General features: G+C 40.2%; 1 protein-coding gene across 3 annotated transcripts; it reads left to right on the plus strand.

The window, feature by feature from the left end:
- The first annotated feature begins 16,450 nt into the window (after positions 1–16,450).
- phf14 (PHD finger protein 14) lies at positions 16,451–116,705 on the plus strand. Of its 3 annotated transcripts, none has more exons than XM_049602769.1 (18): positions 16,451–16,556; positions 18,656–18,766; positions 22,666–23,426; positions 25,101–25,233; positions 35,828–35,987; positions 36,821–36,932; positions 38,417–38,554; positions 39,119–39,265; positions 39,505–39,775; positions 41,540–41,646; positions 45,198–45,293; positions 52,132–52,238; positions 52,567–52,698; positions 54,976–55,138; positions 62,759–62,821; positions 64,281–64,402; positions 86,830–86,947; positions 115,739–116,705. In XM_049602769.1, coding segments are annotated over exons 1-18 (2,817 nt in total). In that variant the 5' UTR covers positions 16,451–16,555; the 3' UTR covers positions 115,814–116,705. The 3 variants fall into 3 exon arrangements, with proteins under 3 accessions (XP_049458726.1, XP_049458727.1, XP_049458728.1); XM_049602770.1 differs by having other exon boundaries at positions 54,976–55,126; XM_049602771.1 differs by lacking the exons at positions 86,830–86,947; positions 115,739–116,705 and adding an exon at positions 67,428–69,730.
- The last annotated feature ends 14,109 nt before the right edge of the window (positions 116,706–130,814 follow it).

Below are 130,814 nucleotides of genomic sequence, written 5' to 3' on the forward strand. Positions count from 1 at the left end.
GTTTTGTCACGACCATCCATTTCATGAAGGGAAAATATTAAAATGTACCCCCCAAAATCAAAATTCTGGTCAGTTTTAGTGGTGATATTCATTCTGTAGCCAAAAATTTAGAAATATTAAGTTCAAGAGTCAACAGTCCCCTCATGCAACACAACCCTCCTAACTCACCAGTCACCCAAAAGTTGTCAGTGCATGTCAAAACCAATGCCAACCTTTCCCCAATAATGCCAGGAATATAATTATGTGTAATTCTGAAGGAGAAATATGTTTATGCTCAAAACAAATGTAAACATTTTAACTCTAAAAAAGGTCATTCTGATGCTTTCCTATGATTGTAGAATGCAGACTGCACCTCACGTCATTAAAACCTCCACCATCCCTGAAACACCACTGAGGACATGTCCTCTTTGTCCTTAATTCTTGCTAAGTCCCTGGAAGTAGTAGTAGTAGCTTTAGTGTTATTTGCCAGGCACCGTGGCCAGCCTATACCTCCACTGTGGGCACCCTTCCACAACCAAATCAGTGTGGCACTGCAGCCGCTGTGCGACATGTGCAACCAAAGCCAGTCCCTGCCAAGGCAGTGCATTACCAGTGCTAATCCCACAGGCTGAAGCTGAGGATCTTACATCAGAGAACAAAAGCTCTATTTCAAAAGTCTGACGGAGGCGCGGAAACAGCAGAGGTTTAGCGGAGACCTCAGGGTGCTGCCCAGGAGGGTTTAGGACTGGATGAAGGTACAGACACACAATGTTTTTGGGAGAGATGATAAGAAAATACTTTGGACAAGGAGAGCAAAGAAAAAAGGTGGGGAAGTGGTGAGTGAGATCTGGTTTATTTGTTCTAGCTTTGTCAAGTAGTCACATTATAAAGGACTGAATGACCCTCCCAACACACCTCTGAGGGTAATAAAACTTCCATGACAATGAAAAAAAAAATGGAAGAATACTTAGAAACAGTTTTAAAATAAAAAAGATGTATTCAGCTCAAAGACTGGGAGCAGGGAAAATTGTTGATTTTCATCAGAAAGTGAAAAATACAACTACAATATTAGCAATGGAGCTAGTCGACTGGATTCTGCTGACATTAACGTTACAGTGGTTTTTGTTTAAAGAATAAAATAATAAATAAATCCACTGCAGCACATTACCTCACTGCGTCTGTTATTTACCTTTCACAATAAAAGACTGACTTAAATTCCTCTTAGCATATCGCTAAGAAGCAACTCAACAAAATGGCTTACACAAGTCACAAAGATGAGCTGTGGAGCTCCAGGTGTCCACAGATGATGACGGTAAGTTTGTTCTCCATTTCTTATTCTCTGTAACATCAGGAGAATCTCAACCAAATCTCAATATTTGTGTGTATGCATTGACTGTGTCTGCAGTGGCACTGTGCAAAACGCTCGCTTCACATTCAGTGTGAACACACCATAAACAACAATATCTACATATGGTATACATATTAAAAAAAAAAAAAAAAGATGCAACATACAAATGAGAAAGCACATTTTTGCTGTTTTTGTGGAGCTATGCTAGCACTTTTCTCCTGGAGTCAGGACTTGTTTAGCCTAGCTTAGCATAAAGACTAGACACACAAGGCTCTGTACAAAGTTCAGAATATTCCTATCCGCCTTTTATTCAGCTTCTATAGAGAGATAATTGTTGGTTAAATAAAAGTGCTGCTGCTCTCGGTCAGTCTAGAGAACCACACATGAGCGCATGTTCAAAAAGAAATATTTGACTCTCTCTCTTTTTTTTTTTTAAGATTTTTTTTGGGGCTTTTTGCCTTTATTGTACAGGACAGTGTGAAATGGGGAGACGGAGGGAGTGGGGGGGTGACATGCAGCAAAGGGTTGCAAGCCAGGTCGAACTCACAACCGCTGCAGCGACGCATCGCCTCTATACATGGGGCGCCGGCACTATCCACTAAGCTACTGACGCCCTATATTTGACTCTCTTTAAGCAAGAAAAGTTAAGGTCTGCCCAAAGTTGCAGGGGGCATTTCAGAAAAATGTAACTAAAGGGGTCTTAGAAATTGCCAGATGTAGGAAGTAAGGACTAACATGGCAACACTGGACTGTGTGTGGCTTCACAAAGGTTGTGTATAGAGTGTATAAACTGTCAAAAAATATCATATTTTCATTTTTTCTATTAGTTTCTTTCTTTGTGTCTCTAGATGGAAGATACAGTAGCCCCTTTCCCACTGCACAAAAAACCCACTAACACCTGTTAACATCTGGCTTTCGTATTTAAGGGGAAATGGCATTTACACCAGGGTCATGGCTATTTACTGGCCCCAGCTTCAATCTGCAGTGATGGACATACAACACCAAGGTGACCACGTTAATTTTAGCCCCTATACCAGCGAGATGCAACGACACACCACCACCACAACATACCGCCTGTCTCCGCCCAAGCTGCACTTAAACGTTTCTATTTAGTTACAGTCAAGTTTTAAAGAGAGACTGAATAAGTTATAGATATATATGTAAAGAAGTAACCTCTGTAAAGTTTTCACAAGCCTACATGCTGCTTTCTGACATCGAACATGACACAACAGAAAGGCATTCTCATTTACAGCAAAGCCATGGACACGGCTGTGATTTAATTTAGCATTTTTGGAATTTAGCAGGTTTTCCCGTGTTTAAAAAAATCTGCATTCATATGATAATTTTGGTGGGAAATGGATATCTGTTAATTAATTAGCTTAAGAAGGGCTGGCAGGTATGATTTTGACTTTAAATGTCTATTTCTCCCCGCTTGCACTCTTTATTCTACAGTACGTTAGGCTAAACATGTCCTGACTCCAGCTTTAAACATAACACACAGACATGTCTGATATCCATATATCTTTTTTGCCTGTGTTTACATCTGAATGATATATATGTGTTGTGCTGTAGGATGATGGTGCATAAACATTCCAAAATGTATTGGTTAATGTGTCTGAATAATTCCATGAGGGATGGGTCATGTAAATGTTGTGACACAAAAATAAAATATTCATTCATTCCATCTGAACATCTCACTCACTGAAAGAAAGCTAATGAGCGTATTTTTCAAACATTTGAACGATTCCTTTAACACTGGCTACAAGTTAAAAGTGTCTCAGTTTCCACTCTCACAGTATGAAGCCCTTTCCTCTGTGCTGCAGAGGGGAGCACAATGATATTGGGTGTCCTTTCACTGAGAATTTCAATGTCCCAAAATCCAGCTCATGTTATGCTTTCATTCTGCTCTCCTGCTCATTGCCTGCCTATCTTCACAAAGGTTCGGGCAGCCCATAACAGAATAGCACAGTGTTGCCTGGCAGTTCTCAGAAAACATTTACTCTAACCCAACACAACACATTTCTATTAAATCATATTTGTCGGACGAACTCAGTGTTTCCTTTTTCAGCACTGTATAATAGAACATCCTCCTTATTTCACAGGAAATGTATCACGTGCAGCATTGCCAGAAGTTAATTTACCATGGCGCAGATATCCCGCACTGCTCTACCTGTTTTGATATCGATGTAAATGTGTTTGAGGCCTTGAGGAAACATGATTTCTCCATACAATCTCTGGGCGTAACAGATGGATTTTCCCCTCCAGGAGCTGAATGAAGAAAAAGAACATTCAATATGTAATTACCTTCCATAGACATCGTCACGGTGTTGTCAGGAATTCAATATGTACCCATGACACTGGCAGTGTAACGCAAAGGAAATAAATGTTTGTTTGGCTTTGTGGAGGAGGGCAAGAGCCACCTCAGCTGTTCATCATGAGAAGCAGGTCCAACCCCCGTCTGATCCTGTGAGATGTCTCACGATGCCAACGAGTTCCTGTCGAAAAACACACACACACACACACACACACACACACACACACACACACACACACATACACACACACTCCCCCCACCAGCTACGTCTCTATGTGGTATTTGTAATGATTGTGTGAGACTCCTTCGCAATATATTTTTTATTCTTATTAACTGCATGGGTGCAATTTATTTTCCTCTCAGGCGATGGAGGTGGTTGGGAGAGAGGGTAACTCTGGTCAGAGCTGATAAGCCGCTGCTCACACGCAGGCCTGCTGGAGGGACCAGATTTACCAGGAAGACAATGTCCACGAGGTCAGACGCACACATGCGCAAAAATACAAGCATAGACACATAAACCCTCATTGTGTAATTATACTTGTGAGGACATCTGCTGCATTGCTACCACAACCTCTAACCTTTCCGTTAAATAAAATATGCCGTTTTTGTTTTTTTAAACTGGGTCTTGGATGAAAAACAAACATGTAACTCAGCAGCTGCAGTGAAGAGATTTTGGAGATGGAGACTTGTTTCCCACAAGGAGATAACTTAGAGGAACTGGGGACAGGAAGGAAAGAATTTGGAATAAGTATCAGAATAAGTTTAACTGTATATTACTATTAAAATCAGGTGAATTAGAGATGAGGGCCCTATCACAAACTTTAGTCCAATACGAGCTTAGGGCTGTAATGCACAAAAGATATGTAAATATTTTTCTTTTTTAAATTTATTAGGGTTTCAATTGACATGTCAGAATCCTACTGAGTTTGTGTTCGTTCACGAGGGTTCAAACCCTAAAGTGCAGGGTTTGACTCCAATTGATCAGATGGTGGCGCTGTAACTAATGTCCAAAAATGCAATTTGGGAAAGGCCACGCCCCTCATATAGTGACTCTAAATGATTTGAAATTTGACACATATATCCAGCTCAATGTGCTCTACAAAAGCAGCCCACCATGATGGACTTTTCACATATTTCAAAATGTGAAAAACAGTCAAATAAATAGATTTGTTTGGATTTTAACCACACTGACACCAAATTTGGTGTACAGTTTTTCAGGATTGAGATACAAAACCCCACTAAAAATAAGCAAGGTCGGTTAAAAAACATGGCCGTCAACAATCAAAAAGTCTCTGAAAAAAAGGCGGAGCTTAGCAGAAAATAGGCCATAACTTGAGTTGCCTTGGGGCAATCCTGATTAAGCAGGATGGAGACATCACACACTAAGTCCTGTACATTCCCACCAAGTTTCATTCACATGAATTATAGGGGAAGCAAAAGATGGGATACTGAGTGTGCAATTATTCAAATGCTGCATACATTTTGATGATAAAACAGCATATGATTGGTCTCGCTGCTTCTTTACACCAAATTAAACCAGCTGAAGTGACTTGGCTCAGCTGTGTGAGGCCTGAAACCCGCTCATTGCTCCTTGTGGCTTTGATTACGGCAATTTAGCTACTTCATTCTGCTGGCAAAGTAAGGGCTTGAACCCATGATAGCTGCTTGCTGAGGCACCAACTATATTATGTCGTAAAACTGTGCCATTTTAATGCGCTGCTCAGATGGCAGCTGAGATAGAGCAGTTCTTATATCACAGTGCTTCTAAGAATGAACTTGTGCAATTGGCTGGTTATGTGTAACCCAACGAATTACACAACTCTATCACTTGAGTCAAAGTACAGATACTCCTGGTTAAATTACTTCAATGCAAGTGAAAAGTTGCTGAGATAAAGTACTGGAGTACTTGCTTTTAAAAAAACTTTAGTTTACAAAGTACTTTTTTTTATCTCAATGCATTGTTGTATGTCAGTGTCCTCAACAATATCCATAGTTGAAGTATCGTCTTATGTCATGGCTATGTATGAGTCTGGACAGTCATGGATGCAAACTACAACTTGACTGGTCAGTGGAGGCATACAACTGCGAGGCGGTAAATCTGGTTTACTGTTAATGCAGGTTTTATTTTCTGATTTCTGATGTATGGTTTGTTATTTCAGTAGATAACAACGTCCACTTTGGCGTCTACATTGTCAGTGCAAAAATATGTATGATCTGTTATTGCCCTACATCCATGCCCTGTCTAAAGACGTTTCAAAGTTAAGCAAAACCTGTCATAATGGCTGTGTCTTTACATTACTGCAGAGGAAAAGTTCTATAAGCTGGTGGAGCCAAGTTTGGGTTTGACATTGAAAAATAGCCTCTGATAGGACAGACAAAGCTTTCTAGAATGAGATGCAAAGTGGTGTATTTGTTGTGGCTGAGACAGCTGTCAAGATGGAAGCACCGTCCTTACTTCAATCCTAACCCTAAACTTAGATCCTTTTTCCACTAATCCTGATGTTTACACCAAATTGTTATCACTGTTCTTATTGTTCATTTAAACTCATATACTCTCTGTTTGCTTGCACTCAAACAACTAACTCCCGTGACATCATAAACACGTTAGTAATTAAAATTTCTGATGAGGCAGTGACTGATGATGATTACCTCACATGGCATCTGAGCTCCATCACCTGAGTTAAACCCTCCCAAAGTCATGATTATTCAGTTGCGCTGCTTGTTTGTTTATATGAGGAGGCCCGGAAACAGCAGTCTAACGATAAGGGAGAAAAACTACAGCTTGCAGTGCACAGTCAGGAGCACAGAGACGTCTATAAAGTAAAAGAAGCGCTGCACTGTCGGAATATGACAGCCAATCCATCAGAGAAATGGAGGCTGTGTCTAAAGCGCCAAGGAGAGAGTGCCTGTAAGTTTTATAAATAGTTGCAGCTTTTAAAGGAAATTGGAAGTTGTCAGACACATGCCATCTGCATTTTTTTCAAGAATATCTCCAGAAGAGGCACTTTTTGAACATGACTGAAACATTATAACATATGAAGTGGCAGAGCTGAGAGCCTATCTGGAAACGATTGGATCTCCTGCTGCACTGAGAGCCTTCTATTCAGTGCCCAGTATCACAGTGTCAAGGTGCCAGAGCTAATGAATAGAGCTGTCGTGACATCTATTAACCTTGCTTACACTTATCATGTGTATGTGTTTGTGTGACTGAGTGTGTGTGACTCAGTGTTTTTTGAATGACTATCTTTATGAGGACAGCTGATGAAGATCCTCTAAAGGCTCTGATTCTTCTTCTGCAAAGAGGACCAGTTTGAGACTGGGACCTTGAGGCTTGGGGTCAAAGTACTGCGAGCTTTCAGTGAAGTGGCCACTTGACTTTTATCACGGCCTGACAGGGTTAACACAGAGAATGGTTGTTTGAATTAAATTTACACGTGTTAGCCTTAACATGGTTGTCTCATGGTTATTATCTGTCTTGTATAACGGTGTTTGTTGTCCTGCCTCGTGTTTATTTGTGCACCTGGACTGATTTTATGGGGTTTTATACATTCACTGAACTATTTCATGCAAAAATGTTCAATGGTCGGAGCCCAATATAGGGCGTAGATTACTTGTACTCCTCCTTTACCACAGTTATTAGTATTGATTGTATGACACAAGGTATTTTTTACACAGGATACATGTGAGTACATAGCCAATAAGCCCTCTCAGTGCAACACTGCTTCACCACTATCACCAATCTCTGATATTAATCACAATCACTGTGAAATAAAAGGATATTATTAAAGATTCTTCGCACTACACAATGTGATACTGGTGCATTGGGGCCATCAGGAGTCTCTCCAACAGCTGCTTTCCACGAGCTGCTACAATTATCTATTATATGCCCTTCAGAAAATATGATACATGACCTAGTTGGTTAAGCAATTCTCTTTAGTATTATATATTTTAAATCTAATCTAAAAATGCTTTTTTTTGGCTGGCATATGGTTTTAGTATTATATTGTTAATGATATGTTTTGTGATGTTACGCTTTCATGCTATGGAGACAAACTCCAGTACATATCTGTATATTCAAAGTAAAAAAAAAAAAAATCTAGAGGGAAAAGACTACCACACGATCACATGCTCACAGAGGAGGCAGATATCTAATCTGACCTATCTTCCATTTTAATATAAACCCAGAGCTGGTCTAGGGAGACGCCTCTTCCTCCTGATCTCCGCTTATTCTTCTAAAAGCTGTTTCCACCATTGCTCTTATTCTTTCAGTTCTGGGGCCTTGTTTTTCCCCAGTGTCTTAAAATAACCAGACTGGCATCACTCCAAACTCGTCAAATACCGAGGCTTGGTCAGTGACCCTCGGCGTCAGTCACTGATGCGCAGAGGCACCCTGAGCGTCTGTATGATACCAACCATCCATCCATTTTCGTAACCGCTTATCCTCTTGAGGGTGGTGTGGGGGGGGCTGGAGCCTGGGCTGGGCTGACACATAGAGACAGACAACCATTCACACTCATATTCACACCTACGGTCAATTTAGAGTCACCAGTTAACCTGCATGTCTTTGGACTGTGGGAGGAAGCTGGAGTACCTGGAGAAAACCCACGCTGACACGGGGAGAACATGCAAACTCCACACAGAAGGGCTCCCCCCTGGGATTGAACCAGGAACCCCTGATACCCACCAGGCAGCTGCAATTTCCTTTTCTGTGATCAAATTTTCATTTAGTTCCATTGCAAAGTATTAATAATGCACCATAGCTACATACATAGCTGCATCTCATCCATATGTGTCCATAATTTTGCAATTCTTGAAACTCCAGAAGGAAAAATTAACTTATTTTTTTAAACCCTTCCCTCCACTCCACATCCTGAGTGGCTTAGGATGACCTGTGATGTCCCAGTCGTATAATAAAAAGAGTGACGAGTAGGGAAAAAAACATACAGGGATTAGTAAGACAAGACCATGATTAACTAGACTAATTATAATAATAATAGTAAGAGGACTACCACTAAAAAATCTACTAGTTGTACACATAGCCATATAAAACACATCCTCAGTACATGTATGCACACATCACTTCTCCCCCAAATGTAAAGAACATCCAGATCCAAAAGAATAATGACCAGCCTGACTCATCTAGGTACATTTTGCCTGATCTTCTCCATTCAAAGCTGAAAACTGCAGGCGTAGTACAAAGATGCATGTACTTTTTTTAGCTTAAACTTAAGGAAGTAAACCTAATAACAAAGATTTTCACCTACATTGTAAGTTTATTTTGAAAAACAATGCTATGCATTTAATGAACGGAAACTTTATATTTGCTATGAAAAGGAAGTGTATTTTGAAAAGACACAATGCATGTATTGAGTGTAAATTGACATGCGCTCCATGGGCATCCAAAACTGATACAGAAGGGTAGGTAGCATGTCATATTTTGACATGTTGGGCCACTGACTTCATTTATCCTGCTTTTATTGTCTTATGAAGCATTTTGTAACATCTGTTTTAGTGTCAGTAGATGTATTATTATTATTATTATTATTATTATTATTACTTTTAGTAGTAGTAGTGATATAAAAACTACCTTTGAAATTTTCTGTCAGTAAACATTGCAAGATGGCTATGGATGAACACCAGTTGTTTGAAACGGCTTTGGCCGCTACAATGAACGAGTTAGACTTGGCTTTTTCTCTAAAAGAGGAACAGAAGATGGCACTCGAGTCTTTCCTTTGCAAGAAGGACGTTTTAACTGTTTTGCCAACTGACTATGGCAAGAGTCTAATCTACCAGTTAGCTCCGCTAGTAGCTAAGAGTATACGTCACCCCGTGTATTGTTCTGATTGGTCGTAGTGTTATCCAATTGCGTGCAGTGATATTTACAAATGAATGCTTGGTGCCGCCCCTCGAGTTGGGCCATTTGCATTACTCATAGCCAGACCCTAAATCTTTCTAGATTTGCGTCTGGATTTCCAGGCTATCAAAATCCCATAACCTGATAACAAAAACATAACATTCATGCTTTTGGGACTCCACTTGTTCAGACAGAGCCAGGCTGGTTGTTTCCTGAATTATTCCAAAAAGAAAAAAAAAAAACATGGAGGGAAAGAGTAAAAACCAAAAGCCCTTCAAATAAGAATAAGTTCGTAACAACAGCACACACAACTAATTAAATTGGTCTGGGTTGCTTTTAAAAGACACAGAGTTTGGAACAAAATATCTACTAAAGGCTTGTGTTTTCAGTTGTGTTGAAACAAACATTTAGATGATGCCATTGTATAACGTTTATTAAAATGTAACAGACCTCTTTTGTTCTGTTAAAATGTTTTGGAACAGCTTGGTACTAAAAATGTCCAAACTGGTTCAGATTAGATTCTTTTGAGTTTTACCATTAAGTCTTGTTTTGTTTGTTACTTGCTGCAAAACATCTTTTGAGAACATTTTGACTTTCGAGAAGTCATCCACTCTCTGTATTCAGACTTTCTTTGGGATTCATGCAGAAATGGGAATGCTCCTTCAAAAAGGATGCGATCGCATAAAAACGTACTTTGGCTCATTTTGAAAATGAGCTTTGTTTCTATTGTCCTCCACTGACTTTGCCAGTTTAGCAAATAAGAGACGATTAAAATAAATGAGGTGAGATTGATCCTGATACATGGTAAGGGGAAGACTGATGGCGCAGGCAAGCAAAAGGGATGATTACAACTGTCCTTGCTTGATGACAAATGGCCCTGCATTGTGCTGGAAAGAGGTAGTTTTTTATCAGCTTGCATCAAAACACTTTGGGGATATCACATTTGCCATCATGGTCATCATCACTATCAGCATTTTAATCGTTTTCTCTTCTGCCCTGATTTGATCAACGCTGAGCCGGTGATGCAGACAGATAGTGTTGGAGGGAATATGACAAGTGCTGGTTCTGAAATCGCATTGGTCAGTGTGATAATGTTACTGAGGCCAGGTGTGAATTTAACAGACTTACACTCACTGAATCAGAACGCTGTCCAGGCAGATCCAAGTTTATACAATTCCTGAGAAGTACAAATGGATCAAGGGCAGTAAAGTAAAGGCTACACTACTCAATGTTCAGTCAAATGTCACATTTAATTCCACACACTGTGTTTATAGCCTCCACTGGGCCTCTCGAGGATAACATATTTGAATAAGCATTGCACTAAATGAACATGTAGAGACCAATTTTTTTTTAATTCAAAACATTTGATCAGGCTCAGTGTCAATACCTTCCTCCCAAAGAAATTAATAAGGCTTAATGAAAGCATGAAGCAGACTCGAACAACAGAAAGTGAGTACTCATTCTATCAAATTGTGTACGGCAAAAATGTCCCTGTACTTTGGATCCTGTAGGAATGGTGACTCCAAGGTGCTCCATTTATATATTTTATGTAAGGCTAGAAAAACGTTCTCCTTGCTGCATTCATAAATATGAAAACGGAGCTCACTTTGAACTTGAGTTGCCTTCATGAGACCAATTAAGCCAAACTTATCTGGTTAAACCATTAACGCTTCATGAGTCAGGATGCAGGATTATCACATTAATATGATTTGCAAACAGCGGCGCCTCCCGGGATTTTTCATGAGGTTGGTCAGAACATCTCAGGTTGGCACACCACAACTAAAAGCCATGACTGAATTTTGATTACGTTGTTGAAGTATATATATTATTTGAAGACTGTGTGCTTTGGTTTCTTATTTTACAATTAATATCTGATGTGCATAGACTAATACCAGTGCACTTAGCATTTTGAGTTCCATAAGGATCCTCTCTGGGTGCACTGACTTTAATATAGGCTGCCACTTGATCCTCAGGCTGCAAAATTCTATCACTGGAGTCCTCCACATTGGTGACAAATGTGACGATGGGGATAAAGGTTCAGGTTTGTTTCCTACCCTGGTGCAGGACTCTGTCACAAGATACCGCTGTTTTTATGCTCATCAAAGAAGAGTGCACTACATCTTCTTAGACTTGTTTATATGTTTTACATGGGCCTGAACAAAAACTGCTTCTTGGCTGCAGCATCAGTTGCTACAGAGACCGTGCTTAGTTGAACCTCAGCTGTTAGAGGGAAAAACCACCTAAATTAAGAATTCTTATATGTTATTTCCATGGTCTATGAAAGTTCAGTCAATATTTGTGAACATGAGCTGCTCTCTCTCAAAGCCAGAAACCAGAGAAGTAAGTCTAAAGAGTATAAAGTCTGGAGCTGCTCCATAGACAGTGAATGGGAACCTGATTTTATGGACTTACAGAATGTTTGTTTCCCTTTTTATACTCAAATCAACTTTATTCTATTGTAGAGTTCTCAGTGCTGAAACAGAAAATGCTCCCTCGTAGTGAGAAGATTGCCTTGGGTGCTCTCACTGTCATCTACATCTTTCCCAATTGATTGTTAGTGGAGCAGCACTAGACTTTACACCCTATGACATCACAAATTTGAGTTTTAGCACTCTAGTCTTAGATTTTGCAGAGAGCTATTGATGTTTCCAGATATATTTACACTGTCTTAGACCACAGGAATAATATTTTTAAATTTTGAAAATGGGCGTAGTTCCCCGTTAATGAGACCAATAAAGGCCAAATTAAGCTGACTAAACCAACTGCGTTTCATGAATCAGGACGCAGGAGTATCCTGTTCACACACATTATCTGCACATGTAGACATCACATCCTGGTCACACAACACCATGATACGTTCTGTGGCTAGGAGGCTGTCTCACAGCTTGTTCACACAAGGACATGTTTCTGCTTCATTTAGCTGTCTGTCTCATCTGAGTCTGATGGAACAGATACGTTTCTATTTCAAACATTGCAGTTGTCTACATGGGCCACAGAATGGCTCTTGTTTCCATCACACAGCCATCACCAGGAAACGTCTTTTAAGGTATCAAGTCTTCTGTTTTGCGTGTGTAAGGACAGTGATTCTGTGTTGGGCTCTGAGTGCTGCCAGAACACAGGTAACCTGTCATCAATACAGCGCCTAAATGCATCCTGTGTCCTGTGAGGACGAAGTAGCTGCTGCTGCTCTGTTGATTTGCTGCTTTCACTACAGAGCCTGTATAGACTCAGTGCTTAAGGTTTATGTGGGCTGCTCATCTGGTTGTACAAGGTATAATTACAACCAGCCCTTATTGTGATAAATGGACAAATCTGATTGAAGTGTTTCACACTGTGAGACCAATTTACAATATTACAATAAAACCTTTTCCTGACTTAAATCTACCTGCAATTTTCCCCTAACCCAGGAGAAGGCAACGTATGGCTCTGGAGCCACATGTGGCTCTTTAGCCCCTCTCCTGTGACTCTCTTTGGTTTTGACAAAAAGAAACATGGAAATGACTAAAGGCATTTTCAGTTTGGATTTTTTATTTCTTATTGTTGTAAGCCTAAAGTGATTCTCATATTCCCCAGTTGTAAAAAATGTGTCACCTACACACAGACTAAATACATTTTCAACATTTCGTCAACTAAAATCTGCATCAGATGCATAGGCGTCATTTAGGTATGGCGAGGTATGGCAGCTGCCATACCTTGGAATCGGGAGAAAAAAAAGAGAGAGGTTCTGTAGTCATCTTACTCGAGGCGCACTGGCTGGTTGTTTTCATTGTATTGCACTTAAATAGGTCAATAATATGCTCATCAGTGAATACGAGTGTTATTGAATCAAATTGTTCGCCACTTCGCTCCTCCGCGAGTTATGAGTTATGTGAGTTATCTGTGTGTCGTAAAAGCATTTTGCTCTGCTGCTGTAGACAGCCTGTCTAAATGATGTCTTGAAGCCTGTCTGATTGTATGTGGGTTTTTTTCTATCTTCTAGAGATGAGCTTGTAATTAATTTATTTTCTTTATTTTCTGTGAAGTTAAACACATGATTAATGATAATTAAACGTCCGCTCGCTGTCCGTGGTGCTGAAATATGCGCCGAAATAGGTCCGATGTTTTCACTGCTCTCACCAAGTCGTGCATTACATGCAGACATGAGGTATTATGAATGTGAGAAACAGCTTCATGTCCTTTGAAACAGTTTTCAATAGCGTAGTATGTACTTCTGACAGGTCAAAGACCAAAGTGAAATTTTATATAAGTTCATATTTTTGAAACTCCATCATCAGTCGCTCTGTGACGTCATGTCATATTGCCATACCTTAGCTTTTGCTGAAACGACGCCCCTGGGTTGTCTACAGCCTGGTGCCTTTGCTCTTAATTTTGACAAACCTCAATAGCAGTGGCTACTCTTGAGTTTCCCTAGGTAGGCTAGCTATGGATTCCAAATCCGAAAAGGAACAGTCTCCAAGTATAATAGAGAATTTGATAGTGTGTGACAGATTTGCTTGCTTTAACTGCCAAATCTGCAAACTGAAAGCACCAAATAATCATAAATAGCCCTCTGCAGAGTTACCACTTTGTGATAAAACATAACAATCAATGCTCATTTAGAACTTTAAGTGACATTGTGCGGTGGTGAAAAGGCCTAGAAATATTAGACCCCTAAGGTCAAGATAGATGCAAAACATGTTTACTTATATTGAACAATCCTGAATGGTCTCACTCCGGGGAGAAGTCAAAGAGCAGAGTGACCTGGCAAACACTGGGATGGGGAAACATTGTGATAGGGAAATAGATGTCGTTTGCAGAACAAAATGCGACAGAACGCCAAACACAGTTCTGGAAATGGCAGGAAATCACACACATACACACACACGGAAGGTTACGTATGATGTTTATCTGAGGAGGAGTGTAAGAATGTTTGGCGAACTGTTCTACAGTGCTGTCTCATTGTTGCGGCATTTGAAGCTGTAAGCTGTATCTTCAATAAAATATGCCGCAAGTCTGTGATTGACCCCGTGTCATACAAAGTCTTTTTTCAACAGTTGATAGGCTGATTTAAACTTAGTAAGCTTTGTTATCTTTATTTTAAGCTACAGACAGATTTTTTTGGGACCGACAATGGAGCTTTTGATAGTTTAGGTAGCCGACCCCTGCCCTGACCTAAGTCTTTTAGTAGCATAACCCCAGACAGATGTGAACCCCAGACTTCAGTGTCAAACCCTCCTGTGCAGTAATCTAAACCCCCTAACAAAACTGAAAACATTTTTTGCAAAGCATGTTTCCATCAAAATGAATTGGTAAGACAATTTTGTATATAAATGTCATTTTTGGGGGAAGAAAAGCAGCGTGCTAACTTCACCCTGAGTGACTTTGTAGTTGGATGGACAATCTAAGCAGTATCACTTTGGAAGAACCGAGATCCTGTCAAATGGAGGATGGTTTGAGCATCTCATCTAAATCAAAAGCACAGAAAAGGCTTGGGTTGTTTAGAAGGGCTGAATGAGGTGTGCAAACATACTGTATACATTGAAAATTACCCTCAACCCATTACTCCGAGGGGTAGAATGAAATGCGGCAGAGGATGAAACTAGATGGTGGTGACTTTAGTGAAGTTTGATTTAAGAGGAGCCGTAGCAAAGGCTGTGCAGGCTCAGAGCAGAGAGCTGAGATCTTGAGAAAGTGTCCTACCACAAATATCAGTCAGCTTGATGAGCCAGAGGACAGAAGCAATTACATCGAGAGCAAGAATAACACAGGGTTTAGGAAATAAAAACATTACTATAAGGACGCTCTATGACAAGTAAGGTTTAAAACCTCATTTGAAGAGGAGTAATTGCACTGCATGTTATTTATGAATCCTGAGGTGAGATGTACCAAACGTCTGTGTTGATCTACATGCGCAGCCTCCCTCCACTTCAAGATTTTGCATTTAAATTGGAATATTTATCCATTCATATGGCGTAAATCATGTGACGCCATAGTCTCGATCTATCTTCCATGAGACTGCCTTTGCATTTCAGTCTAGATCCGCAGAAGATGAATTACAATCAGATCACTACAGGAAGCACATTCCAGAGTTTGGGAGCCGGATCCCCTCTGGTCACAAAATTGGACCTGGGAACAGCAAGAAGTAGCTGATTAGATGATCTTGGAGCACACTCAGGCTCATAGGGTGTTAAGAGATCCATTATATACTCTGGGGTCAGTCCAAGTTTTGCTTTAAAGGTGAGTAATATAATTTTAAAAGCAATTCTAAAATGTAGAGGAAGCCAGTGCAATGATGCTAGGACAAGTATAATGTGCTCCCCTTTGTTAATGCCCATTAAAGGCCTGGCAGCAGAACTTTGAACCAGTTGTAGCCACGACTAAGAGGCAGGAACACACATTGCAATAATCACTTCTTAAAAACAATCAATTTATACCGTTTTATGCACTTGGGTAATTTATGACAAGGAGCACTAAATGTATTCTGAAGACTCGAGGTAGAATAAAACCTTACTGAGACACTTAATGAGTTTTTTTCCCTTAGTTTATCAATGGTTGTATTTACTATCTAGAACAGCACAAGACTAAAGTATAGTTAAGTAATCTTTGGGGAGCCAAAAATGCTTCTCTTTGTCATTGTTTGTACTAAGCTTCTTTGCAATACTTTTATAATTTGTCCTAATTTGAGACCATGCTTATAAAACAGCAATTATGTGAGGTGTAATTGGTCTCAGCAGCAGATGTTGTGGGTTCAGCTGTCAGTCTACACAGCGAGGGCTGTCTTACTAAATAAATGCTTCTCCTTTAAATAGCCTACGTTGTATCTATCAATGCAGCATTTATTTATAAAAAAAATTAATAAACTCAATTAAAAACAAACACATAATTTGAATTCTTTTAATTTACTCCTCTTTCCTGCCTATTCATGTCTCCGTAACATAACCATCCTGTATCATCCTCATCATCTGTCCCCATGGTAACAACATCCAGTCGTCTACACGTCACAGCTGTGTTTTCCATTGTCCACATAACATGCTGCTAACAGGAGACCTTCCTTGTTCCCTATAGTAAATACAAACTACAGAGTGAGTGTTGCTATCCACGTTGTCATTTTCCTCTAACATTCAGCATGATTTTGATAAGTTGCATTTGCTCGCGCTCTGGTTAACCAACGTTATTTTCTGTGACGAAGTGCTAATTTTCAGCTAGCCGGCTAAGCTAGCAAGTAAGCTATGCTTTGTGGGTAGCACTTGGCGTTGCTAACAATGCTAACGGTACTGATACTGGTTTGTTTTTAGTGCAGTTTGGCACTTTGTTCGGGCTATTATTGTCAGTTTAACCGGAATGTTACCTTCCAATGCTCGACTCACAATAATATCAGTGTGAAGCAGATTTATAACGTGATTTAACGTGAATGGCTACAGCTAATGCTAGCCACATTTAGCTACTTAGCTTGTTAGACAGGGATGTGAGGTGGCGGCACATCTGCAGTAAATGTGTCACTGAGGCTGTTTGACGGAATTACCGTCCGCACCAGATGTTATTAGGTTAAAGAGAAGTTGTGTGGTTAACTACTGACCAAAAGAGCAACACTTTGTGTCAGTATTTTGTAGCATTTTGAAGCGGCGCTGCTGTGCATTTGTTTGCTAGCACTTTGCTAACAGCTAACGCAGTGTGCACGTGAGGAGCGTTCCGGGGTGTTATATTTGTCCCAGTTTCAGCATCAGAGTTGTCTCATAAAGCTGTTTGGCTGAATCCAATTAAACCTGTGTTTCGCGTTTCTGTTAACGCAGCTTGATTCAGTCTCAGTGGTCTGTGGAAAGGTTTGTAACATGTAAACAAACATCAGTCGTGGGGCCTGAACTCAGATAAATCTGAAACACAGGGTGATGTGAAGAGCAGAGCAATAGTTACCTCAGTTAACCCTCTTGAAGTGGCAAAAAGCTGCACATGTTTTCCTCTGCAATATCAACATAGAACTTAGACCAGTAAAGTGCTGCTCAAGTTGCAGTGCACTAGCTATTAAGTGTACAGTGAGTCTAATGTGATGGTAAACCTAATGCCAAGATCACACTGTGACACACACTGTTTTACTCCTCTGTTCGTGGCATATTTGGATTCCCAGTGGTATGTCATTATTAATGATTGGTATGCCGCTGCAGTTTTACTGGTACATATTACGTCCCACTGGCATATACTGATTTTTATGATATGCCACTACTCATTATGGTATGTGTCTGCTATGGGCCACTTATGCTGGCAGATGCTGCTCTCCACTGACATAGACTGGTGATTTGGCACTCATGTTAGTGTCATATTCTAAATTGTTGGTGGTACGCCACTTTGACAAGTGTAATGCTGCTGCTTGTGTTTTCTCCTACAAGTTTCTGATGCTGGTAGAGATTGTTGTGCAACACTTCTAACATGCTGCTCACCATGATCACTGTTCTCGGGTGAATTATTAAATGTAAACATGATTACATGGCAGCAGTCCCCTCATGTAGGTAGACAAGGTAAAATATACCTTCCTACTGTCGATTTGTGTCAAGCTTAAATCTGGAATCAAGCATTTAACACTTGATCGAGAGTGGTACAACACTGTCTACTTTTCAGGCTTGATGCTTGAAATTTGCAAAAACATGAAAATCGAGCTAAGCTAGGTTATTCTCCACAGGATCCTAGGCTACTACAAAAAAATGAATGGATTCTTGTTTGGCTAATATGATACATCTATAGAGTTAAAAGCTTACTCAAAGTTTTGAAATGATTTACACCTTAAGGAACATCACAAAACACACTGGTCAACCTCAACTGACACCTAATGCCTCAGTATAAATGTAGACATATCAGTTTTTGATAAGCCACTTTTGGGTGGCAGTGGTATTCTTTGGATTAATCTGCCTTTGATTGTGTATTTTATATTATAATTATCCATCCTGAGCGCTAAGGCTGGATCTTCTTACAATGTGTGGGTGTCGTATTCTTTACGCAACACATTAATAACAGATTTTACATGTTGTATAACAACATCTCTCCATTTATCTGCATTTTAAAGAATTATTGTTGTATTGTACTGCTTTTTACCGCACTGCTAAATTCAGATGTGTTATCCTGCTGTATAGACATCAAAGCACACTCAGACTTTGTTTTCATGTGTTCTATTCTCTGCTACTTTTCGTTTTAGTGGACCGCAGTTTGAAGCGCCGGCAGGTGAAACCCCTCGCTGCCTCTCTCTTAGATGCCTTGGATTATGACAGCTCAGATGACAGTGACTTTGAAGTGGGAGATGCCTCAGGTAAGCACAGAATTTTTAATGTGTAGACGCCTTATATAATTGTACATCCTAATTAAACAATGTTAAAAAAGATCCCAAACTGTAGGATTTGTTGCAGGCTTGCTGAAGCTTCTGTGTGTACAGCCCCCAGTGTGTAAGGAAAAACTTTGTTGGCTAGTGACCTCTTTAAACAAATCAATATCTACCTGTGACCCATTTTTGGAAGCTCTGGCCTTAGTCCTACATTGTATAATGTAACGGATTTTTGAATGTTTAAGTGCTAAAACTATCAAAAAGAGACAGTGTATGTGGAATGAAGCTACACTCTGTAGTACCACCATACAACCAGAGTGGAGTGAGTGTTTTTGTAGTTCCAACAACTTCCAAAGAGTAATTCGTCCTCTCCCTACCTGATCGCATCACATCAGTTTCAGGAGTCACATTTTCCCACTTAAACATTCCTCAATGTCATATTAGTGGGCTGATTTAATCTTAAAAACATAATGTTTTTGAACCAAGACCTCAGGTTTTGCATTAAGATTTTCAGATTAAGTGCACTATAGCTGTTACTTCAACATGTCATACTATTTAATCAACATTTAAGTAAATATAATGAGCTGAGAGGACTCACAACATCCTTACGTCCTCCACTGCTCTAACTTGTTAGCAGATGAATTATTGCTTGATGATGGTAATCACACTGATGGCTCAGAATAAATTGAGACTAATTTGTTTAACAAAATCAAACAAGTTGCACAACTCCTCACCATCACACAGTGCTTCATTAGGGCCAAATTAACCTTCAGGGGTGCCCTGTGGCAAAAATGACTTTTGGTTTCATACTGGTATCTGCACAGAGCCCCAGTGACTTGCTGTCAGACGAATCAGTAGGTACTGTGTGTATAAATCATTGTAATGGGGCAGTTTTTCTGCTTTTTTAAGCAGTTTTTGATTCACCACACCTCTGTTTGCATTCATTTTTATTTAACAGTTTTTGGACGTTTTTGGAAACAAGTGACTCTCGACCCTCTGAGTGGGTGTTCCCAGTAGAAACAGGGTTGCATATCCTGTTACCACTGTTCTCTGATAATAGTTTGAGGATAACACTGAACAGTCAAACTACAGTGAAACAAGAGGACAACAAGTTAATGCCGACTACCATCTACTACAGGTCATACACTGACAATGTAGAAATACCTCATACAATCTCACCTCAAAAAATCTGCACCATCCCTTCAAATTAGGGCTGGGTGATATGGTTAATAAATAATATCTCTGTATTGATTTTCTCCTGGCTGAGCCTTCCCCCAAGGTGGCCTTGTGGTTATTTGAAGAAGTCTAGCAAGTTTGTTGTGAAAGTCTTTCCTGGTGTGTGTGAGAACACCTAGCAGCACTTTGCTGCAGTGACTTACAAGTTTGTGCTGTTAGGGATAAATATGTTGCATTAGTCAGTAGAGTTGGGTGGTATCCAAATTTTGTTACCGTTAAACCTTCCCCACATTTTCCCGGGGTATACGGTATTACCGTGACTAATTAAAAACCACTTTAAAGGGCTCACCGGGAGTCGCCAAAATGTCGGCTCGTGCCTATACCGTTCAGAAACATGATAACAATCATTACATAGGCCTAAGAATACTGAAAAAATAACAACAAAACATTTACAACAATAACAACTTTATTAATAAATAAATTCAAAAAAAAGGTGCAAATGCAGCAGTCAGCCAAACAGAATGAAATAACAACACTGTCTGTGGGCTACAGTCCACTTCCAAAAAAGTATCAATAAATAACAACGGCGGTAACGATAATGTGTGCTATACAGCGACCGATGGTTTATTTTTAGAACCTATCAACATAAATCAAATACATTAAAAGCACAGCTCTACAGCATCCAGTACTAGGGCTCATCAAATAAGAAAAACAAAACAATAAATAACAAGGCATGACTGAAAATGGACATATATATAATCCTATCCTGAGAAGCAACGGGAAATACTGTTTGTTAGTTTAGTTTGAAAAGTTCACCCTCTCCAAGTCCCAACGGTTTTGACCGTCAGAACAGGCTACTCCTCACTGAAAATGACATAAAAACAAAGTATAATGATAACTATAGCAGCATCCTATGCTTCAGAACTATTCAAGGTTTTTTGCCAGAAAAACCAGCATGTTTACTTTTTCCAGCTGGAGCAGGGCACGTAGTGGATTGACAACTTTGGCCGCGGTGCTGAATATGCACTCTGATGGAGAGCTCGTGGCACAAACGCACAGGTACTTTCAGGCAGCCCTCGACATCAGAGGAAAACGCCTGGCTCCATCACATTTTCACCTGAGAAGGAGGTCTTCGTCTCCCTGAATAACAGGCTTGCGACAACAGGCAGTTATCTCTGCTCCTGCTCATTCCTGTATGGTGCCAACCGGACCTGCCGCCGCATCGGCTTTTCTTTGAAGGAGACTGCCCACAGTCATCTGTTTTTCGGTGGTTCGGGTTGTGCTTCTCCCTCCTCCACTCTGATGGAAACTGGACCTGCTGCTGCTGCTGCTTGCAGAAGTAGTGGGGTTTTTGGGAACCAACTCGCTTGATGCGCAGCTTGCCATCTTTTCTTCTCTTTCTCACGTCTGAGCTGTCACGTGACGACATCACATCTGAAAACTTTATCAAATGTCATCTCCCGACAACATTTATGAGAAACATTATAGCCTATTATTAGTTTTAAATTGTAATAGTATTAAATTGAAAACTCAACCACCACACATACATAAGTTCTGGACAAACAGTCATTATTTAGACATTAAATAAATTCTATTTAATATTATATCAGGCCACTGTAGGCCTATATGGGCAGCAGATTTTTTTAATGACGGTAATGAAACTGATACCGTTGCTATTTTTAGATACCGCAGGATGCCTTATTACCGTATTATCGCCCAACCCAGTTAGTCAGCCACGTGTGTAGATAAGCTTGGGTTGCAGTGTAGAGGTTATTGAAAGGCTGTGTGTTGTGTTTGCTGCCACAAAAAAAAATTAAAAAGTCTGTGTTAATGTAACGTTACTACGGCCATCTTCTTTTACTCCTCACAGCAGATCGTTAAAAAGCTAGTTCGCTGATAGCAGCTACAAATCAGACTGAGGTCAGTTAGAATATCCTAAAACCAATGGTCTCCCAAATAGGGCTGCAGCTAATGATTATATTAATTTTCACTGATTAATCTGTTGATATTTTTCTCGATTGATAAGTTGTTTGGTCTGTAAAATTTTAGAAAATAGTGAAAAATGTCGACTATTGTTTTCAAAAACCCAAGATGACGACCTTGAATATCTTTTTTTGTCCACAACCCAAAGATATTCAGTTTAATCTCATAGAGGAGTGAGCAGTGAAGTCTGAGGCTAGTATCAAAAGAATTTTGACTTTTTATTCTTAAGAAATTGTTCAGATCAGTGAATTGATTATTAAATTAGTTGGCAGTTAATTTGATAGTTGACAACTAATTACGATAGAGTTACACAGATGGAGTAATAAATATGTTTGCATAATTGATTACATGACATTTAATTTTTTTGTGTAATTTTTTAGATATTGTACATGGGTGTCATGACAGCTCCCCAAAGGTGAAGCCAAAACATCTCGATCCCCTGTGATGACAGGCTGCAGTATAAGTCATAATATTATTTACATCCATGACCAGTGGAAACACTAAAAACTTGAATATGACAAAATGGTCATCGCACATTAATTGATATTTGAAAATAATGAATATATTCAATGTATTGCCCAGTCCTACTTTAAGTAGGAGATACTATCACTTACGAAAAATAAATAACATTTAATTTCTTGCATGTGGTTATTGCAGTTTTAAACAAATATGGTCAGAATTACCTTATGTTCACCTTTTTATTTTGTTTCTGTTTTGTGTTCTGATAGGATCAGACGGCACAGGCAACGGCAGTGATGAGGAAGGGTCTAAAGCGAGCGCTGCAGGTTCAGAAAGTGACTCAGACAATGCTGGTTCGGCAGAAGACGGTATAGATGAAGAGGAGGCCAAAGACCTGGCTGCTGAGGACAATTTAACGGAAGATGAAGAGAAGACCAAACAGCAGCCTTCCTCAGACAGCTCCACCAAAGACACCCCCGCTGTCTCCCCACCCAAAGGCCGACGCAAGAGCAAGAAGACGTCCGCTCCGGAGCCTGAGCCTGAGCCTGAGCCTGCTGTGGCCCCCGACACTGAAGCTACTTCAGCATCAGGGTCTGGCAACGCAAACACAGAAGAGTCTCAGGCCGAGCCTAAGAAATGGAATTTCCGCAGGAACCGCCCCCTGCTGGACTTCACCACAATGGAGGAACTGAATGAGATGGATGACTATGACAGCGAGGATGATAACGACTGGAGACCCACAGCAGGGAAGAAGAAAGGCAAAGCAGCTGCTCAAAAAGGAGGGACCGAGGAAGAGGGGGGTGGCAGTGCTAGTGACGATAACGATGATGACGACGACGATGATGACGACGACGACGATGATGATGAAGAAGACGATGACAAAGAGGATGGCGATGACAACAACAACAACAACAACAGTAGCAGTGACAGTGAAAAAGAAGCGAAGAAGCCCAAGAAGAAAGTGAAGGGCACCAATACTTTTGATGAAGAGCTGACGAATGACAGCATGTCCCAGGGAAAGGGCAATGAGGTGAGTGCCACTCCTTGAGCTATGCATTTACACGCTGCATGTCGTGTTGAAACAGCAGCGTCATGTGACTTACTTTTGAAAGTATTTCTTGTGTCACAGAAACCACTGAGAGTGAACTTGTGTTTTGGATGTCAGCATACAGTCCGTGATGTGTCGGTGTTTTGTTCTGGTGCTCTGCACAGATCTGACACCTGTCCGCCCGCTCACCTGTTCTCATCCCCATCTCTCTAAAGCTCAGTGCGCTGGTGGGGCAGCACAGAGGTTCCCAGGGACCACTTGTAGACATTATCTTGTATTTTAAGGTTCAGAAAATATTCCCAAATTTACAGATACGTAGGGTACGACTACAAACTTTCCTGTTATCTTACACCGCAACGTCTGCCGTGACAGCAGATATTATATTCACCCATGTCAGTGACAGTGGTGTTTTATTTTCCAAGGGATGTGCTGCGTTTTTTCCCCTTGATAATGCTACATTATGGTAACGTGATAATGCGATTGTGTAGATGATTCTGATGCTCTCTAAGCTCAAGATAGGACAATTATTTAATGTTTTCTTCATAGAATAGTTTCCTGGTGACCCACTCAAATGAGCACCTGTGAGTCCTGGAGACTCACTGCACTGAGAACCTATTAACATCACTGCATTTAATTTTATGAATTTAGTGTGCATGGGTTATTCATTGTCTGGAATCTATGTAAGCAGGGCAAATCTGTGTACTTCAAAATATGGTTATTTATCCCAAGTCATATTGTTATTGCAATATTCCACAACAAATATCACATGTTTGCCTGATATCGTACAGCCCTAGTCAGGAAGCATTTTGGATTCCACACCATAGATAAATGGAAGACATTTCGTGTTTGTTAAATTTAGTTTGAACTTGATGATTTGATGCTGAATGGTGCAGTCCGCATTCAACACCACTGCTGATAAATAACCTGGTCTTATTCAAGGCCTGGTCCACATAGCGTGTTTGCTGTTCAGAGTCTGGGAAACAAAGTTGTTACAGCAAAACCAGAGCAGCAAATGAAAGATTTCTTGAAGGTGTAATAAGGCAGGTTTTGAAACATTTTCCACTTTTAGTTGACTAGTGTTGTGGTTGCTGAATCATGGTTGTAAGGTACCAAAGGTTGGCACTGAATGCTTGATCAGTTTCTTAGTCTTGTTTTCTTATTCTCTGTTACGACAGTGCCTGATTTAATCAGAATCAGCTTTAAGTCATGATTGTGTTATTTGTGCTTGTGTTTTTTTGGACAAACTTCTTGTGAACTCTGCTTTGTGCTAATTGTCAAAAAGGCTTAGTGAGAGAACTGCTACTCTATTGAGCCTTTGAGCATCGAAGCAGATCCGGTCTTCCATCTTGTACTAGTTATGTAAACCACTGCAGATGAATTAGGTATTTGGCCTGCACACTGGCTTCTTTGTATGGCACTCCATAATACCAAACAACAATATGAGTCACAAAGTCACCATATAATCCAATGAGAGGTTTAGATGGTATCAGACTGATTCCAGGAGAATTTCTGCCTTTGTTGTCATCGACTTAGCGCAGTGTCCATGAGCATTGTATGTGGGATTTACTAACTGTCAGTTCCTGGATCTGTGGTCAGATCAGAGGGAGTGGACGTTGATAAGTGGCTTAACAGTGCCTCTGTTTCCTGATTCCCCAGGATGCACTGCTGGACCGGTCTCAACCCTGGAGCACTCAGCACATCCTCATCTGCTGCGTCTGTCTGGGAGACAACAGCGAGGACGCCGATGAGATCATTCAGTGTGACAACTGTGGGGTGACTGTGCATGAAGGTAAGATGCAGACTTAGTACAATACACAAGTATGTCACAGAGGTACAACAGACTCATTCATCTCTATTCATTCATAAAATGATACTCCTCTGAACTGTTGAAATCCTAAATCCAAAAGTCCAACTAACTGAAAACAACTAGACTCACAAGTCAGTCTTTAGACTCTTTGCTTAACTAAAGACTGATGTCTTTCTCCCTGATTTTGTGTTTAGATGGGCGGATACAATTTCAGAGGTTAAAAATACTCCTTACATTGCAGAACCAATAGTTAATCCGCAGGGCGGTCCTTCGGTGGCTCGCTGAACTCTTGTGCTTGTAAACATAGTCCGACTGCGTTAAAAGTTTTAAACAAAGTCGCTGTAAGTCCTTCATTTCCACAATCTTGTGGACTGAGCACATGTTTGATAAAACGGAGTTAAATCTCTTGGCATCCATTTTCAAGCTCTCTGTGTGTTTGTTTCCTTGCGGACAAGAAAAGGGGGAGCGCACATTTCCGGGAGGGCGTGTCCTTTTCAAAAATGCAAGAGGCGTGGCTTTGTTGCCGGTGTTAAACACACTTTAGAAAGGAGTGTAGGGTTAGCTAGCTAGCTACTGAAGATATAGCCTACTGAATGTATACACATGCTGCTTTTGCTTTTTAATGATTATAACAGTGGGAAGGGAAGCAGGGAAGATCCCTGCCCATCCGTCAGCGGAGGTCCGGGTGCTGGCAGCGGCACGGGGGTGAAACCAAACACTGCTCATCTGCACACACTGTGATGCCACACAGCTGGTTCAATATCAGCAAAGTTTCCCTTTATATTCATTGTCTTGTGTGGCGATCAGCAGTGATGTGGTGGTTCACTTTTACACTGTGATCTGTAGCCTATAGTTCGGCTTTAGCTTTAGCTTTAGCTCAGTTTGACATCCTGGATATATCCTTCAAACACAGACTGTAGACCCCTCCTCAGGGAGTGCAGTTAGTTACAGTGTGGGCTCCGTGCTTACTCTAACAGCTTGTCGGACCATCACAAAGGGGCAGGGCTTAGTGAAAGGTCAATCGCATGACTGAGGACTGAGACCATGATAGAGAGACACAAGGATTGTGTGTGTGATAGAGACAGTTACAGAGAGATGGGAGCAGAACGTTGACCATTACATGCAGTGTTTCTGTTAGTTATTAATAACTTACTCAGGATGCTGCTTTTTTTCACTGCTTGACCTGTCTGCTGCAACCTGTGGTTTTTATACACCAGTGAATTTAAAAAGAAAAAGACAACTTTTTAATCATGATGGTGGGCTCAGTGGTCGATGACTGACTGCCATCAGCGATGGATGATGGCATCCTCCATTGACCCAATCCTAGTTTAAACCTGTGTAGTTTTTTAGATTTTGACAGCACTGGTAGACCAGACAGTCGGTACTCCCAGGTTGTGTGTCACTGCCAACAAAGTGTACCAGATAAATTTCATTTTGCACTTCATTTAGTGCGACTTTATAGCACTGCAAGATAAAATGTGATCACACTATTTGTTTTTAGTATCATCACTTTTTGACATAGTGGTAGTAAGACTTAATTCATTGTAATCATCATCATGGAGAGTTGTAGTGCCTCAGTGAGTCAAATGAAGTGCAAGCCATTGACATCGTGTCGCTTTCCAATGTTTTGGATGTTTTGTTAGCATTTGACAGTCATGCCTTTTATCAGCACTTTCTGACTGGCTGAGGACCATTACCATACAGTTACATTATGACTGACCAATTGGCAATCAGTATGTATCACTATATAGCAGGCTATTCAGACAGCATTAGTCCTCAGGTACTCATCATCTCTACCCACTAACTTACCCACTGATTAGAGTTCTGTTGTTTTATACTGGTGTTTTTGAACAAACAATAGTTATATCCCTGGAAGCTGTGTACTCTCACAAAACAGATTGTGTCTGTAAAGAGACACATGTTTAACGTGAGATCCTACACGCAGCTCATGTGATGCACCATGTGTAGATACACATATGTGTTATCTGAATAACAACAGGGAGGAAATTTGTATATGTCAGCCTTATCTGGTAACATGTAAAATTGATTCCCTTCTCAGGCATATTCTGTAGCAACCTGTAGGATCATGTGTTGTTGTGTTACTACATCAGGAACTATGTCACAGGGGTTGAGGCGGTAATAAACCTCCTGTTTCAAATTTATGAGCAGGGTGAGTGTGACTGCTTAGAAGCAAGATCAATGATAATGTGAGTCATCTCTTTTGGATTACTGCTGTCCCAGATAATCCATAGTTAAGGCTGGCCACGCGAGGTGGATCTATACGACACCAGTAATTTTAAATCATGTAATTTATTAACTTTTTTCTCTTCATACTAAATTCAAAGACAGATTAAGAAGAGCTGTCTTTTAAAACCCGGACAGAAAATGTTATATAGTACAATAGGTTAGCTTTTCCCCGTGCCAGTGCAGCATGTGCCATTCAACAAAAAGTGTACTGGTTTTTAATTTTAATGAGGATATTAATTATACTGAAGTGATTAATCAAACACTTGACAGAAAAGGATTTAATTTAAGTCTTTGTTAAGTCTTTAAATGGCAGACGTTCACTGATTCCAGCCTCTCAAACGTGAAGATTTGCGGCTTTTCTTCATTTTGTAAATTGTAATTTCTTTTGTGTCATTTTTGGAATATGGGTCAGAGCAGAGGTAGCGTTACATTTTCTTTATATCCAACATTTTGACAAACAAGTTCATGAAAATTATAATCTATTATCCCTCATCATTTAATCAGGGGCATTAAGAAAAAAGATGACCAGGGATACTGACCATGCAAGGACATTTCAGACACTCAGCTGCTGCTACATTTTGCAGTGGTATGTAGCAACATAGCCTACTAATGCGATGGCTAAAACCAGCTAGACACTTGAGATTGCAGACTAGACAATAGCTTATTAATATGCACATGACAATAACTGGACAGGGGTGTGAATCCTTAAAGTTACAGTAGATTGCCCTCAGTGTTCTAATCTGTCAAAATGACAGATGGCCTTCAGACTTTTCCGTCATTGTCAAACAAAATTAGTCAGTGACGGAAAATATTTGGTTACGTTACCTCTGAGTCAGAGCAAACAAGCAGTTGGAAGACTAGTGATCATCATTGTCCAAAAATCTTTAGAACAAAAACAGATGACACATGGTGTCATTCGACGCCAGTAACACTGGATGTGCCACACAGAACTAGTCATGATAGTTGAATTATGCAGGTCATTCATGTAGTTTTGTTAACACTCTTTCTTTCATCATCTTACCTTCATCAATACAACTAACCTAAGAGTACAAGAAAAACTAAGTGATTTTTCTATTATTATACTTACACTACAGTGCAACTACAGAGCAATCGTCTCCAACTTAACTCCTATACCAGCTCTCTGTATGTGTTAGAGTCCTACATTTCACCTGTATGACTCATGTTGTACTGCCTTAAATAGCATCTAACATCATCATCATCAAGGATCAGAAATAAAAACTAATAGTTCACTAATAAAATCCTGAAACCTTGTAAAGTTCTTCTTCTGATGCACTGCCTTGCCCTCCTTTCTGTTCACTCTCAATTGTTTCCAAGTGAGTTTACTTTGAATTGCCTTTGTAACCAAAGTGGAAAAATCCTCCAGTGCTGTATTGCAACTCAATGTTTGAATGGACCTCCTTGATCAGAGATTCAACCTATTAGTGTGTAGTGGGGAAGCCGCTTTTGACAGTGGAGTATTTAAAAGATAGGTGGAGTGTGTCCTGACATAAAAAACAGAATTCACAGATGACATGCATTATGTACTTTTGGTGTGTTTCCCTTTACACCTCACCTTGTGCCACAATAATTTGTATCCTCCAAGGCAAACTAATGCACTTGTATGGGGTCACCATTAATTGTTATTCCCCCTGACATAGTTCAAATAAGGTGCAGTAATTTATTTATTTGGCACATTTAATATACAGTGTTTTATTTGCAGCAAAAATGTTACAATAAAGTAGCACTGTAATATTGAGCACTGAATACTGGCAGATAATTAGGTTACATAATCAGCTACTGTATTTATGTATGCCAGTAATCACACATAACACACATAAAATCACATCACACAAATTCACAGCATGCACTACCACACTGTCCGCTATCACTGTGAATGGCTGAACTGTATCAGGGTTAAGCCTGAAGCAGCGAACACCTTTGAGTTGTGAGCAGGACTTGTTAGATTATCTCAGACACTCTCTTATGACATGCACACCCACCCACCCACACACACACACACACACACACACACACAAGCTAACACACACACGCACACAGACTGTAGGGTGGGAACCATCCTAATCACTGATTCTCCATAGGCAGGCACAAGATATTAGGAGCAGGTCTTAAATTTATCTTGTTCGTTTGGTTGGTTGATATTTTCTTCCTCTGAGACATGTTTAATCTCCCTGAAAAGACACAGAAGGGAGACTAAGTGGTTTGCAGAAGAGGCTCGAGAGAGAGGAGGCAGTGGCAGCGCTTGCGGCCAGTTCCTATCTTACTCTCCAAGGACATAAATGGTCTCGGGCAGTAAAATATGAAACTTAATTCGAGCACTAGGTTTTGGGTTGTTGTACTTTTGTTAAAAATAGATGGATCTGTTGTGCTACTGGAGGTTTAATTTAATCGCTCATATATATTTTGTTACAACATCTGATCTTATCTTTGATATTTACAGCACAGAACTTTATCTCCAGGATTTCTACTGTATGAAATTAACACCATCCACAAGCAAATGCTGGTAACTGTGCAAGCGGCTGGGAGATTTGCTTTGCTTTGCAGGCCACGCCCCTAAAAAATCCGAAACAAAACAAACAAACAAAAAAACTGTGGTAATCACCCTGTGTGTAATGGTTAATGACTAGATTCAGAAACTAGAATTACTGCCTCACGTTTGGATGCCTCCGCCAACCAGTCTAGATGCAATTTACATCATGTCTTTCAAGACTCATAGGCTTTGTAGCTGTAACAGTAGAGGATGCTTCAAATATGTTGCTACAGATAAGATAAAAATTCTAAAACACAGATGCGTCACACATATTTAACCCAGCAGCACCGAAAATCTATACAATCACCCCAGTTTCAAGGTGGACACTCAATTAGTGTCACAATCAACCAATTTAGTATGTGACCAAATGTCTCCCTTTGTGTTCCTTAGTTTTGATGTTGAGTAGCAGCCAGAAAAGGGTTTTAGCAGAACATTATGATGTCACAGGAAAGCTAACCTTCGACCCTTTGGATATAAAATGTCATCACTTTGCATTTTATCCTATCAGACATTTGTGTGAAATTTTCCTCATAATAAGTGTATCAATTCTTGGACAAATATATATTTTGTAAAATAATTGTTGTATCCACGTGGACGTTTGTGCCAAATCTGAAGAAATTCACTTGGTCTTGGTCTTGAAATATTGGTCTTGGTCTTGGTCTTGAAATATAATTTTCTGAGAATAAGACGAATGAGAGATCACAGTGACCTTTGACCTTTGACCACCAAAATATAATTAGTTAATCTATGAGTCCAAGTTGATGTTTGTGCCAAATTTGAAGAAATTCCATCAAGGCGTCCCTGAGATATCGAGTTCACAAGAATGGGATGGACAGACAGACAACCCAAAAACCTAATGCTTTCGGCCACAGCTTTTGCCGGCACAAATGTATTCCATTTTCAATAATCACACATATTAATTGAAATGTCACCAGTCATGTTAACATGTAATTATCCAGTAATTGCCACCTTAGTTTGGTTGAGGGGTTTGTGTACCTATCATGACCTGGGAGCTGTGTTGTCATGGTAGAGTCACCGAAATAACAGTTTCAGTTGAGGTGGTAGAAAAGAGAGAACAAGATAAAATGTATTTAAGGAAGATTCTGTTTATTCACTATCACGTTAAACTACCCTCTTAAGGGTAACTGCTGACTTACTGATGCATGCAGATAGTGGCATGGGCTCTGTTTCACTAGAATTATTTGAAAACAGATGAAGACATTTCTCTTTGTTGGTCAAAATAAGGAAGTACCTCAAGGTAAAGAATCAGGATATTGACAGCTCTGTTTTCTTATTTGAATACTTGCGTGCAAAGTGTTAGTACTGATGTTGGAGATAATATCATGCACCTCTGCTCTGAAACTGTACTCATAACCTGTTAGCTCATTTTAGAGATCACAAGTACCTTGTTCAAGGTTAAGATAAGGTCAAACAAGGATAGACTTTGAGGCAGAGATGAGAGATGAGCTGTCAGTATCTGGAGCTCCTACAAGTCAGTCTTGCTGCTCGACTTCACTCCTTCTCTTTGTTCTTGCATTCACACCACTGTCCGGACACCACCACTCCCTCTCAGATGAGAGGAGAGACTGACATGAAAGGTAGGTACAAGACCTGTGAAAGAGATCAAAAGTTGGAATAAGCAGAAATCCACAAAGCAAGCATCTACACAGAGAACATAGAGGAGTCCTGTTCTTACCAGCCTGCCTTTTGATTATCAGACTCTCGCCAGTCATACAGACATCATTACCATACCAGGAGTTCCTTTTTTTTATTGCCTTGACTGTAAATGCCAAAGAATACCCTTTTGTCACATCTTCTTTTATTCAGTAGTCTGTACATCCAGGCCCCTTATTTTGTCATTAAAGGGCAACAGATTGCTCTTAGCAAGGATAGGTTACTGTAGAAAAGGTAAATGTTAATAATACATCACCATCAAGCTGTCATCCTTTTCTGATCCACTGATGTTAAAGTAATGTTGAATTTTACACTCAAATGTGAGTTGAATGTACTATAAATTAAATTATTGCCTCAAATGTGCTCGATTCACTTACGCTGGCAACTTACTTGTTCAGTTAAATACTAAGAAAAGTCTGATGTTATTCTATATATTCTTAAGTAGCCAGTAACCCACATGGACAGACAAAAACCAACATGTTAGGTCTTTCAGTACTTTTGGAGTTGTTGGTCTAGATTGTGACTTTGCCCCTGCTTCTGACTAGGCGTATGATTTACACTCAGTCTTAGTGAGAAGAAGGCTTAAACCTAGATGGTGCAACTGACAGAACTATTAGGTCGTGTTTGAAACCCTAATGACCAACTTAGCATAAAACAAGGCGTAGGCCCTATAGGTGCAACCCAAGCAGCTGTTTTTAAAGTAGCTTTCTTGACATTTTGTTTACATTGAATGAATGATGCAACAAGTATAGTAACCTCAGTTGGAAGGCTAATGACCAAGGCAAAATTTGATGATGCTGATGGTGCTTCTTTACCTTATACCGATATAAACCAGGGTCTACTGATCAATGGCAGTCACTTAGTCTGTTTATCTTTGTACCGATTAATTGTTTAATCTATAAAATCAACAAATCAGTTAGAAAATACTGAAGATGCAAATTTTCCCCAGAGCCGAAGTCTATATACAGTATTCAGATTGAGTTTACTATCATAGAAGATGCAATGCTTAGATTTGAAAAGCTGGAACTAACAATTGTTTGTGCTTTTGTTCTGTTAAAATGACTTTAAATAATCGATTAACAAAATTGTTGCTGTCTTAAAATCAACTATACATTTCTGATTTGGTGTAATAATGGACACACAAATGGAAATCCCTGAATAAAGTGTCTTATTAAGGTGTTTTGTTGCCTTTTCATAGATGATCTAACAGTGGAACAATTCCCATAGGTTGAGAGAGATGTGGTGACTATAGAGGTTGTAAAATAGGAATCACCTCACGAATCATCCTCCATTCAGTGACCATTGTGTCCTTTATGGAAACATCTGCATTCATTGTGTTTCATCACTTGTGTATTCATCCTTTTCTTTTAATTGGTCACCTATTTGTGTTATTGGGTGTGTTGAGCACTAGCCTATGAATGATTAGTAAGAGACTGCTGCCAAGTTGAAATGATGAGCCATCAGTGTGCTGTCAGAAAAACAGATGGCTTGTTTATTTACTTGAGGCGCTTTTTATGGGATAAAAAAACCCATGGGAACCTTCTTGCGTTACCTTTACTGTATGTCGCCTTACACACATGATTCCATATTCTTACTCTGGGATGCATCCATTCATTGGTTAGCTTTTGTCGCAGGAAAGCAAACAGTAATTTCTATTAAATCTCAATACAGTTAAAAGTACTTCTCCTGGTTCTGTCAACTATACCTTGCCCCTTCTTTTTTTCCTGCCAAGCTCGTCATTTCTGACAAGGATAATCTTTCCTTCAGGGATTATGAAGATATCCTGTAGTCATCACTTTTTGTCAGCTTAGCTCATATTAGCCAGCAACCCGTGGCTTAACAGTCTGAGCTTTGTATCTCAGTTCAAAAGGAACACCGAAGATTTGTGCCACGGTTCAGCCATAAGTCGGTTAAACCAGCATGGTGGTCGTTCACCACCCCCAGTTCCACGGTTCAAAGCCCAATCAGTGAAGATGAAGCGCCCAACTGTTGCCAGAGGTATTTCAGTAATACCTGTCTTTAAGAAAATCAACATTGAGTGGAGCTATATTGGAGCTAGCAGGACTTAGCTGCCTGTCCTTGCCACATGCTGTTGAGAAAAATGAAGGTAGGAAAAGGCAGTTGTTATTTTCACACCATAGGTAGTTAGAGTTTGAGTAGTTCTTCCGTTTTTGAGGTCAAGATGAATTCCAGCTGTAACTTAATTGCCCCAGTAGAATAAAAAGTAGCTTGATTGGTCTATCCTGGCTTTGAGTTGATCTCAAGAAGAAACCAGAGGCCTGTAAAAACAGTGGATATACCCCACCAGCCTCTGAACAGCAGTTCAAAATTAGTGATTCACCATGACACACAGCAAATGGTCTCGCAATCAGAAAGGACATGGACCTACCAAACAAAGTGTAGAGCTGAATAAACAACTCCATCTGCCCCAGTGTTTGCTTTCGATGGGCGCCCGACTCCCCAGTGTGGCACACAGTGACGGGCATGCAGAACATTGAGCTTTTGATTTGTGAGTCTTTCCCATTGCTCAAAAAGCCCGAAGGCTGGTTGACTGAATTAGGAGTTAGAGTGTTATCTCCCCAGTGGAGGCAGAGTACTGATTGCTGCCCTCATTGGTAGTGAAGAGCACGTCTGCCTGGTGTAATAGCTGCCATAGAAACCACATCAGCCAAGTAATTGTTTAGGCAACCTCAGAAAATTAAGAGGACAACATTAAAATTCTTTCGCTTGGCTTCTTCTTGCTTCTCTGGGGCTACATTTTTTATCAAATGTTCAATTTGAGGCGTTGCAGCGTTACAGTAGATTGACAGCTCTGGACCAGAGCAGACCAGGTCTGTTTCTTACTTTTTGTCTTATACTTGGTTCTCAGTGTTTGAGCAGCAAACTTCAGGCTTTCATGTACTATACATACATACAATCAACATATATGCAGTAGAGCAGTGCTTGTGCTGACTGGTTTCAGTTATGTCTTTCTACTTTTAAACACAAAGGCAGAAGTAAAGCCACAAATCAAGAATTGCCAACTGGAGACTGTTTTTACCTTCTTGTTGCTTTGTGTTGTTACTTCTGTTGGCAGCGAAAGGCAAAACAAAGCTATAGCAGAGCAAGAGGCAAGTCCATGCAATCATCTCTTCCCCTCAGGTTTGAAGATTGATGGATTATGTCATCCAATTGAAGAATGACATCACTCAAGTCTGCATAATATTTCTTGAATGTGTGACGCCCCGAAAGAGGAAAACCTGCAGTTGAATAGTTTCTGTCTGTGGCAAATAATTTACTTCCTACATACAATTTGTAATCAACTCAATTACAGTGGGTTTTATACGTTGTCCGTTATTTCTTGCAGAAGTACCTTTATGTTTACTATCTGAATTCCAGTTCATTACAACCTAGTTTTTATATTTGTAGATCTGGCCATTGTTTCTAGTCTTTTTTTTGTTTTTTTGTTTTTTTTTTTTTGTTAGAGCATTTTTTGCCTTTAATTGACAGGGCAGTGAAGCGTGAAGGGGGGAAAGAGAGAGAGAGGGAGAGACATGCAGCAAAGGGCCACAGGCTGGACTCGAACCCGGGCCGCTACGGCATCGTTTCTAGTCTTAATAAATTTTTACATCATGTGAATTACTTAGAGCTTAGATCTGGAATGTGGCCTCGTTGCTAAAAAATAAGTCTGACGGGGCAAGAAAGATGAGCAGTAGACGGTGAGAGAGGTTTTAAAAGGTTGTTAGCCTTGAGGTGAACATATTCGAAAGAGAGATCGAAGGTCAACTTTAAAATTATTACCCAAATTGTTTGTGGACAACATCCATCAAAGATAACCCACTTCCTCTGGACCCTGTGCAACAGTAAATCATTGGTGTAGCCCTTTAAATGCTGTAGCTTAAATGGAATAATTGCAATATAAGTAAAAAAAAAAAGGATTAAAAATAGTTGGTATTATAAACTTTACAGAATAAATAAACACTAACTGAGCTGTCAGCACTGAGAGCCATGAACAGTGTGTGATGTTTACACCACAGCCCTTTATGAGAGGCAGTGACATGGACATTATTATTATCTTTAATGAGAAATATAAAATGCCATACTGGAAAATTTTTTCTGTGTTTCCAGGATGTTATGGTGTGGACGGTGAGAGCGACTCAATCATGAGCTCCGCCTCAGAAAATTCGACAGAGCCTTGGTTCTGCGATGCCTGTAAGAACGGAGTGACTCCCAGCTGTGAGCTGTGCCCCAACCAGGATGGGATCTTCAAAGAGACGGATGCTGGGAGGTGGGATACAGTAACACATTGACCCAGTGCGCTGCTGCCATTTACGAGAGGCAGCGAGTGGAACATGTTCAGAAACAAATAATGCCCAATGACCTGAGCTGGTTGAAATGCTGAAGGTAATATATGTACAATTTAAACAGTACATATATTCAGTAGTGGTGAGAAAAGGAAGTTGGATTAAGGAGGAGAGAGAGAGAACTGGCAGAGGAATGAGAGAAGAGGATGGAGGGAAGAGAAGAGATAGAGGAAGAAAAGGAGTGAGAGAAAAGAGTGTGTTATGTGAAGCGTGGAGACTTCAGCCACGTTATCGCTGATAGTGCTCCTCAGCCAGGCTGCACCCGAATTTACTACTTCACTAGAGCATGAAAAACACAGCAAATTAAACTGTGAAGCGGTTGCTTGCTAGAGATGGATATCTTTATATTGGACTTCGGATTCTCTTCCCTAAAGTCCGCATTTGAAATTGTGTCACACCAAACTATAGCTAGAGTCTGGGGCTACATAAATCTATGAATCCATTTCTTTTTGATGTGTCTGAGCAACTCACTGCAGCCAATTTCATGATATGAAGTTTCTTATTGTCTGCAGTAATTCACTACACTAAATGCAAAAATAACTACAGCCATAGATTTTAATCAATTTGATGGCGCTGCTTGAAGTCAGTGACCGGAAATCAATACATTTTAAATGTCACCTTTTTTAAAACTACTTTTCATCTTCAAACATTCTCAGGGCATGATCTTCATACTAATGTGTTGTAGTTTTTGTTTTGTTTTTTCTCTTCAACAAGCTAGTTTATCAGCCAATCAGATTTCCCTCCTCTTCATTTCCAGATGGGTGCATGTGGTTTGTGCACTTTACGTTCCCGGAGTAGCATTTGGAGACATCGATAAACTACGACCGGTGACGCTCACAGAGATGAATTATTCAAAATACGGGGCCAAGGCAAGTACTCTCTTTACATATTGATGCAGGCTGGATTGAAGGTTCATGTGGATTTAGGTTTTACTCACATGATGAACACCCTGCAGCTACTTTGGAGCTACTTTTTGGATTTTGTGTTCAATCAGTGTATCCTGAATTAATATCCAAATATACTGAATATGTTTCATCATCATTTCTGCTTAGTTGTTGTCAGTGAGAACCGGGGCCGTAATACCCTCCAACATTTTTGGGGACCATTTTTAATGGACGCCTTCTTTCTCCCAGGAGAAATGTTTTGAAACTGAACAGCTAAACAAACCATTTTTGAACATTTTGAAACAAAATGCAAGTTCTCTGAAGGAAATTTAAGATTCTCACTTCCACTGAAAACACTTTAAAGTGTAACTTTACAAAGACTGTTTAAAAATGTTAATTTTTGCTTGTGAGGCATTGTATAAGAGATGAATTTGAAGCTGAGGCACTTCAGGAATCAAAGCACTGAAAGGGTTCGAAGTGTCAGTGGAAGTGTTAGGATTAAAAGGCGTTAAGGTGTCAGTTGAAGGTTAATCACCGCAATGAGCTGAAGTCTCAGGTGAAGTGAAAGTGCTGAAAACACTTAAAATCACCGAACACAGTTGAACTCTTGTTTGAAGAATGAGATTAAGTTGAACTTTCAGTGAAATGTAAAAGATAAAAGCAGTTGAAATGTCAGTGTGAGAGCCTCAGGAAGTGGGATTGTCAGTTGACGTGTAGAAGCGTTCAAGAAAGCAGTTGAACTGTCGTTTTGCCCTTGAAATAACGGTTGAAGTGAAATGGCTGGAGAGAGTTGTTTTGCATTAATAAGTGTCCAAAAATAATTGAAGTGTAAGTTGATATGCAAGTTTTGACAGTAGTTTGTATATAAATAAGTGTTGCTTGATGTTGTTGCTTGATGCGTATGATGTGAAAGCAGTTGAAATGTCAGTCAAATGCTTTCAGAAACATATTTTAGCACATTGTTTAGCCGTAAAACGAAACATTTCGTCCAGCGTGTAGGCAGTGTCTTGTGTTAGCTTGACTGTTTTCAACATGGCAGCCAGGTCACAAACTCTCATTTTACAGCTTTACAGTACGCTAAAATTTGTTCCTGAAACATTTGAGGCGAGAAATAGATGAAACAGCAACAGAATCTTGATTTATATTTGATCTGCGCTGCCTAGTTTGACATTTTGACCACAGTTCACAAGCAATAACTGACCTGACTGACAGCTGCTCTCTCTGAAAATGACCTGTGATTAGAGTTTCATAAGTCTGAAAAACAGCTAAACAGAGGTGCAGTGGTCTAGTGTTCTCTCAGACTTCTTGAATAACAATGAGTTCAGTGTTAATTGTAAGAATTAAACTGCCTACAGGAGCTTTAACACACTGTAGTGCCACTGGAGTCATTGCCTTCAGTGACCAGTGTTCGCTTTCTCCTTAATGCTGCTACAGCTTTAAGTTATCTTGTTGTATTCTGTTGCATTTAGGAGTGCAGTTTCTGTGAGGACGCTCGCTTTGCAAGGACCGGTGTGTGCATCAGCTGTGATGCAGGAATGTGTCGCTCCTATTTCCATGTCACCTGTGCACAGAGGGAGGGACTCCTGTCTGAGGCTGCAGCAGAGGAGGTGAGTACATTTCTAAGGGGTGAAAGACCAGAGTTGTGAACTGTGGATGGCACTCTTACACTTATCCTTCAAAAATGGCTGACTCATTGTCAATGACGACACATTCCCATCCCCTGTAGCTCACCAAGCTAGCTGGGTAGCTAACTCAGTCAGCTCAGGAATTTTGAGTGAAGAAATTGTAATTGTATGATACCCTCAGCTTCATTATTTTACAGGATGGCTTGTGATGTATTGTGTGAGTATTCAACAAGAACTGGAGCATTGACAGTGTCCATTTTGCTGGACAGTTCATTTATGCACCGGAAATCACCTGCCTCTGCCCAAATAAGCAGCCACAGAAGTGCCTGCCCACTGCAAACCACTTAATCCACTCAATCGCACAAAAAGCCTCCTATCAACAAGTCAACATGCTGATAGCATCCATAGCAACAAATTAGGTTTAAATGTTTCCAGAAGGCCAGCAGCTGGAAAAACTGCCTCTGCATTTTGTATTTTTTCCTCCTGCGACAGAGCGAGGGATGGAGAATGCATAGTTAATGCATGCGTCTGTTTTTGTCTCCTCAGGATATTGCTGATCCGTTTTTTGCGTACTGCAAACAACATGCAGACCGCTTTGACAGGAAGTGGAAAAGGAAGAATTATCTGGCCTTGCAGTCTTACTGTAAAGTGTCTCTGCAGGAGAGAGAGAAACAGCTTACCCCTGAGGCTCAGGTAAGTTAAATAGCCACATATCTACAACTGTTAACTTGTTATTGTGTCTCTATTCAAATGTGCTCATGTGACTTAAAAGATGAGCTAATGTTTACTTCTTCAGTCTTGGATTACAATTAGGATTATATTTAGGGCAGGAATGAGATGAGTTGAGCGGCACACAGTTTGATATATAAGTATCACTATTTATTATTTGATTCTGTTGGGAGTACGTCAACATGCATGTCTCCCGCCGGCAGGCCCGAATCACTACCCGCCTGCAGCAGTACAGGGCAAAAGCAGAGCTGTCCAGGAACACTCGGCCTCAGGCGTGGGTGCCCCGGGAGAAGCTACCACGGCCGCTGACCTCTAGTGCCTCAGCCATCAGGAAGCTGATGAGGAAGGCAGAGCTGATGGGCATCAGCACTGACATTTTCCCCGTGGACACATCTGATGCCAACGCCAGCTTGGACGGACGCAGGAAACACAAACAGCCTGCCCTCACAGCAGACTTTGTCAACTACTACCTGGGTGAGGGAACTTGTATTTTCAGCTTCAGTCACTGCAACTGTGTCGCTTTATTATTCTCAGAGTATATACAAATATATATTAAAAACTTAAAGAGGGAAAGTGAGTTAAAGAATGGCAAAAAATAAACTAGTATTTCCAAATACTATTGATCTAATCTAACCTTTAGAATCAACTAAGAACCATTAACTCTTTTCCTGCCGTTATTTCTTTACCAGTTATTTTTGTGTAACAGTTGGTAGAGACACGTCCATGTCTGAATGGACGGAGAAGTTCTTCCAGATTAGTCCAGAATACAACAACTTGGAAGCTCCTTTTTAGTGAAATCAGTGTCTATAAATGAACAAGTATGCACTACAATCAGAAGCCTACAGAGCCCACTGCTCACCCTCCAGTCCTCATTAGCTTTGGCCGTTCTGTACTGTGCACCACAGTTGGGGTGAGCTAGCAAGCATTGCCACTCATTCAGCTTTAACTGGTGACGCCATGATTGAACAGTTAACCCTGATCATGTATGACAGAGAAAAACATCAAATTCTTACATTTAAGAGGCATAAAACCAGCTCATTTGGCTTTTTTACTGAAAAAAAAAAAGTTTAAAATGTGTGAATGTTGTGTGTATTTTAGTGTATTCTATGTTATGATCATTTCTATAGTGTCTTTGAGTACTATAATAAGCAATATATGAATAAAATGTATTATTATTAAAATGATTATTTGATGATCAGAATAGTAGCCAGTTAATTTTCTGACGATTGGCTAATCTATTAATTGACAACCACTGCAGCTTTACCACGTGCACGAATTGGTGAAAAGAAAAAAGAAAATGAATGTAATTTACACACAGCAGCTGAACAAAAACACAGAGTATTATATGTGATATAAGTAATATAAAGCCTGGGGGTGGGGAGTTAGAAAGAAGGGAGATTACCACAACTCTGTAGCCTACTCCTCCTCTCTGCTAGAGGCTAGCAGCTCTCAGGCTACATCAGCTGTTACTAACAAACCCAAATCTCCAACTGAACTGTCAGCAGTCGTTTTGGATTGTGGGAAATGCAGGCACCAATTTTGACAATGAACAAGAACTTGTGGGGTGAGACCGCTGCATTGAGAGGCTTTCACTGAGGTTTTCTGAAATAAAAAAGCAGTAGGTTCAAATGGTATTTTCATGCAGTTTTTGCATACTATATTCATTAAATATTTCTTTAATGTACCATATATACCAAAAGCAGCAGTGACACTAGCAGCACTGTTTTTCTTTTCTCTTCCTTCATTCTCTGTCAGAGCTGCCTGAGGAAGAGCACTGATCTTAAGATGTGATGCTTATCTGTATTTGCGAACATCCCCTCTTATGGGTGTCCTCTGCTGCTGTAATTTATAGATATGCATTTAAAGCATAAAAAGAAATTATAGGAAGAAACTTTATATTATCCGTTTTTTTTTTTTGTTTTTTTTTTGATCCAAAGTGTAGTAATGATATGTGGTATCATGATTGTAACTTCAACAAATCTAAAAGGGTTGTAGTATTTATCTCCACACTGGTGCACAGGGTGCTTAAGTTACTGTGTGAATGCTGTGTAAAGGCATTTTCTCCCCAAATAAATGATTGTGATGCCAGATGTGTGAGACGCCACACCAGTAACCTTGAGAGCATACTCCATTAGCCTGCAGCAGAGAGCCTATCTGCCATCAGTACACTCTCTCATGTGCTTTTTCCTGTATATAGATTGTGATCGTGCTATTGATTTTCCTCCCATTGATATTCAGAGCGGAACATGCGAATGATCCAGATCCAGGACAACATCTCCGAACAGAAGAACTTAAAAGACAAGCTGGAGAGCGAACAAGAAAAACTGCACGTGGAGTACAACAAGGTGAGCAGCACAATCCACACTCACAGAGAATGGGTCGTTTCTGGGGACGGGCTGGTTCATGAATGAATGAATGAATATATATTAGGTTATGTTTCAGGCTTATTATCTTCAGTTTTATGTTAAAAAAAGGGGTTTAATCTTATTTATCTAAAGTTAGTAAATCTGAAAAAAATCCATGATGCAAAATCAGGGTGACAATAGAATTATAGCGAGACTAAAGGCCTTTGCACACCACGTATGTGTTTTTCACACTGAGTCCGATGCATTTATTGTTTAACTGTTGTGAAAATTTGCAGTACGAGGCAAAATGGAAAGACATATTTGCTCCCTTACCTCTCTGCTAGGATGTTGCCACTCTCTGGCAATCTTTTCAGCACCACGGCTACCTGATTTATGAAATGATACTGTGCAGCTGTTAAACTGCACTCTGCTCTGAGCATCATCATTGCAGTTGTGCATTTCTGGATAGGATAAACGTCACCATCTCTTTGTCATGGAAGATTTCAAGACGGACACGCCTCCCTATGTTTCCACTTATTTTTCTTTCTAAAAGATTTGGATGGATGTGAAAAAATACATAAAATCGAACCTGTTCTAAAAACTTAAATGATGCACAAATGTCAGTTAATTCAGTTTGAAATTCAGTCAGTTTGAAAACGCGTTTGATGCAAAGTGAGGTCGAATTTTTATTTAAACGTGCAATAATTTCAGTCGAAAAATATGGACTTGGTGTGCGAAGGCCTTAAGAGTCTCCAGCCATGCTAGCAGCTGTTTGAGGTACAGTAGTGCTTTGAGCTAACTGCTAACATCAGCATGCTAACACGCTCACAGTGGCAATGATTTTTTTAGCAGGTGTGATGTGTAGATGCTATGGGAATGACAATGTTTTCACTTTGCATTGATGGTAATGGACCATTGATCATTGAATTGATACATCGATCCAAATCAATTGATCGTTACACCCCTAATGTCTTTACATTGACAGTTGGCAGGTCTTTTGTAATGTTTCTTGTTGCTGTCAGCTGGCTGAACTACCTTTCAGCAGTGCAACAGTGTCAGTGGTTTTACATATGTTCAGTTAAAAGTGCAAGATTAAAGCAAATAATTTAGTGAGAGAATGTGTCAAAAAATGCAATCAATATGTGAGTTTCAAGTTGTATTTGGTAAAACTGTAGGTGACCCTCCTACCTCATTTATTACCTCTTTTTTTTATGGACAGTGTTCACGTTAGCTTGTACAAGTATGTCACCACATTAGATATGGACTTACCATGTTGCGTGATTGAAAAAAAAAAAAAGGAATCCTGTGTGAGCCTTTCTCTCGTCTCCTCAAACATGTGACCTCTGAAGAGGCTCCCGTTCCATCTGTCAACACGAGGAAGGGAATACAGCAGCAGAGTAAAAGTCACAAGAGTTAATGTTGCGTTCAGTCTTCTACCGTGTGTGTTAAGCGTTATTAATGGAGTGTGTGTTGCTAATTGCACTGCATGAGTTGCTCTTACATGACTTTGGCCTTGGAGAAAATGCCAGTGGGGGGATGTCATTACTAGTCTGGCTTTGACTGATGTATCGTAGTAAAGGCCAGTACGAGGTTTACTTTATGACACAAGGCTCAACTCTTGCAGATCATGTAAAGTGTTAACATTAGCCAGTTGCACTGACTGCAGAATTGAACCTACGGCAACATTAGTGGCGCAGCCGTGCACATTGTAATGATTATAAGGCTGGGTTATAGTCATCCAAACTGTGACCTGTCCCACTGCTGTTCCACCAAAGCTAGGGAGAAGCTGTTTATTAAATATGATTTTGATCGACTGTCTTTTACATTGCATACACAAAATAAGAAGGATCAGTGCAGTGTGTTTCTCCACTGTCTGGATGGTTAGCAAGTCTAGTAAACTTAATTGAGCTCTAGGGAGTGAAAAGTGAAAGCAGAGCTTCCAGGTTCTGATCCAGATGTAAGAAAACCTAATTTAAAGACACAAAATAACAGAATAACATTACTGTTTATTTAACATTTCTGCTTGCTGCTTTTAACCCTTAATTTGAAACCTGAGCAAATTGGCTTGATTTCTATCAAAAACATGGGAGGAAGGCAATGAAGCAAGGAAAGAAGCAATGACCCAAAATAATTCCAAGTAATTATTCAAAAGAGAAAATTCAAAACATGAAATTTAGGTAAAAAAAGAAACAAATATGTCATAATAGTAATTATGAATATAGTTTTTCCCTAGCTTTTTCCTTTTTTCCGCAGTTGTTATTTTGTTTTTAAATAATTTTGTAGTCTATTATTTTTTTGCAATGTGTGGGACATTTCTTTCCAAGTTGCTTATTGCCTTTTTTTCCCCATGAGTTTGAAAGAAATCACACACATTGGCTCAAGATTCGTAGGTTTACATACTTGCGAAAGGTGTCTGAAATAGGGCTGCAACTAACGATTATTCTGTTGAAAAATCTGTTAAAGTGCTGAAAAATGTCGGTCTGTCTCTCCCAAACCCCAAAATTATGTCATCTAATGTCTTATGTCGTATTCACACCAAAGGGTTTTAGTTCACCGTCATGGGAGAGTGTGTAAAGCTGCCAATATTTGAAAGTAAGAAGCTGCAATAAGAGTATTTTGGGGTACTTTTATAGTACTTAACTATGACTCAAACCGACTAGTCGACTACTAAAAAAGTCTACGATTATTTTAATAGTTGATTAGAATAGTTGATTGAAAGCAGCATGAAAGAAATTGATGCTGCTCCAGGTTTCAAAGGGAAACAAACAAACACAATTTACCTTTTTCCCTACAAATCCAAGACAGTCGCAGGTTACAGGAGTTCTGGAAAAATGTGTATTTGCTTTATTTCCAAGAATAAGACAAAGGATTGATACTACTTTCATCTCAAAGCCAGAGTCTGGACGAGGTTGGTTTCGCTCAGTATAAACACAGGGAATGGGGAGAAATAGCTAGGCCGAGTGTCTGACATTTAAAGATACACCTACGACACCTCTGAAGTTCATTAATTAAAGCGCCATATCTCATGTGTTTAATCCACACACAGACAGAACTGTTAAAACAATGTGTTACAGCTGGTTGATGCCCATGTGCAGCATCTTTGGCCACAGTGCACACAGTGAGCACAGGTCTTGTTATAATGTAGGTCACTGTACAGACAAGGTGGTAACCAAGCAACATACTGTGACTGTTGTTTGTCAAGAAATCAGCTCCAGAAAGCATCCTCCACCAAAACCACAAATATTTATTTTGATATTTCTGATAGCTACAGACTAAAGCAAACAAGATACAAATTTGAGGACTTAGACTCAACATGACAAAATCAAAACAGACACAACTTGACTTGGACTTCCAACAGCAATGACTCGTGACTTCATTTGGACTTGAGCCTTTTGACTTGAAAGTATTTTATATCTTTCTCAAATGGGTTTGAGTAGAGACTTGTATAATTTATATGCTGTAGAAGATCTGTGCGTGTGTGTGGGTGCTACGGGGGCAGAAACTGAGATGCCTTCGCCTTATGTTGTCTCCTCTCCTCTTCTCTGCCGCAGCTCTGTGAGTCCCTGGAAGAGCTGCTGAATGTGAACGGAGAGCTGCGGAGTGAGGGCCAGGCCATGTGGACTCTGCTGGGGGGCATCCTGGGCCAGGTACCACCACCATTACTGCTTCTTCAGACACACACCATCTCCTCTTTCTCCCGTCACTTCCAACCATCCTGCTTTCCACACACAAATTAGCTGTTGAGAAAGTTTACAGAACATTCTTGCTTATAGATTTCCTTTTTTAGCGTGGCAATGATTTGTGATGGAGAGTTATCCAGATTGCGAGTAGCAACCCGCGCGGTGATACTGCGGTCTGTAATAACCCTGCTTTTTATAAAATCCTTTCATTTAGCACTAACTGATTGACCTGTCATTTGCAATGAAGTCAGATCTGACTGTGGGGAAGTAAAAGCCGTCTACCGCTTCTCGTTCCTATGGCGACCAATTGCCAAGATGTGCCACTAATGCTGATGGGTTGTTCAATAAATGTGAAGCGCAATCTACAAAACAGGACTGAGAGCGCTTGTTTTTTTCTTGAAACAGACTAAAACTTGGATTTACAAACAAACTCATTGTGAGAATGTCCCCTAGAAAAAAGTCAATCTGGTTTTTACGTTACACTTTTGTCACATGAATATGGAGCCCTGAAGTGTTTGGTGTAAAGTAAAAGAGGCATCATGAAATAAATAATCAGATTAATAAATTAGGTAAATACATAAATTAATTAATATGTTGTTTAAGTAGCTGTATGCTCTGTAAATAGCACTAACAACAGCAAAAGTGCTGACAGAATAACATTATTACCTGGCGGGAAACCAGAGGATGGTTGCTATGCTTCCACGACCACTCCGCTCTGATATCAGCAGTAACAGTTCCTCATTAGATTCCCGGTCACAACAATAACTTGTGTCTTGACCTCAAAGATAAAGGATGCAGCTAATTCTGACCCTTCACCTAAATTATTCAAGAAAATTTATATCATACCCAGTGTGGTGCCTGGCACAGCAGAGTCACTCCTTTGGGGTTTTATGTATATAAGTACCAGCTAAATCCATAAAAAGCCTTATTAAAAGTATGGTCGTGGAGAGAATGAGCCGTGTAGATAAATGGTCAAATGATGTTAATGCAGTGGCGAGGCAGCAAAATGGACAGGAACTAGAAGGAGACTGGCAGTGAATCTGCAATGACCACCATAAATCACCTAATTATGAACACGCACGATTTAAGTAGCAACATCAGTCACAGCACTGCATGCTTTTGTGTCATCTATCTGCCACATTTTCATCTCCTATTTGTCATCCTGCCCGCGCATTTGCCGAAATTATTGATGTCCCCAACTGGGACTCTCATCCCTCTTCCAGTACACAGTCAGTGCTTTTGTTCCTGATGCTCCTGGAAGTTTAGCACTCTTGGCAACTTCACAAGAAAACACTCTACTTCCACCGGCCTCTATAAAATGTTGTGAGGCTCAAACAGCTACTTGTTGGCAGCTGTTGTAACAGCGATAAATGTCACAGTTTAGTGTCAATCAACAGAAATGTAACTGACAACTAGACCTGCAAGCAGATATCAGGGATCCAGGCTCATGGCATAGGGGATGCACTGATTGGAAAAGCCTATACAGATGCTGAAAATAACAATTAGGCCGATGGCCAATAAGCCAGTATTAGTGTTTGTTTTTGTTGTTACATATACCCCATTTTGTACCAGGGAAACAGACACTTCTTCATTATAAAAAAAAGATGCATGAGATAATGATTTCATGTAACTTTTCACATGAAAAGCATCTTTTTAAAAACTGCTTCGAAGACGTTTTTACTGTTTATAATGCATCATATTTCCCTCTTTAATATCTGTCTTATATTGCTGTGAAAACATCAACACATTTCTCCTTAAACATCTGTATTTATTCAAGTTTCTCGACAAAAACGACATTTTTATTACATTTGAACACATCATGAGAACGTTATAATCAGCGCATACTCATACTCCGCGCAACCTTTGTTAGCTGTTAGCTCCGGCCGCTGGCTGCTAACACCTAACACCTAACGGTAACTAGCTCTCCTCCTGCTGATTTTTAACAAGGTTTTGTTGTTTAAAATGTGTCATAATTAGGGAAACAACAGGAAACTGATGCACCGATAGTGAGTTTACTGCATCCTGTGGTCCTAAAGGCATCACGGGGAAGATCTCTGTTTGTAACAAAAACATTTTCTATTGTCCCTGGGATGTTGTTACTCCAGGGTGTCCGCGGGGTCTTAAAAAGTATTAAAAGTTGATAAATCAAATGTCAGGAAATTAAGGCCCTTAAAAAGTATTAAAAAGTCTTAATCACAATTTTATTAAGCATTAAATTTTCTTGGCATTCAAGCTTTTTTGGGGGGGGGCATTTTTTGCCTTTAATGAAAAGGACAGTTAAGTGTGAAAGGGGGAGAGAGAGGGCATGACACGCAGCAAAGGGCCACAGGCTGGACTCGAACCCGGGCCGCTGCGGCAACAGCCTTGTACATGGGGCGTCTGCTCTACCTCTAAGCCACTGACGCCCCGGCATTCAAGCTTTGACAAAAAGTATCCATGAATGTATAATTTATTTTCCTCCTCGCAACTATTACAAACAACGATGTGTAGGTAGGCACACTCGGACTGCCACCCGGTGCCGTGCGCGTACCTGTGCGACATCACGTGACAGCGCACCTCCAGGCGCCAAACAGAGGAGCAAAAGACAATAAAAAAATCCTTCTCATCTTATCTGATACAGATACAGATACAGATGTTGTCAGATAAATTGGTACATCTGTCTGGCACAATTAGGAGCTGAAGGTGCTATGAGGGCGCTAAGGGCGACCAATAGGCCAAGAGTGTCACTGAATCAGTCTTAAACAAGTGATTGTTTGTAGGCTTGGGCAATGCACACAACTGGTTTTTGCTCCAGCATTGAAACATCGAAGGGCCTTGGCCTTGGAGTCCACAGCTGCACTAAAACTATCCTCAATAAATCATTCTGCACCTGAGTCACAAGTGTTGAAGTATCTGTTAGTTAATGTTCTGTTCTCTGCTACACCTTTACTGCAGCATTATGTACAAGTATGGTTATTATCTCCAAGATAGAGTAAAATATTATAATGTGCAGAATGGAATGTGATTATGCAACAGTATAACCAGGAATTACACAGAAGTCACACACGTAATCTGTTGCATGAAATGAAGGGAATTTAATAAAACAAAAAGGAATAGATACCGGTCTCTGAGTGAAGCTGAAGCTGAGTGGTAATACCAGATTATGTAGCGGAATCAGTGGATCACATCTTCTCAGTAAAATGGTGGAACATTTAAATAATCTCTCAGCCCAGAGAAAGAATAATGCACTTCAGCTGATGTTAGCACACTAACATGGCTGCAGGTTACGATTATTTTCATCTTCATTTTACAATGAATCTGTAAGTTGGCCAGAAAACAAAAATCAGAAAAACAAAACATGCCCATTATAATTTCCAGGCATAGCTGCAATACTAGTTAACCTGCGTAACAGTGGAGCACTAAGGCTCCGGATTAGAAGCCGAGTTAGTGACATGCAGTTAAGCCAATTTAGTGATATGCAGTAATAGGACGTGAATGTTGAAACGCAAATGAAGAAGAACCAACTTTTCAGAAACTGACGAGAGTGAGAGAAAGAGAAAAGTGGCTCGGTGTAACATAGGAGGTCCCCCGGCAGACCAGGCCTGTGTCAGCCTGACTAGGGGCTGGTACAAGGCAAGCCTGAGCCAGCCCTTTCATTGGTCAAAATGGTTGACAGCTAATTTTTTTGTGAATCAACTCGTCGATGAATTGACTAATAGTTTCAGCCCTAAACTTTGTAAGTCTGTGGTCTGCTTGGTTGTGAGCCTGGGCCCTTTGAGGTTTGAGTTATTGGAGACTGGTAAGGTTGCAAATATGAGCGTAATGACAAAACGGATGGGCTTCCTTCAGTTGTTGTAAAACTTATGCTGAGTGAATGTGGCTTACTGAACATAAACATCATGACTGAGTTTAAAACAGCTGGCTGTTCTGCTGACTGGTGGAAGGAGACAGCCTGCAGAAGGCTTTTCCTTTAGCCAAGACAAATCAGAAACAAAAGTCTGAGATAAGAGGTAAAAAAAAATGGAATCACGACACACCACAGCTCCGATTGATTGTGTTTAGACTTTGTTGAGAGTGGCTGCTGTTATTATGAAGGCTCTTACCTGCCTTTATAGAGATTTTATAAACAATGTTTTGTGCCACAACTTCATTGTTTTACTGTATTGAATATGAGGAAAATGCTCAGCAGCAGAAAGTGCCCCGTTTGCTCCTGCGCTGTAACGTATTGATGCTTTGAGTTTCCCCAGAGGACACAGCAGTGAGGCAGGGAGCCAGAAGCTTGTCTGTGTTTCCACTCACTATTTATAATGTGCGCCTTTAAACTTCTTCATCTGTCTGATAAAGCATGTTAACAATGTTGAAACTGGCCCTTATCGGCAGTAGAGACACTTCCTCGTGGTCAGATGCAGGCAGGCTGCAGTCCAGGTTGAGGAGATAGCCCCAACAGCCCCTTGTGCCTTGGTCACCCTGTCCCCCCATCTATCAGGCCTCCCCGCAGGGATGCTCCCTCGGCGCCGCAGGCAGAGCGAGCGCGCCCAGATTAGAGCTTCCTCAGGGGAAACCTTGTCTGTTTAGTGACAGACTCGGTCCCTACGAGATAAGTTTTCTAATTAACCTGCGTGGCAGCAATGCACCTGAGATACAGGGGAGAATAAACTGGCTGTCTGATGCTTCTTTTCAGCTGTCATATACAACAAGTTCCCTTTGCTTCTCCTCACAACTCTGGTGTGAGGGAACTTTTACAGCCCTGCTTTGGCTCACCTTTTATTTGGACAGTCTAAACTCTCAGCCGACACAAAGCAGGTATTCAGTAAAGTGTCGCTGGTCTGCAACCTTAACTCTGGCTTCAAAACTAGCCTACAGTTTCACTTCTCTCTCTGGGATGTGTTAGATTTGGTAAAATTGGACAGACTATTAGATGATTGATTGTTTGCTCTTTTACTGTAACAATGAAATTAAGTCTTCCTAAACCTTATTGGATGAACAAACAGCTTGCTTAGATGTAATTGCACTGTACTTTCAAGAAGATGGCAGCTGTCCCCAAAATGTTTCTATTACACTATCCACCAAAATGAGTTGAACATGAACACTAAACCATCCAAGAACAGAAGATCTGATATGGTAACATACTACACTGAAATACACTGAAGTACGCTGGTTTTAAATATATAAACGATTGTAACTCAGCTCAAATTAAAATGGCTACAGTAATTGTTATTAACAGATTAACACAGATGTAACTGTGGTCTGCGCATCACTAGTTCAGAGGTTATGTGAGTCGGCTAACCAAAACAGATCTGTGAGATTTTGGGATGTCTTTCTAAAACTGCGATAAACTTGAAAACCATTCTGAGCCTGTAAGCCAGTAAATGACTTTTTAAATGCATAATCTCTTACCTGCTATACAGGCATGTGTCAGCACAAAAATGAGAGTGGGATGTCAGATACTGTTTTTTGATTTAAAAAGCACAACATTCAACAATATTATACATTAATATTATTTGTATTTCTTGTTTTTAACTTTGTCTAACTTTACTCTGAAAGAGGGGGCAACAGTAGCTCGGCCCGTTGGGACTTGGATTGGGAACTGGAGGGTTGCCGGTTCAAGTCCCCGCACGAACCAAGAATGGAGTGTGGACTGCTGGCCGGAGAGGTGCCAGTTCACTTCCTGTGCACTGCTGAGGTGCCCTAGTGTAACTGTGTGTTTAAACCAGAAGCTTCCAAAAAGGCAAACTCTCTCGCGGACACCCAAGAAACAGGACTGTCAAAATATTTGTGGCAGCTTTGGTCGCTCTAGTCGCTCATCACGTGAGTCATTCGAACGTTCGATTGTGCTTGCTAATATAAAGGAGCTGCAAAGTGGAGTACTGGCTTGAAAGCAGCGTAGTTGCTGCTTGCTGTTGTCCAGTCAGAAAGCTCATAGTTGGCCAACAGAAAGTTATGTTTGGTCAATGAAAACAGAAAACATGTCATCCCATTCAAACCAAGCAAGGAAGACTTTCATGCTACGCCGTAACATTAGCCTGCAATTCTCTCCTCTGTTACTAACATTACACACTTTAAAACTCACCAGACCAACCAGCTACCTCTGCGACACGGTCCTAAGCCTCATTCTTTTTATGTTGGTCTCTGTAACCGAACAGCGACACATTATAAAGGACTGAGTGGGCGCAAACGCAAATAATAAACCTCTCGATATCCATTGTCGGAACAGGTGTGCTGTAGGAACCAAAGTTACATAGCTTGTTCTCTGGGACCTGCTTCATCGAAGCACGTCAGCATTCTGATTGGTTATCGCTGAACCGCTTCAGAGCTCATTACCATAAAGTTAAACGAGTTTTAACTCCCCTCCGGCTGCTTTAGTCGCCAAAGACGCGCGGCTGACGACCAGGTCGCCCAAGACGCTGGGCTCTCATTCAATATTAATGACTTCCGCCATTTTGGAAGCTCTGGTGTTGGTTTGAACATACAGTAAGGCACCGAACCCCTAACTGCTGTGGCAATCAGTCATTCTAGCATCTCTCTGCATTTGATGCATGTGCCTGTGTGTGTGTGTGTGTGTGTGTGTGTGTGTGTGTGTTAAATATATATAACAACAGACAGATTTACCCAAGGGGGCAAGAAAGCACATTATTATTATTATTAGGTCCACCATCTTTTGTGTTACCGTTTTAATTAAAGCTACTTCCAACAGAAAGAATTGATCCCTGTAAAAACTGTCTTACTGTTGGATTAAGGGTACGGGTATAGGTTGGGACAGTCATGTTCTTTTGGTAAGACATGTTGCTGCTCATAACTGAAACATTTATGCACCTTTTTTTTTCAGAAACTAAACACCCCAGCTGTTCTGAAAGCCCCAAAGGAGAGGAAGCCCAGCAAGAAGGAAGGAGGAACACCAGGGAAGTCATCCAGCCTGCCAGCAATCCTCTACAGGTGAACACTCAGTGCCCTGAGAGATGCTGAGGAAAGATTAGGATGGATTAAAGATGGAGTTAAATGATAAAGATAGAGAAACCAGGGTGCTGTTGTGTTGATTATGTTGTATTTCAGACGTCCATCACTGTTTTAAGACTATTTGGGAATGAGTGTGTAAGTTTACATCTGCTGTAAAATTCTTCTGTATATTGTAAGAGAAAACATAGAAAGTGTCTCTGTCACACAGTTTCTCAGACACCACTGAATTATGTAACTCACCAATGTGCTTCAGCTGTTTCTCATTCCAAAAACACCAGTAAGTTGTCTTTCATATGTTTTCCTGCAGCTGTGGCATCTGTAAGAAGAACCAGGACCAACATCTGCTGGTGCTGTGTGATACCTGTAAGCTCTACTACCACCTGGGCTGCCTGGAGCCGCCATTAACACGCATGCCCAAGAAGACCAAGAACAGCTACTGGTGAGAGACAGGGAGACATGTGGGGGGAGGGGAGCTGGGAGCTGTAAGGACACATACTGAAACTATGGAACCATAAAGCTCTCCACTGAAAACAAAGGAGAGTAAATTAATGTCAGTGGCTGAGAAGTTACAACAGGGTGTATTGTCTAGACTCATACAGGCCACAAAATCACTGTGAGCCTGACAAACAGGCAGAGACTCAGACTGCCTTTGGGCCATTAGGAAAGGTTACACAGTTCAAGCTTTCTCAGGAGGAATACCTGTAATTCAGTGTGCTACTTTCAATCCTGACCGCCTGCTGGCTGCAGAGGTTCCACTATACACGGCACTGTGCCTCATAACATGAATCAGTATGATGGTATGAGAGGAACAAGACAGGTAGAGGCCACTGAATGTATCTTTTTTCTGTCAGTAACTGAACATATGCAGCTGCAGTAAAACAAAGACTATTAAATATGGGCGTAGTTAATTTTGCATAATTTTAAACCTTTATAATATTTGGATGAGAAGTACTTCACCAAGTTTGGATGATTTCTGCTCCTATGTGCTGTGAGTGTCCTCATTGTACCACGTCAGCTACATCAATGTAATGTAATGTAAGTATTTCAACTTAATTTCTGAAAAAGCAGTTTGTTTCTGTCAGTTTGCTCTGGCGCGCAGGTCTATGTACTGCAATAAACATGAGCCTCGACTGCCATTGATATGTAGAAGAAGCTTGCCACAGGCGTGAATCAGAAAAGCTGAAAATTCAGATATGCTTCATTGGTGCAGTTGAGAACAAAACATGGCGCCATAGTCTCAGAATTCTTCCAAGAAAAGCAGATTGTGTTTTGCTTGGCATTAGTGGCACCTGTAACAGAATTTGAAGCTCTGTGATTGGATGTTTCTTCCTGAAATGGACCTTCGGAGCCATAATTATTGTCTTTCCCAAAGTTTTTATGTACACAGGCTTTTGTCTGTTACTTTTTATCAAATAACAAGTTTAACCAGTTATTTATCTTTTGTACCAGCGATTTAACTGCGAGAGTTCAATGCTGAAACAAGATGTATAAGTGCTCCAACTGTGAGACACACAACATTGTCTGTGGGAAAGATCAGTGGGAACCACAGGCAGCATAATATCTCCACTTGGAAAATCAAATTGTGAGGGATGGGTAAGGTTGAGGACACTGTAGGGCCATCCCAGTATGAACTGTGCAGCAAACTGCTTATCCATTTTTTCGTACAGAGAACTAATACTTAAAGAAAAATCAATACTTATGACAGTCCTACTTGACAGTGACCTCATAAAACACCTTCATAATGTGAATGAACAGGATTCCTTCTCATATTCATTTTCTGCCTGCTGTGAGCACTAACACATTCAGATCCAGAGTTTGTTTATTCATATTAGTTCTGGCATTTGAGGCCAGTCTGTGGCAGCAGGATTATCAGATGACGGATGCGAAGATGGTGGAAATGTCACAGCCTCTTCTCTCAACTACTGCAGTTGCTTATCTAGAGAGGAGATTTAGTGCATCTGTTTTTTCACATATGATAGTTCTGAGATATTTGCTGCATGCTTGATGAAAAAAAATGAAGCTTTTTCCTTTTTCTCTGGTAAATGAAAGAATTGCAGAGATTCAGCTGGTGTTACAACACAGGACGTGTTTGTGTTTGTCTAACACAATCTGTCTGTGACTGGAGTAATTCATTTAGCATTCATTTTAAGCATGAAGCTCTTTTGCTTTATTGGGTGAAAATTAGAAACCATTTGAATGATAAAAGTGTGCGAACGCAGAGTCCTCACTAATTACACAGTTGTGCACGTAGGAAGGCAGAGAGACTACAGGGCTTTTGTACAACATGCAGTGGAGGCAAAAGCTGCTTGTTTTTGGAAGCTGAACCCATCTCAGGTCTAACTTTGACCTGACGCAGTTAATATCAGTAGCATCTAATGGGATTGTGTGTTGTCGAGGACTTGTGATAAGGACTTTTTCAAATGCTGAAACAATTCCAGAAGCTGAGGATTTCTCTTCACTGAGTTTCAAACTCCTCTTGTCTGTAAATGGGGATGTGTTTTTGCCACATTGGAATTTACAAGAACATTTTTTTTTTATCAGAAATAAATCAGACATATCCCTCTATATATATTTTTTATTCAGCCCTCTTGTGTTGCTTGTATTTTTCTCCTTTCAGTAGAAACTATGAAAGCCTTTTTTCTTACAGTAAAGATTTGGGTCTATGATAATAAAATCAATACAGTTCAGTGAGAGGAGCTCTCTCCCTTCTCCTCAGGCAATGCTCCGAGTGTGACCAGGCCAGCAGCGATGAGGCCGATATCGCCATGGAGACGCTACCCGACGGCACCAAGAGGTCCAGGAGGCAGATCAAAGGACCAATCAAATTCATCCCACAGGAGATGTCGCCGGAGCCCAAGAAACATCAAGTGAGAGGCACGGTGTGTATCAACACACTGGAATTTTATATTGTCATCAGTAGAAGTTTATTTTAAAAGCCATCACCATATACACAAATAACAAGAATTTAACACTTTAACACAATTTAACACTAAACTGCTATTTTATACATGCGTATTTGCTGATGTCTTTGCTAGTTGACTGAGAGCTGTGATGACCAATAGAAACTAAAAAATGTAAATAAAAGCCAGAATGAGAAAGGGTTGACCTTTTCAAAATTCATACTTACCTTAAGGTTATTAGAAAGTTGCTCAAGATGATAACGTGTTCCTGTGAGCAGAGAATAAACATCTGTAACTGAAAGGACTTTAGTGCAATCACACACTCCAGAAGCCCTTACAGTTTTTTGTGAATAAAGCAAAAGTGATTGCAGAAACACTGCAGAGATATTGTCTCTAGGCAGTGTTTTAGTTTTAAAAGTATTTTAAAAGATAGAAAAGGCCAATAGAAATATGATGAAGCAGAAACTGCTAAAATCTCCGCCTGCAGCTCAGTGAGGTAACAAAGCATCAGAGCATCAGAAAGAGCAGAGTCAAAGCACTGATTGTCTGCATCCACTGTACAAAGTGATGTGGAGGTTCTGTGGTGGAGTGGTGTTAGGAAAAAAAAATAATGAAGTGTGCACTTGATGGTCATAAAGATAAAATCTCTAGAAAAATTAGCACAAATACAATTTACAGTCCAAACTTAGTAGCAGTTAAAGGCTACATTTTTAACAAGTCTCGTAAAATATCTGAGACACAGGTTTTGCAAACGGGCAACATTGCTAGCAAAAGACAACAACACAAAGAGCAATTTTTTATCACCCATGAACGCACTAACTAAAATCAAACAATAAATAAAATGAGAACATCAATAGCACAACCAAATTTTAGTCTCTCTAGACATTGTGAACAAAATAAGCATGAAATATTAATCTTTTTTAAAAGCACTTGATTGTCAGACATATTAGCGTCAGTGCTAATAGCATGGAAAAACAGTTATTTGTCCAGAACTAGCTATCATTTTTTTATATTCTGTCTTTTAATTGTCGTCTTTTAAATCACAAACACAAAGATGTAGTTTTATAAAAACAGATTAATGACCAAAAACACACAGACAAGACACAAAAATAACAGACAGTATCCAAAATAAGGAAGCCGATGCCAAAAGCTGCACATGCACGTCTTACAATGTGTCTATCTAAAGTCTAAGGAACGTATGTTGTGTTAAATGTATACTTACATTGAATTTTCCATGTTTTGAAATCCACTTCCTTCCAGTATTCAGTGATCATGGATAATCATAATTTACATAATTTAGCAGACGTAGCTAAACATTCTTAAACTGAGTTTGATGGCATCCTACTGAGTAATATTAATTCACCATTAGATACAAGACGCCTTTAGTTTCTTTCTCATGTTATTTTATCATAGAATAGATTAGGGCAGGATTGCGTCTTAAAATGTGGAAATTAGTTACTATTTTTACACTTCCAATTCCCTTGTTGTGAAGTCGGTAATTGTTTTTATGACTTTATTGTTAGATGCCTGAAATAAGGTCTGCTGTCGACACAAGCATAAGAGATATTCAAGTTTTGTTCTACGACATAAAATACGTCAGTAAATACCTTGCTTGTGAGGTTGCATAGTGTGGTTCGTTTATAGCATAACATAAGCATTTTACTTTCAACTGCAGTAATCCAAAATCCAATGGAAAAAAACCCATTGGCTTTTTGGCGAGGGAACCAGGCAAGATTAACTTCGGATTGGCCTACAGAAAAAACGTTATTCCAGTTCAGGATTGGATAACCCTAACATAGGACTTGGTAAAGCATGATGATGATGAGACAACTAATAAACAATAGATGTGTGTATTGTTTCATTAACGCCCAAGATTAATGTTCAGATGTTAAGCACCAATGACAGAAGTCGATCTTCATGCAGGTCGAGAGTTTTAAGGCTGTGTAGATCACGACAGTGTTGCCATAAACCTTCTAGCTGTTTTCACCACCACTTTTTCTTTGTCTATAAAAGCGCGACAGTATGTGGACTGTGTCAGCTCGTAGTGTAACATTTTGTGTCAGCTGTGAGAGGGAACAGAACCCTCTCACCATCCCTCACTGGATCCTACTTATCTGTACCGACCATGCCCTGATCCTGCGATACAGAGCAGCCTCCCCGCTCCCTCAAGAAACACTCCAGATTGATATCTGACAGCTTGGTGGTGTGGAGGGCGGCTGGGGCTGTCTTTTACTTCCCTTTTGTTTTTTCCACTGTCAATATGTGACCCAGTGCCACTCACCTGGGACTCAGAGGAACTTTCCTCTTGTGGCTGTGGATGCTCACAGCAGAGTCAATTCCACCGAAGCTGCTCCTGACTACAGTCTCTGTTACAAATAGAGAAATGAACAAAGAAAAGGAGGAGTGTCTCTGCCACTTCTCCACTCTCTGCACTCTATCTGTCTTAGAGGGGAAATAGCAGAGTGTCGGAGCACAGTGGCAGTCTGGGTTAATGTGTTTTTCTGTTCAGGTTTGGAAACCCTGGGCCCAGACATGTGCCGAGGACCCTGCTGGAGCTCTCAGGGATTAAGCAGATTTCTGATTTTTCTCGCAGCCACAGCCACTCGGGCGAGGCACTTCAGTGCAGCATTTATCTTCAAATGCAAGGCATGCAATGGCAGACGCTAAAAGGGCCCTGCTTTGCATTTTTAATGCTTTTACCAGGGCACCCAAGCACTGGCACTTCTCTAAAGCCATATTTCAATTTATCAGGACTGGCTAATCAACCTCCTACTGGCCTCTGAGACTGGGGTGTGTGTCTGTGTGTGCGTGTGTGTGTGTGTGTGTGTGTGTGTGTGTGTGTGTGTGTGTCGTTGAGTTTGCATGTCAGGAAAGAGCGTGCACATTTACATTTGGCCAAAAGGGCTACCGTGGCCCAGCACCATCTTGATGAAGCTGAGAGTCTTGTGGCTGTTATTCATAGCCTGTAGTGGATGCTGCCTACTGGAGGAAAACCTTTTAAAGTCAACCTGTGAGCGGAATTTTATTTAGCATGTACATAATGTCGCAGCTGTAAAGTTAATGCTCCATAGCACACTGCCTGATTTTACACAGTCCTGCTTAAGACAGAGACCCTCTTAAATATTCTTCTCTCCAGATATAATGGAACTAGATGGTACATTTAAAAAACTCATAAGCAGTCTCTTTCCATAAATCATGACCTGGTTACTCAAGATAATCCACAGACCTTTTTGTGAGCAGCTTCATGTAGGAACCATTCTTTTTTACCAAACTACATCCACTATAGTGAAGCGTGCATCTACTCATGGACAAGAGGCTCGTGCTTGTGACAGCTGGAGATGTGAACATTAATGCCGTCCTCCTCGACTGAGCGGTAATGTTAGCTACCTCGGTGGTGCCAGGTGAGCTAGCAGTAGATGGAGCTGTGCGATCATACAGCTGACAGGTGTAGTGCAAGTTATACATCCTAGTGACAGTGGTATCTCTGGCAATGGAGTCCATGTTCGTTGTTAATAAAAATCTACTGAGAAATTATATGAAAAAAGTCACTTGTTATTACGTCATATCTTGCCTCATAATCTTCATCTTTCATACGAACACATCGACGTTCTCTCCTGTCCATACATACACAGATATGTACATAATGCTGTTTATTATGGGCAAAAAACAATTTAAATCAAAGACAGCTGTAGTACCACTTACATGCCAAATCATCTCATATATGAGTCGCCTAACTTACTCTGCAAATAATGGGATATGGCATGCCTAGCTAAGGCATGTGGTGACTATGTCATGGACGTTAGAAAAAAGGGAAGGAGAAGGAACAAGTTTAACATTTGTGGAACCCATTCCATTTACAGCAGCCACCTACAGTGCGTGAACATGCAGTTGGCCTATATTTGAGCCAATTCAGGGGCAAATGGTAGTTATGTCAGAAAAAGTGGGGGTGGGCGATATGGCCCTAAAATAATATCACGATATTTCAGGGTATATTTGCGATAACGATATTCTTCACGATATGACAAATTAGTAAAAAAAAAATTTTATTATTAATGTAAGAAAATAGAATTGCAACAAAATAAGTGATACAGTTTTACAGTTTGCCTTCAAATATTAAAAACTAATGAAAAAGGATCTCTCATTTCTTAAGTTTGTGAACAACAGTAACTCAGAGTGAGATTCAGATTCTGTTACAATATTAACAGTTCAACAAAAAAAAAATCTAACACACATTACACATTTAAACAGCTCCTAAATACAAAAAATGTCCACTGGGATCTATATACTGTATATATATGAATCTCTTTATAAATTAAGAAAAAAAAACATTTCTTTCTCCACCTGGACCTTTATGTTCTGCCATTTCTCCTCTAATCATCACACTGTAATCTCTGACAGGCTGTTATGACATCAGAACTACATTATGCAATTATTTTTTTTTTGAGCCGTTAGTGTCACATAGGTTTACATTACCAAAGGTTCATGACAAAATCACTTGACAACACCGACTCCCTTCTGCGCACAATGAGAGAGGAGAGGGAGAGACACTGCGCTGCTGCCAGAGGAGCCGCTGAATGAGTTCCCTCTGAGCATTAAGTCACTAAAAGAGTCTTAGAAGTCCTTGGCTGTTCATCAATCAATCAGTCAATCAAACTTTATTTATATAGCGCCTTTCATACACCAAATGATATGGAACACAGGTGTGGCACGATAGGTCAGCCACGGCATGCTCCCATTGCCCAACTCTATTTTTGTGCAACTCTATTTGACCCATCTGTGCGCAGCTCCACAGCCCTCCAACAGGTAAAAACTGTGTAAACTGTGTAAAAAATAAGCAGAATCTGTTTAAATATGATAAAAATGAATACCTCATTGTACTAGAAGCAAGGTGACACAGCAGAGCAACACTGTGTGTTTTTACATTAAAATGTATTAAAATAAATCAATACATCCTGTTGTTAAAATGATCTGGTAATTAATTCAATAACAGTTACTAAGCATATATGCTTCCAAACCCTCCGTAACCAACTGCATCATCACTCGGCAAAACTCATTACACACAGTGAAGCTGGCAGCAACCACCGGCTGCAGAAACTGAGACATTATGGCAGGTAAAAACCCCACTCCACTACACCTACGTGATGCTTGGTGCTCCTAACATCAGAATTTTTCTTCAAACAGAGAGAGCACTGGAGTAACACCAGAGTCTTGCATCATGCGTTGTTAGTAGCCTTAATGATGTTAAGCGCTAGTTTCAGTCATTATCTCAGGGGTTGTTTCCACCTTGCCTTTTTGGATTCTTTCAGTCTGCCAAAAAGATCTTGATTACTTCCACTGTAGTTATATGTTATTAAAAATAATACGCCAGAAAGTGCTCTGTATTTATTTGATGTAATGATATAGCCATTTTCGATCCTTAAAGCTAATTAAGGGGAAGTTTAAAGGGGAATTCAGGGTCCAGAGGCTAACTGAAGGTGGCAATAAAATGCTGCTCCTAATGGGACATGATTTACTGCTGCCTGCTACCACCGCAGTGCTAACATTAAAACCTCCAGTATGAACACATGCCATTAATCAGTTGGAAATTATGAGAATTAAGTTAATATATCTAGTTACTACCACCACTTCCTATGCTCTGTTAATTTCTCTAATCCTGTGTGAAATGATTCATGCTTGTTAAAGATGCACTGATGTACTTAATTAAAAGATTGATTTTGCCTGGGACTTATAAACTGCCTGCAGTTTTAATTTCCTCACCTGAGCAGAGCCTGAGATTAGCAGTGCTGTGCGGCTGAGTGTTTTTTAGCTGAACCAGCTACTGAACTGCACCCCTGCTCCGCCTGGCCTTATAGATTACTTTTCAGACACTTTGCAGATATAACTAAATAATGTCAGGCCATTGTTTGGTGGTGTAGTCGCAGGAGAAATAGTGAAGGTCTGTAGAAGCCAATTGGCAGCATTCTTGCAGTTAGCATTCTTAATGATAAGTGCTCCATCTGGTGAGTGGTGGCGAGCCAAAGGCGACAGATGGGATTGTTTTCACAATCTGTTTAAATATGTTGTCGATTTTTCTTCCCCTTTTAAAGCCTCCCCAGCAGCTCCAACGCTCACTTGCTAGCAACAAGAAGGGGATGTTTGATTTTTATTTCCTTTCATGCTCTGCTCAGTCTCCTGCGAGGCGAAGGCACACTTCAGACCTGTGTAGTAGATGGGAATGTTGCTCGACGTTCATCCGGCCTCGTTTAGCTTCCATAGAAAATAGATTGGTGTCCTGGCATGTTGAGCAGTCACATTTAGTGCCACAGCATGACTAGTCCAGGAAGTGGGTAGCCAGTATTGCTGGGACTCATGTAGTATTGAAATGAAAAGATTAGTGCTTAGGATACAGAGAGGGCACTTAAATCGATCCACTCAGCCCCCTCCCAATCCAAGCTACATCTGAACCATGTTTCGAACCCTCTTTACACCTTACTTTTCAATGCATTTTGGGTGACCAGATTGCAATCGGATAGAGCTTGAAACAGGTTTAAAAGCACCCGAAACACATCAGGGACAAATGCGATATGATCGACATGCGAGAGATGGTCAGGGACGCATTGAACACAATTGTAAATGCAATTGCATTTTGAATCCACGTACAACAACAAGCATGTGACTGATTCAAACCAGCAGAGTAACAGCCATTAACCAGTTAGCAAGCCAGAAAGCAGCAGGAACACTTGTAGATATAAAAAACTTGATAACCAGTCTTGGTCCATAAAGGTTGCCAGGTCTTGATTGCGCTCCCACATCCAGATCGTCCTCTGGACAGTGGCGGCACTGACCACAGCTGAAATAAAAGCAGCTGCATGATATTGGTTTCCATCTGCTTTCCTCTTTGGCATACCACTTTGGGAAGACAACTTTTTCCCCTGCTTTGATAAGCAAGAAAAAGTCCATACATTTTTGTTGTTGTTGTTTTGTTTTTTGGACCTGCAAAAATGAGAGGAGGTACATGTTGTTGTTTGAGCTGGACTGAAGACACATATTAATATTAGGGAAAAATGTTACTAGGTTAAATTACATCTAGATCTGGATACGAGACCCATTTAATTCGAAGTGTAAAGGGGGTCTCAGTTGTTCTATAACTGTTATTGTGGACAAAATTCCTTTCGCCTTTTCCCATCTATTAATTGATTGGGATGAGTCCCCCTGTGTAAAGAAGTAGATTTGGTTTTGGGTGTCTTTACTTAATAAAATTCTCAGACTGTCATTTAAATGTCAAATTGGGATTGGTGGGGAAAATACACGACATCGCCTTCTTCCATGGATGCCATGATTAATTTCAAACCAGTGAGAAAAGCAAGGATAAAAATAAATTCGCATAAATCTCTCGTGTGAAATAAGCAGAACTGTTTTAGTGGCAGACAATTGTGTTTTCAGTCATTTAACTAACAAAGATGTTAGTGAGTAAAAAAATCAAACCGAAACTTTAAAGGCAGGAAAAGACACTGTTGTTCTGATCTCAAGAAGTTGCTGACCCACTCAGAGGAAAGTTGAATGAAAATGTGCATTGTGTTTTTGATCACAGCTTAAAAGTCAGGTGTTTCTGTTCTGCAGAGAACCAGAGGGCAGAAGAGGAAGAGGGTTCCCATCTGTGAAGACAGAGAAGATAAAATTGAGGTTTGTCACTTCATTCTGCTCCAAAAATTTTTTTACTGTTGTTCTAGTTTACATGCTAATGACATATTTAAATTCAGCTTTGCTCTTAGCCTTCACTGGTATTTACTATTTTGACCCCTTAACTTGTTTTAGTGAGTCAGATTTATTTGTCCTGTATCAACTTGTTATTATATTTGCCAGTATTGTTGATTTTATTAAAATTAAATTATCACTTAATGGATTTCATCTGCCGCTGACATCTCCATGCTCACCCTCCTCACAGTGTGGATTTCAGTCTAGAATTTATATGGATGGTAGGAGGCTTGATCACGCTGGCAAGAATAAACTTCTAATAGAAAAAACAATCAAGAGATCCATTTATTTTTACAACTCTGTGGTAATAAATGGATTTGAGAATATTTCATTCAGTCAGCAGGAGAGTTATCACTAATTTTCTTTAAATCATTTAATTCATTAATCCTCAATATTCATTATGATTCATTTGTTAATCGTTAAGTGTAACAAATTTAAAAAAAAAAAACAATAGGATATGTTCATCAGAAGTTTCCAGAATTCAAAGTGATGTCTCACTTTTTCCAGCCAGCAGCTCGTGTAACATTAATGGAGTAAAAGGACATTTTTGTCACTTTTTATGAAGATATACAAAGCAAATGTTTGGTAGTTTTATCTGAGAAACACTTTTACTATTTCACTGCTGATGTGCTGGAGTGGCAAGAAATAATTCAACATTTTGTGAACTTCCTTTTGTTGTTGTTGTTGTTGTTGTTGTTTGGCACCATCTTGCTCCTTTCAGAGACCAAAACCAAAACTTGTACTCTGTGTATCTGGCAAGGTGTATAGTCTCTAGCCTGAGACGTACTCAGGAAGTATTTCCAACAAGTAACTCAAACTAAAACCATAAATTGATGTTTTTACCCTTATCTTTTTGTAGAGGTGGAACACATGAGATACAAATTGTTAATTTGTGAAGTGCAGAGATTTTGGTGGGTATATTGATAACCTTTTGAACAGAGTCATGCTATCTGACTTAATGCTAAACTTGGGCCTCCACATCCTGACTCCAGATTAACACACAGGTATGACATAAATGTTGCTCTTTTCATCTCTCTCTCAGAATAAAATCACAAGTTGAACAATTCCTTTTAAGCCTTTAACTGACTTTTCACATACTGGGACAGGTCTTATTGGGATTTTTTTTCCGAGAAAGAAAAACTTAGAGCATGTAAAAGATGAGAAAGACGCTACAGTCCCATATTTTACACAACTCTAAGTCCAAAAATGTCACCTGTGAAGAATCCACATTGGTTTAATCCTCAAAGTCACTTCAGTTGTACTCAAGAAATGTTGCTCTTGTGTATTCCCCATCTCGCCCCAGTTTAACAATGCATTCCTTTTTAACATCCCAACGACCAACAAGTGCCCATACAGTGCTTGATTCTAATCAGCCGTGTTTCCATAGGAACCACTGCCTCGGGAACGCCGACAACGCCAGTCTGCAATGCAGAAAAAACCCAAAGCTGATGACACGAGGACTGAGTGTACAACCTGCAAAGGACCAGGCGACAATGAAAACCTTGTGAGGTGAGGGAATGTGTGTGTGTGTGTGTGTGTGTGTGTGTGTGTGTGGCTCAGAGAGGAAGCAGAGGGGGTGGGGTTATTAGACATGCTCTGTGTATGTGTGTGCGTGTGTGTGTGTGTGTTGGGGGTCTCGTGAGGCAGCCATATCCTCCTGATGATTAAAGTTCAGTCTTCATTAGGCTCCGGCCGCCTGGGCTCTGCAGAATGAGGGGGCCGAGGGTATCTTCTCCATAGGCCCCCTGTATTGACCTGCCACATACATTTGCACAGTTCATTAAGGCGTAATGAATAGCACAATTTATTCTGCTCCTTTCCTGGGATTTCAGGTGTCAGGCATCTAATAACCAGGATTTCTCTTTGACATTGGAATTCTGTGAGAAAATAAAAAGGTGGATCACAGCAGGCGTCTTGTCAGAACATCGTCATGTGATGAATCTCTTACATAAAACATTTCTCCATTCTAGTATGACCAGTATTCTACAGAAGCCCTGGGGGGCAACACAGAAAAAAATGCACGCAATGTTGGCCAAAACCTAAGTTTATTTTCTGCATAGGAGATATTATTGTACAAGATATTATCTCCTATATGCAGCAACTTTCCTCTCATAAGATGCTAGGACATTTCTCCATAGAACTGTCTTGGCCGGTGGATTGATGCATGATGGTTTCCACGTCAGAGCAAGCTCCCATGTGGCAGTGCGTAGCTACTCCGGCAATGACTGTGTGCCATGACAGCCAGACCGGAAGGTCACCTGCCGTACAAAAATGAGCCAGCAATTGATAATTGTATCTTGAAGAGTTCATTTCCCAGAACATATCTCTCTAATTGTATTCATTTTTATTAGTCATGTCTCTGTTTCCATGTATTTCAAATGAATCAGTCAGACTAGTGGGCTGATGGAGTCCACCGGCGAATAGCCATAGAAACAGTTCAGTTCATAGAAACATTTTATGGAGAAATCCATCATGTTTCACACAAACGTTTGTTTTTCTTTTAGTTAACTAAAAAGGTAAAACCTTTTGTTTATACCGCATACGGCTGAACTCTCAGTGCCCTTTGTTCATAAAGTGCTTCACTCTACCCAGTGTCTCACTCTCAGAATAGCTGAATTTAGTCTATGCTAGTATCTCTTGAGAGGAAAGGAAGAATGAAGTTTTAAACAATATATCCTGCATAGCAGATATAAGCCATTACGTAAAAAGATTTCATCCCAAACAAAGGAGGTATTATCCTGAACGTAACAGATAACATCTTGTATGTAGGAGGTGATATCCCATACATAGAAGATAATATCTTCTACGTAGAAGATATCCTGTATTTCTAAGTGCTGTTTCGTAGGCAACTGGACTTGCTTTAAGACATTTCACATCTCATCCAAGAGGCTACTTTAGTTCAATCCAGTTGCCTACAATATAGCACTAAGAATTACTATGACCTGGATGACTGGATATGACGAGAAAGCCTGTATGTAGGAGGTAATATCCCAGATGTAGAAGATATTCTCCCATATATCTTGTACGTATGAGATAAACTTTTGCCCAACATTGCCTGCCATTTTTCACCACGCCTCTCAGGGCTTCAGTAGAATTCTCTTAATGCGTTTCATATTGTCTCTCCATCCTCATCGGCTCATTTTCACTTGAACCAGTTTGCGACTTTTTGAGTTGGCATGTTGAAACATAGCTTTCCCCCTTTAAAGTGTAACACTCTTTCCATCTTTTAACATTCTACCAATTCCTTAACTGTGTGTTCTCAGATAGTGGCTAGAAAGACATTCATTTCAGATTGTTCTTGTTTTGAACCGTATTCCATCATTTTATTTTCATCTCCCTCAGCAATTTTTCTGCTCCTGCTTCAATTTGCTGTTGATACAAATTCAACACTTCCTCTGTCTTTACCTATTGTCTCCTCATAAATTCAGATCCAGAGTAAAGTATATTCCACCGCACTAATTCAATTACTACAACAACAGACTCTGCCGTACTCACCACTTTGGTGCTAGGTTTTGTTAAGGATTTGCCACTCCCTGCCTAAATCAACATCTTCTACTGTACTTTGCTGTTTTTTCAGTTGCTGTTCAGCTATTGTCTGTGAAGCTTAACGCTTCCTGTATGAGTGTTTCACATTGCAGAAATGTAAATAATACAGTCCATCTAGAGCTTTATTTTAACTGTTATTTAACGGGATCCATCGATTGAGAAGCAGTTCTCATTTACAATGATGACCTGGCCAAGAGGCAGTGATGGGAGGCAAGTCGATGCAATTAGTCAGTCAGTAGTAGATTATTTTGCAACTGTTTTGATCATTGTGTAATCATTTGTTTTTTAAAGCCAAAATGCAAAATATTTTGTGAAGATGAGCTCGAGATTTTATAATCCAAACAGCTCATCAACTGACGAAGATAATGATCGCAGCTCTAAATCCCTCACTCTATTGGTAGTATTTGAATGTAAAGCATGGGCAGGAAATGTTGCTCTCCATTGACTTTGACATTTTTTTTTTATCCCTCAACAGTGATAAAAAAAAAAAACAGCAAAGTAGATGCTTTTTGAATCATTATGTATTCTTATTAAATAGACAAACTCAGCAGCAGAGTGGTGAGTATGACATGACTCAGTTGTTGTCCTGGTGCTGTCAAAATGACCAATATGCTGAATTTACAATATAAGGTAGGTCATCTCACCACCCACCATACCCATAGTGTTTTGTATCCACCCTTATTATTTGACGCTATTGAAGAATTTAATGTATTTTCTTTTGTTTACAGACCAATATGTGTAGACCAAAAGCATCACAAAAAGCCAGTGTAATCAGTGTAGTGATCTTGTACAGCTTTTTGGAAATGATAGTATGTCCATGGCACGAGCAGTATCATGGAAATATATGAGAGAAAAATCTCAACACTTCAGTACCAAAGTGTCACTGTTTTGTCTGTCGTGCTCTTGAGGCAGCATATAAGTTGTAAGGGATGCTGGTCGGGGGTGTGAGGTGTGCTGCCCTGACTCTTTCTATCTTTGCATTGCACAGGTTGTGAGAGCCGGGGCAGCCACCTCACCTCCCATAAAAACTCGGGACAGATGACCGTTGGCTTAGAGACAGAGAGAGGCAAATTGAAGCGTTTGAAGAATGGCGCTCGAGTCAGGCTGAAGAAAGAGACCGTCACGCCACCCCGCAACCACCCCCTGATCCAAACTGGACCAACAACTGTCCAACGAAAAATTGAACGGAACCGTCTGAATCTAAAACATGGACCTTAAGTGCTTAAGTGTTGTTGGAGTCAGTATTTTTTTGGTTAATGTTGGACGTTCAACTGCTTTTGCACACTACGAGTAACATGGTTGACTCTTTTTATGACCAGTTGTGGCTCAAGTTGCATCTATGCAATTGTCAGCATCCACAAAGTTTTGACCAAGAAAAAAAGAAGTTTGGATTTATACAGTTTATGTTAATTTATGTTGTTAACCATTTCAGGCTATCTCTTGTGCTACTTAGGTAGCATTTAACAAATATAAGTCACAGATGTCTGAAGAGTTGATCATCGAGCCCACTGATGGATACGACTGTTCTGAATTTAATTTGTAAGACAATGAGTCCTTGTATCTTTAAAGATCCCATGAAATGGTTTGATTACTTCCTTAATGTGATGTATTTTCTCTATAAAAAGGGCATTAGACAGTGAGGGATGTATCTGCTATGGAGTGGAAATCAGTATGATTTTATAGGACCAGCAAAAAGACAGGATTTTTAGTTTTCTAATGATAACAGTACGCCCACTAATGAACCATGAAGACCACTGAAGAGGCGCTGTTTTCCACCAAGAAGCAGTTTTCTAAAAAACTCAAGTGCCCGTTTCATGAGATCTTAAAGATTGGGTTCAAATCTGGCTTTTGAGTGCAAGAACTTCGTCCAAAGCCGACAAGCTTCTTGATTGCTCACATGGCAGCTGAGCGTCCCTCTGTTGGAAATGAATGGAAGACTCTTGGCTTGTCGATCATGTTGCTCGCAGTGTGGAAGCATAGTAAAAATCTCAAAGTGCAATAACAGGCAGAAACCTGCTGCACTCAGTTGATTTGTGCATCATCTGACTTAGGACGCTATCCCGAATACTTCCTCTCTATGCCTCTAGGTGCTCACCTGCATCCAACATGTATGTGGATTATTTTAGATCAACTTTTTTTTTCCACTGGTACCAGGCTTGTGCCCATACAACTTCCCATCAATACCAACCAGTCTTATTTAATGAAGTCATTCAGTGTGAATGTGGTTAATTCCAGACACACTTGGACCCAGGCTTTCCCAGACTTGAATGTTGTGTTGTGTTTTCTAAGTAAATAGAGGACCAGAAGTAATAAGACAAGTCAGTGTTGTGTATAGAAAAGCCAACTGTTCCTGGTGTACCAAGTGTAGCAGTAAATAAATGCTACTATACAGCATCTGTAGTAGAAACAAACTAGTGTAGTTAGTGGTAATAGCACTTCAATATTAGTCCAAGTGTCTTTAGGCATTTAGAAGTTTTCCTCTGTCTCCATATCTTGAAGTGACAGTTAAACTGACACGTCCTCAGAAAGAAGCCCAGCTTTGTCTCCATGTCCCTGGTGGCCCGTAGTCAATGCTGTCAAAACAACAGCTGCTTGCTGCTCTGTCAGGGCTCATGACAAGTGTCACATTCTGCCCTCATATGTCAGTCTGTTGCCTGTACGGGGCCCTATATGCATGCTTTTGGGAGCAGTCAAACCCATGCAGTTTACTGCTTTTTTGCTTCTCTGGAGTGTGTCCAGAAACAGCAGCACACTGGGTTTGTCTTTAGAGATGAGCTCTCGGAGCAGAAAGACTTGCTGACTCCTGACCAGTCCTTTCCCATCACTCAAGACTGCGTGTCAGTTTTACAATGCATGTCTATATCTACTTATCCAGATCTGTACAGTAATTTAAAACTGAAAATACGTGATGTGGTCCAGTAGAATTTGAATGCCAGGTAGCTATGTAGTGTGACAATGTGTACAGTATTTATTGAAGAGGCCAAACTTACATTTTTGTGCCTGCATTCTTGATTATATACCATAAGCTTGTGTTGTGAACAGAGTTGAACTCTGATTTGTGACGTAGTCTTAAAGTGACTACCATATTTTTTTTTAAATTGCCAAACATTTGTTCTCATTTGTTTACAGCCATGCGTTTAAGGGAATATTTCTGGTTAATTGTGTTCTGTATTACTGTGATAATGTATGAAGTAAGAATGTGAATGTTGCTGCTGTTGTGTATGTGAAGTGTCTCAGCCTCTGGCCTATAGCTCTTGAGAATTAAGCGGAGCTTTAATAAACTCTTGACTTTTTCACCTTATTGCCGCAGTGATAAATGAGTGTCAGCCAGCTAATTAATTGTTCTAAAGGTGCGGCAGCGGCAGTCCGTTTGTGCGTGTAATGCCCTCTGTCATCTGTGATTTATCACCTGGGAAGTGGCCTTCTTGGGGGAGGTGGTGGCTCAGACGAAATATTCCTTCTCAGCCCACATATAGCACTGCCTACAGCTGATCTGCTGGATTCCCTCACCGCAGTCACTGACAAGGTTTAATAAGCATTTTCTTTAACAGGGAAAACTGTTAGCACAAAGTATTACAGCTGCTAATTGCTAATATGTTGACCTTTAATTTGACCAAGTTCTCACATCTGCTAAAGACCCAAGATCACGTGCAGCCTGGGAAGCTGTCAACCCTAAGATAACCAATGAAGCTTTGACCAGTTATATAGTTAGAGCTGGGTAATATATCAATATGGTAATATAATGAGACTAAATATCTAAATATTTTTCTGGTCTTAAAGGCTGCATTACAGTGAAGTGATGTCATGTTCTGAATTATTTGCATTTACCCACTTAGTCATTACATTCGCATTACTAATAATTATTTATCAATAATCACATTGTGTAAATATTTGGTTAAAGTATCACTTGTCAGCATGAAATTATCATCACAATATTGAGGTATTTGATCAAAAATATCTGTATTTGACCCAGGGGTGGAAATCCCGGGGGGGGCATGACTCCCCCTTCAGTAAAGCTGTCCCCCCCTAGAATCATTTGAGACACAATTAATAATTTTTGAACAATGCAGTAGTATTTATTGAAAGCACAATGTAAGCAGTGCTCATTATAATCACGCAATGATGTGCTATTTAAATCTTAAAAGATTTAGTCCCTCCCTCCCATTCCTAGTAGTGGTATATCCCACACTCTTTCCAAAGGGCGGGGCTACTAGGCAGCAGTAGCAGTGTGTGGCTGGACCGCTGTCCACATTGCACATCGCAGGGTAAGATGTTCACTCACACAGACACAGTTTAACTTACACAAGTTACAACACATCCCATTTACTGTTACAACAAGCCCCAGGCCCAGGCTGATAATATAAACTGTCTGCAACATTTCTCCTGCATTGTTCAAAAAGCCTACTGAATTACGAGTGTTGCTAAGCTAAAAGCTAACGATTAAGCTCAGAGTTTAGTGATAGTCAGAGAGGACAGGAGAGAAAGAAGAGGGAGAGGACAGGACAAGAGCAGTCAGTGGCGGAGGGCTCGTACATAATGGGTACCTGTCTGTAGGCTCTCCACCTGTCAGTGAGACAAACATCAAAACGTGCAGTCTAACCGACGAGGAGCGGTCATTACGCCCCGACTATTGCGCACGGTTGTGAGGTGCGCAGCGGCAGATCTCACAGCACACTGTTTATAAACCAGTTTACCAGTTTAATTGCAGGAAATGTTTAGTTTTAGTTTAGTTAGTATAGACATTCACTCTGCCTGTTGGAGAGATAGAGAGAAGATTAAAGCGTCAAATTGTGGTAAAAGATGCTGTATAAAAGACAGGCTACAACTTTTTTCCTTGCCCGGAATTATTCTCTAAAATTTTACTGTTTATTGTCCCCCCCGCACTATGAATTTGATTTGACCTTCTTCATATCGCCTAGCCCTATGCATAATAACTTCTACACATATAAATGGTTTCAAATACCTCATATCAGAGCTGAACTGCACTTGGGATTTTTAATAAAAGAATGAAAGTTAAAAAAACGGTCATGAAAAAGAACATGAAAGGGTTCATAGCTTCAGCAACGTGAATATGCTCAGCAGATTTCACCATGTCTCAAGTTGACATCTTGGGCTCAGATTGGTGCTAGAAATGTAAATGGTTCATCATGGTTCACGACTGTGCTGACTGAATTTCATTAAAGCCTGGCACGTAGATTTTGTGGCCTCCATCAGAGGATTAAGAAGTTGTGATGTGGATAGTTCACTTGTACAGTTCTTCATGACAACTGAGAAAATTTTATCCACTGATGAAAGCCACAAGTTGTGGGTGAAAGCCCTGGGAAATGTCCAGTAAAGCTGAGTTCACTGCTGCTGTTCTCACTACACAACTTGCATTCTTGTAATCCAGAGTCTTGAAGTCGTTGTGGTTTTAACCCTTACATGATTTATCAGCAACAGCAGGTCAAACTACAAGATCTTGCACCACGATGAATTCCCACTTACTAGAAAATACCAGAGTCAAAAAGTGACAAGGCAGCATTCCAAGCAAGGTATACAGAAACATTGCGTGCAACAGTCCACGTTCCACTTCTCTCTTTGCTTTCTCCCTCTTCACACTTGGAGAGTGCCACATTGTCCCCTGTCTCTGTCTCATTGGCTTGTAGCTTGCTGACAATTATCTAATCATTTAGGCAGGTAGATATTTGTGGAGCGTCTGCAATCCATTGCTGAGCCTCTCACCTTGTGTCTTTAAATAGTTCACACGTAGCATTCGGGCACCGATTTGCGAGCACCAAGCCAACACCAACTGGCCTCTGATATGGAGCTTTTGTCAGGAAGCTCCAAAAATTGTCAGCGAGTGGAAAATCAGGGCTCAAGTTGTGTCGTCTTAACTAGGCATAAGTGAATCTTGTGCTAAGATCTTTTTATGCCTCTGTGCCCACAACAGCCACAGTTGGAAGCATTGTGTTTGCGAGCTGTCTGTACAAACGTCCCATTCTCTTGAACCCAATATCTCAGGAATACCTTGAGGGAATTCCATAACTCAGGAACAGATTGTCTACTGTCAGTGCCACAACTTTGTCTTCCATCTTGTTCCTTTGGTAGTCAACCACAAGCTCTTGGTTCTGATGATATCAAGCTTGGGGTGATTATCGTTGCACTATGTGAGGAAGCTCTCTATCAGTCCTCTTTACTCCTCTGTAAAAACAAGTCTGTAGGTACAGAACATAACTTTCATCCCTCCAAATAATACAGTCAAAGCCGTAATTAAATTTATTCAAAGTCATCACTACATATGTTATAAAAGTCTGAACAGACATGGATGTAAACTGCAACTTAATGAAGGTATAAAATGCGAGGGGTTAGTTCTAGTTGTCAAATTGCCACTGGTTCTTGACAGACAACAGAGCAGATACTGCCGTCCCCAGTCGTATGAAAAGCTTACATAAAATATAGTAACATACTCCAACAAAAGGCACTTGTCTGATGGTGGATGGGCAGCCTTTGTTCTTTCAACAATTGTAGGAGAACACAGAAAGAGACACATTTTGGTTTTCAACATGGCATCTGCGAGCGATGGAACCAACTCACCGTGGTGAACTGTAGCTGCCCCAATCCCTCATCCTCGACCCCGGGGGTCCTCGGGGACCGAACAGCAGCCGGCAAACCAGAGATCAGCTCAGCTACAGCTGGTTTCTGGTTAGGGGATGAGACTGGGGCCAGGAGGCACAGGAAGGGGAGGGGCGAAGAGAGAAAAGCTAGCAGGGAGGTTTCTGGAAAGCAGTAACCTTTCCGATGATGAGTGCGTTTCCCATTACTGCTCTGACACCGGATCCGGGGAGATGATTTAATGGCGGCATTTTGTTTTTGCTGACTTCACCCTTTTTCCCCCCTATTAAAACAGAAAACACAAGAGCTGGGACTGGGGCTGTGTGGGAAGTGTGGCCAAGCAGCTAAAATCTATTACTCCCCTGCTTCTTTCCCTGTCTCTTTATCCCACTGATTCCGCCACAGTGTGGGTCCGCTCCAATGCTTCCTGAGCTACACGCTTTTCCCTTTCCTCCTCCCTAACTGGTTTCTGTCTTATCCTCTTTTAACTGCACTGTGTTCCCTCCTACCCCATTTTTTAATCATTACACACTGAACACGAGCCACAAAGCCCTATGGGTGCCTTATATCTTTATTGATTACCTCGTCATAGACTTGTTTAATGGAGTTGCACTTGGCTACAAGCTGTTCGCATCTCTAGTGGAATTTCCGTAGCAAGCTACCAATAGAGGAGACGGAGTTTCTGGCTGGGTTAGACGCTACAAGGCTTGAGTTTCTCCCACAGAGGTGAGAGCGCAGACCTGCAGCTGAAATTGACTCTTCTCCAGGGTTGTACCCAGTTCACTGGGGCCCCCTGCTGGAAATAAAAGAAACATGCCCTCAGCCACACACAAAGCACCAGGTGAGAGTGGTAGAGCTCACTCCCCTTCCCTTTCCATCCTAGCTGTGAATGAGTTGTGTCCAGACGAGCTAATAAAGGCAGCTGCTCTGACTTGGCGTTTTCCATAGGTGCGACTTCAGCAGTCCATTCATTTCTTCCCCCCTCTTGTAAAACAATGGCTCTTTTCTAATGTTGCAGTGACCCGACAGTAAATCAAAAAAGTAGGAGGCTCGCAAAGTCCAATAATCTACTCCTTTCTATGGGAAGGTACCGGCGCACTTTGTCATGGATGAGAGTCAATGGCCGAGCGCTTTGTGTCATATTGATTTCTGTCACGTGGCCACTCCCAAGGTAATTGCATTGCCCACTTGTGATAAATTCATTGCCTTGTTTCAGCCACTTGGGCTCAGACAGCAGCACTACTGGAGAGAAAAGAAGTTTCTGAGGCCACAAACCCACTGTCAATACTGTGGGTACAAAGCAGGTGGGAAGCAGCAGCCATCAATAACCCTGCAGGTTCTGTCTCATCGTTAAGGTTATTTAGCTCAGTGCTTCATTTGTGTTTTTGATTTTTGTCATTGTTTTAGTAGTCTGGTTTGGTTTTGATAAGGAGAGGAGAACATGGAAGCCAATGTCTTCCTGAATATCTACTTGTCGAGGGTTAAGCCACAAAAGAGGCAAATTTATGCAGAATGACAATGTCCTAAACAAGTAAACAACACAATATATCAACATTTAAAGCCCGACTATGTCACATTTAAAAGAAGTTATTTGTCTTACAAATGAAAAGCGGAATTCAATTTTACCTGCACATTTTTTTGCCGCATCATTTACTGTATTGTTCCTTCTTTCTTGACACATCAACCGCTGCGACGTTTTCCTTTTTATGACACTACAAATACATATGATATATCAGTGTTATACTGTAATTAATGTTGACTTTCCCTTTAATTTTCTCCAAAACTGTACATTAAAACAACTTCATATTTGACATGGTCATAGTCAGGGTTATCCAGGATTGCGTTAAACATTTTATCAAACCTCTGAAAAAACATTTGTTCTTTAATTAGTGAGAGGTTTAAAATGAGGCCATCCTCAGTACATTACAGTACCACTGTGTACATTAATACAGTAAAACAAATTTAAATTGTGTATGGTCACTTTCAGCAAGACTCATTTAATATATGATATGTAATTCTTGCTTTAACGTAAGTCTTTATGTATTGTTTGTGGCCGCTCCAACTACAGGTACTGTCCCAGCACAAATAGACATTGAAATTCATGAAAATAAATGACAAAATTTTGATGTCATGGCAGAAGTAGTGCAGGACGTTTCAAAATCTCAACAACAATTCTGTCAGTGTGAATCTATGGTTTCTCACTTGGTTGGTGGCTCAACAAGATCAAGACTTGGCCTTGGTGTCTTGACTCATTTTGACATTTACTGTCAGCACATAATTGTTGAATGTGGCCTCAGTGAAAGGGTCAGAGTTAAGGTCAAGGTATTCTTCAAATAAAGTAGTCGTCCGGGCATGTTATGTGAAAATGTGTGAAGACAAAGTATTTAAAAGGGCCTGCCATTGTAGAGAGGGCCAAGGGGTGATAATCCTCCACCAACCAATAACGGCTAACAATTTTGAACAGTCTTTGGCAGACATACTTGTTGTTGTACTGGACCGTACGCATGGAAAGTGATGGAAGTAGTTGTGTGAAGAAAGGAAAAGACCCCCTCTACTTTCTCATACCTGGCCAGTCACTACAGGAAGTGAGCAGATTGATTTTTGGACTCAGATGTTGGTACCACACAGCGTACTGACCCTTTTGCTTGGTCTGGTATGACCTATGTTTGCTAATTTTAGCCAGCTTTATGGAGATACAGGTGTATAGGCAGACATTATAGAATTAGTTTGCTGACTCTTGACTCTTGTCAACTTATACTGTAATGCTCGTTTTGCCATTATCTCATAATTGTCATATATTCTCTCAGTGACAGGGTTGGGTCAGGATCAGTGTTACTTTTGCAAAAGTTATATAGTTTTGCTTTTGTGCTGGTTTCTCCAGTGTTATTTACAAAGCACGGAGCTTTGTGCTGATCAACTGCCAGAAAATTCCACACTAAAGAAATAAAGGCTTGAGATAAATTAACACAGATAAAATTCTGAAATTAGCTCACAGACGTAACATAAACAGTTATGTTATGTGACATTGTATCTTGGTCTACGTACGAACAAAACACAGACTGTTTTTAATAGATAAGCTTCACTCTGTTGGACACTACAACACAAAACTCAGAACGTTTATACATAAATCCTTTTGGTTGGAGTTCTGGCTACGCCTTCGACATGGTTCACTTAGCGTGAATTATCTCACTACATTCCCACGTCCAAAGAGCTCATATCTTTTCACATAATTTTCTATTCTATCCAACTGACTCAGTCTAATATTGTGTCACCAATGTCCTAGTCAGTGTGATTTATTTAGTTGTGGCCATACGTCGTGGAATATTTCTGCAGCCTCTGTGGATGAATTGAGGCTCTTTGCAGATCGTCGAGCGATGAAGCTTCCTCTTCACAACACCTGGACAGCAATGTGACAGCCATTTTAAAGAGGTGGATGAGATCAAATGAAGTCCGTTTAGATTTGTGGGCCATGAGGCCCCGCTTCGCGAGGATGGGTCGTAGCGGAGCAGGGGAGGGAGGGGGGTCTGAGAACTTCACACAGAGATTAAATACCAGATGAAAGTGGACACGAATCGCCAACTGAGAGCAACATGTGTAGCAGACAAAAGCAATCAATCATGTCCCCTCCACAACCTCACCTCCAATAAGATTAGATCAATCAATAACCTCTCTTATGAGTGATTGGATTTTGTCTGCTTCCAAAGTGCAAGGGAGGGGGAGGGGGACTGCTCAATTTTCCCAATGATTAAAGCTGGGCCAAATTGCTTTGATAACATCAAGGACCTTGCTGTGGCGGGGTGTGTAAGGGCAGTGTTGGGAGCAGATAGGCTGGTGGTAGCAGGTGACAGTGAAGAGACTGAGAACAACACTGGCTACATTACGTAGATCAACCAGTGATGGTCCAGAATCATCTTCCAAGACACCAGTGCTGCTAGATTTAGACTTTAATGGATCAAACACCCGCAAGAACATCTGCTTGCTCACTAGTTAATCAGCCTAACACTGGCTAGATTCGCAGACTGTAGGGAAACATGGATGGTCTGTGATGTCACAAATAGTGTCTAAATAGATGTTTTATTGATTGACAATTTGTTTGTCATTGCAGTCACTCCTAATTTGGGTCCTTTCCCAAATTAGGAGTGACTGCATTGGACTAAAAACTATGTAAAGAGAGCAGAAAACAGAAATCTTGCACACTGTAGCCATTAGCACTTTTTGGAATTTAATGGAGTAGAAGTAAACAACAGTGTGGGAGACCTCAGATTTCTTTAAATCTGAGTTGTCTGTGGCATCTTAAGGCACTTTGACATAACCCTCAGTGTCAGCCATAGTGTCATAGTAGTAGTCGAGTATTCTATCGCTTTTTCTGGCAATTATTCAAGGAATCAGATAAGAAATACTGTGTGAGAATCTGCTATTGTGGTATGCTAACTCTGTTTTGCAGTACACACTAAACTTTTTTTAATTTTAACCTATAATGATTCCACACCCTTGACACTTTCTGTTGTTTTCTTTGGCGTGTCTCTCGCTCTTTTCTTGTACTTCTTCCGCCATCGTTTTGCACTTCGCGTCTCACATCCATGTTACAGCTGCGTAGGCTATCAACAGCGAAAGTAACATAAGCGCCTTTTGCAATAGAAGCAACCATCAAAAAGCCTCAAGGCAAAAAATTACTGGAATTATTCGAGTTACGCAAGGAATGATTTCAGCCCTAGTTGTCGGGCCATTTATTTTTACCAGCCACGGCAATGTTGCAAGGCCTGGTATTGTTTTTAATGTGTGTGTGTGTGTGTGTGTGTGTGATTATGGTGAAATGTGGTCCAAGTGACGCAAATTGTAGCAGGAAGTACCGCAGAAGCTTATATGTCTGTCTGTAGCATCACAACTGTACAAGATGCAGTCATGAAACTTAACTAGTGGGTAATTGAGATCAAAATGAAGAAAGATGGATGTGATCCGAGCAAGGGAGCTGGAAGAGTTTCAAGAGAAGAAAGATACCGAATGCTTAAAGGAAGAGTCAGGCATTTTGTGAAATGGAGAGCAGTTAAAACTAGGGATGTCCCTTAGCAAAAAAACGTGCATCAGCATCAGATCGGACTGCATGGAAAAATGCCGATCCAAGAACTCCGACCCAGATTTTCCGGCCAGCCCAACGCTCCGCGATTCAAGCAGTCCATTCCAGTGATCCGCTCCAGCACTTACTATCAATCCACCAGGCCAGCATGCAGACACTCAGGAAACAGCAGCACCAGGCTGGCACTGACACTACAAAAATAACTGAAAAGGAAAGGCTGCATTGTTTGTTAAATGTCAACAATGTCTTGTGGCGTTAATCTACTTTTCATTTATTAGGGGGCCAAAGCACAAATGTGTGGAGTCTTGCTGCTATTTTAATTTCAATATTAGACATTTTAAAGATTTCTTGTGTTGATTTATTTTCTATTTATTAAGGGGCCAAAGCAGCCAAAGCAAACCAGCTATATTTTTTATTTAATGTTAATGTTCAAGTTTAAAGTTTGTTTATTTAACTCTGTTAACAATAAACGGGTCAGTTTCTCATACCAACTGTTGTGGATCATTCTAACTAACCCGATTAAGTAGTTGTTCTTGTTAGAGTAATATCGCGTGATCAAACCTTTTCTGACATGACTGACAACAAAATAAGTGAATATGTATATTATGCGCTTGGATCGGATTGGTATCGGTATCGGCCAAAACTCAAGGCTGGAATATCGTTATCGGATCGGAAGTGAAAAAGCTGGATTGGGACATCCCTAGTTAAAACACTTATGGATTTGGTTGACTTCCTTTTTTTTTTTTGGTGGCTATTTGTAATATAAAAATGTCCTGTATCTACTTGTGTTACAGATGAAATTGATATCAATTGAAAGACTACTGGTTTGACAGCAAAAGACAAAATTTCAGAAAATGTTGGAATGTTCCTTTAACTGCTCTGGTCGCTTTGTGCCCTTTCACACCATGAACTGATGTCTTGTAGTGTTAGGTAGCATGACACAGCTAATGTTATGATAGCTTCCTCCATTTGGGGCTCTACCTTTCCCTTCCCTCAAAGGTCAGCGCTGTCAGGATGTTTTGTTATCTGTCAGCAGAGCAGAGTACTGCGCCAAAGTTCACCAAAATGCAACAACATCAAAACTCCTTGTACATTTATATTGACTCCAGGAGCAATTCCTCTGACTGCACTGAATACAATGTATTTCTGTCAGAAACTGATCCGTGTTACCAGGCCCTTACAGCAGTGGGCTGGGGCTGTGTCGGTCAGCTCTCAGTGTAATTGTGTGGAATTCTCCGAATGTGAAGCTCAGTTTTGCAAGTTTAAACTCACCTTTTGTGGATAAATGAAGATTAAAAAGCACATTATCACGCACACAGAAAACCATGCATCTGCATCAGTGAGCAGTGCTTTAATTCAAAGATCTTCCCCACGATACACAACAAACATTAAAAAAGGTTCATTAAGGTAAAGTAATTAGGAAAGCGTGTGTGCAGTCGTCACAGTCTTGCCAAATAAAAAGAGCCCTCCTGTGAGTTTGGAAGGTCTTCAACAGTCTCCAGCAGCGAAACTGAAGAGTTTGCGCCTTCTTTCTCACCTTACTTGGAGATTCATGTGAAATCAATTGGCGGTTTGTGTGCGACATAGGAGAATGCTCATTAGTGGAGCACACACACTTTGGTCATTTGTCTTCTATTCACTAGGTGGCCGGAGGGCACTTAAAATTCCCATCGTTTCCTAGGCAGATATGCCTGCTCAGCCCATCCCAGATTCTTTACAGTGTGTGTGTGTGTGTGAGAGAGATCCACCTGCCTCTGCATATTCGTGTTAATGTGCAGCAGCTGTTAGCTTATGCCCCTACAACTCATAAGATGCCAATTATCTATGCCAATTAAATTTCTACTCTGATTTTAGTAAATCTACCACGCTTAATGTGTAAACACTACAGGTATATTATTAGACACATTCACAGCTTTTCTGAGCCGAGTGCCAGAGGGCTGCCTTTCATAACTTAACACTTAATAGAGTTTGGCTAGTCTCCATCTGAATGGAGCTCCACACTGTTTTCTGTTGGTTGCTTAAAGGATAATTCTGATTTATTACAAGTTGGGTCTTGTTTTTGGGCTCAGGTCATCATACCTAGTGACATCAAGTTACCACAAGAGCAGTCAGACATCACACAGGTTTTGGAACAAAACCCACAGGTTAGCCAGAATTCTCTGGACGAAGAGAACGCAGGCCAGCTGTAAATTTATGACCTTAACCTGGTTCAACTTCCTAAACTTTTTATGGTATTGGCTGATCTGTCACTACATCCTGGCAGAAGTACATGAGACAACAAATCTGTATGAAAATTAGGGGTGGGAATCTCTAGGCACCTCACGATTCGATCCAATTCCAATTCCGAGGGCAACGATTCTCGATTCTAAAACGAGCCAATAAGCTAGATTTACACTAGATATTGATAAACATTTTTGTAATAAAGCTGGGAATACATATCCGGGTGCATACAAACTGTATTACTTACTGTGGTTGAGATGACTGCACTTCACCGGTCTCCTCCGGTCCATCCTCCTCATCCACAAATCTCAACGGGACTCTCCTGTCCCTCGTTGACCTCCTTGACATTTCTCCTCCAGTATTTACAAAACTATAACTGACTATAACTATCTATGAACTATAAAAACACGAACAATGGCAAAACTACGAACTATGGTGGAAACACGACGAAAACACGGCAGGAAACACTCAAAAACACGGCATAAAAAACTCAAAAGCTCTCAAAAAACCACAAATACTATTATTTATAACACTAAATATTATTTACAAAGAAAACGCCACCCAGACTCCACTAAAACTCACCAAAACACCATTAAAGCACCGCTAAATCACTCCAACTTGCACTCTCCTCGTCAGCTGTCGCACTCCTCCTGCTGTGCCCACTTCCCTCCCCTCCACCACAGGTAATGACGTCACTACCGTATACCAGCTCTGCTTCTCAGCTTTCAGAATCCGTTGGAATTACGTCGATAGCGTGAATGGTCGAGGAGTTACGGTAATTTGAAAAATAAATATAAAAATAAAATTAAAATCGATTGAGTTTTCCAAATCGATGCTCGCATCGTTCAAGACAGAATCTCGATGCATCTTAAAATCAATTTTTTTTCCCCACCCCTAATGAAAATCGTGTTTTTCCTCCTCGTAGTGCTCCTTGTGGTATTTGTTAGAATCTACCTCAGACAAAGGAAAATCAAACCAATCAGAGCCCAGGAGTCTCTAACGCAGCTGTCAATCATGTCAGTCAAAGGCCATAAACTTTGGTCACACTGTCAAACTACGCAGTGCTGATCAAATAAATCAATATTCTTTTACTGTTTTGCCTGTTTCTCACCTCAGATGTTTTTAGAAACATATTTTAGTGTACTGTTTAACTTGCCTGGTTCCAGACCATAGACCCGGCCCACTCAACTGAGTAGGCTTGCATCTCTGGTCTGACATACTGCAATGAATTTGCAATTTATCTCGTCCAAACAATGGAAGGACCAATGAACACCGGGGGTGGGGGCGGGTCTAGCGATTAGCCATTCAGCGCCACGCTGATGTCAAGCTGTACGCCGGTGGGTAACTGGTGAGGATAGCAACAGTGGCGACCGCTACAGATCCTACAGACCACGTTAACGATGCTATCGAGGTATTTCGCCACTGCTCGTTAATAGAGGACCGAATTAAGGAAGCTGCTAAACTGGATTTAACGGCGATGCAGCTAGGCGTGCGCGACGACGGAGACATTTTAAACGGGCAACGCTCGCTTGTTTTCAGCACCCCTGAGGCATGGATACTAATGACGTCAGATTCTGGGTGAGTCGTTGATCTTTACTGATTGGTTAGGGAAAAATCAAATTCCCTCCCCCTTGTAAATCGCCTTCAATGGAGGCGATGTCAGACGGAAGGTTCTGGGAGCTTCAGTCTGACACTCAGGCTACTGTTTAACTGTAAAATGACAAAGTTTGTGACCCGGCTGCCATGTTGAGAACAGTCGAGCAAAAACCAAGCACCAGCCACCGGTGTGAGCAAACTTTCTCATTTGTGTTGGTGACGGCACGGTTGGGTTTAGACACCAAAACCACTTGGTTAGGTTGAGAAAAAGATCATGTTTTCGGTAAAAGTAATACATTTGTTAGGTAGGCGATGTAAGTACGTCACTAAACGTGATGTCACTACATAAAGGGTATAAGTACGTGAAGTTTAAAGAAGTCAACACTGACTTTTAGTTTCTCATGGGACACAAACAGCCGTCTCCTGGGTAAAAGTTGTGTGCTTGTTTGACTGATCCACCACCCCGACCTCTCCTCTACGGGGACTTTCTCGCTCTTTATACTACCTATGGGGTTGTTACATCATTCACCGCCCATTGTGTGACGTTGCTGAACCAGGGAATACGTGTCTCCATCATGACAAAGGATCATAATTGACTTTCCATTGGCATTGTGTCAGTGGTGCTGGCATGTAAAATGAGCACATTACTTGCCGCCACCATGTAATGCGGTGTAAAGAGGTCGGTTTTTTTTTTCAATTCAATTTGGTTGCTGTCAGATAAGTCACTGTCTTCAGAAAATAACGAACTATATCCACCTAATGCATTTTGAACCTCTTTTGATTGTTGTAGGTGTCAGAAAATTAATTGTTAATACATTGTGAAATTAATGGAATGTCATTAGAACGTTTGAATGACAGAAATTCTCTTTTGGTTTGATCACAGCCACGATCCTCATAGACACAAATTTAACATGAGGTGAACAAAAGAATGCAGAATGACCCTCAGCAAGCTGTGATTCCTTCATGTTCAGACTGGACGTGTTGTCAGCGCTTCCCGTGAAACGTCAGACTCAGACAAAGCCTGAGGCACAGTTGCCATTTGCCATATTGAACATGTCTGCAGAGCCATCAGATCTGATACCATCAAACTGCCTAATTCCTTTCAGCACACACATCCAACACAAAGCTGGCTTCATTGTTGAGGACTCATAATTGATATCCAAACATTGGCTGCCATAAATCATGCACAGACAGCTTCTTGGACAGAGTGTATAATGTGATTTCATGATATTCATCCTGAAACCACAGCATGAAAAGACAGAACAATCCCAACAAAATGAAACAGAATCAGTGTGGAGGAGCAATGATCACCCGCTGATTCAATAAATCCTGTTCATTTTATTGACTGAGGCGAGGAGAGTGGATCAGCAGCTTCCTGAATGCCTCAACGCTGCAGGAATGATAGTGATGTGTTTGTTAAGAAGAAAATAGAAGGCATTCCCTTTAAATCATCTAGTATCTCAGATATAGTTTCAGTCTATTGTTTAACCACTTTTCTAGATTCATGTGATATATATTCGGTGTAATCACTTACATTTACTGTGTTTCAAACCCATATCATTAAACAGCAGGTACTGTAACAAAGACAACACTCGCTGGCTGAACCATTCATAGGTGCTAGTTAAGCTGATCACTCTGAGTGAACTGAAGGCAATCAACCCTCCTCTCTCCTCTGAGAAAAGTGAGGGGAACAAAAGTATGACTTTGAGTGGTGAGATTGATATGTCCCCCTCAATACTATGTTATATTATATTACATATTATAATATTACAGCCTCGTCCCTGTTAATCTGGATAATTTGCAGACCCCAATGTGAGTTTTTACTTTTACAAATATCCAAACGCGATAGGCTACCTGTAACATTGTATACAGTGGTATAAAGTTGAAATAGTCACCAGTACTCTTAACATCAGCCTGCATAGCATGCACAAACAATATCTGGGGGCAAAAATTACGCACGAGAATTGTTAATTTGTGGGTATAAAAATGCTAATTTGTTTTAAAACAAAGTAACTACTAATAGCCCACAAGTGCAATGGACAGTGTGCTCAAATTCAAATGTGGGTACTGGGACAAATTGGCAGCCCAATATTTATTTAGCTCTCTTAATTGACCCATGATTTCTCAAATGCAGTGTTAACATGCTGATGTTTAGCAGGTGAAATGTTTACCATGTTCACCATTTTAGCTTAGCATGTTAGCATTAAAACCAAACACAAAGTACAGCTGTGGTTGATGGGAATGTTTTACACCTTTTTGGTCAGAAATCAAAGTGTTGCACAAACTGAAATTCTGCCCACATGTGTAAAAATAATAGACTTAGCCCTTGTGACATCATTGTTTTTTGGACTCGGATTTTGAAGCCTCAAGTTTGACATTTTGGCCATTACCATTTTGAATTTTTGGAGCCATTATTGTCCATATTTGGACAAGAGAGTGAAGATAACCCTAGCTGCTAGCATGATTAGTATGATGCGTTTACAACTATGGTTAGCTGTGATAATGCAAATGCTAATGCTAATTTTTGCTTGCAAAATAAAGGCTGAAACCATTTAAGCAAAATGTATCTACCCGAAAAACTGAACATCGAACTTCTTAGAGGGTTTTTAGGACAACAAAACCCTGAACAAGACTTTCCTAGGCAACCAAAATGTTGAAATATAATTTGCATTTACTGAAAACACACTGACATAACGACAGTAACAGCTACGTCTATACTCTGCTAATCTAGGCTTACGCCATAAGTACTTCTCCTAAGTGATGTTGTTGGCATCCACCTGTCACTCAGAGCAGCAACACCTCTAATTGTGCAAAACATTAAGCCTTTAAAACATCAAATGGGTGAGTAATATAAACATTCACCCCCCACCCCCCCCCACCCCCCATAGTTGTCATGAAAGGAGAATTTAGCCATCTGACCAAAACCTTTTTTTTTGCACCAGGTTGTAAAAATATTTGCTATAAACATCTGCTGTAAAGTCAGGCATATTTAACATGGCGGTCTATGGGTATTGAGTCCCATTTGGAGCCAGCCTCAAGTGGCCATTGGAGGAACTGCAGTTTTTACACTTTCTTGTTGGCTTCACTTTCCAGCCCCAGACACTGCGGTTTGGTAAAAAGTCAAATGATCATCAATGTTATTACAATTCATCATGAGGAGATCATGTCTGTAATACATTTCATAACAATCCATCATGTAGTTTTTGAGAGATTTCACTTAAATCCCAAATATGAACCTCATGGCAGCACGAGAGAAAAGGTCAGGAGATCATGAAAGTCAGAAGTGTTTGTCCTCTGGTAACAAAAAATCTGTTTTGGCCAATTCACTCAATAATTGTTGAGATATCTACAGAATAAGTAAAAACTCTGACCTGCTGGTGGCGCTAGAGGAACAGTCAAGGGCTCACCAGATTGTCTGGGTGTGTACAAAATGTCACAGTAATTCATCCAATAGTCGCTGGTATATTTTAGCCTGGACTAATGCAGTGAAATAGACCTCATACTGTAGCTCGCACAGCTGTTCCTTTTTCCTTTCACTCACTGCCTCTTTGAGCAGGAACCAGGCCCATTCTGCCTGCCACTTATAATCACTACACCATGAGCACCTACATTCATTAGAAAGTGCCTGTACTGAGTAGTATGTAATAAGTTGGACAGAAATCCACCCTGCAGGAACTCTGACAACTCCACTGCCTGTATACACTGTGACTTTATTTTGCTCTCTAACCACCAAAGGCCAAAGTCATTTTGTGTGCAGTATAACGGCTGCAGTCCTGTGCCTGTTCACACTCATTGTACAATATAGCCTATTTATGTGGAACTAATAGCGTCTTTGGCCATATATCAATGCAGGACATGAGTCACACCTTTGGACACCTTCATTATACTTTGTGTTTTTTTAACTCACTTACAGAACAAGCAATTTAGATTTCTTCCTTTTTATTAACTCTGTCTCCATGAATCTCAGTTCCGGTTAGCAGAGCTAGTAAACAGCTGAGGGAAGTCAATACTGCATTGACGCACAATAAACTACATTAAAAGCATGGTGGGTGTATCTGAGCCACGAAAGATTGGCCTGTGACTGCAGCACAAAGAGGGCAGACTTTCCTTTTTAATCATTTATGAGACTGACTGCCCTTCAACAAGCTCCCCCTGCCTGGTAAACACACACACACTCCACAATTAGAGCCAATTATGTCCTAATCAATGAAGGAGATTCACATTCTCCAATGAAAATCTGATAACAGCTTAACAGCCCGGGAGGTCAACCTGAACCCTCTCTGTTCGTCTCCATTACTGGGGGAAGAATGACAGCACGAGGGGTTTGATGACAGGGGGAGAAACACAGCAGGACAATAGTGACAAGTGTATCTGCAGGGTTCAGAGAGACTTTTTAAGACCTTGGTAATCATCAGGTTGGAGTTTGAGATCAATTTCTAACCTGTGAAATGACAAAACATGTACTATAATCACATTACATTTGTCAGTAATGCAGTACTATAACGTGGTCCTAAATTCAGTAATCAAATATTCTTAATCTATGCAGCATCTGGGTAAAACCATGGTACTCATCTCTCTGTGTCCTCCCTGTTGTCTGGCCCTTGTTACTTTACCTGAGGACACAGAGTCGGTCCAGGTGTAGGAGACCCGACAGGCATTTATCTGACACTAACAAGGCCTGTATTTATCTGGCTGCTGATATGAACCATTGGACAGTCAATGGCTGTGTAAGGTCAAGGGAGTGGAGTGATTAGAGGGACTTATGAATGCATTAACAAAGTCTCATGACTGACAACTAGCTGCCTTGTCATCATCCATCATCGCTCCCGAGCTGGCCTCATCATTACAGGAAGACGGGGGCTTTTATTTATGTGAGGTGTAACACGCGCCCTTCCTGTCTGTGCCTCAGGTGTGACGAGTGCCGGCTCTGCTATCACTTTGGGTGTCTGGACCCCCCGCTGAAGAAATCCCCCAAGCAGACAGGATACGGCTGGATCTGCCAGGAGTGTGACACATCCTCCTCCAAGGTGAGTGTTGACTGTATGTGTGCACGCCTCAGAAAGCAACAGAGGGAGGGGAATGCAATTGGGGTAAGGTTGGCCTGCTTCGTCATGTCGCCTCATCAGTGTGTTGTGCTGAGATATGTACCTGTGTTTGGTTTTATTTGTGTACTTATTTGGTCAAAATTGAAATTACCAAGAAGAAATTTAAGCTTTTTATTTTTGCATATCGTTTGCACTGCCTGTGTTGCCGGGGTTTTTTAGTACCAGCTGATCCTGACTGATTTCCCTAAGGTTTAAGCAGAAGTTTAAACTTAGAAAAGTCGACTACGCTAAAAGTAAGAAAACAGATAAAAATTGAGCGCAATTTTATCAATTAGGTTAAACATTGTCCAAAAAATATCGAGTATAAGAGCCATATGAAATCAGTAATCAGTTTTTTAAATTTTAAATGCCATGGGAATCGTCTACCAACCGGATGGTTTGTGGTTCGATCCCTGGCCTTTGCAGTCTACATTTCAGAGACACACTGAATCCGACATTGCTCCTGTTGGCTATGTCATTGGTGTGTGAGCGCATGTGAATTTTTATCTGATGAGCAAGTGTGGTTGCCTTGGCCGCCAGTGTATGAATGTGAATGGATGAATGGTGCTTTTAGTTTAAAGCACTTTGAGTGGTTGCCAAGATGAGAAAAGTGCCTTTTACCATAACAACTCAGAACTCACTGTTAAAAGATAACAAATTACATTTATTTACTGTGTATTTAACATCTTGACTCATCTCATGCGGTAACTCTTACGCATGAGTGTGATTCTCAGGATCTCCCATGCGCCCAACCAATGAAAAGCCTAAGCACTTTTCCCGTTCAGCCAAGTAAGAAGACATCCAGGCAACATGAGTGTGTGAAGGCTCGATCATACTTTCCGTATTTGCGGATTTGGACCATGCACATGTGTACATGACTCTGAGAGTGTATGTGTGTTTGTGTGCGTGTGTGTGAAAGAGAAAGAAAGAGAGTGAGAAGTGTTGCTGACTCCTCCCTTTCTGTCTGGGTATCAGAGGGCTAACTTCTGGTGCTGACTAGCAAGGGTAGCAACGTTTCCTCAACTAGTTGTCTAATTACGCACATCACTAGTATCAACTGACATTGTTGGTACTGTCATTTGATTGGCGTAATATTTGTGTGGACAGGCACTAATAATTCATCATTCCAAGATGGTCATTGCCAGCCTTGTTGTTAATCCATGTAAATCGGTTACATCAGCTACTTAGCTGTAAAGACAGATACACACAAAGCCAGCATAGCTCCTTTTTTTTAGCCAAACTAACCAAATTAGAGTAAATATTAGATTTTATTTCAGTGCAACTGCCAACAGTGGTGGCTTTGCAGCCATTTTGCCACAGACCTCTAAGTATGTCTGTTGTTCCTTTCACCATTGGTCCTTTTTTTAAGGCAGACATCTTGACATATCATAGTAAAAGAGCGCAGGCATATTTAATAACATTAATTATAGCTGTGTTCCACTTACAGGAGGCCCTGGTATTGTGCACGCAGGCTCACTGGAATAGTTTACTGGAACACTTAATGGAACTGTGCCTTCGTTAATGTTGTCAATTTTCACCCGTGCTGTTCCTGCCATCCCTACCACCAAGTCAAAATGTCTGAGCACATTTTAAGCATACAATTTAAGGGGAAGATACGTCAGTTTCAATTCAAACAAACAAAATTCCCAAATTTTCTCTGTGAGGCCAGGATTTATGTTTACTCAGCTTCGAAAACAGCACGTAATAAATGTAGCGATGTTCCTTCAGATGGTGTCATGTCTTTCCACTCTTGACAAACGGTGGTGGTAATAAAAGGACAGAAGAAAAGAACCAAGTGGATGTAAACCATGCAGCTTTAAAAATATTCCACAAACTGACTGTGTAAATATTTCATAAGAATGGAAAATCAATGTGACACATTTGTCAGACCTCAACAAACTGTGTTTATTCACAGGAAAAATCCACAAGCTACCTTTGAGTTCTGATAATGAAAATTGGCCATTGTCAGAATACAGAGTTGTATTTAATCACTAAAATGCATCTGCTTTCTGCTTCCCCACTTATTGTTTAAATATTTCTGTGAAACCCAGCTAACACTGCACAATTGTCTGGTAACTGCAAGGGTCTTTTCACTCACTGTAATTCTGTGAAAATTGAAAATGAACAAGTACAAAACAGTTGCTGTCCATCTCAAAAAATAGATCCTTAAAAGCAGGATTTCATTTTCATAAAGGTACAAAAATGCCCTGCACAACTAGTGTCTTTTTTTGTTTAGTTGTTTGCTTGTTTTTATTAAATTATATTGACATAAAAGGTCACATTTGGCCGCATCTCAACCTAATTGATAAATGTATCCCCATTTCTGTCTCTCTAGAAACCAGTATTCTGTCCTGCCCCGTCTTTGTGTAAAATGGGGGCTGATTGATGCTGGCGCAGGAGACGTGAATTATAAAAGCCATAGTGAAAATGCTGAATCACAGGAATAAAACATTCAATTATCAAAAAAAGCAAAAGGTTAAAGAGCTCTTTAAATGTTAAGTGGTCTTGATGCAAAAGTCTATAGGAATCAAATTTGTTTTGAAATACTCTATTAGTAAGTTTTTACATGAATCTACAGTTTTGATACCATATATGTTTTTTTATTTTATTCAGTGGATGAACTTACTCCAACTTCAGCTGACCTCTGATCTGTGCTCCTTGGCATCATTGAGCTATAGTTTACACTTAGATGAACACATGAGGAAAAGCTGAATGTGAGCATCGATCCAGGCAGCATGTTTCAGTAAAGATGTGAACATCTGTCTTCTTATATTTAGAAAGGGATTTAGGTTTAGCGGCAGTCCAATGGGATTCCTCTCTAACGTCTAATGAATCCCAGCACAGGTTTGTTGAGAAAAGTTTTGAGGCTGTTTTACTCCTTGTTTTAACACAGTGAAAGTTTTGAGTCATCTGACTTTTTGGATCTTAATTTAATTTTGCTGTCAGCTGGATGTAGCTGACCGGACTGCCTTGACTGCTGCTAACATGAGCTAAGTGGGGTTTGTTTTTGGCCTGATGGTTAAGCTTGACAGCCCTTTTTATTGAGGATTTTAAGCAATTTTACCTGACTCCTCACTGCACAGTGATGGCTCTGACATAGAGGCAGAATGATGTGCCATAGAGTGCATGCTGGATGATATTCCCCGACGACAACAGCTCCTCGGGTCAGGGTTTGCTGATCTTGAATCTGCCGGCATCATCTTCCTCCCTGGTCCTGGCCATGACTCCTCCACATGGGCATTAGTGGTTTAAGAGGAGCAGATCCAAATGAGAAAACAGCTGATCTAGCTGACAGTGTTGCTTCATGGGACCCGTCTGTGCCAACCTCTCAATAGGTGCAGGGAGCATCTGTACCCCCCACCCAGTTTGGTTCCCACTACCTTTCTTAAGGTAAGGCGTCCTTGACTATTGACTCCAGCAAAGCCTTCCTTAAGGTAAGATGTCCTTGACTATTGACTCCAGCAAAGCCTTCCTTAAGGTAAGGCGTCCTTGACTATTGACTCCACCATAGCCTTCCTTAAGGTAAGGCGTCCTTGACTGTTGACTCCAGCAAAGCCTTTCTTAAGGTAAGGTGTCCTTGACTATTGGCTCCAGCAAAGCCTTTCTTAAGGTAAGGCGTCCTTGACTATTGACTCCAGCAAAGCCTTTCTTAAGGTAAGGCGTCCTTGACTATTGACTCCAGCAAAGCCTTTCTTAAGGTAAGGCGTCCTTGACTATTGGCTCCAGCAAAGCCTTTCTTAAGGTAAGGCGTCCTTGACTATTGACTCCAGCAAAGCCTTTCTTAAGGTAAGGCGTCCTTGACTATTGGCTCCAGCAAAGCCTTCCTTAAGGTAAGGCATCGTTGACTATTGACTCCATTAAAGTCTTCCTTAAGGTAAGGCGTCCTTGACTATTGACTCCATTAAAGCCTTCCTTAAGGTAAAGCGTCCTTGACTATTGGCTCCAGCAAAGCCTTCCTTAAGGTAAGGTGTCCTTGACTATTGACTCCAGCAAAGCCTTTCTTAAGGTAAGGCGTCCTTGACTATTGACTCCATTAAAGCCTTCCTTAAGGTAAAGCGTCCTTGATTATTGGCTCCAACAAAGCCTTACTTAAGGTAAGGCGTCCTTGACTATTGACTCCAGCAAAGCCTTTCTTAAGGTAAGGCGTCCTTGACTATTGGCTCCAGCAAAGCTTTCCTTAAGGGAAGGCGTCCTTGACTATTGACTCCATCAAAGCCTTTCTTAAGGTAAGGCGTCCTTGGCTATCAACCCCAAAGAAAGCAAACCATCCCCCAAACTCTACCACAACCTGCTTTCTGCCTTTGCTACAGCCACCAGACACTAGTGTGGTCATTATGGATTTTGCATCATAACCAGCTCGGTGTCTCCCGGTGTCCCAGACAGCATCGCCATCTACTCTAATGGCTGCAAAAACAAACAGCAACAGTTTGTAACACTGTCTGAAAGCAGACTGTTTGCTGGTGCAAAGGTCACAGACATTGTTGAACACAATTGAGCTTTCACTGACCTCCACTCTGTGGCTCAGACGATAATTGTGCACATCTGCACAAACGACATAAGCCCCAGACAGTGACAATTTTGTGGCCCCATTCCCACCCTGAAAAGGGGCAATGAGGGTGTAGCCACCTATTCAGCCTGCACCAATACACCAATTGTTGTCCAGCTTCTGTACAGCCAGTGGTCAACAGCTGTATTAGCAGTTTTGATACCTTTTAGACTAGAAAAGTCCTGTATAAGTGTGACAACCTCCACCCAAATCAGAGGTGTACCAGGTCACTGACCACAAACCTTCCTCTTGCTTACACAAAGGGACTTCATCTTATACCAAAAAGCTCTCTGACGTGGGGAGGAGAGGATTTGGCAGCCATGTATTCCCTCCTTCTGCTGACCTGTCAGATTTCCTCCTCTTGATGTTTCTCAATCTACAGTTCCAATGACTCACACCAATTCCCCTTTCCCACAACTATGGAATCATAAATATCAACAGCAAATGTCATGGCATATTCAGCCTGTTATTATTGGAAATACCTTTTAATGGACCGAAGTGTTGTTAAAGGGGATCATTGTATTGGATGAACACATGGACCAATGTTAAGTTGTAATCACGCAAGCACCATTCTCTGCAAATATCTGCCCCATCTCCCAATCACAAAGCACATGCAAGGAATGGAGAGATCCTTTCAAGAATGTGTTTCATGGCAGCGGCCTGGGTTCGACTCCAGCCTGTGGCCCTTTGCTGCATGTCACTCCCCCTCTCTCTCCCCCTTCACGCTCATCTGTCCTATCAATTAAAGGCTTAAAAATGCCCTGAAAAATATCTTTAACAAAAAAAAGAATGTGTTTCATGTGGTGCAAGCCTTGACCGGCTCAAGCTGTTAGTTGAACTTTGATCTGATTTTGTGCAGTCAGCCAATAGAAGTTGTATTCAGAAATGTAGCAGTCAGTATTCTAGTGGTAGTTCTGTTCAATATTCATTTTTTACCCTGTTACAACTCAGTGTCAAGGATTTTCAGTGCTCGGTGCATGTAAATTTAATTCAACTGAACTGGGGATGACTCACAGACTTTTGACTTAAGTGCCACAGCAATCTGTAGATTTTTTGTTACCATACATAAAAAAGATCCCTCTGAGTTCCATGCACAGATTTTTAAATGAGAGGAAAAGAGAGCAGTAGTTTCGAGCCAGCATCAGCAGACACCTTGAATAAGGATAAAAGCTAGATTGGTACACTCCTAAACTTAAGGCTAATATGACTGTACCAAAAGGCCTGGTTGTTAGTGATGAAAAAACTAGATCTCGTATGGAAGAAACAAAAAATCGTAGTCATTCCCTTTCAAGAAGATCCATGTTAGTGCTTTCTGATCGGAGCCAGACATCATTCATCAGGTGACTTTAATACCATCTCTAAGGCTGTTACAAGCCCACGCTGTCTGAGAGTTTTTTTTATCTGCCCCCTCGATGGTTAAGGTCTGGTAAAGTTGTTTTTCTTGTTGTGGACAGTATCAATCAAGTGCAATTCACCCTGTAGAATCCAAGTCCCTATGTCAGATGAAACCTGTGCTACACTGTATTTTCTCTTTAATCACTGGTTCACAAGTACAAACTTTATTCACATTGTACTTTTATGTTGTAGACCTTTAGCAGTAAAAACACATAGGGGGTATGAGGTCCGTCTCTGTGGCTTTCTCCCCCTAAACTCTGACATCTCCCTCGTTCTGCCCCCTTTTAGACTTTCCTTTCTGTTTCCTTCTGGAGTATCCTGTCCCTATGAAGTTGCTCCCATCCTCTTCCCCTCCCTCCTACTTGCTAACATTGAATAGGAGAACCTCTAGGCTTTGGTGACGGGAGAATAATGTTTGCTGTGTTGACATGACAAATTAGCGCAAATGTTTTTCTCTCTATTCCTTTAGCAAGAAAAGATCAGTCATGTTCAATAACTGTAAGCCTCTTTAAAGCATTGGTTATATCTGTTTATGTTCTACTTTGGAAAGTAGCTCATAGATATATGTAAGGGGTAAATGGTTCCCAAGTCTGATGGATTTTTAATATTCAATTCAAGTTTGTCCGGCACATTGAAGAGGCATGTTTAAGCAGCAAATGGATGAAAGAAGCCAACACGTGTACGCCACTTCTAATGTTGCAGGGTCTACATTTTGAGAGGCAGTTAAAAATGTGACATTTTTGAGAAAGCATAGTGTACAGACCTTTTAAGGCGCAAGGTGCTCAGAGTGTCTCAGTAATAGCAAGTGTGGGGAGATAATTGACTGCACTAAGGGCATCTAAAAAGCACTCTGAGATGAGAGCTGTATTTAAGGAAACTTTTATTATCTGCTTTTAAATGCCAAGTCATGCACCATTTTTGCCTGTGGGGGGAGAATGTTTCTTAAATGCCAGCATTAAGTGCAGAATATTACCTGATCGTTGCGACTGAGATTCAGCTGCTGGCAGAGATAGCGGACAGTCGACCCCTCTGCCTGACAGCCTCCTACAAAGAATGGTGCAGGAAGTGATTTGTCAGAGCTCCCCGCAGCCACTGCTCTTATCTGAGAGGAAGATGTATGACATCTGAAGGAAGAGGTACGCAGGAAGAGGTGCGGAGTATCTTACAGTATGTGATGTGACCACAGTTTTGGTTAAATGTCTTGTTTGAAAACCAGCCTGTTTGTGTATTGCACTATAGATTCCAGAGGTTTGCTTGTATGGTGGTATAACATGAACAGCATCCTTCTGTATTTGTACTGGTAGAGTTTCAGAAATGAAGGTCTCAGTCATACCAAGTGTCAAGACAAAAGTAATAGTGGCCATACAGTACTTGAATGTGCGTCAGTAAGACTGCTGTCATGAAGAAAGGCAAGATGCACTGGATGATTTAAATGGACATAACAGCTCACTTGTTGTAGTTCAATCATGGTATATGGAATTTTAGATTAAAGAGGCAACAGATAGCATCTTTTCCAAAATATATCATTATGAAAATAATGTGGGTTGCACAGGGTAGTGGCCACAGTAAAATCAGACTGTCAGCCTTTACATAGGTTACTTAGTGGCTATGCAATCTATGTAATAAGCTTCTGCCACCGGTGCCGAAATTTTGCGGAAAAAAATCTGCTTTACAGCAGGAAACGCGCCATGTATTGCGAAATTGGTCGGTCAGCCAATCAGGGACTGGAGCTGGTCCTTATGAGGAGTTGGGCATGAGATAGTTGAGTCACAAGCACAATGGCAGACGGACAAAGTTTGGAGACAAGTGAAAAACGGCCTAGCAAAAGATAACGAGCTAATCTGTCTGAGGAGGCAAAGAAGAGCAAAAAGGAGAGTGATAAAAGAAGAGGAAAAACAAGAGTAAACCTCAGTCAGGCGTTCAAGAGATAGAGGTAGCTCCGTGACCAAAGACGCTACAAAACCGATGTCCAGCTAGCTTTCTTTCTAATGGATCAGTAAGTAACACGGCTACATGTTAGCTAGACGAGAGAGGACTGTACTATACTGGCTGCTAGTTAATTCCTAGCTGGCCAGCATCGCAAATCGCCTCAACCAGGGACCGGGTAGTGAGTGTTGGTCGGCTGATATCCTCGTTGCCATTCTACGGCAGCCCTCGGACAGTGATACCCCCTCCCTTCCTTCTGTTCTCTTCTCACAGAGGAATCTATCGACGGACATCGCCCAGCTAAGTTACGTCCAGCTAAGTGAACACTGGACTTTGTTTCCCATTCAATTTGAGCTCCAACCGGCCGCATCGTTTCCATACAGTACCGTTTATTCTAGAATCGGGGCTGTTTACATGTGCATATTGGTATAATTCCACTGTGTCTACTGTTGTTTGTACCGATACTGTACATATTGGTATAATTTACTGTGAGTTGTTTGTACTGGTACTGTGCATTCTGGTATAATTATTTGCATTACTATTTGTTTTTTCTTCAGATAAATCTGATAATTGCTGCTCGGTCTCTTTACTCATTTATTTAGTAGAGTGTCCACACACCTTCTCATTCTACATATACATAGAGGTATACTGGTGGCTTTACAGCCTACATTTTATTTAATTTAGAGAGTCTAATAGAGTCATATTATTGATTATCTCTGATCCCCACGGTCAATTTGGTCTTTGCGACAGTGCGACACAACACCACTGACGCTAGGTGGCGCCAAGCTAAAAAAAAAAAGCCAATCCTTTCTGTTGCCTCTTTAACTTAAGTGTTTGTTTTTGGTTATTTTAGCAAATAAAATACCTGACAGATCACAGAACTTCATCACATTGATGCAAAAATCAAACAAGAGTCTACAGCTAAAGTCAGCAGGCGAACACGCTCATGATGACAACATGCTGATACTGGCCAGGTGTTATGTTTACCATGTTCACCATCGTAGTTTAGTGAGTTAGAATGCTAACATTCAATAAGTAGCACCAAACTCAATGTATGTCATTGGTTTTTAGGTCAAACACCAAAGCACTGGACAAATTGTGTTGACCCAATGATGTCACTAGATGAAGGGTCAGAGAGTCATTAATCTCATTACAGTTCATCCCGAGGGGAACATGCAGGTCTGTACTAAATGTCATGAAGATCAATGCAATGGTTGTTGAGACATTTTATTTAAAACCATGAATGTCAACCTCGTGGTGACGCTTGAATAATAAGTCAAAGGGGCATTAAAGTCAAGTATAATTGTCTGTGAGCCATGATTTTGTGCACCAAATTATTGCGCAGATGTGATAATTTACAGGATATTTGAAAACTTTGACCAAACTTTAATGTGTCAATCAATCTAGTAGATGCTGAGATGTTTTACCAAATAAGTAAGTAATAAGTGACCTACTGGTGGCACGGGAGGAAAGGTTAGGGAATCGTCTAAATCACTAGGTTCTTCTAGCCTCCATGGATGTCTGCACAGAATGCCATGGCTCTCCACTGAATTATTGTTTAAATATTTAAGTCTGGACCTAAGTGGTGGACTGACAGACTGACTGAAACAGCCATCATTTAAGCCACTACCATGGTTAAAATTCTAATATGACCATACAATAGTATCAGTGGTGTGACGACATTTCTGATGATAGACCAGTTTAGGTCCAGAGTGTTTCGCTCTGTGACAGTGACACTCAGATCAGGCGTGAAACATAAAAGCACTTCACAAATACTGAACGGTTATTTAAGAGTAGATGTGCGGCTTGATATTGCTGCTCGCGGAAACAAACAATCCCTCAGCTCCTCTTGTCAACAGTCTTGACAGATATTTATTCATATTTGGTTGTTACCATGGAGATTATGTTTTTAGCCCTATATCACCATTTGTCTGGTAGTTAGAAGAATATTGGAAAGAAACTTAAGAGATATTTCTAAAGATGATTTGAAAGTTAGGCTAGAATTATTGTTTTTTTGTTTGTTTGTTTGTTTGTTTGTTTGTTTGTTTGAGTAGGTAGAGCCTTTGTGTGTCTGTTTATATACCACTTTAATTTTGAAAGCTGTTTGAAGTGTACAAAGCTCTGAAAGGCCAAGAAGGTGATATTTATTTGACTTTGTTTTCATAAGTTAATGATCTCATGGGAATAAGTTATTATTTTGTGGGAAAAAGTTGGGGTTTTTTTTGCAAACAAGTTTGTATCTAATAATTTGCTCCCAAAAGACAATAACTCCACAAGATAATTAGCCTGGAAATCCAGACCCAGACCTAGAAAGATTAAGGGTCTGGCTATGAGTAATGAAAATGGCCCAACTCAAGGGGCAGCACCAAGCATACATTTGAAAATATCACTGCACGCAATTGGATAACACTACGACCAATCAGAACAATACACGGGGTGACATATCCAGAGCTTAGCTACCAGCGGAGCTAACTGGTAGATTAGACTCTTGCCGTATCCGGTCGGCAAAACAGTAAAAACGTCCTTCTTGCAAAGGAAAGATTCGAGCGCTGTCTTCTGTTCCTCTTTTAGAGAAAAAGCCAAGTCTAACTCGTTCATTGTAGCGGCCAAAGCTGTTTCAAACAACTGGTGTTCATTCGTAGCCATCTTGCAGTGTTTACTGACTGATTCCGGACATCGTCGTTGCAGCGTTGTCGTCATCTGTTTAGCTCGCCTCTGGCCCGCCTATATCAGATACACTGATGTGATTGGTGCAGCTTGGCTCCAACGGCATGGGTAATGAGCATCATCATTGTGCTCTTGCGAGAACTCTGGATTTCCAGGGTACAAGATTATCATAGTTATTACCTTGTTGGAATAAGTTACTATCTATTTCCCCCCAAAAAATAACTTGTTCCCACCAGATAATATTATTTTCTGACAAAATAATAACATGTTTCTGGCTTCTTTCCACAAGATATGTTATTTTCTTCTGAGAACAAGCTGTTATCTTGTGGGAACAAAATATTATCTCGTTCCCTCAAAATATTAACTTTTGGGACTTTAGGGACCCCATAGAGATGTCCTGACCTCTGGCTTAAGATATACATTTTTCACAAAATTAAATTGGGCTCTCATTTTAATTTTTAATCTTTCAAAATCATCTTTAATTTAGAAGATGATCAAACTGACTTGCCGTCATGTTCATGTTAGTTCACATGGGAGTCACACATCCGAGCTCTTCACTAACTCTGGGGGAATATTTTGGTCACTGTTTTTCATGGATGTAGCCCAGTACAGTAGCTGGCTATATGTTGGAAGATGACATCCCCATTTTAAGTCCAGCTAAACAAAGCCGTGACCAGCTGATTATTTGTCCAACCACAGGAAGTGGTCGTCGATGAGCACAGCACCAAGTGACACATCAGAGGTTTGGTGGGTGATTCAGACGTATCCCAGACACACTGTAGGAAACAGCCTTGTCACATGAGTGATTCTGTTACCGTCTGTTTTCTTTTATGGTCTGGGATTCTCTCTGTGAGGTCCTGATTAATAACAGAATATCTCTCTGATGATGATTTGTCCTTGTGATTCGCTTGTATTGTTGAGCTGTTTGTGGAGCAGTAGTAATTACAGAGAAGCTGCTGGTTTACAGTGTGGCACGAAAATGCAGGAGCTGACCGTTGGTGCCGTTGCAGGCATGTTTCTGTTGAGCAAAGGGGCAATAAAAGGCTTTATTAGACAGGCTTGAGTTCATTATAGACGCTGTGTTTCTCTCGGCCTGCTCGGCTTAGATAAACCTCGCTCCGACCAAGGCCGCATCCCTCCCGCTGTCGCCCCGGGCCCCTAACTGAATTGATTTCAGTAGTAAAGTGACAGTGTTGCCGTAATATACGGATGGCCTTTAATTCAAGCCTGTTACCGTGCCAAGGGGCGCTTGTTTAAGGCTTTATTTACACCCTTGCAGCGCTGCCTGGCATGCTGGGCTCCACGGTGAATCAGACCAGAAGATTTGGATAAAAGGTTTGAAATGCCAAAAGCTCTTAAAGTTGCTCAGGCAGTGTTTAAAGTACTCAACTGTGAACTTGTGTGGGATGCAGTACTTTAGCTGCACTCAGACTTGTTGTCATCAAAAGGATTGCAACTGTTGAAATTACTGTCCGTAAAAGTTTCATTTTCCTCACTTCCTCCGCAGCCATAGGTCTACTCCCACTCAGCAAACTGTTTGTATTTGATGTTCTTTCATGACCTCAGAGTGTTCAGCTCTGTTTATGTACATATGGCAGTTATATGTGTTTAAGGGTAGTGTTTCACCGCCGGGTGTTTACGAGGCAAACGTACCTTAAGTGTTTGTAATTTTCGATGGTTTGTAGCAACTAATGTTCATTTTGATGTCATCCCCAATTCAGAGGAAGATTACCTTTACACACTGGGCCATCAATCAGAAGCTTCATCGCTTGACCTGTGAGAGACTGTAATTAAGTTAGCCTAATTAACTTAATGAAGTGTCACACTTGGCTGCCTTTACTATATTGAGTAAATTGAAAGAAAAAATAGGCATCATTACTCATCAGATGTTATGGTATTTAGACTGAGGCAGAGGGAATGCATTTTTTTTTACCAAGCGGGTGTCTATCTTAGTGGGAAAATCTAACCTTTAGCCTGTTTTTATTTTCTCAATGAGGCATTTTTCATTAGCAGTCTGATTGGTTTAATCAGTATCATTGGTGCATTTATGGAATGAAGATAAATCCCAGAGTGTGATTTGAATTTGTTGCTCTCTACATTCTCTTATCTGTATTCAAGTTGGATCTAAATGCCGCGAGGAGCGTGCGATCAATAAGCCCAACAGTCGAGGCTTTTACTCAAGCGTATGAGGTGCTTACAGCATGATAACCTCATCAATGACGGTTGTCTTTTAGACATGGCCAAAGTTTAACCGCAGTTTAATGTGATTTAAAGGCAAGCAGGGGCAGCTAAACTAGCCTGCAGGGAGCACGGGACATGGTCAAGGGTGGCCAGGCGGGACGCCGAAGACGAAGGGAAAATCAATGGTTAGGAGTCACCTCAATCACTTTAACTAGGCGCTACAGACGCCCATGCCCCTCTCAGGGGCCAATTTGTGGAGTAAACAGGAGTGTGTGATTGCTGCCGGGGTCCCCAGTGGCCCCGGCAGTCCATTTCTCTGGACCTGGCTCATTCTAATAACCCTCTTAGCGGAGAGCGTACATGAGGCCACTTTTTTGGACCCCCTCAGTATTTTATGGTCATAAACAGTCGAGCAGACAGTTTTTATCGGCATTCGTTAAGATAACATTCCCACAAGTCCCTGGCTCCTGCTGCGTGGGCAGAAAGCATGCTATACCCTGCAATAAATACACAAAATAAACTTTAGTTTAACATTTCTTTCTGTGAGACCCCCGCAGTTTGGTACTTTGGATATATTTTTGGCCTGTGCTTGTGTAAAGGGCTGACATAAAGTGGATTAATGAGCGTAGGACTCGCACTAATAGACGTGAGACTGTTATATGTTGCTACTTTCTTTTTTTAAATGCATTTATTTCAGTGAGAGCAGTTTCTTTTTCCTTATAAATGATCTTTGGCCAAGGACAGACGCTGGCTTGCAAAGCGCACATTACCCAAACAACAGAAGTTTCGTCATGTAGTTTGTGGCATTGTGAGACAATGTAGAGGACATGAAACACACACAAACTCGAAATGTTTTATTAAATGAAGCTGTTTATTGTATTGATTATAAGGGCATTTCATAATAATGAATGTAGAATATGTTAAAATGTGCTGGTTTTGTCATGCAAGCATGTGTTGAGCCACTTCTACTGCGCAGACACAAACATTTAACAGAATGAGAACAGGACTGTGTTTCATCTGTGCCATAAATAACATCGGCAAAAAGCTTCCTGTTCATAACAGAAAGGCTTCATAGTTTTATTTTCTCATTGCTACTGTACATGTGTCTCACTGCTGTCTGCTTCAGGTCGTCTTTCCCCGCTCTGGAACATTCAGCATCACTAACTCACTTTACGTAACTATATGAATGCAGATGCTTCAGTTTAGGAAAGTTTGGTTACATAATTTGTGACTGAATTTTTTTGACATAACACAAACTGCAATTTGAAGTGAGGGTCCTATGACAGCCAACAACAGGATGAAGTCTCCCTTAAATGTCATGCGAGCTCATTTTGAGACATCTCTAGGGAGATTTTTTTATAATTCAGTGTCTAATCAATTGAAATTACAAGGATCAAATATTACAAATTACTAAATAAAATATGTTATGTCATCTAAAGTTAAAGGGAAACTTCAGCAATTTGGAACATATGCTCATTTGCTTTTTTCGTGAGGGTAAGATGAGGCTATCAGTCTCATATCGATGCATTTAATAAAGAGTCACCTGTAGAAAATATTGTCATTTTACATCTGCATTCAACAAATACATTATATTTGCACATTTCTTAAGTATAACATTACAACATTTCTTAAGTGATGCAGTATATGAGCTGTCATCTGAAGATGGAGGGGATGGTGGATGGTAATATACCTAGGCAAGATGCCCGCCAAGCTTCAAACCTCTGAGCTCAACAAACAACAAAACTGGTTGTCATGTAGTGAGTCTGCTGTTTTTCTAGTGGGTGTTTAGGCATCAAATGTGTTTTTTAGGGAGACACTGATGTTTTTCCAGTGGGGATTGTGCCCCCAAAACTAGATATTTTAAGCCAAACACGATCCTATCCTAACATTAACCAAGTGGTTTTTGTGCCTTAACATAACCACACTGTAACCACAGCATAGTTGAAACATAAAAGTTTAACATATTCGGTACATAATAATGTAGAAATGTGACTTATGTGTGGTTTCTAGAAACATACAGTGCCAACATTTTTTCTGCATTTGGTTTGGATGTTGTTAGCCTAGCTTAGCATAAAGACTGGTAGCATGGGGAAGCAGCAAGCCTGGCTCTAATTAGCACTTCTAAAGCTAATTTACTGAGGCATTACAATTAATCTGTACAGAATTTAAAACTGAAATGTAAAAAAAAGAGCGTTTGCAGTTTTATTTGGAGCACATGCTGGAACTTTGGGAAGCCAGTGAGGGATCATGTTCTCGTGCCTTGGCCTTGTGATCAGGGTGTTAAGCTGTGTACACCCGTCAGAGTTAAAAACAACATCTTCCGACATCAAGCTCACCAATTAGAGCCATATGCTAACCAAAATCTAGACACAATTGTTTACCCATGTTTTTTACAAGCAAAGAAATTGATATTACATGTTTCACAAGTATGGACAAGAGAGCAGATTGAGAAAGTCCCAGTGAATGGATTTAATGTTTCATGATTTTTATTCGTAATTGTATAGATGCTGTGGTGGAATTTGGTGTAATACGCCACATATGGCTCCATGCAGGGAGAGCATAGTGTTTTGCCTCTGTAGTGTTGTGCATAAAGCAGGCCTTGTCATTTACAGTTGTGTACTTGTGGACTATAGTGAACATTTGGGGGGAACCTGCATCAAATATTCAGTGTTGAACTCATTATGCCATGTAGAACACATTCACCACTTAGTCCCAAGTCTTGTCCTCTTTGTTTTCATCTTAAGAAGCATTTTCTCTTTGACGTGTTGTGTGTTCTCAGCCTTGTTCAGAGATAAAGCAGAGATACACAACCACTTCTCCCACAGTGCCCGAGCACTCAGACCCATTTATGATTCTCTGCTTTATTCTAAATGCTTCAAATTGGAAACAGAGAGAAAGCCGCTCTTCTTTTCCCAACTGTATATCCTCTTCCAGGAGGCATCTGTGGTTATCTGACGAGACGATAAAAAGAAAAACCTGCTTGTGAATTTTACCTCTGATTAAATTAGGCGTCGCCTGGTAACTTCACCTCGGTATCAGTCATGCCTCACTAAAATGGAAATACGTTTCTTGTAGAAAGAAAAAAAATGGGACATTATAGAATGCCCTTTGTAATAAATGAAATGGGAATTGCAAATATGCGCAGTCATGAAATTTAATTGTGCTCTCTGGTGACTGGTTTGTGAGTGCTGAGGAGCAGAGGTGCAGGAGAAGTGCTGGGGGCAGAGGTGGTTAAATGTAGCGCGTAACGCACTGCCTGAACAGGCTAATGAAGCCGCTGTTTATGACCCACTGCAATTGTGTCATCTCTTGAATGGCAACAAGACGCCAGTGCACATGTACAGGCACTTATACAGTTACATGGAACTGCACACACACACACCCAGAATGTGGATCTATCTATCCAATGTGGTATTGTCTTTAATACATTTTATTAATATGTTAATGTTTTTACAGGAAAAAGGGGAGATATGCTCAACCAAAATTATTTTAGTGCTGTTAAGAGGCCACATTCCTACAGTACAGTACAACAATCTACAGTATCACAGTGTACCACATTACAAGTCTGTTACAAGGACTTTATAATGTCAATAAAAGGTGAAGAGAAATCAAAGCAATAAGAAAAATACAATTAAAATACAGTGACACATGGAACAATGTTGGCAGACTTTTTTACGGAATATCGAAATGGCCAATATTTAAATCAGTGAGTAAGACTTTGACTTTCGAAATCTAAATCAACATTTAATTATTTTTATTTTATTAATTTTTGCATGTCTGTTCACTCTTTTTTAACCTGTATTTCTTCACAGTTGCAGATAAAGATTAGGCTAATCACACTAACATAATTAGTGTTATACTATTTGTAGTATTAGATTCCAGAGTTGGCTGCGTGTGATCCAGACATTTCCAGTAACTCCAGTGTCAGTTCAAAGTGTAAAGTTCAAAGGTCTACATTTGTTGAAATTTTTTTTTTTACATTTTTACTAAACAAAATTAGCCTTTCAGAAACAACATTTTCACTGCGGTCACAAAGACAAACAGTTTGCTCTTCCAAAGCCGCACACAAAGGGAAGCACCTGCATTACAGGGCGGTCTAACAGCGATCTAACAGCACTATATGTTACATTTATTCATCAAAGAAAGTTGATTTAATTAAAATCATTTAATATGATGAATCACTTAATTCAACCTGAGGTTTTTGTTAGGGGATTTTTAATTTGTGTTTAGGTTGATGACTCCAAAAAATATGACGGCAGATATTCAATGCTTGATTTGAAAACCTCAATAAAAAACTTTAAATGTAATAAAATAATATTTGGTACAGCCTTAATTAATTCACTAGAGAAGCATTTTCTTAAGAAAATTGGCATGATTTTTAGAGAAATTTATAAACATATGAAAATGGTGGCTTAAATGTAATATTGTGTACAACTCATAAACTGTTCATCATAATGAGCTCATGTACATATGATCAGTGTGGAGTGCTGAGTGTTTTAATGAATCTAGGTCGTACTCAATACGTGACAATGAATGTGTGGGACTGAATTTTAAAAAAAATTGCTCCAAAGTGATCAATAATAGTTTGAGTGTTACACTTAGAGATAAAATTCATGGATTCAGAAATATCTTGAATATGTCCATTATAACATGAAAAAATGTTTATAGATATTCAGCCTGTCAAAATGGGCATTTTTAACAATAAATAAATAAATAAACTACAGTGAAATGAATAAGTTTAATAATACTTTGTTTCTATAAAAAATTAAATAAAAATTCCTGAGCTGACTTTAAAAATTAATACATTACTTACTTTTTTTGTTTAATTTATATATTCTTACTATGTAATGTTCTTATTTTAGATTTTCTTTGCTTAACATTTTAAATTTCCACATTTCTGTAGTTTTTTTTATATGAAAAACACAAGATTCCCTAAGAAAAACACCCGAAAAATGACCCTGTTATTATTCTGACATGTAGTCATCTCCTTGTTAACTGAGCACACTGAAATGTGGATGAAAGCCCTGAAACACAAATAAATGTACCGCAAGTTAGGATTACTTTAGTTCCTCTTGCTATAACTGCTAGTTCAGATGTAACTGCTTGTACACGTGCAGTTATTTGTTATTTGTTGTCTTAAAAATCACTTAAATTTATATACGCGATTCATTAAACTGATTTATTTATAAACTAGAGTTTAATTCATATTGTACAACATGACTGAGTCTCAGTTCACCACTGATTACATTATTTAAACTGGTGTAACCCCGTTAACAAGGATTTTAATTTACATAAAAGCTTAATGTTTGTGGCCCCCCCCCCCCATATACACGTAGCATTGCACGAAAATGTGCACCACTGTGCTGCTATCTGTGCAGCTGAACATTCATCTAACTGCGAGGGCAGTGAATCCATCAAAGGTGAGAGGACACTATAAAGCAGAGCCTCTTCTGCATACAGACATTGTGCAGTGTAAGACACACTCATAAATAAATACAGTGAAAGCCGAAAACATGATAAGAAAATCAGTCACACTAATTAACTGCTAATTCTTTTGAGGACTGCATAAGCTTGATAAAGGGAGGCAAAGCTTATTAAAGTACATGCTGCGTTGTGCATTATGATTCCTTTACAGCGTAAATTTAATCCAAGTTTATGAGGTTGATTGGTGTATGGCTTGCAGATCTGTGTGTGTGTATGTGTGTGTGTGTGTGTGTGTGCTCAGGGGGGTGCAATTAATGGTGCAAGCAGCAGGGATGTTTGACTGAGGAGTGTTAGCGCCGGACTGTTCTTTGTTGCCACCCAGGGCTAAATCCGAGCCGCCCTCCTCTCTGTGCATCACATGACGGAGACGCTGCTCCACTCCTGCCCTTTAAAACGTGACCGCAACTCGAAAGAAAAATGTGGCATTTCATTATCATATATGTATATGTTAGTGCCAGAGGGCCTGCCAGCCTATGGAAAGTTCGCAGTGAAAACAAACCTGCCCTCCCCTCCTCCCCTCTCCCTCGTCTCCCCCCAGAGGGAATTGATGGAGATATCCCACAATGCCAGAGCCCATCAGCTCCTGCAGGCCTGTCGGAGGGGGAGCGTCTGCCTCTTCGCTCTGCACAAAGCAAACGTCTCTAGCAGGGGCCACTGATGCAAAACAGAGCTCCATAGCTCAGCCTGTACAGTCCACAGTGAGAGACAGAACGTTGCTGCTTCAAGTCTCCTCCGTCCTCTGTCTCTGCATCAGTGGCTGCAGCTGCGCTTTAAAATGTGATAATACAGGAACAACTGCATGTCTTCAAACACAGACAATATCAGGTTTAGAATAATGATTATGGTTACATGTTATTAATATGTCTTCCACCACTGATGTGATGGATATAATGCAGTTTGATTGCTTACATAATTCCTGTAGTATATCCATATATATCCATATAGTATTAGTGTTATCCATGTCATCAATCCAAGGTCCTGCCAGAATATTTCTCAGTCAGTGAAAGCTGATCCAATCAATGTGTAGATCCATCACGTGAAAAGAAAATGTAAAATTAACAAAAGTTTAAATGAAGAAAAACCAAAAATAAATACACATACACATAAAAAATCAATGCCACATGCTCACTGTAACTCATGCACTATAGAGGAGATGGTTCATCACTGCCTTTTGATTTTACAACATCTTTTACCATGAGCTCTGTCAGGATTATTTTGGTTACAAATACCAACTTGCAGTAATATGACAGCATGAAAATATTAAATGAAGCATCACCTCGCCTGTAAATACAAACATCTGTATGAGACATACAGTGTATACTTATTTTTAAGTTGAAAATTCAAGAACATGTTAAAATAAGCTTAATAAATAAATGTAAATTGATACAATTTACCATAAATAATTAAAGAATTAAACAATTCAGTTTTAGATATTACAGTTTAGTTTATTGTTACACATATAGCATTTTCTGTACTATATTAAATATTTGTCAGTGGTTAATAATTTGTTAACAGTCTATAAACATTTTTAGGCGGCTATTATAAAGTTGCAACTGATGATGATGATAATATCTTGTTAAATGGTTAATAAATACTGTGTAGTGCAGCTACAAACATTAATAGGGTGGACGTTATAAAGTTGTAGTGTTTATAGATTATTTATGAACCATTTAACACGGTTTATTATCATCAGTTGCAGCTTCTTAATAGCTGTAAAAAAAAGAATTTTTATAGACTGTTCTGGTAACCAGTAACAAATACTTATATAAAATATAATATACAATATGTGCAACAATAATAATACAATAGTATTACTGATAATTAATAAAATCACTGAGTCTTTTATTTCCCACCACATACTTTATTTTCTTCATTTTTCTAAGATCCTGTTTTCTTGTTGTCTTTATGGGGTATTAAGTAAACTTCAAATCAATGGAGCGCTGGAGGAATGAGTCTGAAAATGCAGAAATGAGTTAGCATTTTTTACACTTCCGGTTCCCTCGTCTCAGAATCACTGGGTTTTTGGTAGGATGTCTGAAACAAGGTCTGTGTTTAACCAAGGTTAAGAGATGTTCACGTTTTGTTCTGGGGTATAAAATACGTCAGTAAATACACCACTCGTGAATGTTGAAGCTTTTACGCGTCTTTAAAATGGTGGTGGCGAACAAGTCACTAAATTAGACTACAGAACTTCCTCACGCTAAACACACATTTACAGCCTTGTTGTGGTGACAACATAAAGTCATGCAACCGTTTAAGCTTAACGTTAACTTTTCACTTTTGGCGATTGTAATTGCAATTAAAAAATCTGGAGATTATCTGCTGAACAAAATGTGGGAGTATCATTAAGAGCTAATTTTCTGCAATAATCCAAAATCCAGTGATAAAATCCCATTGGTTTTTTGCCGAGAGACAAAGGGCGATGCTTACTTGCGGCCTACAGAAAAAAATTCTCCCTGCAGCACTCTGTACTGATGTTGCTTTGTGTCTGTCTGGAGTGTGAACAGGAAATTCATAATAATACATCACAATATAATGTGTTTACATCTTATTCTCGCGCCCCAAAGTGGCCAGGAACTGAGTGGATGCAGCTTTAAATAACGTCTGCATTCTCAAAAAGGTTTAGATCATCTTTTAATTGCAGTGTAGATATTTCAGTGCAGATTAATAATGCTGTGACACATATAATGACTGACTGCTCTGTAGGTGCTCTCTAAAAGGAGTTACACCCCTCCCCAAACAACTCTTAAGATACTCCCCAGGTGACGTGTGCATTTCAGATATGACTAACGGCTCCTCTTCTCCATCTCTCTGACACTTTAAATTGCACGCTACACAGGCAATTTCTGTAGACTCACTCCATAAGCCCGACTATAAGGGCAGATAAATGAGGAGAGGGCCCTAACGGAAGGCAATCTTCAGCTGTAGTATCACTTCCAGCATAGCGTCTCACTGAAATTCAAAGAAACATGAAAACAGATGAAGATTGGGCCGCGTCTCTCCCCGCCACTGCCCTCCTACCCAGGCTGGAGGAGGAGGTGGCTCCGCAGGCACACAGACAGCAGGATAATACCAGCAACAGCGAAGCTGTGGAGCGCCGACACCCGTCTGCCTCCCCTCAGGCAGAGACAGGTGTGATAGGTGGCTGAGGGGTTGGATTGGGGAGGATAAAGAGCACATGAGAATTCCTGTGAAGGCCCTGAGAGGACTGGTGTCACCCTGCACCCCAGGGACACACACTAAATCATTTGAGGAGGCATGGGAGGCACATCTCTGGCTTTATGAGATAGTTAGCATGCGCTGGCCCCTCCTCCCCTCTTGTTTCCCATTTAAGAGCTGACTGGCCCTCCGATAACGGATGGCGTCACAGGTAATTGGAAAATTGGCAGGCTTGTCAGGGAGATTTGGTGGATGGCACGAGTGTATACGATGGCGGAGTTCATGAGGTGTCACCCCACAGCTAGATTTATATCAGCCCTATGGACCGGCACCAGAAAGTATCCAGAGTTCAGGAAAAAGTAGCACATTTTTCTCCGGGGTGGGACTGCATATCAAGACTGCTCCAGAGGCACCGACAAGGTTCCTGTTAGTAAAGAGATAATATATCGGCCATCCTCTGCATTAACCCCAACCTTAATTTACTGTTTCTACACATGCCTTAACAACTGCTGCAAATAGCTCCACAAATAGCTCCGTACATCCTACACTGATTTATTCACACCAAGAACCAGGAAATACATGACTTTAACTCATCTTCATCTTTTATGACACTTTAAATTTCAATCTGCATTATCAAACTGTGGTTTGCATGATGGGCCCCATGTGTATTTTTACTTCAGTATGAGAAATAACCAGGAACCTTCATTTCACCAGTGAAGACAATCCAGTGAAAGTCATCCACAGCTTGCTCATCACAGTTCAGCGTGGGAAATGGGAGGATTTGGGGGCTACATCCCCCCCTGCTGGCCAGAGTGGAACACAGTGGGAATATTGTTTTTACCATTTTAAATCATCTCTGATAACAAACCATTTCTGTTCAAGTAGAATTAAAATAAACATGTATCTTGTCTTATTATCCTGACAAGATGGTTTACCTAAACTAACAGTATAGAGGAGTTGTGAATCCTAACTGACCCACACAAATGAAAAGCACTGAAACATAAAACAGCATATTTCTTTGATTTATACAGTCCCAAACCACCGCCACTACAAAAAAATACTGCATCTTGTTGTACATGATTTGTGCACATGATTAAAAAATATATGTATCATCTCTCCTGACCGTGAAGGCTCCATATTGTAGCACTCTGAAAGGGGCCATTTTGCATAGTGAGTACTTTTACTTCTGCTACTTAAACTGACCTTTGCCAGTAATGCTTATATTCTTCTATTCAAGTAGAATTTCTACTGCAGTACTTTAACTTTACTTTTACTTTTACTTTGGTAAAGGATCTGAGTACTTCTTTCATCATCAAGTTCAAACAAAAATGATTATTGAATGTTGGATGGATTGCCAGAACATTCCTGGTTCCCAAAGGATAAATCCCTTTGACATTGGTGATCTTCAGATTTGTCCTCTAGCGCCACCATGAGGTGTTTTGAGGGAAATGTGTCATGACTTTGCACCTGGTGAGGTCAGATTTTGGTTTACCTTTTTTGATCAAATGCCAGTAATGCCTGGTTCACACTACTCAATATCAGCCCAATTATAGCTCAACACAGCGTCGTGCGGTGTCGGTTCGTATTGTGAACAACAATGTGTGTCATACACGATAATCCATCGTTTCATCTCGTTTGGTGTGTCATAGTAGACGACAACCGATACCTCGTCTGGGACGCCTCATGATGTTCCAACAGAAAGTCTAGCATGTTTGATTTTCTTTTTGTCGTTCACGACTGCTCCCGTCACAGCCGTCACTTTGACCAATAGAAACACAGATTGATCTGTTGCCGTAGACAACTGTATGACAACAACACCCTGGCCTTTTTAATATTTCCTCTAGGGATGTTACCTTGTGACAGAGTCACCTAATCATTAATTAAATGCAATTTAAGATATGGAGATATCTGGGAAACAACAGGTTTCTTCGATTATGTAAAAAATAAATAAATAATTCCCTGTACATGTATAAGGGTAAGATGGGGTATCCGCTGTCGTGGGTGTAAATTTCTGTATGTGTAAAATTATAATTTACAAAAATGGACGAGATTATTTAGGGAGGAAGAGGCGGAGAAGACGAAAAAAAGAGGCGGAGAAGAAGGGACCGGGAAAAGGAACAATAGAGCTGGCGGACCTAAACGTTAGGACCTGAATATAAAGTAAAAGTAACGAGCTGTGGACATTAAGTAAATTAAAAAGACCATTAAAAAGAAACCCATCAGTGGTTACCTTAAAGACCTGTCCTTTCACGGTATCCCAGCTGGACATCTCGACCTCAGAGGACGGAGCGTGTGCCCAGGACCAAACCGATGGATTACTTTCCCTGATTGACTGCGCGGTCCCTGGGTGAGATCGTTTCTTTTATATATTTTTCCTGGTATACCAGAGGTACAGCGATCAATCGCATATTTTTGTTTTTTCACCGTTTTTTCCTGTGTGGATCTGCGCTATTTTTGTTTGACACGCCTGGATGAGTGACTGTTTCACGGACTCAAAAATAATCAAAAGACATTTAAAAGTTATTGAAAATGGACAGTATTGTATTTTTCGTTAGTTGGGACTGTGAGTTTATTTTGGGGATTGCAAAGACTGAGATTGGTTTTGTGATGTGGCCTTTTTTTTTTATTCATTTAAACCTACGCATGAAGTGCGTATAGGCGCTGGGGGGAGGAATTAATTAAACGTGTGTTATTTGAATTTATACACTCTGTTGAGAGTTTCATATATCTTTATTCCTTAATATTTGTTGATGTTTTTTGGGGGGGGGGATAAATATTTTTTATTTTTCCCAAAAGTTTTCTATTTTCCTGTAAAGAGCCCCCCTTGTATAGTTAACGCTTACTTGAGAAAAGGTAAAGTGTTACAACCTTACAGAGTAAAAAGGGGAAAATGATGGTGTGAAACAGCAGAGGCACTTTAGCAACCAGCTGAGTACTGCCATTAGCATCAAGCTAGCAAACAATGTTATTTCTTCATAATGGAGGATATAAAGAAATGAATTAAAAATAGTGGCTTTTACTCACCACAACTGCAGAGGCACCCAGCTTCATTTGAAACAGACTACATTATAGACGGTCCGTTATTTATTAATCCCTCTGTATCTTTATATTTTTACTTTTTATCCGCTCCCGTTGTCTTTATAAAGTTAACACATTGCGCCGTCATTTTAAACTCAACACTTCCTGTATCTGTTTCAAATTAAAAGCCCCTTATAACTTAGGTTGAGAGAATCTCTTCATTTTCTAAAAAGGCTTTTATTGTGAAACATTTGTAGGAACTTGTTGTGGAGGATTCAGTGACTTGTATGTTTACGTATGGTGCTTCAAATGTAGCTCCTGCCATCTGGTGGCACTTAACATTGCTACAGTAATAGTTCAGCTGGCACATGAACAGACACAGTGACTGAAATAATAGTAATAGTCATAAAAAATAGGACAAGAATAACCCGATGACATCACACACATCATGAAAGACGACGGGGGATGATTGGTGTGCACCATCATGTAGTGTGTCATGTGTGTTGGCCAAGTCACGGCACGATTTTATGACCCCACAATCGCCTAATCTGACATAGTGACTTTCAGAATGGGCAGAAATGTGGTGAAGTGTGAACCCGACATTAAACCAGTGATTCTTATCAGTCTCAGCTATTCTTTGTGGTTAGTGCTAATTAGCAAATGTTAGCATGCTAACACGTTAAACCTAAGATGATGAACATGAACACTGGTGAACTGGTAGGCATAATGATGTTAACATTTAGTTCAAAGCAGCACAGTGGCTGAGTACAGCCTCACAGAGCCAAGATGCTACTGTTGTGAAGTTGCAAAGATCATTTTTCAGACACAATTAAAACCAAATTAGACCAAATGTTTGTGAAACTGTAGTTTTTAAAGATGAGAAAATCTTTGTTGTTATACAATATGGACAGCTATGTCCTTTTTCTGCCCAAGAGTCTAATGTTAAATGTGTCTGCCAGTGAAATTCTTCTTCACAATCTATTGTTAAAAGATGTTTTCTGTTTTTTAATTAGCGCACACACACAGTCGGGACACTGCAGTATTAAAAACTGCTTCCCCAGTGACTGGCCTTGAGGGGCAACAGTTTTCTGTAGGCATGGACCAGATTGTGTGAGGAAGATCTGTCAGGGAAAGTTTACAGTGTTTAAGAAATAATATTTATACATTTATATGAGTACACAAAAAGTCCGTGTGGGAGAGAGACCCTGGGTGATTGACAGAATTAGAGCCGAACAGCTAGCTGGAGCAATGTGGATTCATGAGGTGCTGTGGGCTGCAGGTCCTAACCTGTGATCACACATTCTGGTGTGTAGATGTGTTTATTAACCTCTGGAGGGGGATAATTGTATCTGTCAGAGTCGTTTAATCACCACTGCAGCTCTCACCACTGTCACTTTCACTTTGTCTGTTTTACTAAATCAGCTGGCTCCTCAGTCGGCCCACCGTGACTCCTGCTCTCTGTGTTACTTTCTTTTTGTTGGCTGTAAAACCTGCGTATACATTTGGGAGCTGTTCTGTTATTTATATAAAAAAGTTAATGTTCTTTGTGTAACTCTGTGAGGTGATACCACAGAGCAGAACGATGATAAAAACACTGATTGTACCATCAGAAAGACAAAGGTGCAGGCTAACCCGATTAAACACTCATTCTGCCACCTGCCGCCACACTAAATTGAGTTTTCAGTTTTAGTTTCTTTGTATATTTATCGATTCTCCCAATATTTATCAATCCACAGTAACCACTCAGAGAGCTTAACATTCACTCTTGCATCAGAAAGAAGGAGATATCAGAGGTAGTGAAACAAAAGCCTGGTGCGGCAGCTAGATTTCTTTCAAACCCCCACAAATTATACATCAAAATAAAGCACAGAGCCTGTAGGTTTTAGTTGTGTGTGTTCATTTCCTCCATTTAAAAACCCGGTCAAAATATACTCACAAAAACCTTGACATTCCATCTCATATCTCAGGCAATATCCATGCATTAACCAAGTATTTCATGGTTATTTACAGGTGCAGTATGCAGGATTCAGGGAGCTTTATTTGCAGAAATGGTATATAATATAATTAGTAGGTTTTCTTTTGTGCATTATGACCTGAAAATAAGAATCATTGTGTTTTCATTATCTTAGACTGAGCTGTTTATTTCTACATATGAAGCACATCCTTGTCCTAGGAGATCGGCATGTTCACCGCCATGTTTCTACAGTAGCCCAGAACGGACGAACTAAATGCTGGCTCTAGATTGGGCCATTCATGTTTTTGCACTGGCCACCGTAGTCAGCAGCATCGGAAAATGCAGATTTTGTTTTAACTTGAAACTGCTCTATTTAGTGTTTTTATCAGTTTAAATCACCAGGGGTCTCATTAATAAATATTGTGCATGCATAAAACGAGTTCTGAAAGAGGCGTACGCCACTTCCTACGCAAAAGTTGTGACCTATAAAAACAGGCTTGATGGGGAAAACTTTGACCCATGCTTCCGACAGGAAATTGGCAACGCAAATGGTGAGGTGGAAGCCTGACTGTAGAAATTTTTAGCGCACGCAAGTTTTGGCTCTTGCCCTTACGTACATTTTTAGTATGGATCCTCTGCATTGTTTTATAAATTAGACCCCAAGTCGATTTTTTGTGAAGAGGAGGAAACCTCAGCAGATAATTTTACCTACAATAAAAACCTCCTAAACAATGAACACTGACAGAAATCAAAGTTTCATCTCACAGCAATTCTCAGTCCTTACCACTAGATGCCACTAAATCCCCCTAAATCTTACACACTGTTCCTTTAACTCTCTTATTTAAACCCTTGAGCTTTGAGCAAATTGGTTTCTTTAAAAAAAAAAAAAAAAAAAAAAAAAAAAAAAAAATGGGAAAAAAGGCAATGAGCATCTTGGTGGGAAAAAAAATGCAAAAAAGAAAAAAATAAAGAACTTTTTTTATAGAAAATTATTTTTTTAAAAATACGGAAAAAAGAAAAAAGCTAGGGAAGAAACTAAATTATTTTACAGAATTATTATAATATTGTAAATATTATAATATATTTTCTATATATTATATATGTATAATACTTTTAATATTTTTTTATAATATTTTTTATTATTTAATAATATTTAATTTTATTTTTTATTACAATTTTAGCACTCTTTGCGGGTCATTTTAACTTTATTTCATCCTGTCTTTCTTTCTTTCTTTTTTTTTTACTAATATTATTGTTTTTAATTTTCTCTTTTTACTAATTTCTTGCTGTTTTTTTGGGTCATTTTTTCTTCTGTTGGTCATTGCTTTCTTTCCATGTTTTTATGACAAATTAAGACAATTTGCTGTTTCCTCAGGTTTCAAAGGGTTAAACAGATGACAATAAAGAACAGCTGGGAAATAAATGTGGCCTAAGGAAATAGACATCCCCTTAGATAAATGAAAATAGTCCACTGAAAATGTCCTCTTTTTAAAAAATAAAAACACATTTATTTATTTATTGAACTATATACTTATTTATATATTTATTCATTTACTTCTTCATTCTTTTATTTCAGGATTTATTTCACAGTGTTTAATATTGACTTAAATGGCATTTAGTAGTGGTGGGGTTCAGACAGAATTAATTGTATGCCCTTATTAATTCAAACTGATGCTTTGAAGACACAGCAGTTGCATTACCAATGAATATCAGTTTAGAAAATACAACATTTACCCAATTTAATGTGACTTCTGGTATAAATCACGCCCACTCCTGGTCTTCTGTCCGAATACAGATACAGAGACAGATGATGTTGTTGGTCAAAGAGATGCAGAAATAGCGTCTCTGTCTCCCTGTGATTGTCTGGCATCCTGTCCAGGGTTTACCCCGCCTCTCGCCGCCCCCGTAGTTTTCTGGGATCGGCTCCAGCCCCCTCACGACCCTGTAAAGCATAAGCAGTAACACATAATAGATGGATAGTGGTTTGATTGACAGGTATATGGGCTTATCAGTGCCCAAATCCAGGCTTCAAATGTCAGCACAGCCCCTAACGCAAGACAAGAACTTTGAAATTGGACGATTCAGCAAAACCCTTAAATGACCCTTCAGTGATCATGTTTTTTATGTTCTTTGGCAGTGTTTGTAGAATTGTCACTTTCTAGAATATCTGCTTATGACCAGTACAGTAGTGTCGAGGTGGGAGAAAGTTTGTGGTCAGTTCCATTATATGTCCATCCACTCTCCTGACTCCTGACCTTCAACGCCACATGAAGGACACACTGCTTCTTACATTGGCACTGACAGTTGGCCCTGTAAGTCAATTGGGATGAAGAGTCAGTTTAGTTTTTACTTTCTGTTCATTGCTAACACTGACATGACTGTATGATGTGTCCTGTGTTTCCAGGAGGAAGAGGAGGAGCACCTGGAAGAAGAAAGCTCCGTTAAAGAGGAAACGGCAGAGCAGGAGATTCCAAACTAAACCCCGAGCGAGAGGACGCAAACACACCACTGCTCCGTGGCTTCACCTCCAGTCTTAGCATTTCTGTTCAGACTATAGCACACGTAACTTTCTACTAGCCTCCCAAAGTTTCTAGACAGCCAGCAGTTAGCTTCCGCTCCTGATAGTTTAGCAACCAGAGGTGTATTTTAGAAAACACTATTTAAAAGGTGATATCTTTAGATTCAAGGGTAGAGTTTGTACTTTTTATGAACGAGGCTGGACAGACGGACAGACATCTCTCAGATTTGGGGCATCTTCATGAAGCAGCACATCAGAGCATCCAGCCACAGGAGCGCACACACACACACACACACGCACACACACACACATCACTATACTTCTTCTACAGCAGAGATATGTGTCTGACTGTTGACGCCCAGCCACTAGGATGTATTTATAACACTTTCCATGCAATCTATTTTCATACACTAATGACCAGACAGTGTGTCCACACAGAGTATCCTCAGTGTCCTGTTTACAAGGTGAAGCTAGCAGAGCGGGGATGAGCTTTTCTCTCCGAGTCCACAGAACACTTCCTCTTCCCTGCCGAGCACGCTCACGCCGGTCTGACGTCAGCAGTGAAGTGCTTTCCACCGTCTTCGAACGCATTTCACTCGACATTTGACTGGAGGATTTTATTTTTATATTTCAATCAGTTTTCATTTGTCACATGTTTTCATATAAGGTACAATTCCAGTAAAGTCATTATTTCATTTCCCCCCCATTTTAATTATCTACTTATTTTCTCACTTACTTATTTTGTTTGTGGTGTTGCAAAGATACTTTTTTATCTTTGAGTTACAGTATCTTTAAGTGTTACATACCTGTTTGTTTTGTCCTTGGATTTGTAATAAAAATCTTCCATATTTAGGACGTGTGTCTACTCAGAGATTGTATTCATACTTTGTAAAGTAGGATTAGTTTTGGGTTCTTTTTCCTTCCTCTTTTATTCTGGTTCTTTGACCTGCGAGTCGTCTGTGGTCCAGACTTGGTTTCTAAGCTCTTTGGGAATTATCACTAACTTGTCGGCAAAGTTTGGCAACTGAAAATTAATTGAAGCTACGGAAGTGTTCACACCCTAATTCCCTTAAATCCACTGCCAAGTGTGATTTGATACTAAAGATGACCCAAATGTTAAGTAATGTAAAGTTGGTTTGAAGTGATGATTACATTCTACGAGAGCTAACAAATCATTACATGTGACCACAAACTGCTGTCAGGCCAAAGCACTGTCACACTCTCACAGTGAATCTGGAATTATCCCTTAAAGTGCCAATAAATCTGAACTGCAAACGTATTTTGCTACTCTATCACTGACACTTAATGCACATTAAATGTTGGAAAACTATCGATCAAGGTGTTTCTTGGCCTGTTTGCTGAGTGGCTGACTGCAGTGACACAACAATAGCGGTTAATAATTGTCATATATCTTAACCCTATCTGGAACATACGTCAGTTCTCCTGTTTGGGGGGATTTAATTTAAGTCCAGTCCACAGAGACACTTAAAATGTACCTCTAAGGTTATAGTTGTACATCTGCATTTAGTGTTGCATGTTGCATCATCTCAACTCACAGTGTGACGAATGAGAAAGCAGAAAAGGATTTTGTTGTTCTGACTGATTACTCGTCAACATCGGTCAACCCAAATAATGAAGGTGGGTGCATCAGTATAATGTTCCAGGTGGTTCTGTCTCCTCTGGTCTACCTATGTGCATTAAAACTGATTTGATGAATAGCTTCATGTATGTAACTCTGTTGCAGATACCAGACTCTTTCTTTTCATTCAGAGGGGAGACATTTAGGACGTTTTCAACTGCTTGTAGAAATTAAAGGGGCTCTATGTGATACTCAGAGCGCATGAGTTGCCTGGAAACAGCTTTCAACATGGAGAATGCTAAGCTGGTGGCTAGCAGCTAACAGTGCTAACTCCATAAACAGCCCTAAACAACAGCAAAAGTGCAATCAGAGCTAACCGGGGGGAACAAGAGGGTGGGCAATGTGCTTCCATAATGACACCATCCCGATATCAGCAGTAACCGCCGTAAGATGGTAGGGATGCACGCGATTAGTAGCTTTGATTAAACGTCCGCCCCCTTGCTAGTTGGCGCCAGGAATATTAGCAGGTTTTATTCATGTACAAGGCAGTTTAACTGTCATGCAGCCATCCGCCACTAGTGGGTGCTACAGAGCCGTCAGACAGCAGTCCCTCTCCCCGCGGTAATGCTCGAGTAGACTGGAGTTTTAAAACAGCACGGTGGGAATTTGGAGAGATGTCCTCTCCCCAAACCATCGCAATTTGGCAGTACTTTGATCTAGAAAATGAAAACAAGGTAGCATGTAGGCCGTGTCAGAAAAAAATGACATATAATCACCAACTGGAGCAATGCACAACCACATTCAACTCAAGCATCTGGATGTTAACCTGCGTGGAACAATGGCTACTGCTGCTAGAAGTTCTAGCCACACACAGCCAAAATTGTCACCAGGAGTCGATGTGATCCCGCCTAGTCTGAGAAGGTAACACAGCTCATCACAACAATGAGCTTGCAAGATATGCATCCACTTCACTTTGTTGAAGGTAAAGGCTTCAGGAAGTTAATGGAATATGTTGAACCTGAATACACCACACAGAGACCTTTGTTTTAGACTGGTCGACTAGTCGACAGGGAAACTAGTCGTTCGAAACACCCCTATATGATGGCAGTGTAAAGTGGCGATGATGAGCTTGTCAGGGGAATAAATACATGTACTAACATGCATGCACATGACCGGCTTACCACAACAAACCACAGAGAAGCTCACATGGCAACACACACAGAGGCAGTGGGACTTCATTCTCTGCTCAGGACGCCATTACTGCACCACATCTTAACATAGCAAATGTTGGTTTGCTACTATATTAATGCTCCGAATGTCACATACAGAAACTTTAAAATTACGGCAAAATAATTACAGGTTAATACTGCTAAGTATGCCATTGCTTCAAATGTGAGCAATGTCAAGATGGTTTGGCATTAGATAACAGTGCACATTGATTATGGTTTAAAGGTGCTTTCCACTGATCTGACACATAAAGATGCAGTTTACTTGTCATGGTTAGCACCACTCTGCCTTATAACGCCCTCTCTGTGTTTCGGGAGGGAGCTTTGTCAGGTCCGACCCCCTGATGATGTCATAGTGACGTCTTCAGTATTATCTCTGCTTTGGTTTGAGGGTTACAGATGTTCAACGGAGAGTGTTACAAAGCCAGGGTGTGTTGTCTGAAAACCAGAAGTGTTTACCAAGCAAGGACGGCGTCAGTCGGCATTATGGGAAATGTAGTATTCAGAGACTTTGGAGACTTCCACATACTGAGAGCTAAAAGTGATGATGACTTAGCCTGTGCTGCATCAGTTTTGGCCATTTTTATTAAAATATTATAGAAATGCAATGCTCAATCACTGGAGTTCTCCAAAAAAGGAAAGAACAGTATATTCTGAATAAATTAAATACATATTTTCCCTCTGACTTATGGTGCTATTTATCAATCTAGATTGTTTTGGTATGAGTTGCCGCTTTGTCTTGCGCTGTGATGCCGTTGATGGATGTGTTTCGGTAGAAAGAAAATAGTTCCTGCATGAAACTGCTCACAACAAGGTCTGTGGATTATCTCAAGTAATCAGGTCATGATTTCTGACAAGAGACATTTCTGTTAAGTATTTCATATGTATTTTTTTGGCGCATTGAGCTCTACAAACCGAGTGCCATCTAGTTCCGCTATATGGGAAAGAAGGCAGACATCTCTATGGCCAATATCTCTAACACTGGGCAACTCACACCAAAACAATCTGGATTGGTAATTAGCACTGCAGACAACAGAAAGAAGTCCCTTTAAGAACAACATTGACGTCTCACCAAGAAAATTCAGTTTGATTTAGATAGAAAGGAGAGACAACAGTATGCTGAAGAGTATCCATCCTCAACCCAACAGTCAGAAATGTCTGTAAAATGTACAGCACTGAAACATGGTGCAGGATGCAAAGGAAGAAAATAAATAAAGATTTGATTCTATGCTATTAAACAGTTCGCTATGCAAACAGCTGTGTAAAAAATGATATCAAGTCAGACAGTTCTGGATAATGTCTGGTGAGATTATTCAGTCTCACAGTGTTTCACAAGGCCGAAGGGTTTCCCTCTTAATGCTGAGGATTAAACACTTCCAGCCGTCCTTTCACACACATCACACAGTACTGTACAGGTCCATGCTGAGCAGGGAGGGAGGAATATGTGCGTGTGAAGGGGGGTCCTGCATATCTTTACTCCCCCCTCACACTGTCCTCCCCCTCCAGTGTGTTCCTCAGATCTTCATATTCCATCAGCAGTCAGACCCGGGACGTCAACGCTCTCGCATTCTGACATTAAGGCATCGAGGGGTGTAATTCCAATTTGTTTCAAAGGAACTATTAATTTGCCCATTTCAAGGCCAGGCAGGAGGGAAGCCCTGTAAGACTGCTGAACCGTGAAAGACATTATCAGGAGGTCTCAGATTTTGGTGAAGAGACATGTGGAATTGATGACGGGAGGCGTTGGCGCCTGCAGACGTTTGAGCCGGGCTCCCCGCAGTCGGGCTCCCAGCATGCCATCTGAGAGCGATGTCATTAGGCGTATGATAACAGCGATGGGCACATTAATGACAGAGTGGCCCCCTCTGCCACCCAGTGCCCCGCCAATCTCCCATTTACACCCGCAGCATACTAAACAGCTCCTGATGATGAGAATAATGCGCAGAAGAGGAGCGGTGCTTACCAGCCAGCTCTCACAGCGACAGAGGAAACACTGCTCGCTTTGTTGTGCCTTCACAGCCATGTTGCATCCCCACCATCACATAACACACACTTCTAATGATGCTGATGGTGCCATTGTAGTGCAGCTGCATATTTACTAACACATTGGAATTGTGACTGAATAATACTCCCCTCAATGTTCCATTTGTATCTCTTATCTCCCTCGTCCACTATCACTAGCTATCATCTTCATGTTTACTGTTAAATCAGTGACTGTGTCCTGACCAAGATATCCACTGGGCTTCAGTGCCACAGCAGTATTAGCAGTAGTAGTAAAATTAACATTTAAATGAAGACAGAATGTTGTTGTCAAGACATTATCTGTACCACTGCATGCTTTTTTTTTTTCATTTTTTGTATTACTTTGATCATGTATACTTGTTAAATAATATTGTATCTAGACACTATAATGAAACACAGTTTAAGTTGTTTTTGCTGTGCAGAAGAGGCTGGCCAGTAAAGAGTCAGAGGCAAAACACATCCAGTCATAGTTGCCAGATGACACCAAGTGACCCACAATCTGAAAGTGATTAAACTGCATAATTATGAACTGCAAATTAAGATTAAGTATGAACAGGAACTCAGTACCAACCGAAATCGCTACTGAGCGGACTATAGTGGCCATATCTGGAATATTATGGTTAGTTTCATGTTTCATGATTTTTGACGACATACCGTACTATGACTTCTTTTCAAGATTTTGAACGACATGCTATGCTATGACTTTGTTCATGAATTTGAACGACATACTATACTATGACCTTTTTCATGATTTTGAACGACATGCTATACTATGACTTCTTTTCATTATTTTGGATTACATACTATACTATGACTTTTTTTCATTATTTTGGACGACATACTGTACTATGACTTCTTTCCATTATTTTGGACAACATACTATACTATGACTTCTTTCAAGATTTTCAACGACATACTATACTATGAATTCTTTTCATTATTTTGGACAACATACTATACTATGACTTTTTTCATTATTTTGGACGACATGCTATACTATGACTTTTTTCATTATTTTGGACGACATGCTATACTATGACTTTTTTCAAGATTTTGGACGACATACTATACTATGACTTTTTTCAAGATTTTGGACGACATGCTATACTATGACTTTTTTCAAGATTTTGAACGACATGCTATACTATGACTTCTTTTCATTATTTTGGACGACATACTATACTATGACTTTTTTCAAGATTTTGGACGACATACTATACTATGATTTTTTTTTCATTATTTTGGACGACATACTATACTATGACTTTTTCAAGATTTTGGACGACATACTATACTATGACTTTTTTCATTATTTTGGACGACATGCTATACTATGACTTTTTTCAAGATTTTGGACGACATACTATACTATGACTTTTTTCAAGATTTTGGACGACATGCTATACTATGACTTTTTTCAAGATTTTGGACGACATGCTATACTATGACTTTTTTCATTATTTTGGACAACATACTATACTATGACTTTTTTCAAGATTTTGGACGACATACTATACTATGATTTTTTTTTCATTATTTTGGACGACATACTATACTATGACTTTTTTCAAGATTTTGGACGACATACTATACTATGACTTTTTTCAAGATTTTGAACGACATGCTATGCTATGACTTTGTTCATGAATTTGAACGACATACTATACTATGACCTTTTTCATGATTTTGAACGACATGCTATACTATGACTTCTTTTCATTATTTTGGATTACATACTATACTATGACTTTTTTTCATTATTTTGGACGACATACTGTACTATGACTTCTTTCAAGATTTTCAACGACATACTGTACTATGACTTCTTTCCATTATTTTGGACAACATACTATACTATGACTTTTTTCAAGATTTTGGACGACATACTATACTATGACTTCTTTCAAGATTTTCAACGACATACTATACTATGAATTCTTTTCATTATTTTGGACAACATACTATACTATGACTTTTTTCATTATTTTGGACGACATGCTATACTATGACTTTTTTCAAGATTTTGGACGACATGCTATACTATGACTTTTTTCAAGATTTTGGACGACATGCTATACTATGACTTTTTTCAAGATTTTGGACGACATGCTATACTATGACTTTTTTCAAGATTTTGGACGACATACTATACTATGACTTCTTTTCATTATTTTGGACGACATGCTATACTATGACTTTTTTTTCATTATTTTGGACAACATACTATACTATGACTTTTTTCATGATTTTGGACGACATACTATACTATGATTTTTTTTTTCATTATTTTGGACGACATACTATACTATGACTTTTTTCAAGATTTTGGACGACATGCTATACTATGACTTCTTTTCATGATTTTGGACGACATACTATACTATGATTTTTTTTCAAGATTTGGGACGACATGCTATACTATGACTTCTTTTCATTATTTTGGACGACATACTATACTATGACTTTTTTCAAGATTTTGGACGACATACTATACTATGACTTCTTTTCATTATTTTGGACGACATCCTATACTATGACTTTTTTCAAGATTTTGAACGACATACTATACTATGATATTTTTTTCATGATTTTCAACAACAAACTATGCCTATGACGTTTTTTAAATGATTTTGGACGACATACTATACTGTGACTTTTTTCAAGGTTTTGGACGACATACTATACTATGACTTTTCTTTCATGATTTTGGACGACATGCTATGCTATGACGTTTTTTCATGATTTTTCTCATTATTTGTAACATAGATGAAATGGTTAATGGTAAATGGAACTGCATTTGTATTTCAAGTCATCCGAATGCTCAAAGCACTTTTTACAAAGTCCTTTTCACCCATTCACACACTGGTGGCTGACGCTACCATACAAGATGGCACCTGCTACTCAATTTAACTCACTCACACATGTATTAGCAATTTGGTGTTCGGGAAGTGAACCACCGAGCTTCCAATTGGTGGACGACCTGCTCTACCTCTGAGCCACAGCATGTCCTTCCAAGCTGTAGAAGTAAGTGGCAGAGGATGAACAGGGTTTGTACATCCAGCCCTGGATGTCAAGAACAAGACCTACTGTTCTCACTAAAAAGGTCTCTGAATTGAGTTTAGTTTAGAGTTTAAAGCAGTCTGACAATAATGAAGGGCTAGACGCTGCTGTGTTCATTGCACAACACAATACAAATATGTCCACTGGCACAAACAACATACTGTTAGCTTTCCTTTTAGTTTGTCCTGAGGGTGGTCCCTAGGTTGTTGATCCCCTAAGAAACACTGATGTGTTCAGAAAATGTATTCCAACTTGTACATTAGATATCAGTGTTTTCTGTGTACAAGAGGACGTGTTGGCCTAATGCTTGTTTTAGATGAAAGGTCAGGGGATCACCAAAAGCATGAGGAATCATTCTCTGGGAGCCATGAGTATCTACAACAAACTGCCTCGCAATCCAGAGAAATCTTACTTTGGACCAAAGAGATGGACAAAAAGACCAGCTGACATCACTGTCCAACACTCCAGGTACAGCATCTTATCCTGTTTGGTCCAGCACAAATCCTAGAAAGTGAGCTTCAGTAATAAAACACCACAGCAGCGAGTGCTTAGCAACAAAGACGGAGACCAAATTTTAGAATGAGCACTGAGTGGCATATGTTTTTAGGTAGAAGAAGTACCCTGAGCATGTTGCTGCTTGATCACACCGTTGCAAATCATCACGTGTGTGCTCTGACATCCCCGCTTCACCCCGGCTAACTCTGTGCCAGGGGTGCATGTATACTGCAAGTTACATCAGCAGCAAAGTAAGATTTGCTTTCATGGTGACATTTACCAGAAGATTTGAGCATGTTCTTATTCTGTGTTTTTCAGTTTTAATTGCAGGGGATAATTCCTGAGATAACATCTCCTCCATGTGGTGAAGATATTTGGATGACCTTTTCCAGCTTTACTTTAATGACAAAATCTGCTGCTTTATTGCTCTGGCTGCTGTCTGTGTGTACCACCAGTGTTCATGTACATCAGTGCACTCTGAGGAGTGTAATTACACAGAACAAAGTATATCTGTGCTGTATATTCTCATGTGTAGGGGCATACTGTCTTTGCAAATATTTATTTAAAGAACTGCGTCTATATACTGTGGGCCTCAGTAATGCAAGAGTCTTAATTGGATGCAAGCTGCTTGCACACACTGAAAATCACTACAGAGCTGTTATAAGTGTGACCTCAAGTTAATGGAAATGTCTAAAATAATCATTAAGGCATTGGTATTGATTAGTGATCAATACCAACCCACACAGTAAAATGCTGCATTTGTGCATGAAGACAGTAAAAACTATTAAAGTTAATGGACTCTTAATAAAGTCGATAGTATAAATGACAAGCTGAATGCAACAAGTTTCAAGTCTGTTCCCATTTTGACCTTGTATGTTGGTGACCTTTTAATACGTAACCAATGAGAAGATGTCGATGTAACCTGAAATACAGGAAATGGACAGAAAAAAAAAGTTCTGTATCCAAACTCTTGACCTTTTTTTGTGTTAAGTCGGAAGGTAAGAGAGAAATTAGCTTCTTCCCACCAATATATTGTTTAAAAATAAAAAAATAAAAAGACAATTGCTATGCTACCCCGGGAAAATGAAGCTTTACCAATAGTTCGGTCAGGAAGTTTTTCTTTCTCACCCTGCCATTCACTCCTTGCACGCATGCTCACTCACTAATGAACACCCTTTCTGTCAGCCTATCGTCTTAAATGTGGTTCTGTCTCTGCTGTTGTTCTGTCATGCTTCCAACTTTGATTCATCAGTCTCATCAGCCTCAGTCATCAGCCACCGCCACCGCCACCGCCACCAGCGTCTGCACTCCATGGGCCGATTCTTGCTGCTGCTTAGACGTCCCTCGATCACAAAAAGGTGTCTAAGACTTCTCTTAAATCTCTTAAATTATTCTGCATTCCAATTCTACATTTAACATCTTTACTTCATTCATCTGTATCTCCCGACTGAACTGTAATCATAACCATCAATAAACGGAAAGAACTGTAATCATTATTAAAACTGGTTCTTATATCACGGTGTACTGCAGTTCTTTTATTTTTTCTTGTCCCCCAACAGAAGCCGTTGCTCGACTGCTGTAGGTACAATCAGTATCAAACACTGTAATGTCTCTCTATTTCATTGCTGACTCCATGGCCACAGCCTTGCTGGATTTAACAGAATATATTTTGGTTTCTTGTGTATTTTTATAGTTTGAATGACAGATGTTTTTTAACTTTGAACAACTGTAGAAGTGGATTAATTTGTGTTCCATTTAAGATATAGAATGTATGTATGTTCATTGCAGACTGTTTAAGCCAGTTCACAGAGGCTTCACAGAGCACGCAGCATCTTGAGCAGGAAGTGTTGTTATGCATGCTTCATTAAAGATGTGCCTGCTCACTGCTTCAGTCAGTGATTGATTGGCAGATCATCTCTGTGAGGAAGGGACCATAAAAACATGGAAATAGGCTGATGGTGACAAAATGGCATGCAGAATTTCCACAAATTTCATCCAAGTTTCAGAAACTAAAGTTCTCTGCCCACCAGTGCGGGTCTAGCATGCGTTGGATAGGACCTATAGATGTTCACCCACCTCTGTTCTCTCTTTCAGTCGACAAACAACCCATAATTCAGTCTGTTCGTGCTCCTGCAGCTGTTATGACAGATCCAACAAGCAGCAATCAGAGCTCTTAGGCAGACAGCTTTATACTTTTACTCTGTCGATTTTCCCTCACATACTGTGCAGCTGGTGGTTAAATGTAACAGCTAAAAGAGAAGCATGTGTTTGATTATGTAACCATTGCATATGTAAAATGCACTCAACCCTTTGTTGTTTAATAACTGTGATTGCCTCTAACTTGGGTGGATTTGGTAGTGCGATAAAATATCCATTTATGTTCATGTTTGGGTTTGACCTTTTCTGTTACAGATCAATCAATCAATCAATCAATCAATCAATCAAACTTTATTTATATAGCGCCTTTCATACATCAAAAATGCAACCCCAAACCAGATTCTGCTTCAGATTTGAAGTTGAAATCTGTAACTTTGACCTTTTTATCTAGATTTTGCCTCTGAACCACCATTTAGACAATCATGAACGACCCCGACAGGCCTGGATATTTTCGGGGGTTTTTTATGTGGCTATGCGATTATAGTAAATGTGGCCCTATGAGTCAATACAAAAGGAAAAGACATCTGGAAAGAGGCTTGTCCTTGGCACATGTCAAATTTACACCCACATAAAAAGGTAAATACCCTGCAAGGCTGCACAGATACAAGCTGCTGATTGTCCTTCCTATTACAGCTTTATGGAAGGTGTAATTCATAGACATCACCCACCAGTGAGCCTTAACCGAGAATTGTCTCCCCTCTGAAAATTATCAGCTCACATACAGTACCTCCAAAATACCTCAACCAGTAAAAGACCCTATAGAGGAGTGGATAAGATGATGGAGAATTATATGCTGCGCATGTTATCTGTTGCTGCAAGTGGAGCTTTCTCCTATTTCTAGTTCTGTTTTATGGGGGAAACACTGTGGTTAGTCCAATGTGTTTGGACCCATTTTTGTTTTCACCGAAACATGTTTAATCATGGCTGTAAATCCACCACCTGAAAAGCACGTGTCAGCAGTAAACTGTGTACACACACCTTCAGTGTATCTGACTGATGAATGTGTAGTTGAATGTGTGAGGTAGGGCACAGGCTCATAGTTGGGGGTCAGCCACACAGTTTCCCTCCGTCTCATAAAACATCCACCCCAGAGGACGCTGCTGCTGAGCGCTGCAGACCAGCTCCTGCCATTCTTCTCAATCCTCCAAGGACGTGCACATCACTTATGTTGCCTTTCCCTCCTGTATGTTGTCCAAACACGTTGCTGTTCACTTACAAACAACCATATCCGCTACAGTAGAGTTAAACAGCTATATTGGTTAGGAGGGGCTCGCTGTAGGGTCTGAAAAAACTATAAATCAACCTGTCAGTCCAACATCATGTCTTCAGATGTTTTGTTTTGCTGACCATCAGTCCAGAACACAAAGATATTCAGTTTACAATGATGTAAAACAGCAAACTCTCATATTTGAACCCAGCGGCAACGTCTGAGGCTGAAAAATGAAGCCAACTCAGAAATACCAAAAACTGCAGTTCCTCTAACGACCACTTGAGGCTAGCACCAACAGCGAGTCAATACCCACAGAAGCCCATGTTAAAACTTAACAGCAGAAATAAACATGTTTACAGCCTGGTACGTGCATGGCCGTGTTAACATCTCTATTTAACAAGTTACCGCAAAAACCACTCAACTCTATAAACTGCACATTATTGCAGACAATAAACAACACTCTTATCCCTTATCCTGGGGTACATGTATGTGTGACTAAGGAATATTAACTCACCTGCATTTATTAAAAAAAGAGGCACAAAACTTAAGGTTGCATTCAGCTCGGCTGCAGGATTTATTCTGCAGCGCTTGCCTCAAAGGGGGGTTTAGGTTCCTCCTGACTCAATACACCATCTAGTGACCTGTTTAGGTATCACACCAACACAGTAACAAGTAAGGTACAATGAAATTACGTTAATATTTAAGACACAATGAAAAACTTTTAAAAAAAATATTTGGGTGTCTGTTTCTAATCACATTTAACTTATTATTTTAGCCAGTGGTGTGCATGGGGGGGGCAGAGGGGGGTGGTCGCCCCCCCCTCGTGACCCAATTGTTGAAAAATGCGCGCTAAAGTGCCTTCCTGGAAGCCAAAACGTGTGTTAAAGTGCCCTCTTGGGAGCCAAATCTGGATTATCTGGTGCTAATATGGTGTTAAAATGCACTAGAATACAGGAAATGGCACCTACTTAATTGAAAATTTTCTGACCAGACCCCCCCCCCCCCAGGGATTTATGTCTTTCATTCATCCATGTCTCTGTGTGTTCTTCACAGTCCAATGTTGAATCTACACAGTTCTCGTGGATGCTGATCCTAACTACAAACTAACTTGAGTAGTCTGTCTAGTTAGTCTGTTTTAAGGCTATATAATGTGCCATTTGTATAACATATAAACATGTCTAAAGTACCCTCGAAAGCACATTGAACTTAGTGCCCTCTTCAGTGGCGAGAATGCACTGTATGTGCCTTTTTTTTTCTTTTCGCCCCTGCCCTTCAAAAAGTCTGTGCACGCCACTGATTTTAGCCATGAGCTGTAACATAGCCTCATATGAACTGTACTATAGTCCTAATGACTTTAGACACACACGTTTAACTTTTTTAAAAATCCTGTAAATACATTTTAACCCTTTACACTGGTTAGGAACGTAACCATGACATAACCCCAGATAGGTGTAGCCGCAGCTGTCACTATATCAGTGTGTTTTTTCCTTCAAGAAAGTTAGGCTAACTGTAATGTTTGGTCGCCCAAAAAAGTCATAGTCAGCATTTGGTTGGCCTTAAAGACCATCGAAAGAGTCAGATGTCCAGTTTTTGTCAGTACGTACATTTTGTTTTAATGGTTGCAAGTGTGTTTTTCACAAGCAAAATTAGCATCAACATTAGCATCAACACAGCGATGGCCAAAATGCCAAACTCAGGGCTTCAAAACAGGCGTCCACAAGCCGGTGGATGACGTCCATTATTTTACACAGTCCAATATCTGAACTTGAGGAACCTGGGAATGTTTGGCATGTTCGCTTAATAACTGATGAATAATCAATCGCCAAATTTGTTGTCAGTTAATTTTCTGTTGATCAGCTGAATTAAATGCTTCAAGTCTAATACTTATTTGCTTTCATTTAAAAAAAAACAATCACACATGGCAGTCTTGAAACACTAATAATAATAATAACTTCAGACTCGGCACTGAAGTATTTAAAACTTGTCACTGATTTGAAGCCTGTGTAAAGACTCAGCATTTCATTCGTCATGAATTTCTTGAAACTTTACATGGACCTGCTGCAAACATCTCTTATCCTATAATGATACCACTGTATCAATCCTGTGTTTGAAATAGTTTTTTTTCAGTGACTCATATTTTACAGTCTCACAATGTTGCATTGCAGCCACCATTTGGAAATAATTAGTGATACTGTGACCATTAACCACGGTGCATTCAGTGCATCAGAGCATCAGAGCATCATGGTATATAGCCTTCAGAGGGTTCACCATAAAAGCCCCTTTGTGTCTTTTGTTTTGGTTTCCTGTATCATAAATGTGAATTTATGAATATGATTTAACTGAGCTCAGTGGATGCACTGCACAAACATGAGGTCGAGGTGTTAGTCTGATTAATGTTTCTATGCCAACGCTATAACACAAGTCTCTGTGGTACCTGGTAATGAAGGTTTAGGTTGATAAAGTGTACACGGGTATATAAATACCTCAACGTGCTTTTTTAAATCTCACATAAGCATGTGATCATGGATTTCTTTTTATTCCAAACGAATAATGTCTGGTCATTATATTTCCCGTCGTTCTTTCCAGAACATTAGCCGTCTTTCCACAGAGTCTGTTTGAAGGTTGTATTCCTTGTATCTGCTCTTTGAAAACATAACAGACTGTGGAGTTTTTTCAATCCACCTTGTGCATCCAAAGACACACAATTTGCCAGAGTAAACAAGTCGGTGGCTTCGGGGCTTGTTTCCGACTGACGCTGAGGTTACTCTATCTCACTTAAGTCTTGTCCTGCCAGAGTTTGTTTGAGTACTCTTATTAAATCGCCATACTGTTGTAGCTCTCTCCATGACCTGCCAAGGATAAAAAATCTGTTTACTGTAAATTGCACCCAACTCCCTCTCAAATACCATCTGCTGCCCGAACTGTGCTTCGCTCACAACCTCTAAAAATAGACCTCCTGATTGGCTCCTGAGGAGACGGGGGGTCCACATCAGCCTCGAACCCCCTCATTGCTTGTTTATGAGTCTGTTTTTGACTTATGGCTGTTTTCATCTCCTCTATTCCAACATTACATGCACCAATCTGCTTAACGTCTAATGGAACTGGTGTGTTAACACTCAGGTCAGGACTGGCAGCGAGTTGTTTGCTTGTGTTTTAATCGATAAAAGTTAAGTTCAAATTAAATATATTTGATGTTTCTGTCAGTTCATATTA

Source organism: Epinephelus fuscoguttatus, linkage group LG17, assembly GCF_011397635.1.
Source record: "Epinephelus fuscoguttatus linkage group LG17, E.fuscoguttatus.final_Chr_v1".
NCBI lineage: Eukaryota > Metazoa > Chordata > Actinopteri > Perciformes > Serranidae > Epinephelus > Epinephelus fuscoguttatus.

What these genes read in the sequence shown, in the direction of transcription:
- phf14 (XM_049602769.1), top strand. An exon ending in CCCAGGGAAAGGGCAATGAG is followed by an intron (nt 23,427 to 25,100) that starts GTGAGTGCCACT and finishes CTGATTCCCCAG; the next exon opens with GATGCACTGCTGGACCGGTC. An exon ending in CTGCCAGCAATCCTCTACAG is followed by an intron (nt 52,239 to 52,566) that starts GTGAACACTCAG and finishes GTTTTCCTGCAG; the next exon opens with CTGTGGCATCTGTAAGAAGA.